The sequence below is a fragment of the Rattus norvegicus genome, chromosome 20 (assembly GCF_021556685.1).
Source record: "Rattus norvegicus strain SHRSP/BbbUtx chromosome 20, alternate assembly SHRSP_T2T, whole genome shotgun sequence".
Classification (NCBI taxonomy): Eukaryota; Metazoa; Chordata; class Mammalia; order Rodentia; family Muridae; genus Rattus; species Rattus norvegicus.
The window spans coordinates 42,556,151-42,700,329 of record NC_141553.1 but is presented as its reverse complement, the minus strand read 5'-3'; the positions used below and the strand labels follow the sequence as shown (position 1 = coordinate 42,700,329).

The 144,179-nt window shown below is 36.5% G+C and overlaps 1 non-coding gene across 1 annotated transcript; it reads right to left on the bottom strand.

The window, feature by feature from the left end:
• Positions 1-33,528: 33,528 nt before the first annotated feature.
• On the bottom strand, positions 33,529-33,610 carry Trnat-agu (transfer RNA threonine (anticodon AGU)). The gene has a single exon. It is a non-coding gene; the product is annotated as a tRNA-Thr (tRNA).
• Positions 33,611-144,179: the final 110,569 nt, after the last annotated feature.

Here is a 144,179-nt window from a genome sequence, read left to right as displayed (position 1 = left end):
TTTTTTCGGAGCTGGGGACCGAACCCAGGGCCTTGCGCTTCCTAGGTAAGCGCTCTACCACTGAGCTAAATCCCCAGCCAATCATCCTCTTTCAATAACAAATAAAATAATCCCACATTTCAGCACTGTATAAACAAAATGATATGTCACTTAAAAAAATAAAAGTGGCATCAGTATTGCAAATAAAAAATTGGAGTTTGTAAAATAGGATATAGTTTTGGTGAATAATTGTAGAATTGTCTGTGTGTGCCATACTGTTATTAAGCTGTTAAGAAAAAAATGTATGATAAAATTTATAGGTAATTGGGCAAAACTGGATAAAACCATTCTGAGTGAAATAACCCAGAATTTCAAATATTACACACATTCTCTTGATTGCAGATGTTACCCTTGAATCTTCAGGTCTTTTTCACTTACAGTATCCCCCGAGGTAAGCAAATTGGCAAGAGGCCTTGGTTAAGAGAAGAAGTGCTTTGAAGGAAAGAAATAGAATACACTAGCACAAAAACTTTAAATGGGGCAGGAAGAATGATATCAGGATCAGGGATGACAGAGATTGTAAGACAAAGGAACAATGGAAGGAATTAAAAAAAAACATGGATAACTTTTAAAAAGTTCCATGGACACCTTTTTAGTTTTGTAGGAACACACACACACACACACACACACACACACACACACACACACACACACATTGGAGTTACCAATAACAGAACAGCAATGCCTTTACCAGACACCATGGGCTATTAAATAAAAAGCCCAGAGCCAGGAATACATTATTACTTTTGGAATTCTTGTTTAGTGATAATCAATAGACACTACGCCTATCTAATCATTATAGAATATTGCCAGTCCCTTGTTTAGTTTGATGGTAAGACCCTATTGCTAAAGAGACTTCCTACTTGAGCTGGTAACAAACTGGAAGCTCTTTCCTGCTAGTTTTCACAGTGCAGGAAGGTGCTATGAATGCTGCTAGAGGAGAAATAATAATCATCCATCTCACCCAGGTATGAACCCTGAAAGCTACAAAAAGGATGCTGGTAATACATGATGACTTATTTGATGGTGACTCATATATGATGGGAGTAACCAACCACTTTCTAACTGATTTTAAGTGCTGCTCCACAAGACATAGCCTATATCTGTAACCATTGCTGAATGACAAATCTGTGGCTAGATAGTACATAACCTAGGGAATAACCAACTAATAGTTTTATGCTGAATTTACATAGGATTAAATATACTATTAATGTTTTACTGCCCAGCCCATACCTCAGTGTATCTCTTCACAAACATATCTGTGAAGCTTCAATTTACAGTTGATGGTAAATAACACACTGATGCACAACTGACCAAAGTGTATGGAATAAAAGAACAGAATACTCAGTCCTAAATAGGGAATCTATATTAAACACCTTCTCTAAAAGGGATTATGGACATTGAGGAGGAAGGCAGCAGATAGAATGTAAGAGTGGTCATGAATGAATACAACAAAAGAGTGTTTCTGAACACATCAGAGCAACTGCACATATGAACTAACAGTGGTGGTGATTGTATTCACAAGAACTACACCTCTCTCTCTCTCTCTCTCTCTCTCTCTCTCTCTCTCTCTCTCTCTCTCCAAATTGCTCACTCCCTGTATGTTATTTTCTTCCATTATCTACAAAAAGAACATAGACTTCTATTTTCATCCTATTCTTTTACTGTATCTTGGTCTTATATACATTTTTCAAAAAAAATAAATAAACCGTTATTTTTTCTTAGAGTTATATTATTCTGTGTGGGAATGACATTTGCTGTAAGATATCTAACCGTTCTACATCTGACTCAGAAGACTTCACCACTTGCCAGTTTCATAATTCTTTTTTACTTCTGAAAGGCTGAAAATTGCAGTGGTCTTTCCATTCGTATCTTTTCTGCGACTTTTAATTCATATTACAGGCATTTTCTTAGATAAAACATTAAAAGTTGTTACATTCAGATAGATAATTAAAAACACTAAACATTTTACATTCTTTTTGTCTCGTTTTGTAACAGATTATAATTCGAATAATGCCCAGTGTTTGAATTTTTATGTTTTTCATTTCCTCTAAAATATATTTAAGTCTCAAAGTCTTCATTTTATTTTCTCATCTGTTTTCTATTTAAATAGGAAAAACCCACAAAATTTATAATTTTATTATCACAAAGAATTCCACTAAAATAAACATGAGTTTATTCCTAACCAAAAATATTAATAGCTTAAAATCAAAGTTATAAAATAAATTGAATATATATGCAAATATCAAGACAATCTTGATAAACAATCCCATTTAGTTTACCTAGTAAATTGGTCCAAATATGAGTGTAGTGTTCAATTATTAGTAATGATTCAGTGATAAACCCCTAATATTGAGAACAGTATTAATCTACCTGTCTTTACAGGATTTGAAAGCAAAGCTCACAGCTCTTGTCCAGTGTATAAAGGCATTACAGACGTTTAAATACTGTTAGAATAGCACATTATGGGTAAGATGGTTAACTCCAGACAGAACATAAACTAAAAGTCTGTATGATCCACTGGGAATACTTTGCAGTTAATGAGTATAATGAGATTTTCATAAGAGAAAAAAAACCTGTATGACTTTTTACCTTGTTACAATTTTTCTATATATACATTAAGATTATTTGCCTTAGCCATGCTGACTTATAAATGAAACTGTGCAAGAAATGATCACATTTGAACTTTCAGTCTCATCAGGTGTAGCAGGAGTATTGTTTCAATAAATGTGTGTATAATGATGCTACCAATTGATCCCAACTTTATTTAGTTACCTGGCTACTTTTAACTCACACGTTCTTCCAAGTCAGGAGGCCAAGTGCTGTGAATCTCTCAATTTTCCCCTTGTGTTTAAATTAATGAAAATCACGACTTCTACTAAGCCACATACTAAATCTCAAATGATCTTCATAATTTTCACATGGTATGTCATTTGATTAAGATAGCTCTACCTGGAGTACCAGTGTCCTTAGTAACATATATAAAGGACTTTTAAAAATCAGGGAGAGCAAGCTTGAACTCAATATGGCTCCCAGGGGAAAAAAAACATTTAGAATCTAAGAATTCCAGTCCAGATCAACTCGAACTCTTATTATTTTTGTCAGCTTTTATCCATTGTCTATCTACCTATCATCTATCTATCTATCTATCTATCTATCTATCTATCTATCTATCTATCTATCTATCTATCTATCTATTTATCTATCTATCTATCATCTGTCTATTTATCATCTATCATGATTTATTTCCATTTTACTTTCTTCCCCAGTCTTTCGTTCCCTTCCCCTGCCCCTTTCCCTTCTTCTACTTTTCCCTTCCTGCTCTTGTCCCTCTCCCCCTCTCCTTCTGGGGTCTTATAAAGTCCAGAGGAAATTTAATAATCTTTTCTATCATTTCCTGTTGTTTTATTTAAAGAAATACTTATCTTATTGAACCTATAGTAAGGTCATAAAATCACAGACATAAATATTTCTCCAGTCCCACACAGTGCTTGAGTTATAAGTTAAATACAGGTGATGAAGATTTGAACTCGAGCCTTCATGCATGCATCGCAAATGATCCTACTCATTAAGCTACTTTTATAAAGTCGTATAATTTGTATACTCAATGACCATGTTTTCGCTGCGTAGAAAATAGTGAATTTGAAGTTGATATTATTATCTCTTTATCATATCACCAAAGCTTTGTTTTGTTGTCCCTAAGGTTTATTTTTGTGATTGTGTGTGTGTGTGTGTGTGTGTGTGTGTGTGTGCATTCATGTATATGCAAGTGGATAACTAGGAAACCCAAAGAGCATCAGATTCCCTATAACCGATATTCAGGCTGTCTTGGGCTGTCTCTGTGGGTGCTATGTACCAATCTAGAAGACTGATCTAAAAGATCAACACTGTAAACTGTCCTTCAAAACTTAGAGATTTATTGTGTGGAATTGTTCTTCTATTTATAAGCAGTTCTTTGTACCCTTGCTTATCTGCAACAAGGATTAGATTGTCATCATTTCCTTTACAACACTACTTGCTAAAGAATGCTCCTCCTATGTAAAGATGGCATTTTTATTTACAATGAATATAATATATTAATAACAATGAATAAACAATAAGTTCTGTGCTCTTGAAGTAAGGTTCAGTGAAGCATATTGCTTATTTCCCTGTCTTTGCAAAAAGTAACCCAAAGATCATTTGTTACATTAATGCCAACTGAAAATTTACGTTATGAGAAAATATCATATTAGTTTATACATTGTAGACAGATGAAAAAAGTATACACATAATCCCAAGTATAAGTAACATGTGAAGAAAAAAGCCATTAAAGAAGCAGCTGGAGTGAATGAAAAGATGAAAGAAAATTTACTGGAAATGGTGATGGCTCCTCTAATACATGTTTTTTCAAAAAAAAAGTATTATATTTAAAGAACATGAAAAAGTAACACTAATATTTAATGTCATGAAAGAAAACTTGTGCATACTAGGAAAAGCTTCTTATTCACAGAGTGCAAATGAGAAATACATAGGAAAAAACTGCAAAGTAATACAATAAAGCATTGATTTAGATTTTGGGGGGATGAGTTATGAAACCATTTAAAATAATTTTCCTTTATTTATTTATTCACATTACATGCTGATTGCTGTCCCCTCCCTCCCTCTTCCCCTGTCACACAGTCCCTCCTCGCTGCCACCTCAGGGTCCCCCCCCTACAGTACCTCCTTTCTTTCCTTCCTGTCTCCTCTGAGAGGGCGAAGGCCTCCACTGGGTATCCTCCAACCCTGGCATATCATGTCTCTGCAGGGTTAGGTGCATCCTCTCCCACTGAAGCCCGACAAAGCAGCCAAGCTAAGTAAACTGATTCACAGACAATAACAGCTTTAGGGACAGCTCCTATTGTTGGAGACCATATGAAGACTAAGCTGCACATATGTTACATATGTATCAGGGACTTTGGTCCAGCCATCTATGCTCTTTGGTTGGTGGCTCAGTCTCTGAGAACTCCAAGGCAGCCAGGATAGTTTACTCTGTTCGTCTTCCTGTGTAGTTCTTATCCCCTTCAAGGCCCTTAATCCTTCCACAACTTTTCCATATACATTCCTGAGCTCCGTCTAGTGTTCGGCTGTGGATCTCTGAATCAGTTTCAGTCAGCTGCTAGATGGAGCCTCTCCAAGAACAGTTATTCTAGGCTCCTGTCTGCAAGCATAATAGTATCACTAATAGTGTCAGTAATTAGAGGGGTCTCAAGTTGGACTGGTTGTTTGCTAGGCCTTTCCCTCTTTCTCTGCTCCATCTCCATCCCTGAATTTCTTTTATGCAGGGCAAATTTCGGGTCCAAAGCCTCGTGGATGTCTTGGTCTCCTTATCCTTCACTGGGCATCCTGTCTTACAATAGGATGGCTTAGGGCAATGTTCAGGTACCACGAATACCAGAACTGGTCTTCCATCCCTACTTTTGGACCACGCGACTCGTTGAGTTCCACGAGGAATCTAAGATATTTTTAATATCCTAGCGAGACTGTCACAATTTACTGAACTGTATCCTTCACAAATGATTGACCTTTCCTATATTTGATATTCCCCCCTCTTGGTCTGTGAGAATTTAATACAGGCAAACAATGCATTTAAGTCAAAAATCCTTTTCCTATTTCTTCATCTCCAATTCATTTCACATTACTTCTGCTACTAGACTCTCCTAACTTCATACTCTTTTGTTTGTTTAAAACACTGATTTTATTCAGTGGTGCCAGTGTGTGTTTGGAAATAGCGTCACATCTCATGTCTTCTTCCTTGAAAAACTGTCTCTCTTTCCCAGAAACCATTGTCAATATCTCCTCCCTTAGACATGGGAACATCCTGATTATCTCCCTTTTCATACTAGATTTTTTTTTTCTAGCATTTGCTTGCTCAGGGCTTGTGCATACTGTCAACAATCTCAGTGAGTTCATATGTACAAAGTTCCTATTGTGTCCATAAACCTCTTTTGCTGTATACATCTACCACCTTTGGCTTTTATACTTGTTGGGCTGTCTTTCAAAACACAACATGAGTCTTAGGAAAAGTACAGAGATATAGATATCCTAGTTAGGAATGAGCATTCTACAGTTTCCTTAAAGTACCTTTAAGCCTGGTGGAAGATGCTACACCATAGGGATAGAGCTCCCTCATTAGTTCTACCATGATTTCCCCATGTTCCATGAGTGTGTATGCAGAATTTTCAGCAGTAGGGGTCTCAGTATATCAAGACTGGAGGATAAAGAGCAATGATAGTACCCTGTGAACTTTGGAGGTCTATAGGATGCTACTGGCCAACTTCAAAAGAGGTAACCTGTTTTTGGATTTAGCATTTTGTTTGTTAATCTGTGGTATTAAGAAGGGGTAGTGTCCTATCACATTATATTGTAACACAATCTAAAGTCTTTTTATATGCGTATTTGTTTATATTTTAGGATGCTTGAACTGTAGATTTCTGCATGACTTTCTAAAACAATTTCAGTGTTAGATATTCCTTCCTAAATTCTTTCCTTTGTGATGATTTTCCTATCCCTCATTAACCAGTTACTTTCTGATCAACAATTACCCACCCAGCCTCTATTAATATAAGACAGTTTTTTATAAATGCTTTCCTATAAAGGAGGTACAGTGACCAGCCCAAATTGGAGTCCATCTCAAGGAAGGCTCCAAGGCCTGACAATATTACTGATGCTATGGTGTACTTATAGATAGGAGCCTAGCATGGCTACCTTTCTAGAGGCCCAACAATAGCTGACTGACACTCACACAGATACTTACACCCAACCAATCAACAGAAGCTGGGGACCCCTTTGGTTGAGTTAAGGAAAGGCTGGAAAAAGCTGAGGAGGAATGTGTCCCCATAGGAAGACCAGCAGTCTCAACTAACCTGGACCCCTGTGAACTCTCAGACGCTAAGCCACCAGGCAGCATACATGAGCTGGTCTGAGGCCGAGGACACATATACAACAGAGGACTGCTTGGTCTGGCCTCAGTGGGAGAAGATGCATCTACCCTCTAACCCTAGAAAGATTAAAGATCCCAGGCAGTTGGGAGGCCTGGAGTGTTGTTGTGGGGTGAGGGTCGAAGAGTGGGGACAGCCTCTTAGAGACCAGGTCAGGGAGAAGGATTAGGATGAAGAACTCTCAGATGATGGACTGGGAGGAGAATAACAACTAGAATGTTAAAAAGGATTAAAGATTATTTAATAAACAAACAAATAAATAAATGTTTACCCATTCTTGCAAGCACTCTGTATGATAAATCCCATCTATGATTGACCCTGAGGAAACCGGTATGCCAATTTTCTGTCATCAGTTTTAACCCAAGGTTATAGGCTCTGCAAATCAGACCAAAAAAAGAAAAAAAAAAGGAACCACAAAAAATATAATTTTAATTTACCCATGGGGAATTTTGAAGAAGCAGAAGAAGAATGCCAGTAGAAACCACTTAAGAAAGAATCTTCTAGGAATTTGGAATGCCAAATCTTAAACTTAAACCAGAAACAATTACAATTATATCTGTGTGACATTGACAGGAAAGATTAACAAGGCAAGTGTGCACTGAATGTTTTTTTCTGGCTGTCTGGGCTTTGGTCTGAGCACATAGCTTTCCTAATGGGAAGGCTGTTTCATACCTCCAAATTATTTTTTTTTTGGTTCTTTTTTTTCGGAGCTGGGGACTGAACCCAGGGCCTTGCGCTTCCTAGGTAAGCGCTCTACCACTGAGCTAAATCCCCAGCCCCCCAAATTATTTTTAATCTACTTTAAGATATGTATTTGTATTTGTTTAAAGATTAATTAATGTTCTTGGTAGAAACCTAAAAAGTCCACCAGAATATTAACTGGTTAATTTTAGTGTTGTATTGCTGAATATATCCTGAGTTGTCCTCACTGTAATTTAGAGAAAAAAAGTACACAAATTTGCCTATTTTGCATAGCTAAACTTGTCTTCTTTAATTAAGACCTTAGAGTCTCGTCACAGGTTATTTCACATGGTGTTAGTTGGATTGACAGGATAGTTAAATCCAATAACTCCTAATTCTTAACTGTGGATTTACTAATTATTGTATTGGGCATTTATCTAAAATGATAAATTACAAGTCTCTATTCCCTATGAACCTGTGATTCAGGAAACTCATTATAAATTACAGTAACTTTTTGTAATTCCTCTTAGGTTCCTTAAATTGCATATTAAAATAGTATCAATTGTTGACATTTTAAAAATCAATGCAGTATTAAAACTTCCTGATAAGTGATATAGACAGAAATTTCAACACTTATGTCAAAAACATAAATTTATTTATTTGTCCTGTCTTTGTGCATATTTAATGGGAAATATTTCCTAAATCATAGTGTAAGTATGAACTACTAGTACATTATCAGAGGGTTGTTAAGTAAAAGTTATACTTGACCTAGAACTTTGTTCTTCTGACAGGTGGTTTCTGATTCATGGACTAAACATTGAAAAATAGTCACATTATTAGCTGCAGAGATGATCAAGCAGTCAAGAGTGCAATACTCTTACAGATTCAGGTCTGGGTTCCCAATATTTGTGTCTGATGCTTAACAATTGGCTACAATTCAAACTGCAAAGGGATTCATTACCCTCTTCTGGTTTCCATAATAGGCAGCTGTGTTCATAGGTTTATACATAAACATACACAGACACAACACATATACATAATTACAAATAAAATTAATGACTAAAGAAAAAGTAAATGATCATTAAAAAAGGTTATAAATACCTCATGTATAAATTAATTAATTATAGATATTTCATTATCACATATTTTATTATTTCTAGTGATTTTATTTTTTCTAGATTTCATGATCTATAACTTGACATATTATTGCCATTCAACTCATTGAAAAAAGTCTATGTTAAGTCAGACTAGTACATGAATTTGAGGACATATTTTCTTTGCAGTTGAGATATTTATTTTTGATGAGATGGCTCATTGATAAGCAATTTCCTTTGTCCTGATTTTTTACACTTTCTGGATAAGAAAGCATTTACCAAGGGTACATCATTCTCGATTTTTAATGAGCTCCAAAGAACCACTTAAACATGGGCAAAATAACATGCAAATTTATTTCTTGAGGACCATTGAATTATTTTAATTTGGTGTAACATAACTTTCTCTTTTTTAAATACAAGATAAAGAAAGTATAATTGTCTCCCAACAGCCATTCTCTATGGAATATTAGCTCATGTAATGAAACTTATTGACTAATGGTCTTGTGATATATGGCACTGGACATTAGACATGTATTGCTATACAGCATTAGTATCTTACAACTTACTGAAAATGCATTACGTTTCTCTATTGCTTTCGGTGCTACACATATCTGTTGCTCCATAAATGCATACGACCTTAACTTCATTTAATAGATGAAAAAGCATAACTTTAAAAATATAAATCATAAATAGAATTCAGTGTTTGGACTTAAAATATACCACAGACTATCCCATTAGCTAAGGAATATTCTCATTCTTCATAATGCTGAGACCTTTCCCTGTAGTTCCTCATGTTGCGCTGATCCCTGACCATAAAGTTATTTCACTGCTACTTTGTAACTGTAATTTTGCTGCTGTTATGATTTGTAATTAATTATCTGATATACTGGATATCTGATATGCATGTAACCCTTTTGGGAGTCAAAACCAACACCACCATTGACTAAGGCAACATAGTACACACAAACTAATGTCCTCTAAGTTACTAGCTCTTAAAAAGAAGACAGAAAGTATGGGAAGTAGATAAGTATCTCATGCCAGCATTTTCTGGAACTTCCGTTTGAATGAAGACTGTCGATTGTCTCTAATTTGCCATACATGTGCAAGTTGTTATGAGCAGAAAAATTGATGTTGAATGTTTGTTATTTGTTTTGTTTTGTTTCAAACCCCAAATGCAACTATAAGAAGCCTGGGCTAATTGTACATTCCAGTGATGCAAAACAGTCTGAGATATTTTATATTTAAAAAGAGCCACACAACTTAAGAATACAGTAACTGTGGTCTCATAAGATGCTAGTCCTCTAATACCTCTAGTAAAATTATTTTACATGAATGTTAAGAAAGTGAATATGTGAATCCAACTATAACTTCTAATCATGATCCTATATGCTTCTACATCAGCTCCGAGGAAGTGAGAAAGATAGGTTTTGAACTTTTAAATTACCATTCATATTTCTTAATTTAAAACACAAGCTTGATATATAACTGAGTGATGACATAAATATGAATTTAGGGATTTAAAGAAATTAAAATAGATTTGAAATTTCTCATTACACTGTATTATGACTTCATTTATGGGACTATCAGTAAGGCTCCTGTTTAACAATACTAAATAAAGATTGTATATATAATATATAATATATATATATATATATGATTGCTAAACATTTCCTTTATGTTTTCATAAAGATGTTTTGGCATCTACCCTTTGTTAAAATGGTTAAAGTTTCTGATATTGTGCTTGCTAAGAGACCCTTGTACCAAAGTAATAGACTGCCTTATGGCTTCCTAATTCTATTGTGTTCAAGAAACCCAAAACCTTGAGTCACCCTGTCTGTTGGCATGTCAGTGCATCTGGAGTAGAAGATGAAGATTTAAGGTCTTGATCTCTTATACGATCTTTGTTGCTCTTAAGAAAATTGTTATTTAAAAAAACAAAAGCTCCTTGACGGCATTTTCCATCTGCTTACTGGGGTTTAAATTGCTTGCATTTATTGTCATTGAGATGATGTAAGACGTGTGGACTGTAAAACACTGAAGTGCATGTAATTAATGTATCTTGTTAAATAATGATTCCTCTACAAAGAAGCCAGATGGCCACAGCTGTCCCAGATGTGATATTAAGGAAAGCCATAATTGAAAAGGAAGAAAATATTGATTCTTTCAATTTTTTTGGTGATGTTTGTCAACTAATAAATCAAGGTCTATTTTATAAGCCGTATTTGTTTGTTTTTAAAATTTCGAGGACATGAAAAGTCAGTTACATTTGTCTTCCAATAATTATACAATACGGTATTTCTTTTATCTTAAAGTCTAGGTTGAAAATAACCATTCCTTTGATATGTAATTATAAATATCCTCTCTCAGAATAAAATGGATTATTTATTTTGTCTCCCAGACTCCAGTTTAAAATATTCATTTACATAGCTTTGTGCTTAATTATATTTTGTAAATATCTGCCAGTGTTGTATGCCTACTTTCCTTGAACCAGATCCCCTTATGCTGTTTTGATGCAGTTGAAGACTACCAGTGATCTAATTATAATTAATAGCTTCCAAGTACTGTTCAGTCTACGGATTAGAAAAATCTTGTTGCTGGGCTTTGGAAGACAATCCAATTCAATTTGCATTTTGGCCTATTGGTTCAACATGATATGTGTTAAGTAATATCTTAATAAAATAAGATAATCCACATGATTTCCCTCTGCATTCTTTGCTGTGCATGCTTTTCATTTCTTTTGTTGTGAGAGTCACATTCTTAGTTTTGAATATGAACAATGTTGATATGTTCCATTCTACATTTAAAACATACTTCAGAATAGCAAGAGGGCAAGGTGACTATCACAAAGCCTAATGATGTCCTAAGTTAAATTACAAAGCCTAACATATTAAAAAAAAAGAGTTCTCCTTATAGTTGGTATCCAATTTCCACATGCAGCTTATGGCACATATATGAGGACACACACACACATTAAATGTAATAAAAATATAAATATATTTTTATGATTATGCAGTATCTCAAGACTTCACTAAACTAGAATAACTTATATAATAGCCCTTTCAATGCATATGTCTGTACCAGAAAAACGTGAAAGAAACATGGAAGTTGATAATTTGGGGCTGATGAGATTAATCAGTTGGTAAAGTGATTTCTTTATAAAGAAAAGGACCTGTGTATGAGTCCCTCCCCCATCCAAAACGTCAAAAAACTTGAAGTGATGACTTGTAGTGGCAATTCCAGCACTTGAAAGTTGAGTCACTGGCCAAGTAACATCATCTGGTTGGTAAATTGCAGGACAATGAGAGAGTGTATCAAAAAAAAAAAAAGATGATGGATTGATTATCCCTGGTGAATGATTCCTAAGGTTATGCTCTGTATGTGAGTGCATGCGTGTACATGTGCATACACTTTCACAAAACACTTTTGTACATGTAGATACACAAAACAACAGAAACCTTTAGCACTAATAAAATAGTAAGAAATACCCTATTTATAGTGATATTTTTTGGACTTTCTTCTTTAAAAACAGTTTTATGCTTTTTCAAACTCCTAAATCCAGTATAATGTTATTAAAAGAAGGGGACTTTGTGAAGTCAATAGAGTAGAACCTTCATGAATAAGATTTGGTTGTGTGTGCGCACACATATGTGTTATACCATACGATACATGCCTATGTACATGTGTGCTATCCATAGATGAGGAGATGACTGGTATTGCTCTCTATCATACTCTATCCTATTGTCATATAAGAGAGTTGCTCACTGCATTGAGTTCTCTAGATTTCCCTCCTTCCTCATATCTCCCAGTACTGGGCTTATAGGTCCATACCACTCATGTGACCATGTCCAGCTTTGTGGTGTCGCTGCTGCTCTCTCTACCTAAGCTCTTCATGTTTAAAGAGAAAGAATTCTTGTTCAATAAGCCACCTCTTAATCCTCCAATTTAGGTTTTATAAAACAACAGTTGGCCTGCTTTTTATGTTTTTTACTAAGTATTGAAACCAGAACAATCTATATAACCATAAATGAGAAGACAAAGAAGCAGCAGGAATAGGCCCTCCCATGTAGTGGATCTGATAGCAGCTTGATATTACATATTTTATCTTTTAAACCATGGGGAATATTAGTGAAGTCATCTTGTTTAGATGAAGACTGAGAACAATAGGAAAAGAACAGTGAAAATTCTCTATATTGTCCATCCCCAGAATAAATCTTATATTCTAGGTGATGTCTAAATTTAAATGTCTAGTATTGTCATGATGGATACTGCAAAACAAACAAACAAAAAAATACTGAACTAGCCAGCTGATTGACAACCTTATCCTTCAACGGTTATTTTCAAGCCTATAAAATAAAGATGTTGAAATTCAGTACTTTTAAGTGATGGTCCACTTAACTTTTATGGGTCCCTAGCCCTTTAACAAAATACCTCCATAATTTATATATATATATATTAATGGACATCAGCAAACAGAATTTCATCAGCCAGACACTTCATGTTGAACCTGTCAGTGTTTCATTCACATTTGTGAATAGTCAATGTCAAGAAGTTCAGTGCTTCCTAAATTGATCCACATTTGGATAATTATAATCTAAAGTTGGAATAATGGTTTGCATTTTTCAACCAGTATGGAATCTGAGTAACCTATGAATAAATAATGTCAGTGGGAAATATTTTGATCTAGTAATTGAAGCAATTTGGTCACACATGTGACACTATTCATCCATCAGTAAACTGGGAGCACACTAGCAAGACAGACACTTTATGACACATTCTTTCTTTTCCGGCACCTTCATAATTCTACATAATGAATTTTTGTCTTGTTATTTTCTGTAAAGTAACTTTTGTTCCCCAGATGTAATTGTCCTCTCAGAGGTTTACTGCTGAATAAGCTCAACCTTTCTATTTAATTTTGAATACTGGCTGGCTGGTTCAACTCAATTGTTTTGGCTCAAACTCCTCTTCAAGCTGACTGATTCAATCTAGCTTCTCTCAGCTTCTCACTGAATTATTCTACTTGGAAAAATGTAATCTGAATTCCACGAACTGAACTACACTGACCGCACTGACTGGACAAACTGAACAGAACTGAATGGAGGTGCATAAACTCAACGAAGTCAACTGCATTCAACTGAACTGCGCCGAACTACACGGAACTGAATTCAACTGAAATAAATCCACTGCATTACCTTAATTCAAGTAAGCTGTGCTCATTGATCCATCCTCCATTCTTGCCTCAATCTAAGCTGCTCTCATGTAGCCCCTTTTTCTTTTCTGCTCAGGAAAGTTGGGTGTATGCTATCTCTGACTCACTCTGTCAAATCTATCTGCGATTGGTCATGTTTGCCCCGCATTTTGATATCACTTCCAAACATAAATGGTTCCCTCAACAAACTAATTTTACCTTCATTGTTTATGATTAAATGTGTTTACTAAGAGTGTGTCTGCATTCCAGAGGTATTAAAGGTGTGTCAGTCCAGCTGGATCACACAGACCTAGTAGGCCCTTGGATATGCCCTTCTCAAAGCAGCTATGTTGCTGGATTCAAATTCCTCTGCGCAGATATATTACCCTCTCTCAGCTCCATTCCCCAGTTAAGACCCTTCTTTCCAACAAGCCCGTCTGCTTGAATATCTTCTCTTTTCGCATGTCACACTGAGTTTAAAGTTGGTGGCAGAAACACTGATCAGAGATTATTTACTTTAGTGTGGGCAACTAATTAGCATTTATACCACCGAAAGAAATGACATCCTCAACAACTATTAGCCCATAGAGAGTATGAAGCCTCAGGGAACCCATCCCATCCATGATGTAATATTGGCCAGGGCTGTCTTGTACAGATCTTGTCAGATAATCACAGTTGCAATGAGTTCACGAGTGAAATAGATCTGTTATATCTAGAAGTCATATTTCATACACATCCTCACGCAAGGTCATTATTATTTCTATCCACTCTACAATATTTACTGCTAGTTTGTTTCTTGAATGAAATGTTAGTTTTAGTGCGTTTTGATCAGTTTTCATATATCATTTCAAAGTCTAACTTAGCTATTTATTACATTTTTCTTTGCCCACAAGGGAAGTAGGTGGTGAGATAAAAACTAAGTAAGTTACGTGTCAAAATTCATCTCGGTGGCCCTTACCCACATTATTGTGATAGACGTTTCAGACTGATGATGTTTCACATGGTCTCAGCCACACTCAACTTTAACTATGGTGGCTGGGGTGGTACAGTAGGTCCATTCTGAATAATAGTTCAGTACAGAAGTCAGAGTAAAGTCATTTTGTTATGCAAAGGGAAGCCACAAGGAGCTGCATGAAAGTATAACTCCTTTCCAGGGATGGTGATAAAATGCCATAATATAACTCAATCAAATTCTTTCTCTAAATATAGAAAAAGGATGTTTCAGTTTAACGTTAAGACAGGAACCGGATATAGATCTCTCCTGAGAGACACAGCCAGAATACAGCAAATACAGAGGCGAATGCCAGCAGCAAACCACTGAACTGAGAATAGGACCCCCGTTGAAGGATTTAGAGAAAGGACTGAAAGAGCTTGAAGGGGCTCGAGACCCCATATGAACAACAATGCCAAGCAACCAGAGCTTCCAGGGACTAAGCCACTACCTAAAGACTATACATGGACTGACCCTGGACTCTGACCTCATAGGAAGCAATGAATATCCTAGTAATATCACCAGTGTAAGGGGAAGCCCTGAGTCCTGTTAAGACTGAACCCCCAGTGAACGTGATTGTTAGGGGGAGGGCGGCAATGGGGGGGAGGATGGGGAGGGGAACACCCATAACGAAGGGGAGGGGAGGGATTAGGGGGATGTTTGCCCGAAAACTGGGAAAGGGAATAACACTCGAAATGTAAATAAGAAATACTCAAGTTAATAAAAAAAAAAGACAGGAATTTGTGAATGTGGAATCTGCTAATGACTTAATGTAATTTTTGGCTAGAATTATACATATTTAGCCAAAGGTTTGTCTTCCAAACAATAACATTTGTTTCTTATCTTCTTAAGTTTTCTGTTCAGGGTATTTCCCTTCCTTGTCCAATTTCTATCATTGAAAAACTCAAGGGAAGATTTCTGTTACAAGGTTTGGGATGACGGGTCAGTCAGTGGAGATTCCCTGAGCTTTTGTAGCACACACAAAGCCTAGATTTAGTTCCTGGCACCCACCCAAGGGACAAAATTTGGTGGCTTACTTCCTGTAATCCCATCATTCCTCTTATGGAAGCAAGAGAATCAGAAATCAAATTTCCTTGGCTGCTTAGTGAATTTTGAATTTGAGGCTAATTTGGGATTTATGAGAAGATTTTTCAAAAAAAGTGGTGTGTGCATGCATTGGTGTGTGTGTGGGGGTGTGTGTTTGTGATATTACACTCCTTTAAGTGATGTTACAATAGTCATCTCTAAAATTACTGAACATCTTTTTTTCCTGCACTTTCTAAGTCTCTCCCACCCTGGGAGATATGCTATTTTATTTTTGGCTAAATTTGTCCTGAAAATAGATGGACCACAGTAAAAGACATCTAAGTGAACCTGGTAGGCTGAGTTTTCTCATTAACACCTATGAAAGAGAATGGAAATACATTCTTTATATATCTATGGTATTTTAAAATGTTTTCTTAAGGCAAGGGAGAAGGTAGAAGTTATGGGCTTTCAAGTCAATACATATTGAATTCCAGTGTAGAATATAGCACTCTCCAGCTGTATTGGAACTTGGAAAATGTGTTTTACCTAAACATTTCTGTATAATAGCTTGATAAGTTGAACACACTTTTAAAGTTCTGAAAATTAAATAATATAGTCTGTGAAAGTTTGTAGTATAATAAATGTTTGGATTGAAATGCTTCAGAGGTCATATGATTTGGGATATGTTTTTTACATCATATATTATTGTAAATTAGATTTTTTATCACATTGATCCATACTGTTAAAATCATAGAAAGATGACATAAATATAGTACGTATAGACATAGGAAATGCATAATTTTAGGCAATTGCATATTTTCCTTTCACTTACATAAGAATTTATTTTTATAGTAGTTTTCAAAAGTTTATGTCACATGGTGTGTACCAAACACTCTGTAGCTCACCATATCTATTGATCACAGAAGCACTGCCTCAAGTGGGACATCTTTGCCTTTATGAATTACATGTTGTCTGGGATAGGTTAAAGGCTAGACTTCAGATTCCATGCACACTTCAGAAGAGACTTATTTTATTCACAAGAAAAAAATTTATATTTCAAAATACAAAAATACACACTGACCCTTAAAATTACAACCCACTTTTATTTAGTGGCCAAGCACATTGCCCAAAACAAATAAGCTCTGTTAGTTACCATAAATGAAATTAATGAAATCATAACATTTAGTCAACTACAACTGTGAAAGAAGAATATGTTTGCAATGTAAGCTAGTACCTTTGTAAGCATTTATAAAGAAAATATGCTATGACATTTTCACTCTTCTTATCAAACATGATGGCATTCTGCAATAGACAAAGGAAAGAAGCAACTTTGGTCTTTTCTTGAACCAAGATTGATAACTGCATCATAAAATATTCCACTTATTCCTATAACGTGGGAAATGAGCCATTTATGGGCTCTTTGCTATCTATATGGATGAGAGGGAACAAGAACACTTCTTTAGATATCATAATTTGGTGAATATCTGTGAAGATACTCACCTGAAGATAGACTCAAGTTGATAATAAATAGGGAAATAATTAAAGAGGATCTCCTGTGCCACAAACGTAGACAAAGCATTGCTTCATCTATTTTATCATCTTTCCCATTAGCCTTTAAATCACGTGAAGTTCAGAATCTTAGTATCATTGACCCAATTATCATCCTCATTGCCCCATTTCTCCCTGTGCTGCATCAAAGATAATCATTATAAAGTTAAATAACAACCTTCTATTTAAATATAACTAGTGTCTCTCTGAATCAACATTTCCTTTACCAAATATTTGAAAAACAAAACTATTACATAGATATAACATTTTCTAGGCACTCAATTATTTAGTAATTTTTATAGAATATTTATCCATCATTAATCCATAGCTGTTTGTGGATCTGTTCTTAAGATGTGTTTTTAGATTATCTGTAGTAATCTTTATCTTTGGCCAATTTGAAAAACAAGTAAAAAATTCAGAACGCATACTTTACTTTATTAAAATCTATCATTGCATCTAATGACTGTGAATTCATAAGAATATGAATTCTTTGATTTATATTTCTGCTTTTGGATTTAAAATGTTTTTTGCTGGGGACATTACATACTAATGCACTAAAAGCTATTTTGAATAAAATCAAAATTGTATTTTCACTCCAATTTTTTTATTTTACTCATCAGTTGTGAAAATGGTATATTTAAATCTTAATATCTTTAGTAATTTCTGCTTAGTTTTAGTAATAGCAAACATGATGAATTATTTAACTAAAAAAATTGATGGGTGCTGCCTATCATATGGATGATTGTATGATTTATCACAGTGTGTGGTATGATCTACCCTAGAAAGTGCAGGTTGCATACACCTGCATACAAAGAGGCAATTATAGCCAACTGCAAATATAGCCAACTATTTCTTTTTATAAACACTATGGGGGTATAAATATTCATGGAGTACACATTTAAGTATAAGGGAAGGACCAAAAAAAAGGAAGATGTCAGTCTGTATACAGAATTATTGTCTTCTCTGGAGTCAAACATATCTACAGAGTCGGCAACGTTTCTAGGGTCACATTTCCTCACATGTGTAATGGATATCGCTCTACTTGTTTTGGAATATGTAAATTAGATAAGGCAAATGAGGTAAAGGAAAGGAGAGAGGGGGGAAGGAGAGAGAGAGAGGGAGAGAGAAAGAGAGAGAGAGAGAGAGAGAGAGAGAGAGAGAGAGAGAGAGAGAGAGAGAGAGAGTGTTCACACTGGGGCAACCAACTCTAAGATGCTTACCTGTATGAAGCAGGAGAATTCTTAGTTTTGAAGGTCCCTAGGAAATTCATTCAAAAATTGTGAATCTCAAATGAATAAGATGCCATGTCTATTGAAAAGACCACCAAACCAGGAGTGTACAGAGTGGTATCCATGACTCCGGGTACATATGTAGCAGTGGATAGCCTTGTCTAACATCAATGCAATGGGAGGCCATTGGTTTTGTGGAGGTTTTCTGCTCCAGCTTAGGGGAATGCTGGACTGGTGGGGCAGGAGGGGGTGTGTGGGTGGGGAGCAGTCTCATAGAGCCAAAGAGGAGAGAGTAGAGGGAAGATGCGATGGGTGTTGAAGGGTAACAGAGAAGGTGGATATCATTTGAAATGTAAAGAAATGGAATGATTAGTAAAAAAATTAAATAAAAAAAAGACAACAGTTCCTGTTTTAGTGTGGACCATTCACTGTGGCATTGTGGTTGATTTTTGATGGTGTTATATCCTAAAGACTAAACTTGAACATAGTCCAAGAGGTTAATAAAATAGTCTAGGGAAGCAGGATACAAACTTGTAAACAAGAGAATAATAATTGTAAAGACTTAATTGTACTAGAAACATGAAAATAGAATGAGTCATAATGAGGATGTAGAACTGTGTAATGCCACAGGACAGACTGCACATACAAAAAAAAAAGTATGTTCTCTTTGGAGTTATTTCCTTTCTTCCTTCCTTCCTTCCTTCATTCCTTCCTTCCTTCCATTTTTCTTTCCTTTCTTCTTTATTTTTTTGTTCTAGAGATTTCACACTTGCCACTAATTTATGAATATGCAGTCTCTCCATTTTTAAAATGTAGGCGCTTAGTGCTATGAACTTGCTTCTTAGAACCATCTTCATTGTGTCAAATATGTTTTGGTATATTGTGTTTTCATTTTATTCTAAAAAGATTTTAAGTTTGTTCCTAATTATTATAGTCTTTATTCATATTTTATTCAGTAGTAAGTTGCTCAGTTTCTAGGAGTTTGTAAGATGCCTGTTCTATCTCTTGTTGACATTTACCTTTTATCCATGGCGGTTAGATAATATGAGCTAATCCAGGCTCACAAAGACAAACATGGCATATATTCACTTATATGTAGATGGAAACTAAAATCTCTGTAACAACAAAAGTTAGGTGTAGCATAAGAGAATGAAGTGTGGATGTCCCTAGGAAGAGAAAATATAGTTATGAATGAATGAAGAGGATGTCTGGAATGAGTGAAAGAGAGAATGGGAAGGAAAGAGAAAGACAAGGAAGAATATGTGATTCACACCAAATATTTAAGGATATTTGAGAAACTGAATGGAAATATAATACATAAGAATCTTTCTAAGTTATGTACATGTATAAAGGTGATTTAAATGAAATTGCCAAATAATGAGACAGAGCTCTAGCTGGACATATTTCATCATCAAATGGTGCCTCTAGTGCAATTGAGTCTACTTGTTAGTCAATGGAGTCCCATGGGAACCCACCAAACAACCCAGGCTATTGCCAAGGCTACTGGGTGTTCTCCATAAACTGACAATAGGGACCAACTGCTGAAGATGACAAATACACAACTCCTTGAATATAGAGAAATTAACCTGTGCTGACTTTGAGACTTTATTCCTATGAAATAGTATTCGTAGTAATGCAAGATACTATTCATGCTACTAAAGTAGGAAAATAAAAAAAAAACCAAACAAATTACAAACCCTTTTTACCTATATTGATAACCTAATTACGTGGCATATCACAAAGCTTTTCAGAGTAACCAACCACTATCTGGTTGAATGCATGAAATTGAACCCATTCACAACACTGCTCTGGTGATCAAGACCTTGAAACTTAATAGACCTGGGACCTAGAGGATATAGATCAGTGCCTTGCTCAGTTATCATAAGCAAGCTTCTTCCTGTGATAAATAAAACTAAATCCAGAGATCCATGACTATGCAATATGCAGTGATGACTGTCCTAGTTAGAGTTTTATTGCTGTAAAGAGACACCATGACCAATTAACTCTTTATAAAAGAAAACATTTAGTTGGGCTAGCTCATAGTTTCAGAGGTTCAGTCCCATATCATCATAGCAGGAATCATAGCAGTGTCCAGGCACATATGGTACTAGCAGAAATGAGATTTCTATACCTTGATCTAAAGACAGGCAAGAAAAGACTCTCTTCTGCAGGCAGCCAGGAGGAAGGTCTTTCCGACCCTGGTAGAATTTAAACATAGGACTTCAAAGCCTACCCTACAGTGATGGACTTCCTTTGGCAAAGCCACACCTACTCCAACAAGGCCCCACCTTTTAAGAGTGTCGATGTCCATGATCCAAGCATATTAAAACTACCACATACTACTCCCAGACACCCATAGGCTTCTTCAAACATATGATGCTTTAGGGGCCTTCCTCAGCCAATGCATAATGCAAAACACATTTAGACCAACTTCAAAAGTCTATATAATCTATAACAGTCTCAACAACGTTAAAAGTCCAAAGTTCGAAGACTTTTCTGAAAGTCTTACAATCTCTTGACTATAATCCTCTAGAAAATTAAAATCAAAAGGAAGATACATGTTTCTAATATATCATGGCACAGGATATACACTACCATTCCAAAATGGCTTAATAAGAAAACACAGGACTTAAGGAAGACCAAAAACAGCTGGTAAAACTTCAAACTTTGAATCTCCATGTCTGATGTCCAACTTCTTCCACTTTGATGGCTGTAACACACTTCTTTCTCTTGGACTTGGTCCACTCCCTGTTAGGAAATTTCCTTATCAGATATCCCATGGCTCTGGCATTTCTAAAATTTTAGGGTCTCTAGTACATCTTTGGCTTTATAACTTCTTGTTCCAATGTCTGGGATGCTCACATGATCTTTTGGGGTCCTCCAAAAGGCTTCTCCAGTTCTGCCCTCAGTAACCCTAGGCTCTGTTTGACTCCATTCAATTGATGCTGCTGTTCTCAGAGCTCATCCTGTCTTCCCAATATATTGAAACTTCCAGTTCATTGGGACCTTCTTCTACAAAGTAGTTTTCACCAATAGCCTCTCATAGGATAGCTTCACAACGCCAAGGCTTTGCATGACACTTTCTGTCTTGGACTGGGTGCAATTGAAGTTGCATCTTCATCAATGGCCTTCCCTGGATTCTCAAAGTATCAAGCCCCAGCTGTTCTCCATGACTCCTTCAATGCCTTCAAAATCAGTATCACTGGGTAATTCTTACAAGTTATCAAGTACAGCTACACTAGGAGTTGACAACCTTGGCTATGTGAGCACTGCTTCTTTTTGTTCTCAGAAATTACTTCCCAGAAGTTTGCAACTTGATCATTAAGAGTGGGGATGCCTCTATGTAAACACTGCACACCCTGCAATACAGAAGCATCTCCTGCAGGAGGACCTAATTGAGGCCTGCCTGAGACAACAAGGGTTGCTGGTGCATACAGTGCTAACCAAACAGGAACTGCTATTTAGAATATATACTTTCTTGGGACTGGTGGGGCACTGGTGGAGGGTATTAAAGGAGCTGGCAGCAGTGCTCAGATGAGCTTGTTGCAGCATTTCTCACCTGCTCCCAGAGTCTGTATTGTTGACTCTGTGCCAACTCACACCCAAACCCCAAGAGCAGGTAGCATTGGGCAAAGAACTGTCCAGGGCACAGGAAATAACAATCACCTAACTTGGTCAAAGGACTACTTCATTGTTTTCATTTGTAGCTGCCTGCAAATCTCCTTTTCTGGGGGTTCATTTTTAACTGTTGCTGCAAGGATTATGCTCCCGATTTTGCCTAATCTGCTCTTCTTCTTGTGGTACTACTGTACCACAAGTAACCCATTCAGTGACTTCTTCAGTGAGTTAGCTCTTTAGTGTTTTATTTCGTGAGCCCTGCAAAGATGAGCATGTGGACCTAATTTCTGACTTCTTTGTTTTTTCTGTTTGTCCATTCCGGTAATCTCGCTTTTGGTCTAGGTTCAGTTCAAGGGTGAGCATGCAGTGAGCGTGAAGCAAGTGGGCAGAGGCCATCTTTTTTTTTTTTTTTTTTTTTTTTTTTGGTCATTGGGTGAGCATGCTGCAATAAGCGTGCAGCAGCCATCTTTTCTGTCTTCTTGGTCTTGGTCTGCTCCTTTTGACTTTTGGTCTGGACTCATCCTTTTACCTGACATAGGGACTGGTTTCCCAGGTAGTGGTACCAGGGATTGGCTCCCAAATGCCTTTGGTTCCTGGGTAAATTGTCCAGGCATAAGGTCTTTGGGCTGCAGCTGAGGAAGTCCCCTGTTTAGTACACTGTGGCTTTCATTGCTTCTTCTGTTATATTTGTTAGTCCTTAGTTTCCTTTGTGCTCGTCATGATGAGTTTCTTCCCTTTTCCCATCAAGGAACCCCAGATTAGGGCTCTGTAAACCCTTCTGGTTACTCATGGTCTCAAGGTTATAAGACTCAAGACCTGGACCAATTTTGGGAGGAGGCTGCTATATTGATCCCCTGGATATTCCCCCAAAACATGTGTGACCCAGACCTCTGGATGCACGTTCTCCTCCTTGCCCAAAAGCATGAGGTATAGTCTAGGGTTATTACTCCCTCGTTCTCCATCCCTATCCTCCATTCAGTCATTGCCAGTCTTAAGTGGTGGCTGCCCATAGTAAAGACTGTCAGGGTCAGCCTAATATTCACCTTTCTATTACTGACCCCGTCCCACTTTCTCTGGGGAGGCAGGTTGATTTTAGGGATGAGGATGAGGGCACCTCTGCTCCAGCCTTCCACCTGTCAAGCTTTAAGCCTTCCTCCAGTGCACTGTCCAAGGTCCCTCTCTCACTAGCCCTTTGGCTCAGTCCCAATAGGAGGTACCCTCCTGTTACCCCTGATGAGATTTAAGGGAATTGCATAGTAATCAACTTATGGTACCATGTGACACATGGAACTTTTCATCCCCTTACAAATCCCCAAAGAATTCTCCAAGCATATCACATCCACCCCCGCCTCGCTTTGCAAGGGTCCCTCACATGCCTACTTTCGTTTGATGTTCTATCCCTTAGGAGTATTTCTCACCTGCCCCAGAGTCTATGATGTTGACTCTGTGCCAATTCAACCCCAAACTCCAAGAGCAGGTAGGGTAGGGTGGAGAACTGTCTAGGTCATGAGCAACAAATCACCACTGATTTTTAGCTTCGGCTCACCAGCATCAGTTGTCCCAGTAATATTTTTCTATCCTTTACTGTAAGGGTAGAGCCATGGGTGGTCAAGGCTGTTAGTTCTTATGATTTCTGGGGCTGCAATATGCTCTCCTTATTCTATTACACCAACACCAGCTTTTTGTTTTCCAGTTCCTTCATTGACTAAGCTTGGCTGGCCCAGAACTAGCTCTGACTTTGAATGAAGAGATCTTCATGCCTCTTTCTACTTAGTGTTGGGATTAAGTGTGGTCCACTATTCCTGGACTGAAACTTTTCTTTCCTATGTGGAACTTGCTCTGAACTAGGCTAAGTCTAATTTCAAAGATTCTTATCTCCATCTTTTGGGATTAAAGGTATGTGCCAGTATGCTTAGACCTAGGCCTTTCATGGCCACAACACTTCAAGATCTAGATCAAAAATATCTGTCATACTATGTCAAGATCCAAATCAAAACTCTGTGTCTTCCAGCCTCAAGATCTAGTTCATGGGTGTGCCTTCCATTTCTGAATTGGAGTTCATTTCGGATTAAATGTCCAAATGAAAACAGTAACCAGGTAATTATAATGCCTAGATATAACTGTTTTTCAACTGCAAAAGCATAAACATTATGCTTAGCTGGGTGGGACTTTGCCCAAAACTAACAACATTATCTGTTTATCTCCTCTAACATAGGACTTAGCTTCATTTTACTTCCTAGTGCCCCCTTTTTTACTTGAACCATTTATTTTATATTTTTCTTTTCTCAGCATACAACACTTGATCAAATGCTCTTCCTAAGAGTAAGCCACAGGGCAGAATATGGGATGCTTTTTTGAGACCTGCTTTCTCAGTGCAATCAATCTGATATTCTTTACCTTAGCTTCAGGCAGACTCCCCGGAAAAGGGCAAAAAGCAGCCATATTCTTTATCAAAATGTCACAGGAATGATCTCCAGGCAACATACTAAAATTCCCCTCCTCTGAAACCTCGTGATCCAAGCATGGCAGCATCTAGACTGAGAATTCAACAACATCTTGATCTCAAGGCAGCCACAAGAGAATACTCCTTCTACAGGCATCCGGGGAAGAGTCTTTTCCACTGTGGATGAACTTAAGAATAGAATTCCAAAGCTCATCCCCACAGTGATACACTCCCTCCATACATGCATACTCTAGCAATACCTACTCCCACAAAGCCATAACTCATAACAGTACCATTTTCCATGGTCTAATCATATTCATACGACCACAGAGACCTTAGAACATTCAGCCCTAAATAAAATGTGTCCCTCAAATCCTTCCCCTAAGGATTCAGTGAATGCTGCAGGTGAAGCAGAAAGATTATACAAACCAGAGGGAATAGAATGCATTATAGCTGCAGGTGTTTTTGAATTTATGGAAGACCTGTAAATATGAACATGTGTTTGGACATCTACCTGTTTCTCGTGTTTTTTTTTATTCCCTCCTTAGGCTCTTTTTTTCCCGTTTGCATGTTTTATCATAACCTGATAGATTTGGGGCGGGTCTTATTTGATTTTATTATCATTCATTAGATGCCTATTTGTCTTCCAATGAGAGACAGAAAGGGTTTGGATTCATATGAGAGTGGAGGTGATGAGATCCCAGAGAATTTCAAGATGGGACACCATAATCAGAATATATCATATGAAAACAACTATTTGTAATAAAAGAATAACATCAATCTGTTATAGATTGTTTCATATATATTAGGAAGTCTAATATTTTTATTATTTTCAATTAAAATTATACAGTCATAGTTTATACTATTGATAGGCTTATTTCATTTAGGTATTCAATTTCAGTAATGATGAACTTTAATAAAGTGTATCTAGGAATCAGTACATTTAGCTAAACCCCAGTGTTTTGCTCTATTATTTTAATGTGTCCTTTTCTCAATTGAAATCAAATCTTTAGCCTCTGATCATTAACTACCATATTTCATTAAAAGAGAGTTTTTAAAAGTGAAACACATAGTCACAAATGCATATTATGAGAACCTCATAGTCTTCAGATTTGGAACTGCAGAACTCAAAATTAATGAGTATTATTTGATTTTTCAGTAAACTGTGTCTATTCTTGAATAACTAAAGTTTCCTGTTAGACATATCATTGTTCTAGAGGGAGTACACATTCTTGGATATATGAATTATATAAAATAATTAATTTATTTGAGAATAAACTGAGTCCATCTGGTTGTTGCTTGTGGGAACATACTATGTATGCTGATCGAAAGGGTTAAGGTTAAGGTTATTGGTGTTCTCTACTTTTTAAGTTTTTCCTGTGGCAAGACACTGTGTTCACATTGTTATAAGGCAAGAAATAACACATTGGGCACCCTAAGTGCCAGATCAGTACTCAAGTGCTATATGTTGAGAAATGCTTTGTAATCATAACAATGGCCACATTAAATAAAAACACTTCCATTTGTAGTTCTGAGACTTTAATGAAGATAAAAAATAGCCGAGACAAAACCATATGATCTTGCCTTTGCACCTATTTTGGATAATGTGCAAATGGTAATTAATTGTCTTTATTATTTTGACTTAATTTTCAACTTTACATATGTATGAATTTATGACTTCAAGCAATTCATAATAATGTATTATTACATCCATTATTTATTTACTGTTACTCATGTAGACTGAGTGTCAACCATACTTAAAAAAAATTCAGAATTCTTTTCTCATATCATTGTTGCTTATTTTGCCAGGTTTTGATTCCTTTTCATAGCTACATTAGCAAGCATTTGAAGTGTCAAAGGTTCCCAAATTTAGGATCTTCATGAAACTCTGAAACCAAACTTGAGTTATAACTCTCAATTCCCTCTAATGAAAAATATCTTGGAAACTCATATTTTTGTAATAATTTGGTATTTGAACAATAGCACCCCACTGTGCTCCAATGCAGTGTTGAGAACATTCCAAATAAAGTCAGTCCCTGGATAGTAATACACATATTTCAGTATTTCATAGAATACTGAAAATGTGCCCTGTAGAAATGCAATGCAGGAGGCAAGCAAAGAAGAAATCATCTAAAAGCCTGATTAGGCAAGCGAGTTTCAAGCAGGCATTTCAAAGCCTTAAGATTGATCCCTGAAGTTTCTCAGAATGGAAGCTGCCTACAAACAATAAGCCCATGGAGACAGACTCAAATATCAAATGCAAAAGTGGGGACTATCAATATGTCAGAAACGCAAGCGTGAGGCATGACTCCAGCAATCTCAACAATGGAGTGCATGATTTAGAATCTTTGCCTCAGCCATAGGGGTAACCCACGTCTATTCCACACCATCTGTGCACCCTAGGGCTATCCAGAACAAGTGAGACATGAACAGACCCAGATACAGTAAGAAGCAGGAAGTGTGCTCTCCCTTAACTAGATTAACACATTTCAGATATAAGCATATGATTTAAATATCTGAATACATGAGGGGCATTGTGAAGCTATATTGCAAATTAAAAAAATGCATTATCCTTTTGTTAATTTTCAAAATCAATACTTTTGTCTATTCCACCATGCTCAGAACTATGCCCACTATACACTTTTCATGTGCATATGCGTGTGTGTACTCAAAGAACTCTACAACAGAATTGCGGTTAACACTAATTTTAATGTCCCTGAAAATATTTTCTTGAAACTTGAGTGTAAAAAAAACTTAGATTTTGGAGGGCATTTTATTTGAGTATGTTATTGAAGAAAAATGTTAAGTAAAAAAATTCAGATACCCTGAGGAAAAAAAATAGCTAGTGAAAATGAAAACATTTATGCATTTACAGAATGGAAACTATAATTGATATGCTTTACATCTTCATAATTTAATTAACTGTTATAAAAATATTATGCATACCAAAATACTGCCACAGGAAGTCCATGCTGCTACAACTAGTATTAAAAGTTAGTATCTACAAGTATTGACTGAGAGAGAAAAGAATCTTTTCTGTGTTCATTTATGGTTGTCCATTACATGTATAATTTTAAATTTGGAAGACATTTTCTTAAACATATTAAGTAACTTGAAAGAAGTGCTTTTCCTATTGCGGGTAAGGCAATATGTTCCCATAGGGAAACCAGTTACTTTTCCCTAGCCACATCCAACTAAATGCTCTAAAGTTTCTATTGATCCTTTGTTGCTCAGCAGGCACCAGTGATAATAAATAGCATTTTGGCTCTAATGCGTCAGAACTATGCCTAGGATCTCTAATGTAGGAATTAGAGAATAATAATAATAAACCCTGTAATTGGAATAACAATCCCTTAGGTAAAGAGAGACACTTTGTTTGCTTCACAGATGAGAAGAACTTTGCTTTGTTGGCATTAAGTTGTTCAGGAACGAAAAGTCACCAAGGAGTAGTATTTGAATACAATTTTAGCCACTGTCTAGAGAATTTCTACCCATTGTGTATTTAAAAATAATTTTTAATATGAAGGGGTTCTTCTTTTGGATAAAGTCTCAAATTATTCTGTCTGGGCTGCTGTACTATTATTTCATACTGTGTAACCTAGACCATCTAGAACTCATGGTAGTACTTCTACCTGAGGCTAGTTTTAATAGTTTCAATCATAGTTTATGTAGCTTAACCAGTTATTTTCTGTTTTTATGCTATTTCCCTGGTTAAATGAACAAGAGATTTATTTGCAGTATATCTGGTTATTGGTGGATTAAAATTATACATTCAGAACTAAACTTTCAGCTGGAACTTAACTCATGGGAGTTAAACTGTCTCAATGTTGGAGGGATTTAAATATCTTGAATGGGCAATTATATTAAGTAATGAGGGTTAAAATTGTGTAACAGATGAAGTTTCCAGATGGCATGTAAAACAAAAAGCCAAAGGTAGGCAGGTTCGGAATATGTGTTTGAAATAGTTGTATGGAAACAGGGTTGCAGGAAAATGGTGATGTGATCAATGATGATAAACAAAATGTGTGAGGGCTCATGTGGCTCATAACTTAACCAGAAAATCTAGGAAGAATAGTCTCAAACATCTGATTATGATATCTAAGATGATAGTCATAAATAATGTGGAAAAGTTTAAAATTGCATGTCAGTTTGACAGATCATAAGTTAAAACTAATCACATCACGTAAGTAAGTATAATTTCTCCTAATATGTACCATTCAAACTAAGGAGACCACAATAATCTACCTTTTGTTTTTACAGGTGGACAGATTGATACAAAGTATAACTTAAATCCAGCATATAACAGTACCTATATCATTTCAATTTTTCTTTAAACTAGATAATGAGGAATTATATCTATGGCTCTCTCTCTCTCTCTCTCTCTCTCTCTCTCTCTCTCTCTCTCTCTCTCTCTCTCAAGACCTGTACACCCTGAACAGAAAAAAAATGTATCCATCGTATGTCCTTCGTTCAAGTACATCACCAGAACAATATAGAACAAATAACAAAAATTTAATTGGAGTAAACAAAATATCTTCCTCCTAGAATTGAACCTCTCTCATATACTGGTGAGCTTCTTCCTTATGTAGATAGTTCTTTTGGTGTTGAATATACATTACAGGCATGAATGCACAAAAATGAAGAGAGTGAAAAATGTCCTTCCAAACATTTTGTGTTTTAAAGAATACTTAAATAATATTTGAGAGTTGCATATGTGTCCTGCCCTTAGCTTCTCCAGTTCGAGTGCCTGCAACCTCCAATATACAGTTATTAACCTATCAACTAATATTGAGAGGTCTTCTCAACTAGACTTTATCCAGATTCATTGATTTCTGATACACGTGTATGTGATATTTGGAGATCATTGCTGTTTGTTTCCGTGCCTCCTTTGTTCTTTGTTTCTCCCGATCACAGTTCTTAAAATTTTCTTTTCTTGTTGCTGTTGTTGTTTGTTTATTGGTGTGTGTGTGTGTGTGTGTGTGTGTGTGTGTGTGTGTGTGTGTGTGTGTGTGTGGTTTTGACACATTTAAAGAACAGAGATCTGGTATTCTCAGTATTTTTCCATGAGGTAGTGTTCGTTTGAGTTCTCCTGCAGGGATTGAACTGAGCATATTTAGAAGTTGCGGCTCTTGGTTTTTATTCTGACTTCATCCCTTCCTCAGCCACAGAATTCCCATATCTTAGTACAGGGATGGTAGTATAATATTTTGGCTGAAATAAGATCTCTGTTTCATTTGTTTGTTTGCTGCCATAAGCTCATTTTTCGATAGTTTTAAGATATTGAACTATCTACAAGGAAATACACTGGTCACCTTGGCTAGAGAATCAAATAGGGGATTTTACTTTTCATTCTTACTCTCCAGTTCCCCAGTCTTATCCTCAACTTGATAAAAGATCACTTCCTGCAGCATCTCCTTCCTATCTACACCCATTTTTCAGAGAATTATAAAAGTTATAAAATTAATATGCACAAAAGAATATTGATCTTATACACAAAGGCAAATAGATTGTGAAGGAAATCAGGAAAACTATCAATTTGGATACACTCTCTGTGCCCACTGGTTAGTCTAGCTAAGGGTTAATCTATCTTGTTGATTTTTCTCAAAGAATCAGCTCCTGTTTTTGTTTTTGTTTTTGTTTTTATTGTAGTTTATTTTGTTTCTGCTTGGTTGATATCAGCCCCGAGTTTGATTATTTCCTGTTGTCTTCTCCACTTGGGTGCATTTGCTTCTTTTTGTTCTAGAGCTTTCAGGTGTGCTGTCAGACTGTTAATTTGTGTTCTTTCCAGTTTCTTTTTGGAGGCTCTCAGGGCTACAAGTTTTCCTCTTAGCACTGTTTTCATTGTGTCCCACAAGTTTGGGTATGCTATGCCTTCAGTTACATTTAACTCTAAAAAATCTTTCATTTCTTCCTTTATTTCTTTCTTGACCAAGTTAGCATTGAGTAGAGTGTTGTCCAGCTTCCATGTATATGTAGGCTTTCTATTGTTTTATTGTTATTGACGACCAGCCTTAGTTTGTGGTGATCTGATAGGATGCATGGGATTATGTCTATCTTCTTTTATCTTTTGCGACCTGTTCTGTGACCGAGTTTATGATCAGTTTTGGAGAAGGTACTATAAGGTGCTGAAAAGAAGGTATAGTCTTTTGTTTTAGGATGAAATATTCTACAGCTATCTGCTAAATCCATTTGGTTCATAACTTCTGTTAGTTTCAGAGTGTCCCTGTTTAGTTTCTGTTTCCATGATACGTCCGTTGATGGAAGGTAGGTGTTGAAGTCTCCAAATATTATTGTTGGTGGTTCAATGTGTGTTTTGAGGTTTAGTAAATTTTTTTCTATGAATGTGGTTGCCCTTGCATTTGGAGCATAGATGTTTCAAATTGAGAGCTTATCGTTGTAGATTTTTCGTTAGATTAGCAGGAAGTGTCTTTTCCTATCTCTTTTTTGGTTGCAAGTTGATTTTGTTTAATATTAGAATGGCTACTCCAGCTTGTTTCTTGGGACCATTTGCTTGGAAAAATTTTTTTCCTGCCTTTTAATCTGAGGTAGTGTCTGTCTTGGTCATTGAGGGGCTTTTACTGCAAGCAGCCAAGTGTTGTGTTCTGTTTACTTATCCAGTCTGTTAGTCTATGTCTTTTTATTGGGGAATTGAGTCCATCGATGTTAAGAGAAATAGTGATTGTTGCTTCCTGTTATTTTTGTTGTTAGAGGTGGAATTATGTTTGTGTGGGTATCTTCTTTTGGGTTTGTTGAGAAAAAAATGATTTTCTTGCTTTATGTAGGGTATAGTTTCTCTCATTGTATTGGAGTTTTCCATCTATTATCTTTTGTAGGGCTGGAATTGTAGAAATATATTGTCTAAATTTGCTTCTGTCATGGAATTTCTTGGTTTCTCCATCTATGCTAATAATGGTTTTGCTAGATATAGTATCCTGGGCTGGCATTTGCATTAGGATCTGTTATACATCTGCCCAGAATTTTCTCACTTTCATAGTCTCTGGTGAGAAATCTAGTATAATTCTGATAGTGTAATGCCGCCTTTATATATTACTTAAGCTTTTTACCTTTCTGCTTTTAATATTTTTCATTTGTTTTGTGCATTTGGCTTTTTGGCTGTTAAGTGATTGAAGGAATTGCTCTTCTGGTCGAATATATTTTGAGTTCTGTAGGTTTCTTATACACTCATCAGCATCTCTTTCTTTAGGTTATGGAAGTTTTCTGCTATAATTTTGCTGAAGATATTTACTGGCCCTTTAAGTTGGGAGTCTTCACTCTCTTCCATACCTATTATATTTAGGTTTGATCTTCTTATTATGTCCTGGATTTCCTGGATGTTTTGGGTTAGAAGCTTTTTGCATTTTCATTTTCTCTGACTGTTGTGACAATGTTTTCTATGGTATCTCCTGCATTGAGATTCTCTCTTGTATCTCTTGCATTCTGCTGATGATTCTTGCATCCATGACTCCTGATCTCCTCTTATGTTTTCTATCTCCATGGTTGTCTTTGTGATTTCTTTTTTTTTTTTTTCGATTTCCATTTTTAGATTCTGAATGGTTTTGTTCAATGCCTTTACCTGTTTGGTTGTGTTTTTCTCTAATTCTTTAAGGGATTTTTGTGTTTCGTCTTTAAGGGCTTCTACCTGTTTACCTGTGCTGTCCTGTATTTCTTTAAGGTAGTTATTTATGTCATTCTGAAAGTCTTCTATAATCATCATCATGAAATGTGATTTTAAATCTAAATCTTGCTTTTCTGGTGTATAGGGGTATCCAGGACTTGTTGTGGTGTGAGAACTTGATTCTGCTTTTGCTGGGTAGCCTTTTTTTCTCTTGCTTAGATTCTTGACCTTGCCTTTTGCCATCTGGTTATCTCTGGTGTTAGCTGGTCTTGTTCTGCCTGACTGGAGCTTTTCTCTCCTGTAAGCTTGTGAGCCTGTGATCTCAGGGAGAAGACCAGCTATACCCAGGCTGTATTTTGGTACTGAATGCTGTGCCTTAGCTCCTGGGCAGATGGAGACTGGAAAGATCCTGTCCCCATCTCCTCTGTGATTCCTGTTTACTGTGTGCTCCGGGCAGGTCCCTCTTTGGACAGTTATTCATCAAAAGTGGGGTCTCACCTATATGCTTAGTAGTAAGAGCACTCCTGTGAGATTTGCATACAGAGAGTTGCGGGACAGTCTTAACTTCAGGCTATACAATTCTTAACTACAGAGAAAAAAATACAGCACAATAGTTTCCCCTCCCCCCGCCCCAAAGGAGTCTCATTGAAGAAACAAACCGTTTGAAGGGTTGGTCCCATGCCCAGCTGTTGATGGTGAACACAAAACAAATGCAAGAGCATTTTTGATGTTGTTTTTGTCATAATGTCAAGTAAACCATTTTTCACCAACACAGGTCCTTTGTGTATATTTTATAGATTCCAATTTAGCATTTTTATTTGATCCCTGTGCATGTGAACATGTTTGCCTCTTCCTTATATGTTGCTTGTTTGTCTTTTTCCTATTTGTTTATTTTGTCCTAGTCCAGTTTATTTGTTTTGTTTTATCTTATATTTCATGTTATTTCATTATGAGTCCTTCGACACTGATATTTTTTTCTTAGGAGAGACAGAAAGTATGTAGCTGGATGTGAGGAGAGGTGGGAGGAAACTGGGAGGAATAGAAGAGGAAATCATAAACAGAATATGTTGTATGAAAAAACTATTTTCTTCTTTTTTTTTTTTTCGGAGCTGGGGACCGAACCCAGGACCTTGCGCTTACTAGGCAAACGCTCTACCACTGAGCTAAATCCCTAACCCCCGAAAAAACTATTTTCAATTAAAAGATATATATATATATATATATATTACACTGTATTATATATAATATATATCTTTATTTAATATATATTCTACACCGTATTATCCATACGGAGTACTGAGAAATCAAAAAGGATAAGATATAATGGCAAGAATAATGCTTCTTGGTATCTATTGCAATGTTCGCTCTCTGTCAAAGATGGTGACAAGCTATTCCTCCACTCCCTTTCAGGTGACTTTATAGTGAAATGGAGGGTTAAGGAGCAAGTAAAAGACTTGAAGAATATTCACTTCATATTTTTCCAATAGTCACAGGTATCTGCTGAAGCCTAATGATTATATTAATGACTTCCTTTTTTTTGCTTCCTGAAAAAAGCATAATAAAATCTTAGAGGGATGGGAGGGTTGTCTTGATAGTTATCAGTCCTTCCTTGGTTTTATTATGTCTTGTTTGTTGTTGTTATATCCTATTATATTACTATCATTTAGATGCACTCTTTTCTCTTTCTAATGAGAGAGAGAGAGAGAGAGAGAGAGAGAGAGAGAGAGAGAGAATATGTGGATTTTTATGTGTTGTAAGCTGGTTAGGTTCTCAGTGGAGATGTGGAGGGGAAACCATAATCAGAATACACTGTATGAAAAAAAATTTTCAATTAAAAAAAGAAGAAACGAATAGGAAAGACATCCATATGTCCAACAGAGCTTACTGTGTACTTTCAAAAGCTGTCAGAAAGTGTTTCACAAGTGAGACATGTGGGTCAACTTCACAAGGAAAAGTCAACTCATTACAGCTTTCTCATCCATGTGGTTTATTTTGAACTTGACATGTTTGCCTATTTAATCCTTTTCAAAATCACATTTAACAGAATACTGGGATGTTGCCTTAACATGTGAATAATAATAAATACTAACAGTAGAGCTTGTTATTGTATGTGACTATAAATATTAGTAGAGGAGACTATCTTTCCTTAGCAAAGAGGACAATAAGTTCACCTCAAAAGCCTAAAGAATGGGTCTTCCACAGCAACAGAAAAATCACAAATATCCCAGGAATTAGAATTCATTCAAAAATGAATAAGGAGTCAAAACAACTGTACTTGGGGAGAGTGCCGACATCAGCAGGAGTTGAGTCAGTTCTAGTTATGACAAATACTATTAATTGCTTAGTTTCTCTTTGACTAAAATTAACATTTTCAATTCCATACCTCAAACTATTCCAGGGAAAGGGGGGAAGGTGTCTCAAATCTACTCTGTTCGGTCATCACATTTAATTATATTAAAGACAGATAGGGTGTTACCCAAAAATGCAGACAAAAGAAGACCCTGGACTGCTACATAATTACCAAAGGAGAAATGACAGATTCTTAAAAAGCTAGAGACACTTTGGGTTAGTAACACCCACCTTCAGAAATAGTATATGATGTATGATTATGGACCTGAAACAGAGTAAGGAGTGATACCAATGCACCTGTAAAATGAGCCTGACTATAACGCAGAAGGGTGTGAATGGAATAAATATCAAAGGAAAAATAGGTTTTGTCAAGGTATCCATAACAGACCCAGAAGGAAATAGGGAAAAATATATGACAATAAATGAACTGTCCCTTTGCAAACCATGCAAAGAAAGTATAAAGATACTTAGTGAAGTAAGATTTTTATATTAATATCCAAGAATCATCTGTGACTGAATAGATTTATTATGTGCTAAGAACAGGCTTAAGTACTCAGAATGTATATCAGTGAAACAATATAATAAAGATTATATCTTGATAATAAAAGAAATTCCAAAAGAAGCTCAACAAATAAAATATCAAAGAAGGCAATGCAAATATTAAGAAGAATGCGTGTGGATTATTGGAGATTAGATATGTCAACTTGGTGCTTCATGCAAATGGTAGTGGCCCCTGGTTAAACTTATTCAGATAGTATTTCATTCATACTATAATAGAACATTCAGAGAAACTTAATCAGAATTTGTAATATGTATAGGATCTTTCTTTACCTATCTGTCTTTATACTCTAGAACATGTGAATATTACCTGTAATTTTAATTTTAAATGGAAAATAGCTCAAATGTAAAAAGGCTACAAGCACATACTTGAATATATAGCTAATGCTGGGATGCCCTATTAGCCCATGTCCACTCAGTTCTGTCATTCATATTTAATCTTTACAGAGCTCATCAATGGCTGGCCATATAAAATATTTTTCAGTTCCTAATTATATAATAGTTAACATAGGAAAAGCATGTATATGCTCTGAGTTTCTGATGATGATTATTAACTCTTTACAGCTCTAAGAAATATATACCTGTTTTATTAGTTATATTATTATAGAAATTAGGACTCAAACAATTTAAAGAACTTTCTAATTTAACTAGCTGGTAGGCAAGAGAGCTGAAAAACACTATTACCTACTACAGACACAAGAATACCTTACTTTGAGGTGAGAATAACCCACATATATACATAAGATACTTATGAATTCCTTTAGTTGCGTCTGCCCTTATCAAAATAGAGCCTTGAAGAAAGCTGGTCTCAAATATAGTGCCCACTTATGTATGTCATGAAATGCAATATTAACTGGCATCCCATAAGATCAAAATCCTAGACTCTTAAATATTAAAAACTTAATTGCAAAATCTTTAAATCATTTTGTTTGAAATTATATATTAGAGATTAAAAAGAAACATGCAATTCTTATTTAACCGGAAGATTGTGTTATAAGGGTAGAATGCTGAATTTGGGGGGTGGGACTAACCACATGATATGCTAATGATGAAAACATTTTTAAAACATGACAATTATTTTCAATAGCATTCCTTTTAGCTAATGAAGCTCTATTTATTTTGAGGGCATTAGAGTTAAATTTGCTTCAAGAGTCCCAGTAAAATTACTGACTTACTTTATGATAATTGAATAGACACAGCAAAGAGAGGATACCCAGCAGGGTTAGCTTTGTGAAATCTGTGGTCAACATGTGAGTATGCAGGAAACAGATCTCTACATACACAAAACAATAGAGAAGAATGCCACAGAAGAGCTAGAAATTTAATAAGCATGCTTGGGCTGATGCTCATCAAATCATAAATTTTAAAACCAGCAACAACACTATCAAAACAAAAGTAACTATGCTTACTAAGAGTAACAATGTCGGTTGGGGATTTAGCTCAGTGGTAGAGCACTTGCCTAGCAAGCGCAAGGCCCTAGGTTCGGTCCTCAGCTCCAAAAAAAAAAAAAAAAAGAAAAAGAAGAAAAATAAAAGAGTAGCAATGTCCTGTCCTCTGAGAGGTGCCACCCAGCAATTAACTCAGACAGACGCAGACACCCACAGCCAAACTGGATGGAGCTTGGGGACTCTTATGAAAGAGTAAGAGGAAGAATTGAAGTTCCTGAAGTGGATAGGAACTCCACAGAAACACCAACAGAGACAACTAACTTGGTGCCATGCTGGTACCATGGGGTTCTCAGACAACCAAAGCATATATACCGGCTAAATCTAGGGCTGCCCAGACATGTAGCAGATGTGCAGCTTGATCTTCATGTGTGTCCAGAATAACTGGAGCAAAAGCTGTTGCTTGTACATGGGATATTCCTCTACCTGGGCTGCCATGTCTGGTTTCATTGGGAGAGGATATGATTAATCTCACAGAGACTTTAAGTTCCAGGGTTGGGAATACGTGGGGGTGGGGAAGCTCACTTTCTCAAAGGAGAAGGGGGCTATGAGGGAAGGATTGTGGGAGGGGGTGACTAGGAAAGGGGCAGTGAGCTAGATGCAAAGTGAATACATAAAGCAGAAAGAAAAATAGAAAGAAAGAAAGAAAGAAAGATAAAGAAAGATAAAGAAAGAAAGAAAGAAAGAAAGAAAGAAAGAAAGAAAGAAAGAAAGAAAGAAAGAAAGAGAGAGAGAAAGAGAAGACATGTCCTATAAGAATCAACAGTACAGTCTGGATGAAGACTTGCACACATAGTTAATGATCATAAACTTTAGTCAGATCTCTGAATTATCTCAGAAAAGGTAGTACTTTATCCCTCTACTTAGCCTATTTAGAGCAATTTTTCTTTAAAAGCCTTTTGTCCTGTTACATTTTACTTCTTTCCTTCCAAAGCTTCAAATTGATAGCACTATTTCTTAACAAATTTCTTTCTATGCACTGCTTTTTCCATTTGTATGTTTCAACATTTTATATATGCAATGTGTTAAAAAGTTTAGGAAAAAAATAATATCCTGGAGCTAGAGAAATGGTTCAGTGGTCAAGAGCACTGACCACGCTTTCAGAGGTCCTGAGTTCAATTCCCAGCATCCACAGGGTGGCTCAGAACCATCTGTAATGGGAGCCAATGCACTTTTGTGGTATGTGTCTGAAGACAGCTATAGCATACTCATATAAAAATAAATAAATCTTTAAAAATTAATATCCTTAATATTATTTTATAAATGTGACTCAACAAGACCACTATTACCAAGTTATCTTTGTGCTTAAGGAAGAGATAGTCATTCATTCATTAGCATCTGTGACTGAGTTTTCTGGAATTGGGCTCTTTGGGTGACTGCTTACATGGTGTGACTCACGCCATGCTGTTCGTTGTTTGCTTTCATGATTCGATTTATTATGAAAAGAGAATTATGGCATATTCTCTCATTTTTGAAAAATTTTATTAAATAAATTCGCTCTTAAATTATAAAGAAAACCTAATTTTTAGATTGTTTCGCTTAGGATTATACTTTCTTAATTTTGCAGTTCCAATATTTTAGACTTAGGGTTTTGACTTTTCTAGACTTCTTTCTTGTTACTTCTTTAAGAATTTCATAGGATATGTTTTTATTATCTTCAGAACCCAATTCTTTGCAGATCCACCCTTTCCCACTTACCGATTCTGTGCTCTCTTCCTTACATTTCTAAAAACAAAAATTATTATAAGTTATTTGCAAGTAATAAACGTCATATATCAAAATTACCCATACCCAACCTCTATTTACCTCAGTGAAGTTCTGCATAATGAGAATGACTATTCTGAGGCTGTGGTGCATCACATTCAGTTTCGATTCAAAATATATTTTTATGCATTTAATGATCACCAAAATGAAAATCTTTATGAGAGTCCAAAATAAAAACATAATTAGCTTTGTAACCTCTTTTATTACTCAGTTGTTCGTTACCTCCATTCATTTCTTCGGTATTTACCCTTTCTTATTCCCCATCGTGGGTTTTTTTTTGTTTGTTTGTTCATTTGCTTCTTTTGTTTTATACCTATCAATTCCAAATTATTTTACTTATATAACCTGAATAGGTGGCTTTCCTCTGGAGCAGGGTCAGCTTACCAGGAATTGCATTCTTAAAGGAAAGAAAGCCTCTGCTTTTCCCAGAAATTATTCATTGTCAATTGCTCCTCAGCCACACTGGAGGAATCTGCAAATCACAGCTCTCTATGCCAGGATTTTGTCTGCACTGGGCTTGCATGGTTCTTGTATGTGCTTTCTAAGTTATTGTGAGTTCATCTCTATCACTGCCCTGAAATGTCCAGAGCATATTGTTTCTTTATTATATTTCTACTTTCTCTGACTCCCACACTCTTTTTATGCCCTCTTCCACAACTGACCATTAAGATTTGGGGAAGGAGTATGGTATAGATATCCCATGTATGGCTGAGAATTTCACAGTCTCTTACTCTCTTCCACACAAACATTTATTGGTCTCTATTAATTACTATATTATAACTAAAACTTTCTTTGCTCAACATTGGGAGATTGATTAATCTATGGGTATAAGATTAATTAAGAATCAATTTAATATTATACTTATTTAGCAGAATAATAGCCTCTGGCTCTTTACAAGCCTAAGTATGACCTATCTAGAAGTTCCTAGAACAAAAACTGGAAGCAGCTATAGGTTTCATCTTGTAAAGCTGGACTTAATTCCAATCAGAAAAGTATTGGTTACTCCAATAGAACTCAAGCCACAATGGAATAAGTGAACATGTTTTCCAGTACCCCATGAGAATTGCAACAACCAAAAAAGATTCAGAGATTTTGTGTGTAATATCCTACTGAGATTTGCAGAAATCCAATGAAATAAACATTTTTGCTTTGAAAAGCAAGCAAAGTATCCCAGCCTTGACACTTTTGATTACCGAAGTAAAATGAATACTAGATCATAGCCAGGTCACTCAATTTTGTTCCTCTACACATTATTTTCTGATATAATGCAGAAACAATTGCTTGAAAAAACTCATGCATGAATGAAAGCAGTTTACTATGCCTAGAACTTTATCTCTGTCACCTATCCACAACTCGGTGTCAATTCTCAGAGATAATGTAATTAGTATAATAAATATAAAAGAACAAAAGAGGAACTGGAAAAAAGGAGGAAGCAGAGGCTTCTCTTTAAAATACTGGATTTGCTTTGGCTACAATGTTGATTTAATGTCAAAAGAAGATATGAACTATTTAAAGTATCTTAGAAATAAAAAGTGACCTTGTTTACAGTAAGTGCTCCGGCAAAAAAATGGACCTGACTATATGATCTGTTTAGAGTGACTGTGGCTTAACTTTTCTCTATGCTTTTGCAATAAGAGATACATTTATTTACAGTGGTGGATAAGTTCACAATAAGCAGCATCCATTGTTCTATGCATACCAAGCAGGCAGTCTTAGTAGGATCTGATTTAGTGTGTGACTTTGTTAAGTAGAGTGCATTAAATGGGACTATTCCAAAACATCCCCATCTTGGACTGTGGATTAGGCGCATTTTAAAGGTTTCTCATCTATTATAATTGGTAATGTAAATTTAAAACACTGTAGAAATTCATATATAACAAAAAGAATATGTATAGGGAGATCAGAATAAAGAAAAAGGGAGATTTATATTTAAACTATTTGCTGACTAGAGTGTCTTATTCGTCCAGTATTTGTCACCACTGATTCTTCCAAATAGAATCAACTTTACTCTCCACTGAACATTGGATGTGATGGTTTCATTAAAATGGCTGTGAAATTCCTTGGGAAATCTTTCTGACACTCGAATGAATACATAATCTCTTAAATTATAGATATGTAGCTTCGATAAGTTCACTTTCCATAGCTCTATCTCTTCTTGTCCCATGGTACAAACTCAGCTTACGGCACTTAAAGTTAACATGGCAGAAAAATAATGGAATTCATAAAATGAACAAATAGATTGTAGTTGACTGTGGGCTGAGAAGATATTTGTTCATGGGAAACATATGCATGCTTCATTTCATTGAATGACCAAGAAGAGAGAAAGATGCAGATATGTGAGCTGATAGCACAGCAGGAGAAAAATAAATGGAAAGGCACTAGAGAAAAGAGTCCAGGGCACTGTACTGTGCTGTCAGCCATGCTGAGACACTGAGAATCATCAGGCAAAGCTGATGTTAAGAATACTGCCTGTGCCTTGGAGATTATTTAACAAAGCATACTAAGAAACTCCCATGTCACAACAGTGTGCTCATTGATTTCAGCAAGCAATTACATCGAAAACAAATTAGGTCATATTCTAGAAATATGGACCTGACAAAATAAATCCAACATTTCTGTTCTGTCACATGACTCTTAAAGCGTACTAGTCCATAGGTCCTATTCAACTCTATATCCAAACTATGGATTTGTGCACTACCAGTAAAATCATCAAGATTACAGGTATATGGTTTTTAAAAATGAATTCTAACTCTTTTCTAAAGGAATCACGCCTTTTACCATCACAAAGTAAGATTTGCTAGAATGCAAGTTATAACTGCATTTTCTCCACTCTAATCCTGGCTTAGCAAATGACACAAAGATTTGCATCATGTTATTAGAAGAATACAGAATACAAAGCAAAAGACTTTGTTGTAGTAAGAATAATGAAGAATAAGCAAATATTTTATGAAACCAATTTGAATGGATTGAAAAGGAGAATGTTTGATTATGAACTTGAGAATAAAGTAAACGTAGATTCAGTTAACCACTGTGTATTGTCTGCAGGTGCGGAAATAAAACATCAAACTACATTAAAACACTGACTAAATATGTGTCAGTTACTATCTAGAACTTTACATTAGAACCCAAGTGTGAGTAGGTTAGCACATGATCACATTAGAGAGAGTGAACCACGAATAGAATTAAAGACATGTGATGAACACATAGACACATTTTTGTTATTATAGATAGGCCACCATAGAAGAGGGGGATCTCAAGGGTCCCAATTCTAGACAAAGACTGCAGGCCATTGAAAGATGCTGACAGCAGAGAATAGTGACACTCATGAAACAGGACAATAGTTGGATAACCAACACAAGTGTTCAGGCTTGAAATCTCATTATAAGTAACATAAATTACATGGACTTAGCAGGTTGTAATATAATGTTTAGGAATATTCAAAAATTACTAAAGAAGAACAGGTCATGAATTCAAGAGAAAGCAATGGTGGGGTGCATGGGAAAGGCTGGCGGGAGAAGGGGCAAAAATACAATAATATTTGAATTTGTTAATTTGAATTTGAACAGAGGAGTATCTATTATACTGTAGTTACTCCATTATCAACTTTTATACCTTTAGGGGAGTTAAGATTATTACCCCCTTTTCCCTTACAAGTGGTGCTCCCCCAAAAATCTTTGGGTAAAATAATTAATAAAAGTTATTTTCAAATGAATTATATATTTTTAAAATTCACTTTCTGGTAAGCATTTATTCTCCCCTTCCACAGGAAAATATATTTTAATATGTTACACAATTAATTCATATACCATCTACTAGTTTTCATTTCAAAAACAACTTAAAATCATTCACAGTATGTGCTATGGCATAGCTACTTCCTAATGATGTACCCTAAGGGTACAGTTATTCTTTTTTTCCAAGATACTCGTTTTGTGGGTTTTTTTAAAAATTATCTGACATTCTTGTTTTTTTGTTGTTGTTGTTTTTTGTTTTTTGTTTTTTGTTTTTGTCGGAGCTGGGGACCGAACCCAGGGCCTTGCGCTTGGTAAGCAAGCGCTCTACCACTGAGCTAAATTCCCAACCCCTTTATCTGACATTCTTGATTTACATGTTTTTATCTGAAAATATCTGATGCTAATTTATATAACTGAGAGTTACTCCAATGTTTATAGATTTAAATTTTAAAATGAAAAGCGTACTCTCAATACTCACCAATGAAAAGAAAACAGATACAATCAATCAGATAATGGAAAACAGAATAAAACAAAACAAAAACAGATGCTGTTAGTCAAAAAGACATACCAGATAGATAACAAATTTGTGAAAAAGTTCAGCCTCATTATTTATTAGAGAAGAAACACAAATTACTATAACACCCTACCTACTTTAATTATCAGACTAAGCTATGAATATTATATATATGTATATATATTCATACATATATATTCATATATATACTGAGATCTGGCAAGGGTTTTGATAATGTACGTCATTCATTCAATGATGGTGAGAATGTAAAATGGTAGGAACATTGTGACAAACAGGTTGGTAATTATGATGGTTAATTTTAGCCGTCAACCTGAAAGGACAGAGAACTATGTACATGCTTGTAAACATGAATGACACAGTCACATGGGCTGGGTTCCAGACTGAATGACAAAGAGAAGCACCCAGAACCCTTACTATTTACTATTTCCTGCTTTGTGGACATATGTGACCACCTATATCACAATTTAGTCACAAGAGCTGTTCTCCCTCCCATGGCCATGGCTGCACAGTAAAGACACCATGATTATTTCAATTTTGGATTGTTCATGTTACAGGAAACACATGCTAAATATTTTTGAAAAGGGTTTTTATGTTTTTGGTTTGTTTTTGTTTTTTACATGAATACAAATTTTATTTCTATGGAATATGGTGAGTTTTGTGGTACCTGAGCATTAAATGTTAATATTTTATACAATTTTAATTAAATTATTCATTGTTATCACAAAGTACCACTAAATCATGAGTGGAGATAAATGATTGTCTTTTGAAAGCGTATATAACACTCTCAGTGATGTAATGAAGAGTTTTCCTTGAGGTTACTTGTCCAATGACATGGGTAATCTGCAATGGTGGCTGGACTGTGCATGCACTTCCTTAAATTTTATTTTCTGGCATTTTTTTTTCTTTTTTTTTGGAGCTGGGGACCGAACCCAGGGCCTTGCGCTTCCTAGGCAAGGGCTCTACCACTGAGCTAAATCCCCAACCGCGGCATTTTTTTTAAATTTTAAATCTTTAGTCATTGAATATTCTTTAGTAGGTCAATGACGAAAAAATGTGGTATAAACAAATTAAAGAATATTACTTGGCAATGAAAACAGGTAATATGGACTTAGTACAAACAAAAGCAAGGTTAAATCATAAACCTATGTAGAATAATATGGAAACAATATGTGAAGCTACTCTAAAAGTGATATATTTTATGTGATTCTACACAGATATTATTACTGAAGGGAAATTTTATTTTAAAAATGGGTAGTGAGTTTAAGGGGCTAGGAAAGGGATGGAGAGGTGTGCATGGAAGGCAGTATAAAGATTTTTGAGGCATATAAATGTTCTAATTGTGACCAGTTTAATGTATCTGTGCTGTGTATTAGAATTACAACGTATTTTGAGGGAGAAGGGAACTGTGGCTGGGGCTCAGGATAGCATATCTATCTATCACGTTGCTTCTTACCATTGCATGCGAGAACCTTCAATGACCCTAAATTAACATGATGATCAACTAAAACTGTTACCAAAGTCCTCCGCACACACTAGTGCTCAAGAACAATGAAAAGTAAATGAGATTAGGTGATCATTAGTCAATGAAGTGAAATTTATTTTAAAGCATGATCACAACCGCATTCCTGACATTGTACATATTTTCACCCTTGCCCTATCTTCTTCAGAGACAATAAGTGACAAGGGACCATTTTCATTTGCTTCATTCTCAATGACACATTCTGCTGTGGATGATGCAGCAACAAGCACTTCACAGCCAACTTTATGTTTAACAAATATCAGTAACCACACGCGTCACATGGAAGTCAAGGAAGTCCCAGCACTATGTGACAGTGGGTTAGTGAATTTCCCCAAAGCCTTCAGATCCCCAGCCTGAGTGGTACACACACATGTCAGCATCTACTGAACAATTTAAACTATCACCTGGTAAATAAGCTTAAGCAGCACTGTTATTAGCATAACTGAAAAGAGTATGCTATATAATCTTCAAAGGACAAGCATTTATCTCCACTTAAAACATTTCTGAGAATGAAACACATCTCATCTGATGGTGCAGCCCATGAAATAAGGTCCTGCAACAAGTAAGAAGTTAACATTAGCTCAGCATAGGTAGAGGAGTTTGACTTCAACTTTTATGATTTACAGCTTAAGCATCCAAGTATCTGACAGGTAGGTTGTCAGAAAGCAGCAAGAAGAAAAGAAAATGTGGGGAGTAAGCCATCTGTAGATTCACAAAACATATCCAGGAACACATATTTAAACCTCAAAATTACTTTGATCCATTAAATTAGACAGCTCGGGCAAATGGGCTGTTGCACAGGAAGGACATACGAACTGGCAAGTTTGAGTGAGTTCAGACCCTAGGAATCTCAGAGATCTGACCTGGCAAGACTGGGGCCACTCTCTTCCTGACTCTGTACTTGCTCTTAAACACATAACATGTCTCCCCACTGAGAACACCATGAGCAGTCAGTCACATAAAGTAGTACCTGGAGTCCTTCCCTCTTCAAATAGGGCCATCATTATTATCACAAACTCAGCCAATGAGAATTGTCTACCCCCAAATCCCACCTTACACCTGAAGGTTTCTATAGTCCCTGTCTATGGATTAGAGTACACAAGTTAATACACTTAGCATCTTCTGAGAGTGGCAGTCTTTACAGAGCTTAAATACTTGGGGAAGAATTCATTCTCCTAAAGCATTCACCACTAGATCGTCATTGCACCTGATTGACCAGGCTCACCCAGTCACTGCCTCTGCCTCTAGAGTTGCTACAGTAACTGACAGGAGCCCAAGGACCCTAGCTGCCTGCCTCTAACAAGCTACCCATATACCCTCCTTTATCTCATCCTCCTCCTTGTCCTTTTTTATTAATTATTTTTATTATTTACGTGTTAAATGTTGTTCCCCTCCCAGGACCCCCTTCCACAAGTACCCACACTCCCTCCACTTTGTCTCTAAGAGGGTGTTCCCCACTCACCCATCCACTCCTACCTCACCCCTCTAGCACCCCTGTTCTCTGTAGCATCAAGCCTGCACAAGACCAAGCAAATCCCCTCCCACTGAGGCCAGAAAAGGCTACATATGTAGCAGGGGCCACAGACCAGACCATGTATGTATGCTGTTAGGTTGGAAGCGTATTCTCTGGGAGCTCTGAGGGGTTTGATTAGTTGATACTTTTTGTTCTTCCTATGGGGTTGTAGCCCCCTTCTGCTCCTTCAGTCCTTTCCCTAACATTCTATGGGGTTTCTGAGCTCGGTGCAATGGTTTTCTTTTTTCTTTTCGTTTTTTCTTTTATGATAGTTAACTTCTTGAGTTCTTTATATATTTTGGATATTAGCCCTCTATTGGAAATGGGGTTAGTGAAGAAATTTTTCCCAATCTGTATGTTGCCGATTTGTCTTATTGACTATGTTCTTTGCCTTACAAAAGCTTTAGAGTTTCATGTTTTTCCATTTATCAATTCTTGATCTTAGAGCTTGAGCCATTGGAGTTCTATTTAGGAAATTTCCCTCTGTGCCAATGAGATCAAGGATCTTTCCCACTTACTATTCTACTAGATTCAGTGTATCTGGTTTTATCTTGAGATCCGTATTTCACTTGGACTTGGGCTTTTCGCATGGTGATAAATAAGGATCTTTTTTGTTTTTCTACATACAGACAGCATTTATTGAAAAATATTTTTTTCCATTGTATATTTTTTGACTTATTTGTCAAAATTTAAGTGTGCCTAAGTGTGTATTTTTATTTCTGGGTCTTCAGTTCTATTCTATTGATCAACCTGTCTGTCTCTATACCAGTACCATGCAGTTTTTATCACTATTACTCTGTAGTAGAGCTTGAGGTCAGAAATGGTGATTCCTCTAGCTATTCTTTTATATATACTAATATGTCATCTGCAAATAGTGATACATTTAATTCTTCTTTGCCAAATTCTATCCCCCTAATCTTTTTTTGTCTTATTGTTCTAGCAAGCACTTCATGTATTATATTGAAAAATATGGAGAGAGTAGACATCCTTGTCTTGTTCCCGATTTTAGTGGGATTGCTTCAAGTATCTCTCCATTTAATTTGATATTGGCTGTTGGTTTGCAGTAAATTTCTTTTGTTATGTTTAGATATGGGCCTTGATTTCCTGATCTCCCCAATACTTTTAACATGAAGGGGTGTTGTATTTTGTCAAATCCTTTTTCTGCATCTAAGGAGATGATCGTGTGATTTTTTTCTTTGAGTTTCTTTATATGGTAGAATATGTTAATAGATTTTCATATACTGAGCCACTTTTGTATCCCTGGAATGAAGCCTACTTGACCATGGTGAATGACGATTTTGATGTGTTCTTGGATTTGGTTTGCAAGACTTTTATTCAATATTTTTGCATAAATACTCATAAGCAAAATAGTTCTGAAGTTCTCTTATTTGATAGGGTACTTGGGTGGTTTAGGTATCAGAGTAATTGTGGATTCATGAACTATGTAGTGTTCTTTCTGTTTTTACTTTATGCAATAGTTGGAGGAATATTGGTATCAGGTGTTTTAGAAGGTCTGGTAGAATCCTGACCTTAATTTATCTGGCCCTGGGATATAGGGCTGTTTAGAAAGTTTACCTGCTCTTGATTTAACTTTGTTATGTGGTATCTGTCTAGAAAACCATTCAATTCATCTAGATTTTCTAATTTTGCTGAGTATAGGATTTTGGAGTAGGATGTGATGTTATTTTTTAATTTCCTCCATTTCTGTTATGTTTTCCTTATCATTTCTGATTTTGTTAATTTGGATACTGCCTCTGGGCCCATTAGTTATCTCAGCTAGAGATTTATCTATCATGTTGATTCTCTCAAAGAATCAGCTTTTTGTTTTACTGATTCTTTGTATAGTTCTCTTTGCTTCTATTTGGTTAACTTTAGCCCTGAATTTGACTACTTCCTGACATCTACTCCTCTTGGTAGTACTCATCTTGCTTCTTTTTTGTTCTAGAGCGTTTAGGTATGCTGTCAAGCTGCTAATGTATGCTCTCTCCTGTTTCTTTTGGAGGCACTCAGAGCTATGAGATTTCCTCTTAGCACTGCTTTTATTGTGTCCCATAAACTTGGGTATGTAGTGCCTTCATTTTCATTAATTTCTAACACGTATTTTATTTCGTTCTTTCTTTCTTGACCAAGTTATCTTTGAGTGGAGTATTGTTCAACTATAATCTCAACATCTGCCTCCATGTTCTCTCAGCTGCTCCTTTCTCACTCCAGTCTTCTCCTCCTCCTCTAAAACGTTTCTCCTGCTCGTCCTTCATTCTTGTCTAAACACCGACCTTGTTCTATCCTGTACCTGCCTTTACCTGCATAATGACAACAACCTACATTTCACCTTTTCAGTCTAATTAAAAAAACAAAACAAAACAAAACTTTTCTCTCAAATATAAACTGAGCACGACTATTATCATTTTTTAATTTAAAATCATAAAATATACCTAACACGTAGTCCAATATTTTATCAGTTAAATGTCCTCATTTAGTTATCCCTTCCAGCTTAAGAAAGGCTTAAAATATATGTTATATTTGGCTAGCTTGAATGAGAATCTATAAACATAGGAAGCCTAACAAGACTTCCAGAAATGAGAGGTTGTAAAGACAAATCTCTATTTGCACAGTCCCCTGCTAGCAATATGTGAGTGTAAGTCTTCAGCCTTCTGGCCCTGAATCAACTGACGGTGTCTTGAAATGCAGAAATCTTGAAGGGCTGATAATTCTGGCTTGTCAAAGATTATCAGTCAACTATTCTGCATAGTGTCCTTTTAAAGACAGTATTAGTCTGTAGATGAAATAGGCATTTTCTGCCCAGTGGCTGCCTAGTCACAAAGTATTACCTCACCTACAGGTAGAGATGCTCAATTTCTTTGTTAAATCTACCAAATGGGAACTGGTAGGAGCATATCTGTCTCAACAAAAGATAAGTAACTTCAAATGTTATATTTTGTGGATTTCTGATGGTTTTGAAAGCCATCTATCTATACAAGGTAATCTGAACTTAATATATTATCTTGAAAGTAGTCTAACAATAAAAGTAGAGCCATGAATGTGTTATTTGGCCCCTAATTCCTATATTTGATCAACTTAGAAGTTTGTAATGGCATCAATAAAAGGACTGGGTCCAAACCTTGTACTTTTAAATTTTTTAACAGATAAATTCTATACCAAAGTAAAGATGTGATTTTAGCTTAGTTACCAAATGATTTTGTGGCCATAAAAATCAATCTAGCTAATTCCTCCCTGTTAAATTATGACCATTTCTAAATTCCTCATAAAATCAACCTTAGAATAACCACTTTCAGACCCCCAAAAGTCCAGGGAAATGGGGAGATGCCTTTTCAATAACTTTTTCAAGCTGTATGTGGATATTGAGATATCCTTGGGTGACTGGGATAGAGGATAGGAAAAATGGAGAAAAAGTTGTAGTCTGATGTGCCTGTCTTGACTGGACCCAACTGAAAGTTCTTGAGATCAGGAATCCATGCAGGTCCTTTCTGAAAAATATGATTCTCAAAAGTTTAAAATTGAGATATCTTTTGGTTTGATTCTCTTGAATTTAGTTCTTCAGGCAGTCTCCCTCTATCAAAACTGATCCATATGACTCTGGAAGATGTCCAGAGCCTAATCACCATTTTTAAAAACACAAAGACAAAACCTTTTCCCAACATACTGTGTTCCTTACTCTGTAACCAGAAAAGCTTGTGTCTTACACTCTCCCAGAGGACTAATATAACCATGAAACTCAAAGTTACATCCATTATGAAGATTAAAAAAAATTAAAAAAAAATAGGTAAGCTAAATAATAGTGTACGAGCATGTTTAGGCTTTTCTAATCTCTCACATTAGGAAATTACCCCAAAATTCCAGTGGAGCCCTCGCTAGGAGAACCCGAACTTCCTGTTGTGGTAAATATCAAAAATAACCAAGAAACCTTACTAGCTAACATGTGGCTTTTAGTGATGTAATTCATAAAACAAATTAAACACCTTCAGTTCCAAGACCAATAAGTAAGCAACTAATCAAACCAGGACTTTTGCTCAAAATACATTGATCTGTAAAATTCTTTACCTGGAACCTCAGATTTTTATTTATTAATAACTTCCATAATATACATCTGTATTCACTCTGCCTGGTGTACAGGCTTCTATTTTTAATAATCATATTAACTTGTAAATATCACAACTCTCTACTTGGAGTCAGTGAGTAATTTTCCCTAAATTCTGAACATAGGGTAAAAATCCCCACATGATTTGGATAAACTCTATACTCTCTTCTTCTGAAAACAATTATCTTCCAATAATATCTGTCATTAAGAAGCAGGCAGCCTGTGAAACTTGGATTTTAGCCCAAAATTGTCATGGAGCCCACTTTAGAAAGAACATGAGTATCCTATAATACTTTCCAAACAACCTTTGTTTAAAAAACAAGCAGCTTTTAGTCTCTAACTCTCTGAGCTGCCAGTCTTACCACAGCAGGGGACCTACAGCCTATAAGCCTAGGCTGCTTCTGGGTTTCTTTGTTTCAGTTTCCCAGGCTTGGGCCATCATGTGACTCAACATGGTGCTGGCCCCCTCTTACTTAGAAAATAAAATTTTTTCTCAACTCTTAGGCTTACTAGTAGATTCTTGCCCAACACATGGGGCGCCACCTGTTGAGGTAAAACTAAGTAAAAGGTTTCTTTTATCCTGCACTAGTGGTTGGCACCTTAGGGCCACATGGTATCTGTGGGATATTTTCATCTCAGTCAACAAAGCATCTTGCCCGCTAAGCTCCATCGCATATCACACTGCCAATGGCTATTCTCTAACCCGGAAATAATCTCTCTACTCATCTAGTTCCCAAGGTAGGTTACCACCATGCCAGACATAAACATCCCAATTCCATGGCAGGCCCAGTGTGTCCCCCTACCACACACTCTCTTGAACTCAATTAAATTGCCACATGAAAGAAGACACAACAGAATAATGTTTGATCTAAATCATTAAGATATAATTGCACACCTAGATAAGATATAGTTTGCTCATTTGTATACACAAAATCCTGTACACATCCATCTATTAAGAATAACCATAACCTGTAAATATGCAGAGAGAAATCTTAACACCCACCTCCATGTTCTCTAGGCTGCTGCCTCTCTCTCTTCAGTTTCCTCCTCCTCTAAAACTTTTCTCCCACCCATCCTTCCTTCTCATCCAATGACAGGTCTCATTCTTGTCTGTACCTTCCTTCACCTGCATGATGACATCAACCTACAGTAGATTTTTCCCTTTCATGAAAATGAAGTGCCCTTCCTCATCATGCTTGATAACTTTTGGTTGAAAGCCTAGTTTATTGGATATTAAGATGGCAACTCCAGCTTGTTTCTTGGGAACACTTGCTTGGAAGAGCTTTTCCCATCCTTTTACTCTGAGATAGTGTCTGTCATTTTTATTGAAGTGTTTTTCTTGTATGCAGCAAAATGCTGGATCTGTTTGCATGACCAGTCTGTTAGCATATGTCTTTTTCAAGGTGAGTTGAGTCCATTAATATTGAAAGATATTAAAGACAGATGACTTCTGGTACCTATTATATTTGTTTTTGAGGGTAGCTTTATGTGCTTGTGGTTCTTTTCCTTTTGGCTGTGGTTTGAGATGCGCTTAATATCTTCTCTTTTCATTGGTCTAGATATCTTCTTTGAGTTGGCGTTTTCCTTCTATGATCCTCTGTAGGACTGGATTGGTAAGTAGATACTATTTGAATTTGGTTTGTCCTGGAATATTTTGTTTTTTTGATCTGTGTTAATTGTAAGTTTTGCTGGGTATAGTAGCCTGGGCTGACATTTGTGTTCTCTTAGCTGCATGACCTCTGACCAGACTCTTCTAACTTTCGAAGGTTTTTTTTTTTTTTTTTGAGAAGTCTGATGTAATTCTGATAGGTCTGACATTGTATGTTACTTGGCCCCTTTCCCTTTCAGCTTTTAATATTCTTTCTTTGATCTGTGCATTTAGTGTTTTGATTAATATGTGATGAGAGGATTTTCTTTTCTAGTCCCATTTTCTTGTACCTTTACAGACATGTCTTTCATTAGGTTGGGGAAGTTTTCTTCTATGATTTCTTTTTGAAGATGTTTTCAGTTCCTTTGAACTGGGAATTTTTGTTCTCCTCTATTCCAATTAGTTTTAGATGTGGTCTTTTCATTGTGTCCTTAATTTCCTAGATCTTTTGGGTTAGGAGTATTGAATTTTCTTTGACCATTATGTCAATCTCTTCTACGTTGTCTTCTATATCTGAAATTCACTCTTCCATCTTTTGAATTCTGTTGGTGATACTTACATCTGTAATTCCTGACCTCTTTCCTTGGTGTTTCATTTCCAGGTTTGCTTCCATCTGTGTTTTCTTTATTGATTCTACTTCCACTTTTAGGTCTTGGACTGTTTTATGCAGTCCCTTCACCTTGATTGTGATTTCCTGTATTTCTTTAAGGGATTTGTTTCCTCTTTAAGGGCTTCTACCTGTTTACCTGTGTTTTCCTGTATTTCTTTCATTGAGTTATTTATATCTTCCTTAAAGGACTCTATTATCTTCATGAGATAGGATTTTAGGTCAGCTTCTGGATTTTTCAGTTGTGTTGGTGAATTTGCTGTGCTGGGAGAACTGGGTCCTCATGATGCCCACGTACATTGGCTTCTGTTGCTTATGGTTTTGCACTTGTCTCTTGCCATCTGGTTATCTCTAGTGTTTTCTGGTTTGAATGACTCTGTCTGGAGTCTGTTTCTTGTGTCCCTGGGTTGTAAAATGTCTCCCGGTAGGTCTGTAGACCTGGGTGTAGCAGACCACCTGTAGGCCCTTCCAACTGGAGGGTCTTCAGAGGGGCAGAGAAGCTGCTGATTTGTTGCCCTGGCTTCAGTAGATCTGGGAGGCCTTCAGACTGTTGGGTCTTCAGAGGTGCAGTCATACTGTTTTCCTGTGTAAAGCTGGTCTCCTTGGTGGGAGGGAGTATTAATGGACTGTGGTTTCTGTTTTCCTGTGTGCAGCCACACTCCAGGGAGGCTTTCAGTCTTTTAAGTCAGTTTCCCTGCATGCCACAGAGCCCCCCGGGAGATCTTCAGACTGTGGTGTTGGTTGTCCATTTGCCCTGTGTTCGGAAAAACTTCCAAGATATCTTAAACCTGTGGTGTACTGGGTGCAGTGGATCTCCTGGGATGTCTCCGGTTGTTGTGTCAGATGCCCTGGGTGCAGCTGATCTCCTAGGATGCCTCGGGATGTGGTACGAAATGCTCTGACTGCAGTTGTTCTTCTAATATGTCTCAGGATATGATGTCAAGTTTTCTGAGTGCAGTGCATCCTCTGGTGTGCCTCAGGATATAGCCTCTTCTGGTAAGCTTCAGGATATCGCCTCTTCTGGGGAGTAGACTAACTAGTAATCTGTCCTAGCAAAAAGAGCCAGGCAGAAGGTGATGTCCTAGCTTTTAATAGTTGAGTAATATTCCGTTGTGGAAATGCACCTCATATTCTTTATCCATTCTTTTGTTCAGGAACATCTAGGTTGTTTCCAGTTTCTGGTTATTACAAATAAAGCTGCTATGAACATTGTGGAGCCCCTGTCATTTTGGTATGGTATATTACCTTGTTTTATTATATTCAACTCAGCTGCACTACAACAATTTTAATAGCTTCAATATCAATTAGTGAGTTACTTTGAAAGACTGGAATTTGCTGTTTTTAGAAGTAGAAAACAGGTTTAAATATTACTCTGCTCTCAATACTCAAAAATAACATAAAATTATTGTCTTTCTTTTCTCCTTTGAAACAGACAAATATGATTCTTATAACTTTTGCTTAATATATAAGGATGTATATTTGAATTTATGAATGATATAAGGTGAGTTATGTTTTTTCTGAGAATTTGTGGACATTCAAAAATTATGTATTTATTACTATCTTTCAAGACATAGCAAAATAAGCTGGATCTGATCAGGAAGCTGCCCCCTCCCCTATTTCTGTGTTTGCATAGCATTGAAAAGTGCTGTGAAAGATGATCAGGAAGGAAAGGCAATGCTCTTCCTCAGCTGTGAACCCTATAGATTATGAGGCCAACCTGCCAGGCAAGCTCTGACCACATATACAAAGGTGACAGGCATATCTGTTAGTGGGTAATCAACTACTTTTTGGCCTGATTTGAGAACCACTTCCCAGAAGGTATCTTCTAGCAAGATGATAGGTCAGTGTTTACTCCTTGGGAGGATATTTATATCACTCTTAGTCATGCTCAAGATACATTGTAGATGAAGAAGAAACAAAAAACCCTTAAGATGTGGAAAATAAGAAGGGCCGAGTAGGGCTATTGTCTGAACATAATATGGCCACTAGAATCATGATCGTGTAGTAAACAAAGCTGATTAAGGCTGTGCTTCTCCATAGCCAATCGTGAATTAAAGAGGGTGAACCACTTCCTATTGAACAATTTGTTAGTGATGGTTTCTCAGAAGAGGATCGGTCATTGTTTCCAGTTGTTAATCCATGAAAGGCCTCAATAGGCTCCAAAGGGCAGTTCCAAGTCCATGATCACACTGACTACCTTGGTTAACCTCAAAGAATTAAAAAATAAGGTGGGAGATTTGGAGGGAGGTCTAGAAGTTGATTAAGGTGGGAATTATATAAAGACTGGTTGGGTGATCAGCAGAGTCAAAAGATATTACATGCAAAGTGCATCCGGATTGTCAAAGTACACATTTATTAAAAGTCATTTTAATAATATTTTTATTTGTCTATATCATAATAAAAATTATTCACTTGATTTCTTCCTTAATTGTGCACATATGAACCAAAAAGAAAATAATGTAGTAGGCTAACTCAAATGATCAGTCTGAATAGATTATCTCACTGTGAAAAGATTTCTTCAATCTTACAATGTGTGTTTGTGATGTTTGTTAGACATGAGAATTTAGTTCTTCAAACTGAAAATCTCCAAAGACTTGAGTTATTATTTGAATTCTTCACAGTCATCCAGAAATATGATTTCTGAGACCTTGTGGAGATGTTTTTTAAAGGCATCTTGTCTGAACTTTAATATAAATGGAAATATTTTATCATTGATTTGACATTTAAAATACATCTTAGCTGGTTCTAAAACATACTGAATTACAAACTTATCTCTGTCAAAACAATAAATCTTTCCATACCAAAATCTTGTATTTCTTGTAAAAGAGAAGACTAGGTTTATAATGATTTGTATTCTTATAAAGATAAGCAGAATTTTCTACCTGGGTAAACATGAGTGGGCTTTTGTTTTTCACTAAAATAGAAAATATCTCAAGTGCTTGCTACTTGTAGGTCTCATCTCATGATTTTTTTTCTTACAACAGTATAATTTCTATCTGTATCCTGAGTTCTATAACAGATTACAAACAAATCAGTTTTGTATTACTCCATCTATGATTATTTTGGTATTATCTCAGGAACTCTGCCAACTCATAGATTAAATCTTTCTTTCAGACACCATATATGCTGCATCATCTGTCATTGTTTTGATATTTTTTTCTTATGTATTCTGGAGAAGTGATGCTACAATGGAGATTTGTCATTCCTTGCACAAAGTCAGTATGATTTGCTGTCTTTGTTCTGCTCCTGAATTTCTCATTTCCATGAGGACATTTGTATTAATATCTCACTAAGCTACGCTCCCTTTTCCCTTAAGGTCTTATCAGCAAATTGCCAGTTGGTTACTTCCAAGAGATCATTAGTTAAATTCCTAAAATTCATTTGGGAAATACTGTATTAGCAACATAGTAAAAAGCTTCCTTATCATCATTTAAGGCTTCAGATGTATTACTGTGAAGTATGAGTGTTAGAATAATGCATAGAATATCTAGTTTTTAGTGTTAGTTTCATTTTGTCTGCTTAACTAGCTGTAGAGTTAGTTTTATCATGAAGGTTTGGGGTGTGGATAGCATGGACAATGGAAACTTTTCAAATACTTTTCATTTAAATTCATATATGGCATTCATATATACCATGTATAGTATATTTTATCCTTTGAAATATATTTCTTATGCAATATATACCATTCTATGATCAAGTCTCCTCATTTATCTTCTGTCCTCTTTTCGATACTACCAAATGCCTTATCCCAGTTTCTATCCTAAATTCCTGTCTCTTTTTGTGGCCCACCTTGAAGTCACAATGTGTATTGTTTGAATGAGGATAGCCCCGGAATGTTTGGTACCCAGTTGATGGGCTATTTAGAAGGGATTAGGAGGCATGGCCTTATTGAAGGAAGTTTGTTGCTGAGGGTGGGTTTGGGATTTTTCTAAGCTCAGGCCATGTCGAGTTTCATTCTCTGACCCTAACTTGTAGATCTGATGTGAGTTACCACATCTCTCACTGCTCTGGGACCATGACTGCTTACCTCACTTTGATGATCATTACCATAATGCTTGAAGCTGTAAGCAGGTCTCAATTAAATGTCTTTCTTTGTAAGTTGCTCTAGTCATGTTGTCTCTTCACAGCATCGAATTGTAACTGAGACACACCCAAAAGATTCTCATTCCCTTGGTAACACTGAGCACAGCCTGTGCAGAATTCTTGGTTATTTTCTGCCATATTTTCAGCTAAGTACTTCCCAAGTGGATCCTTGTTGGATAGGCTGCATGATGATCTATTGCAAAAGCAGAGACTATTTGGGAATGTGTAACTTTTTAAGTTCCGCTTCTACTTACACTGAGCATTACGGTATAGTCAATTCTTGATTATTTACTTGATGCCAAAAGCCTTGACCTTTTCCTGAGAAAACACATTGGCATGTTCCAAAAGTCTACTGTGCATCCAGCACCTTCTAGACACCACTAGATGTTGGTGTCTAGATATTCTCAGCCTAGAACTTTCCTTCTTGAACTGAATTTTATAAGTCACTGCTCTGATCTAGGATATATCAGGTCTTTCTCTGACAGAACCAAATATAAGTGATTAGAATGTTTTGAATTTGGGCTTGAAAATACAGTCCACATGGTCATTAGGTTCAGAATACCTGGAGAAGGGTTTCAGAATGTCTGTCAAGAAGGAACTCAACTCATTTATGCAATTAAATAGTTAAGAATAAAGTAAAATACTTCTCTCTATATAACCTTCCTTTCTACCCATCCACTTTATAGTTGTTTCTTAAGGTAGATGGATTCCCAATTTTCTGGGAAACTATTGATTTCCATAGGGCATTACAAGATTTCATGCCCATCAGCAATAGAGAATTGTTTCCTTTCCTCCACATCCTTGCCACCATGAGCTGTCACTTGTGTCATTGATCTTAGCCATTGCAGCGTGGCATAGGATAAGTAAGACGGAACCTCAGAAAAAGTTTAGATTTTCATTTCTGTGATGGGTAAGAATGTTGAGTATTTCTATGTCTCTCAGCAATGGAGACTCCTATATTGAGAATTTTCCATTTAGATCTGTATCCCATTTTCATTGAATTATTTAATATCTAGCTTCTTGAGGTTTTCTTTCGTTTTTAAAACCTATTTGGAGAATTAGTCCTCTATTTAATGTGGAATTGGTAAAAATCTTTTCCTACTCACCATATGGTCTCCCTATATAATTGAGGTATCTTTGCCTTTTTAGTGCTATGAAGTTCCATTCATTAAGGATTTTTTTATGTTTGTGCCTAAAACATCGGGGTTCACTTACGCCAAGGTTTTCAAGGTGGTTCCCCATTTTCTTTTCTATCATCTGTGTCTGTTTTTTTCTGAGTCTTTAATCCACTGAAACATGAGTTTTGTTGGTAGATAAATATCAACTTATTTGTATCCTTTTATGTACAGACTCCAGTAATCAAACTGCTTTTTATTTTTCAATGTGTATTTTTGGCACTTTTATAAAAAAAGCAGGTATCTCTAAGTGTGTGAATCTTAGTTATGGCTTCAATTTGATACCATTGATCAACATGTATTTTATACAAATACCATATGAATTTTTACTACTATAGCTCTGTACTGTAACTTAAAATCAGGAATGATGCTTCCTGAGAAGCAGAAGATAAAATAGAATAGATTCCACAGGTAACAGAAGGGAATAGGTGCAAAGATCCACAGTCAGACCTTATGCAGAAAGAGTCTAAATGGGAGGTCTCCATGGGGTCCATTTCCTAAAGATCAAGTAATCCAGTGGAAAAAAGGGAAAGAAAGATTGTAAGAGTGGGAAGGGATGGAGAATTCCAAGAGAACATGGCTCACCAAAGCAATTAATCAGGGCTAACATGGGTTCACAGAGACTGAAACAGCAAGCTTGAGGTCTGCATAGGTCTGCACCATGTCCTCTATATGTACGGCTGTTCTCTCTCTCTCTCTCTCTCTCTCTCTCTCTCTCTCTCTCTCTCTCTCTCGGTCTCTGTCTCTCTCTCTTTGTCTCTCTCTGTCTCTGTCTTTCTCTTTCTGTTTGTCTCTCTTTGTCTGTCTGCCTCTGTCTCTCTCTGTCTCTGTCTGTCTCTCTCTCTCTCTTTCTCTCTCTCTCAGTCTCTCTCGGTCTCTGTCTCTCTCTTTCTGTCTCTCTCTGTCTCTCTCTGTGTCTCTGTCTCTGTCTCTGTCTCTGTCTCTGTCTCTCTCTGTGTGTGTGTGTGTGTGTGTGTGTGTGTGTGTTTATGTGTATCTGTGTGTGTCCTAACAGTGGTAACAAGTGTATCTCTGACTCTTTGTTTCTGGTCTTGACACTCCTTTCCTTCTGTTGATTTATCTTGGCCAGCCTGGATATGAGTGCTTTTGCCTTGTCTTATGTGTTGTTATGTCCTGTTTTCCTGTAATCTCTTAGAGGCCTGTCATTTTCTGAAGGAAGATGAAGGGGGAATGAATCTGGGGGAGAGGGATGGAGAAAAAAACTGTAGTTCGAAAGTACTATATGAGAGAGGAATCTATTTCCAATTTAAAATAAACGAAAATATTTATCAACAAAACATAACAAAACAAAAACTATTAGTTATGAAGATCAGCTAGATGTATGATGATAAAGGAAGTTTTTTTTCATTTATTGCACAAACCTCAACCTGGCTGAGGCTGTTATTTTTTCAGATATATGCCTCTACAGTTTGGTAAAACTTGCTTCTTTACACTAAGCAGTAACTTCTGAAAAGTTTAACTACAAAGAGAAAATTGTACTTAACCTGTTGTCATTTCAGAGCCAGGGGAGAGTTTAATGATAAGGTACATCATTCCAGTTATTTCTAGACAAAGAAACTTAAGCTTATTGGACAAATCATGGAGCACTGTTGTACAAAACCTGAATTCTCTTAAATCATCAACTCTGAGATCTCACATGAGGGTCGGATCTCAATGCTGCAAGTATTATTTGAATTAGAAAACATAGTTCTCTAGTGTTTATTTAAGCCACGTTTCTTCCCAAAAATGTGATCACTGCTCTATCAGGAGGTTTTATTTAGCATTCTAAAGTCTGGGAATAGAAACTGATTTTTCTATTTACCTTGATTGAGAAGAAAACTACTTTAAAATTCATATATGCACCAAAATGCAGTGGAAATTACTAATAAATTCCCAAACTTCACATTAAAATTTCTAGCCATCATGAAATTCTTTATAGTATTGGCTCTAAAATAGAATGCGGGATTTTTTTTTTACAAAGATTCTATTTTTTGAGTACTTAGAAGGAATAAATTTCAAATATTAGGAAATGCTTATATTACCATAAATGTTTAGAAGAAGCTGTGGTTAGGAATTATGCTAGACATGTGCTGTCAGATTAAGATGTCTGCTCATCCTTCTGTAACCAGATTCTATTGAGCCCAGTCCCTCAGAAGGAAACCTTCATCTCGTCACAGAATATTCTTCCTTAGAGAAGCATTCACTGACCTGGGCCCTTTCCTTCTTTAATGTTATATATCTAAGTATTTCTGTATCTATATCTATCTATCTATCTATCTATCTATCTATCTATCTATCTATCTATCTATCTATCCATCTATGTCATCTATCTTCTATCTGTATTTTCTATATATCACATATGTCTGTTTTTCACTTTACACTCTCTAATTCCTTATGCTCTCTAATTCCTTCCAATTCCCTGCTCTTTCTCCACAGCATCTAGACTAATTCCGAATTCATTTTTAGTTTCCTTAAAATGTTATATTCAGAATACGTTACAGCAACAGTAAATAATATACTATCAGATTTTAATATCGAATCCCAGCTAAGGAAAACTTAGAAAAACTTTTGTAGTTTCAAAATACAATTTAGATTAAGAATGATCATGAGTAATCATTTGCAACAAACACTGAGGAGTTTGTGAGAGATTGTCTGAAAGGTTAGAACCTGTGGGCATAATGAATTAGACACTACTTACTTACAGTTTACATTTCCTCCCAGGAGCTAGAAAAATGGTTGGCAACAACTCCCATCATTCCTTGACCTTATATTCTTTTCTGAAACCTAAATTAATTATACCTAACCACCCACCCCTTCCTGCCCCCCTGCTCTGACATTTCCCTACATTGTGGGGTCCAGCCTTGGCAGGACCAAGGGCTTCTCCTCCAATTGTTACTGAACACGACCATCCTTTGCTACATATGCAGCTGTAGCCATGGTCTGTCCATGTTACTCCTTGGATAGTGCTTTAGTCACTGGTAGCTCTGGTCGGTTGGCATTTTGTTCTTATGGGGTGGCAAACCCTTTCAGTTCCTTCAAATCTTTCTCTAACTTCTCCTATGGGAACCCTGTTTTTAGTTCAATGGTTGTCTTTTACCATCCACCAGTATTTGTCCATGCTCTGGAAGGACCTCTCAGGAGACAGTTATATCAGGCTCCTGTCAGTATGCACCTCATGGCATCCCCAATAGTGACTGGATGCATATGGGCTGGATTCCCAGGAGGGGCAGGCTCTGAATGGATGTTCATTTGATCACTGTTCCACAATTTGTCTCCATATCTCCTCCTATAAATATTTTTGTTCCCCCTTCTAAGAAGAACTGAAGCATCTGCTCTTTGATTGTCCTTTTAAGCTTCATGTTGTCGGTGGATTATAACGGGTAATTTGATCTGTTGGGCTAATATCCACTTATCAGTGAGTGCATACCATGTGTGTTCTTTTGTGATTGTGTTACCTCACTCAGGATGATATTTTCTATTTCCGTCCATTTGCCTATGAATTTCATGAAGTCATTGTTTTTAACAGCTGAGTAGTACCCCATTTTGTAAATGTACCATATTTTCTGTATCTTTTTCTCTAGTGAAGTACATCGGGTTATTTCAAGCTTCTGACTATTATAAATAAGGCTGCTATAAACATAGCAGAGCAAATGCCCTTGTTATGTTTTGGAGCATCTTTTGGCTATATGCCAAGGAGTGGTATTGCTGGGTCCTCAGGTAGTACTATGTCCAATTTTCTGAGGTACCTGCAGACTGATTTACTGAGTGTTTGTATCAGCTTGAAATCCCACCAACAATGGAAGAGTGTCCCTCTTTCTTGACATCCTCACTAGCATCTGTTTACACCTGAGTTTTAAATCTTAGCCATTGTAATTATTGTGAAGCAGAATCTCAGGATTGTTTTGACTTATATTTCCCTGATGACAAAGGATGTTGAACATTTTTTAGGTACTTCTCAGCAATTCAACATTCCTCAGTTGAAAATTCTTTGTTTAGCTGTGTACCCCATTTTTAATGGGGTTATTTGATTCTCTGAAGTCTACATTCTTGATTTTCCTTGTATATTTTGGATATTAGATGTCTAGCAGATGTAGGATTGGTAAAAATCTTTCCCAATCTGTTGGTTGCCATTTTGTCCTAATGACAGTATTCTTTGTTGTAAAGAAGCTTTGCAATTTAATGAATTCCAAGTTATCAGTTCTTGGTCTTAGAGTATAAGCCATTGGTGTTCTGTTCAAGAAAATTTCACAGTGCCCATGTGTTTGAGTCTCTTCCTCACTTCTTCTTCTTCTATTAGTTTGAGTGCATCTGGTTTGATGTGGAAGTCCTTGATTCACTTGGACTTGAGCTTTGTACAGGGCAATAAGAATGGATTAGTTTGCATTCTTCTACATGCTGACCTCCTATTGAACCAGTGTCATTTGGTGAAAATGCTATCTTATTTTCCACTGGATGGTTTTAGCTCCTTTGTCAAAGATCAAGTGACCATATGTGTGTGGGTTCATTTCTGGGTCTTCAGTTCTATTCCGTTGATCTACCTACCTGTCTATAAAAAAAAATACAGTTTGTTTTTATTGCTATTGTTCTGTAATACAGCTTGAGGTCAATGTGGTGATTCCCCTAAAAGTTCTTTTATTGTTGAGAATAGATTGTGCTACCCTGAGGTTTTTGTTATTTCAAATGAATTTGCAAGTTTCTCTTTCTAACTCTATGAAGGACTGAGTTGGAATTTTGATGGGGTTGCAATGAATCTTTAGATTGCTTTCGGCAAGGTGGCCATTTTTATAATATTAATCCTTCCAATCATGTTCATGGGAGATCTTTCTATCATTTGAGATTTTCTTCAATTTCTTCTTCAGAGACTTGAAGTTCTTGTCATACAGATACTTCACTTGCTTGGTTAGTCACACTGAGGTATTTTATATTATTTGTGACTATTGTGAAGTGTGTCATTTCCCTAATTTCTTTCTCAGCCTGTTTATCCTTTGAGTAAAAGAAGGCTACTGATTTGTTTGAGTTAACTTTATATCCAGTCTCTTTGATGAAGTTGTTTATCAGGTTTAGGTGTTTTCTCGTTGAATTTTTGGGGTCACTTAAATATACTATCATATCATCTGTCATTTAACTGGCTTTAAATACTCTATAATTGCTTACCTAAGCTTTTTAAAAACATGATACTAACCAAAATGGAAATACGATGTGGAGAATATAGGTAATATAGCATTTACAAAAAATGGAACCCAATTTGAAAGTAATCTTGACTGATTTACAAAAAAAAGTCATATGTTAGATCTTTATAAAATAAGAAAAACTATTTTCATTTATACTTCCTATAGTTTCTAATTTTCTACAAGTCTAAATTACTTATTTAAGAATAAAAATTTGAGATATTTCAAATTGGAAAAGCAATTGTCCCTGTGATATTACGAAGTGTATGCACACACACACACATACACACACACACACACACACACACACACACACACACACACACATATATATATATAAAATGAAATTTAACATATTGGAACTGTAAACAGGTAGAAAGAGCAAGTAGTAACTTCAATGTGCCTTAAAAGTGTTTTGGTTGCTATAAATTAAGAAAAATTTTTTTATAAAATTCTACTGAAAATATAGCGTATTTTATGTCTTCTTTTCTAACCTCAGAAATACAAATTCACTGACATCTGAACACTTCTTAATGCTATTTTAACTGTCCAGATATTATTGACAAATGAATAGACAATTGCTGATATAAGCAAGAGATACTTCAGATTTCCTTGTCGTTTAATATGCTCTTCTTGCTCCATAGAAACTGCCTGTTTGCTTTGCTTCTTTCCTAGGAGTATATGAGCGATGCACGGGCACAGGTTATTGTCTTCTTCAAGATGAACCATGCTTACCTGTTGTTTTATTCTCCCATTCCTATACAACATTTCTTCAGAAATGATGGCTGTGAATCATATTTATTACTGTTGCTAGCATGGTTATTGATTACTAATTAAACCCATATATTTTCCAAGCTTTTCTGCTTCCATCATTGATCTTCCTCATCAAATTATTTTGATGAAGCAATATTTATGTAGCAGTTTAATATGTAGTTATGATGACATATAGGTTTTCCAACCACCTTTATTTTATATTTATAGTGAGTATATAAAACACCTACACATGACTTTTTAATTCAATTGATTTGTAGATAATTTCTAAATCTGTTATAACTTGTATAACCTGAATAAAATATTATCAACTTAAAACTAAGTCCTTATACTTGACAAGATGATCTAGTTTGCTAAGAATAGTAAAATTTATATCATATATTTACACTGGTAAGTTACTAAAAATCAATGCTCAAGATTATAACAATCACTGATAATGTAAATATAATTCAAACCAGGATATGAAAATTTGTTGAACAATGATGTCAAATTATTCAGCATTGGAATCATCATCTCATGAATTAAAAAAAATTACCTGCCTCATAAATATCTTGAGAAAATTCAGTACCTGTTTCCAAAAATATTTCTGTGAGTGGAGGTGATTTTACACTCAATGTAGTAAAGTAGAAGGTTTCTCAAGATTACATTAACATTACACGTTTTATGGATTCTACTGAGCAAAGCTGGGATTGAGGAAAAGGGACATTCAGTGGGAAAATTCAGGACTGAGTAAGAGCTTGTGAGGCTGCTGATTCACACATAAAGCCTTCCCACCTTTGAGACAGCTCACATGTTTAAAATGGGATTCCTGCATTAAGGAGAAAATCTTTTGCTGCTTTCTTAGACTCGTAGTAATCCTACACCCTGTAATATGCAAACATGCAAACCACACAGGAGTGAGGCTTACTCATTTTCCTCCTGTCCTATTTAAATTTCCTTGTATGAGCAGAAAATAAAACTTCAGAGAGCATTAAAAATAAACGTTCACTGTCAAAGGGTTATACTGGCAATTTAATAATTAAGGAATAGATTTATAGTTTGATTTTTTCAGCCTCCTTGTTGCAAAAATATACACTGTCAATCTTAGGTTATGTTTTTGATCTTACCATAGCACAGGAGCCAAGCAGATGACTCTGGTTGGATGGTTGAAATGTGAGCAAAACCCATCTAAGAGCTAAAATAAATGTGTGTGCAGGGGATCGGGAACAAGAATGACCCCTCAGCCTGTTCCATATACTCCTTATCTTTTTTCAGCGAAGAGACACACAGCAACTACCTGGCATTCCTGGAAGCCTCTGCAAAGAATCGTTTCTTGATATATAGTTAGTAAAAACACTGAAAATCTGCTTGTTTATAGATTATGAAGGAAAAAGAGATAGTTCCCATCACACGGTCCAGAGGAAGTAAAATCTTTACTCCAAAACCATAGTCCTTTTGTTTTGAGAAATATAAAAATGGCTACTTTTTCCTTTCACCTTATGTGTCAACCTTCGGTTTTCACCATGGGACACCGATTTCTCACATGTAAAATTCATGAAAGTGAGAAGATAATTTCACAAGCATGGCTCATGTTCATGCCAGTACACATCCAGGGACTCCTCAACATTAACATTTCAAGGTCACTGTGCATTTATGATCTCAGTGGCTTCTCCTTTATGTAAGCACATCAAAGCTCTGATTCTCTGAACTTGCTTGTCCCTGGCTCTCTGTATTTGCTTGTATTTCAATTGTCTTTGCTTTGTGATCCTAAGTCTCTGATTGACCTAAAATGTTCAGCTATTGTCTTATTGACAGTGGACTGGGTTTGTAGTAAGTCACTGATAGAGTCCTGGCCTAGCCTTCACATCACTTTAGGCTCCATTAGTAGCACTGCAAAACACAAAATGTCATAACATCCAATAAATTTCCCTTGAATATTTGGCCAGGGAAGTGGCCCTGATCTCTGTAATTTAGACTTACTTCCTAAACATGGATATTTTAAGTCAACTTTAGATGGTCTTTACTAATGGCTTTTTCTTCTCTGGACATAAACAATTACCTGGGCTTCTGTTATCTAGTAATGTCAGTTTGAGTGTTGTATGTAGCTAATGCTAGGACAAAAGACTTTGAGTGCTTCTTTTTTTAATAGTGTTGCTTCTTGTTTAATGGGTAATTTAATATTAGGTCACCTTAACCTCTTGTAAGCCTATTTATACAGAATGCTAGTACAGATTTCTACATGTGAGAAGCTCTTAGGGCCCATTGGTTTTTGTCATTCTCCACATATTTTATGTAGCTTTTGAGTCTTGCAAGGCCTTTTGTAGGTTTTGTTCATAGGCAACTTTGTTATGCCTTATTCTAGAGCATTTCTTGGAAACTTTCAGCACTGAGCTTATTCTTCAGATTCGTACTGAGCGTTCAGGGGACTTGATCGAGGGCACCTTTACTCTTGATGAAACAGACCTAGAATTTTCCTGGCAGTGGTGGTCAGTGAGATCTCCATTTGTTTCTTTATCCACAGCAAGCAGCTCTTCCAGATGTTTGCAGATCCACCTGCTAGTGCCAGCTAAAGATATATGAGGAAATTTGTCCCTAGTTTTAATCCTTTTCATGCTATGCAGCCAGATGTTTCAACTACACTGCACTTCAGTATTGATCCCCAGAGAACAATGTGTTACTTTGCTTTTTAGCCAAGGTTTTATTTATGACAAAATTGTTTATGGGTGAGTATTGCTTTCCAATCCAGAAAATGTGGACACTAAATGAACATCGTTAAATAAATTATGGTATATATAAACTGTGGAAATTGGATTATATTGTTTGTATATTAAGACTAGTGATATGAAATAAAAAAGAAATTACATATAATTATATATAATTGTTATTCAAAATTCTATGTATGAATAAAAGTGGCTGTTTCAATAGATGTAAACTGTGACCTGGTAGGGCAATGTGTTTCAAATCTCAAGAGCTCTGTGCTTTGCTAGAATAAATAAAGAATTTGTCTCAACTTGGAGCAGTTTCAGTCATGAAAGTAAAATTTATGTATTGCTGAGTTAAGAGAATAGGCATGAACTAAAATTCTTCTCTAAGTGTAAGATCAGTACATATGGGGTTATAGGGATAAAGTGTACTCCAGGAATGTGTTTGTTTGCATTTAAATTTTGTATTTTTGGTATACATGGACACTTTTAATTTACAGAAATGAAAATTATTTGGACAGTCAGCATGAAATGGAAATAAGATGACATCACACTATTGTGAAAAGTTATTTCTTTATTACTACTACTTTATTTTTAATATTGTAGTATAGTTATATTAGTTTTGCCTTCCATTTCCTCCATCCAAACCCCATCATATACCCCCTATCTCTTTTAAAGTCTTACCTTGCCTCTGATTTTGATTAATTTATATATATAAAGCCAACTCATTCTGGGTAACATTACTACTTGTATGAAGTTGTCAGTGCTCACCACTTTTTATTGGGCAACCAAATAGTGCGCTGTTACCTGTGGAAGACTATGTCTCTGACTCTTAGTGTTCCTTACTTGCCTGTAGCTCTTTGTGCATGGTCTTTTGGCCACCTGTCTTCATATGCCCATTATTGTTTCTCAGCACATTTGTGTAGTCATGTTGGTACAGATTTTATGAATATATTTTCCTAGGAGACATTGTCTCACAGCAAACATTTTTTTTCCTAGATAATATAACTTTAGTGGTGTCTAGAAGGAAATTTCCCAAGAAGCTTAACTGAGAATAGAAAATCCATTGTCAACTGGGACTCAAAATGAGAACAAAGCAAAAGGAGGAAGCCAGCGGAGCCTCAGCATTCCTCCTTCTACTTGGTGACTGAGGACTTGATGTGCAACCCAGTGTTCCACGTTCCTGACACCAGAATGCATTCTATCCTTTATTAAGCTGTGGGTCAAAAGAAATCTGTTTTTCTTTCAAAGGACCATGGTACTCTTACAATCAACTGGGAATGGGAAGGTGGTTTCCTACACCTCTTACTAAGCTTTTATCTGCTAATCTGGATATCTGAGAGAGGCATTATCCAATCATATAGAGTAACTATGTTTTCTCTGTCTCTCCTTCTGTCTCTCTCTCTCTCTCTCAAGCGCTCTCTCTCTCTCTCTCTCTCTCTCTCTCTCTCTCTCTCTCCCTCTCTGCCTTATATGTCTCTCACTGTGCTTCTTTTGTCTCTCTATTATCTCTCGGTCTTTTTCTTCATCTGTCTGTCTATCTATCTACATCTACTCATCCATTTATAAGTAACTAGAAGCTTCAAAAATAGGTTTCCCCATGGAATTTTAAAATGTCTTTAGTGTTGGTTATCCTAACCCCATCTCTTCCTTTGTCCTATTCCTCCATCCCTTTCTCAATTAAATCTAATCCTCTTACTTCCTCTTCATAAAACCTTTGTTCTACTATTTCCCTTCCTTAGAAATCTTACCTTCCCTGACATTCCATTTCAATTTTCCAGGCTTCAACAGATTCTAAAATTTTAACACATAAATCAAATATCCATCTAAATAAACCAAGAAAAATATGAATTGGGAATACAGTTCAGTGAGAATATATGCACAATATACTCACAAACATAGGTTCAATTTCCAACTAAAAACTACTTGATTTTCAATTTATTTTATCTCCTGAGCTTTCAAAAAGTAAGGATTATTTGCAAAAATAAAATGTGTTTCCTTTTAAAATTTAAAAATGCTATCTTTCCAAGTGTGATTTTTTTCACTATTATTTTGGTAGTTGCCATTTAAATGATCTGGAGACAACTTCAGACACTATGTAGTCATTACCATGACTATAAGAAAGCCATGCTTTTAGTAAATAACTCACAAAGTCCTTGAAGAAACATCTTATTGGACCAAACACTTCTGAAAGTAGTTGAAGTGGTAGGCTTGTAAAATTAAAGGACAATGTGCTTAAAGAAAGAGATTTATGTTTTCATTTTAAATGTAAAGTTGATTTAATCTCAGATATAAGAAACTCAAGGGTCTCTAGATTTGTTGATTTTTTTTACAAAACCTCTAAGGCATGTTAGTGACTTAACACAAAACAAACACCTCATTATTGTTTTTTTGTTTCTGTCTGATGATCTCTGTCATTCTTAATGATAATTGCGAGTTGCTAAGGAAAGTGTCCCTTTCGAAGAAATAAGAATTTCTCTAGTTCTTTCCTTAACCAGCACAATATTTTCCTGCTTTCAGCAAACGATTTTTCTCACTTTCCACCCCCTTCTAGCTTCTACAGAAAAGTCCTCTATTTACAAAGAAAGTGAGAGTTGCCAGAAGGCAAATGTAAAATATCACAACCACCGAAATCGAGCTAAACCATTAATCTTTTCTCCCTTTTCTCCTGATAATAAAATTGTATATAGATTCTGCCTTCCTAACAACCTTTTACAGCCCAGACTGTCAGTACGACCATTCTAAACTACCCACTATCCTTCCTTTTTCTAATCTATTTTCTTGCTAAGTAACCATAATAAACTATTTCAAGCATCCACTTAAAAGTACATCAAGCAGAACATTAGAAAAGACAATGAGCGTGGTGTCCATCCAACTGCTTCCTAGTTTCACTTTTCTTTTATAGGCAAATCTTTGCAAGTGAACTGTCTATCCCTCCTGACAGATATCTCTCCCAGTGTCTTGGTCTATTTTAACTCATTTTAATCTGATCTGAAATGACTTTATCTTTTGGTTTTCTTCACATTTTATTATTTTTGTGGATGAATATATTTTAAATTTGATATTGATAACCCATATATTTTTTTCTTTTTTGTTTATTGGATAGTTTGTATTTACATTTCAAATTTTTTCCTTTCGCTGTTTCCTATCTGTAAGTCCCCTATCCCATCTTCTTCTACTAGGGTGCTCCCCCTCCCCAGCCACCCCCCTTTCCGCCTCCCCATCCTGACATTCCCCTACAATGGGGGGGGGGATCCAGCCTTGGCTGGACCAACAGCTTCTCCTCTAATTTGGTGCCCAACCCACATCTTCTAAATACTTCTTATTGTCACTTCATTGGCATAACAGCACCTTCAAAGTTCTGTTTCTTTCCAGACACATGTTTACTTTCTCATGTGCTCTGAAAACTCACGTTCCATTTCCAAGCCCTTAAAAATGGAGGCTTTTGAAGATAAAAACAAGAAAAACAAAAACAAACAAACAGAAACCCTCCCCTACCATTAGCTCTGCTACCATTGGATAAATGAACCCATACGTATGGCTTACAGTTCACCTTTATGCAAGGAGTTCACAGTATATCAAACCCAGGCCACATCTCTCCTCCAAGCATCACAACAAAGCACTCAATGAGACTTGTGCAAGTTCTAAGAGCTCTCTCAAGTTGAATACAAATTAAACTTTTCCTGAATAAGCCTTCATATTTCCCCGTGTTTTGGTTCTGAACTCTGTGCCATTCCCAACAACAGTAACAAAACCAGTTTTGTGAGGAAAAGCAGGGGTCATTGAGCCATATCCTCCATGTTCTCCTTTACTTTCTCCATTCACTGCATTATACAATGTCTTACTTCACTTTATAAGTAGTTCTCAAATGCAGTTAGATTCCTGTGTCTGCAACAGTGCAAACTATAATGACTTGTCATACGAAGCATAGAAGTAAGGACTGCTTTTTACTTCCTGGATCAGCACAAGCCACTGTATATGTTAGATATCCACAAAGCACACAGAGTATTTTTTGTTTGTTTGTTTGTTTTTCAAAACATAAAATAAACATGCTTAGAATAAGTCTAAGACCTGAATAAAAATGAAAGTCTATATTAGAGTTTTGCTTTGTAACTGAATTCCCTGCACCTCCAGTCTTAACCCACAATGAAGAGCTCATCTCCATTGTAATCACCATGCTAGGCTATGGTTTACAATTAAGAACAATTATCAGTTCTATAGAGTGCGATAGCACATTGGGTGTCGTGGACTGCATCTGAAACATCATGTAGGAATAACAGGCTACAAAATACTGTGTGATAATGAATAAATAGAGGAGCAACCAAGAAAGACAGTTAAGTGATTGATAATTACAGGGATTGATTCACACGAGAAGAATAAAAATGAGCACACGGCATTGTATCTGATGTCATGCTTGGAGTGAACTTGACACAGCTTGCTTTCTATAGTGTGTCTCCACTCCCACCATTTTAATTGTGTCATATTAGATTAAATTAGGTTCTTCTTTCCCAAATATAGCAATTACATTTTTAAAGCACGACTTAGTGGTGGGCTGAAGGGACTGTCTCATAATCATCTGTAATTATTGAAGGCATGCAAATACCAATTGAGATAAAATGTCTTTGATAGAAAACCAGTTCAGGAATTAACAAAAAAATAGGCTTGAAAATTTTTCTCTTTTTTTTTCTTAAAAACAGATTCTTCTCACATTCAATACATTCTGACCACAGTCTCCCTCCTTCCCTCCCCCTTCAAAGATGGTCTCTCATTCTACTTCCTATCCAAAAATAGCAGGTCCCAAAAGAGTCAACAACCAAAAAAAATGACAAATCAAAATACAGTAAGACAGGACAGAAAGCCTCACACCAAAGTTGGATATGGTAACCCAATGGGAGAGATGGAGAGAAGAGTAGGCAAATAGTCAGAGATACAACTTTTCTTACAGTCAGTAGTACCACAAAAACAAACAAACAAACGAAAAAATGAACAACTAAAAGTTACAGCACACAGGCAGAAGACCAAGAGCAGAGTCCTGCAGGCCCTGTAGTTGGTGCTTCAAGCTCTGTGAGTCCATATGAGTTCTGTTTAGCAGATTTATAGTCTTTCTCTGGATAAAGTCGGAGATGTGGCTTTCTGTGCCCACTGGTATTGTAGGAAGTCTCTGAGATGATGACTGGACAAGGAAATGACCTATGAATATAGCAAATGTCATTAGAAATCACTTGATTGATTCTCCAGTATTGTTTTTGTTCTACTCTATGTCTCTGGGCTATTAGTTTTTCAATCAAGCATAAAATTTGTACCACTGTATTCTAGGATGAATGGATCTCCATGTCTGTTATACAGAAAGATGAAAAAATCGTCAGAATGAGATAATATGGGGGGCATGTCCTCAACTCTAAAAATAAAATATTAGAAACAGTGTGATTCAGTTTTGTTTATTCCAGTTATGATTTTCTATCATCTCTACACTTGTAACAACTATAACTACTGCTTGAGTGTTGAATTACAGATGGAGACTTCATCTTCTAAACTCCTTTACGCTGAAGAGTTAGAACCATAAAATGACAAAAAATATTTTATTAGTGAAATAGCAAAAAGCATGAGCAAATTTTGATTCCAGAAGCAGAGAAAAATGTCCCAAAGTTATTTTGACTTTTTGTATGTGCATTTCATACCTATCAGCACATGAATATTCTTGATTCATTGTTCATACAGTTTCCACTTCATTCGCCAAACTGAATATAAAGTATCACCTGTTTGAATATCAAACTGCTACTCTGGATTTAGACAACCTGTCATATTTAGTATGGAAAAGAAATATAAAGTATTATCTTTTCTTGTGCCACCAAATCACATTGCCCAGACCGACATTCAAATGTCGTTAGGCGATTAAGGTAATGCTAGTGGAAATGAGAGAACATGGTATTTGCTGTACCCACCATTTTCAGAAGAAAGCAGTGTTCTTTTCTTTTCTCTATAATTCAGGATTAAAGAGGAAAATATAAGTTTTTTTAAACTTTTTGTGATTATGGTAGAGATAACTTTCTATCCATAAATACCTTTATATTGTAGATCTGTTTACTGGGTGTTTCCTTCTTTCCTTTACTTCTTTCCTTTCTTTCCCTTCTTGTTGTTTTAAGTTCTTTGCTGGTGATAGAATGGAGTTCATAGAATATTTCAGGGGCTGGAGAGATGGCTCAGTGGTTAAGAACACTGTCTGCTCTTCCAGAGGTCCTGAGTTCAATTCCCAGCAACACATGATGGCTCATAACCGTATATAACAAGATCTGGTATCCGTTTCTGGCCTGCAAGTGTACAGACAGGTAGAATGCTGTATACACAACAAATAAAATCAAAGAATATTTCAGTTCATTGACTTTGAACACTTGGCTCTGAAAAGTTTTTGAGAAAGGAATTAATAATTTGTGGAACTTAGTTTTTCTACCAACTCTATTGATGTGTCTATGTCTATATGCATGTTTTTCTTTATTTGTGTGTGTATATGTGGAAAGTTTGTATTTTTGCAAATGTATAAACATGCAAGTACATGTGTAGATGTGTGCATATTATATATGGTTATGTGTGAGTATATGTACATAAGATATATATATGTGTGTGTATATGCATGCATATGTATATGTATGGTATATATGTGTATGTGTAGTATATAGGTATATGTGAGATTTAATATGTGTATGTGATATGTGTGTATGCTATATATATATATATATATATATATGTATATATGTGTGTGTGTGTGTGTGTGTGTGTGTATGTGTGTGTGTGTGTGAATGTATGCTTGTACATAACACAAAAATTTAGTATTACTCCCTGTCTTAGTCAGGGTTTCTATTCCTGCACAAAACATCATGACTGAAAAGCAAGTTGGGGAGGAAAGGATTTATTCAGCTTACTTTCCCCTTTGCTGCTCATCACCAAAGGAATCAGGACTGGAACTCAAGTGGTTAGAAAGCAGGAGCTGATGCAGAGGCCAAGAAGGGATGTTAATTATTGGCTTGCTTCCCCTGGTTTGCCCAGGCTGTTCTCTTACAGAACCCAACACTACCAGCCCAGGGACAGCACAACCCACAATGGGCTGGGTCTTCCCTCCTTGATCACTAGTTGAGAAAATGACTTACAGCTGGGTCTCATGGAGGCATTTCCTCAACCGAGTTTCTTTTCTCTGTGATCAGTTTGTTTCAAGTTGACACACAAAAAAACCAACCAGTACATTCACTAATATTTACAATTCAAAGAAAATTAAAATATAAAAAGTTCAGTTAACCTTTGTGCTTGAATTAGTGGCAAAGATTTATTTTTCTTAGTCCATTTTTTAGTTTTTTTCTTTTATTGGATTTTTTATTTACATTTTAAATGTTATCCCTTTTCCCAGTTTCTCCTCCAGAAACCCACCATCCCATTGCTGCCCCACACCCCTTCTTTTATGAGGGTGTTTCTTCACACATCTACCTATTCCCTCCCACCTCCCTGCTCTGACATTCCCCTATATAGGAGAATCAAGCCTTCACAGGACCAAGGGCCTGCCTCCCATTTATGCCCTACAAGACCATCCTCTGCTACATATGCTGATGGAGCCATAGGTCCATCACTGTGTTCTCTTGGGATAGTGGGTTTGTCCCTGGGAGCTCTGGGTGGTCTGGGTGGTTGATAATGTTGTTCTTCTTATGGCATTGCAACTCTTTAAGCTACTTCAGTGTCTTCTCTAACTCCTCCATTGGGGAGCCTGTTCTCAATTCAATGGTTGACTGCAAGCATCCACCTCTGAATTTTTCAGACTCTGGCAGAGCCTCTCAAGAGACAGCTATATCAGGCTACTGTCAGCATGTACTTCTTGTCATCAGCAATATGGTCTTGGTGGCTGTATATGGGATGGATTTCCAGGTGGGTCAGTCTCTTGGATGGCTTTCCTTCAGTCTCTGCTCAAAACTTTGTCTCTATATTTCCTCCTGTGAATATTTTTGTTCCCCCTTCTAAGAAGGTCTTCTAAGAAGACCAAGTGTGGATACACTTGGTCTTCCTTCTTCTTGAGCTTCATGTGGTTTATGAATTGTACCTTGGCTATTCTGAACCTTTCCACTAATATCTGCTTATCAGTGAGTGCATACTCTGTGTGTTCTTTTGTGATTGGGTTACTTCACTAAGAATAATATTTTCTAGTTCCATCCATTTGCCAAAGAATTTCATGAAGTGATTATTATAAGTGAGTATTATTATTGTTTTTAAAAACTGAGTAGTATTCCATTGTGTAAATGTACCACATTTTCTGTATCCATTCCGCTGTTGAAGGATATCTGGGTTCTTTCGAGCTTCTGGCTATTAAAAATAAAGCTGCTATAAACATAGTGGAGCATGTGTCCTTGTTATATGTTGGAGAATCATTTGGGTATATGCCCTGGAATGGTATAGCTGTGTACTCAGGTTATACTATGTCCAATTTTGTGAGATACCTACATACTGATTTCCAGAATGGAGCAATCCCACAAGCAATGGAGGAATGTTCCCATTTCTGCACATACCAGTCTGCTGTCACCAGAGTTTTTGATCTTATCCATTCTGACTGATGTGAGATGGACTCTCAAATTTGCTTTGATTTGCATTTCTCTGATGACTAAAGATGTTGAACATTTTTTAGGTACTTCTCAGCCATTTGATATTTCTCAATTGAGAATTCTTTGTTTAGCTCTGTACCCCATTTTAATAGGGTTATTTGATTATCTGGAGGCTAACTTCTTGAGTTCTTTCAATATATTGGATATTAGCCCTCTATCAGATGTAGGATTGGTAAAGATCTTTTCCTAATCTGTTGGTTGCTGTTTTGTTCATATGACTTTTTCATTTGCCTTACAGAAGATTTGCAATTTTATGAGGTTCCATTTGTCAATTCTTGATCTTAGAACATAAGCCATTGGTGTTCTATTCAGGAAATTTTCCCGTTACCATGTGTTCAAGGCCCTTTCTCACTTTTTCTTCTATTAGATTGGGTGTATCTGGAGGTCCTTGATGGCCTTGGACTTGAGCTTTCTACATGGCAATAAGAATGGATCTATTTGCATTCTTCTACATGCTGACCTCCAGTTGAACCAGCACCATTTGTTGAAAATGCTGTCTTTTTTCCACTGGATGGTTTTACCTCCTTTGTCAAAGATCAATGACAGTAAGTGTGTGGGTTCAATCTTGAGTCTTCAGTTCTATTCCATTGATCTACCTGCCTGTCTCTCTACCAATACCATACAGTTTTTATCATTATTGCTCTGTAATACAGGTGGAGGTTAGGCATGTTACTTTTTCAGAAGTTCTTCTATGTTGAGGATAGTTTTTGCTATCCTGGATTTTTTGTTATTCCAAATGAATTTACAAATTGCTCTTTCTAACTCTGTGAAGAATTGCTTTGGGAATTTGATGGGGATTGCATTGAATCTGTAGATTGCTTTGGACAAGATGGCCATTTTTACTATATTAATTCTGCTAATCCAGAGCAGCCAAAGATTTTTGAAAGATGATTTTAGATGCTACATGTAAGTATTTGTTTTTCTCTGAAACTTGAGAAGATGCAAGCCTTCTTCTGTAGTTTCATCTACATTTCAAACTTTAAAACAAAGTAATGTTTCTGTCTCAGTTGTCTTTGGTGTTAAATATTTCATGATAAACTGTAGTTTTCACTCTATTTGAAGTTTTCATGCAGGACCTGATTTTTTCCTAAAATGTTTGCAGATTGAGAATGAATGACAGATAGATTTTTGTTGTGAAAACTTCCTAATTTTGTGTCAACATAAATATTCCAAGAGCAATGATAGATTTGGGACCAATGATAGAATATTTCTTCTGCATGTAAAAATATATGAAATAGTATGGGCATGACAAGTCCATACTTCAGAGTTATTAAGCTGGCTGGCCTTAGCAACTTCATCAAAAGTTTACTGTTCCCATTTAACTCTCATTTTCTGTTGAAGTAGAGAGCTGTTATGTGTTCCTTTGTGTAGAGTGCTTCCTTGATGCCATTTTGCGGTATTTGCAGGCCTCTGTGACATTATCAAGTGGATTGACATTTTAAATATTTGTTGTGCTCAGTGGGCACTAATTCAGCAAAGGTGAACCACAAACTCATTTTGCTGTGGCACAGCAAGTGATGTGTGTCTGTTTAATCACAACCGATGTATTAAGATCAAAAGGCACTGAATTGTTAAACTACTCACACTGCTGCCCAGCAGATGTACCTGGAGGGGCCCATAAAGGAAGAAGCTAAACAGTGAGGAAAGTACTTAGGCTGTTAACCCATTAACCTACCCACAACAACAAGAGAGTCTCTGAGTACTCACTGCTTCTGTATCTCTAATCAAGTCATTACTAGTCTACTTCAATCGTTCTCAAGCCTTCCACAAATTGATAATTTTCTTAATTCCTTAAATCAAAGTTTTACTTTCTGTTTAGGTCAGAGTTCAGAATCCAGAGAGCTTCAGGTAGTTAAAAGTTGAAATCATTTCACATTTTTATTGTCATAACTTTTGAAGAAATTGCTCAACAACAAATTGATTGTCATTATTTTACAGCTAATATCCACTTACGAGTGAAAACACAATATATCTGTTTTTCCTGTCTGGTTTATCTCACTCAGGATTTTTCTTTGCTAGTTGCAGCCATTTGTCTGTAAATTTTATAGTGTCATTTTTGAATGATATTTCATGGTATGATAATATATAAATGTACCATATTTTCTGTACCCATTTTTGTTTAGGAACATGTAGGTTGTTTCCAGTTTCTGGCTATTGCGAATGAAGATGCCATTACCATAATTGATCGTGTCCATCTCAAAGTCAGAACATCCTTTGGGTATATGCCCAAAAGAAGAATCGCTGGATATTGAGGTAGATAGATTTTTCATTTTTCTGAGGCATTCCAAGTTTATTTCCGTAGTGCTTGTACAACTTTGAACTCCCACCATCAATAGAAGAGTGTTGCTCTTGATAAACATCATTGTTAACATGAGGTCTCACTTGTGTTAGTCATCTTACCCATCTGACAGATGTAAGATGGGATTTCAAAGCAGCTTTAATGTGAATTTCCTTGTTGGTTAAGGAATTTGAAAATTTCTTTAAGTGTTTCTCTCTCAATCTAGAGAGGATGTTCACTAAGATTTTTACAAAATTCTTTTGATTCAGATTTGTGATGGTTTACCTTGTCAACCTGACTGAATATTAAAATTACCTAAAATACTGAGTTGGGTGTGTTTATGTGAGTGTGTCATTGTGATTGTGTGTGTGTGTGTGTGTGTGTGTGTGTGTGTGTGTGTGTGCAAGGCACTCTACTCCCTTAGTCCATTCTGACATGGACTTCTTTGATGTATTATACCCTATCTGCTATGATGAAATGACTTCTGATCCTTCTAACAGATTAATCTTTCCTTGTTAAATTTACTATGTTAGCCATGTAATGCTAACTAAAAAAGCATCAGACATACATGTAACTGCTGAAAAATTCAAGACTGTCCAAGCCTTTCTTTTGATGTTTATAATATGGGTATTAATTATAGACAACGGTTCCAATAATAAAAGTGAGTTTCCTATTATTCAACTCTTTGCACATTTATGAGGTCAGAAAAACAAATATACTGAAACTTAAACTTACTTTACTCAATCTGTTCTATTTGCTTGCCATCACTTTTTGGTGGCAGACAATTTACTTAAATCTTTTGTAATACCCTATTATTTCTTATTTTGACAAATAAGAATCAGATTTTCCAAAACAAACATGTAAAAGAAACTATAACAGGGGTGGAAAAAAATGAAACAAAGTTATAGCTGTGTTTTCATCAACATGCATTTCAATTTTTATGAAGGGAAATTATTTCACATCATATATCAGTCACCATTTTCCTGCTGGATTTCGATCATAATTCAAACTCTTTTTATAAATATGTGGCAGTTAAAGGGTCTATGGAGTAGGAGAGCAAGGAAAAAATTCAGAGAAAAAGAATAGGTCTGTATTCAAAGAGCATAAAACAAAAGTAACCTTGGTGGCCATATATATTGCAAGAGAAAATCTTTTTAAATTTAAATTTATTTATTTACAACCCAAATGTTGGCCTGTCCATCCCCCTCACTCAGAGTTTCTCCCTCCAATCCAATTTTCTTTCTCCTTTGAGAGGGTGGGGTCCCCTGGGTATCCTCTCACACTGGCACATAAAGCACCCCCCCCCGCCACAATTAGGCACATCCTCGAACCCTGAGGCCAAATAAGGTAGCCTTGTTGGGAAATTGATTATACATTCAGGCTACACCTTTAGGGAGAGCTTAAACTCCAGTTGGGCCCACATGGAGATTGAGCTGCACGACTGCTACACATGTGTCCACAGGTCTCTTTCTAGCCCTTATATGTTCTTTGCTTGGTGGCTTAGTCTGTAAGAGCTTTAAGGACTTGGTTGGTGTTCCTGTGGGATTACCATTTCCTTCAGGGCCTTCAACCACTCCCCTACCACCACCCCCACCTTTTCTGTAAAAGTCCCTGGAGTAGAAATTTCTGGTTCCCATAACAGTTTATGTTCTGAAACTTCCCTGCCACTTCGGGTTTATACTATCCAACAGAGACATCAATCCATAGAGGACTTTTCTTTTCTTTTCTTTTCTTTTCTTTTTTATTAACTTGAGTGTTTCTTATTTACATTTCGAGTGTTATTCCCTTTCCTGGTGGTTTCCAGGCAAACATCCCCCTAATCCCTCCGCCTCCCCTTCTTTATGGCTGTTCCCCTCCCCATCCTCCCCCCATTGCCGCCCTCCCCCCAACAATCACGTTCACTGGGGGTTCAGTCTTAGCAGGACCAAGGACTTCCCCTTCCACTGGTGCTCTTACTAGAATATTCATTGCTACCTATGAAGTCAGAGTCCAGGGTCAGTCCATGTATAGTCCTTAGGTAGTGGCTTAGTCCCTGGAAGCTCTGGTTGCTTGGCATTGTTGTTCATAAGGGGTCTCGAGCTCCTTCAAGCTCTTCGAGTTCTTTCTCTGATTCCTTCAACGGGGGTCCCGTTCTCAGTTCAGTGGTTTGCTGCTGGCATTCGCCTCTGTATTTGCTGTATTCTGGCTGTGTCTCTCAGGAGCGATCTACATCCGGCTCCTGTCGGTCTGCACTTCTTTGCTTCATCCATCTTGTCTAATTGGATGGCTGTATATGTATGGGCCACATGTGGGGCAGGCTCTGAATGGGTGTTCCTTCTGTGTCTGTTTTAATCTTTGCCTCTCTATTCTCTGCCAAGGGTATTCTTGTTCTCCTTTTTTTTTTTTTTTTGGTTCTTTTTTTCGGAGCTGGGGACCGAACCCAGGGCCTTGTGCTTCCTAGGTAAGCGCTCTACCACTGAGCTAAATCCCCAGCCCCCTTGTTCTCCTTTTAAAGAAGGAGTGAAGCATTCACATTTTGATCATCTGTCTTGAGTTTCATTTGTTCTAGGCATCTAGGGTAATTCAAGCATTTGGGCTAATAGCCACTTATCAATGAATCCATACCATGTGTGTTTTTCTGTGATTGGGTTACCTCATTAAGGATGATATTTTCCAGTTCCAACCATTTGCCTACAAATTTCATAAAGTCGTTGTTTTTGATAGCTGAGTAATATTCCATTGTGTAGATGTACCACATTTTCTGTATCCATTCCTCTGTTGAAGGGCATCTGGGTTCTTTCCAGCTTCTGGCTATTATAAATAAGGCTGCTATGAACATAGTGGAGCACGTGTCTTTTTTATATGTTGGGGCATCTTTTGGGTATATGCCCAAGAGAGGTATAGCTGGATCCTCAGGCAGTTCAATGTCCAATTTTCTTTTACTGCTAATTTCCCAGTCAGCTTAGAATCTGGGGTGGGGTAAAATTAGATGCATAAAATTAAATATTTTAAATTGTGTATATTTCCAGTTTTGATATATGCTTTGAAGACCACATTTTTTAAATTTGAATTTTAAGTTTTTACTTATTCACTTTACATCTGGATCATTGCTTTCTATCCCAGTCAGCCCCTCCCTCTATCCTTCCCCCATTTCCCTGTCCCTTTCTCCTCTGAGTGGGTCGGATTCCCCTTGGTATTCCCCCACCACCACGCTGGCACTTCAAGTCTCTGAAGAACATAATTCTTATTCCCTATAAAACATAGAAATATATTTTTGAATAAATTAAGAAATATTAATCATAAACAAATAAAATGATACTGAGGGATATGCCAGAGTATGCAAAATAGCATATTTTAGTGATACCTAGCTTAACATTACTAATGTGCAGATTTGTGAACAATTATCATTTTTATATAGATGGTGCTAATTGTACAAGTGAATACAAGTTTAAAATAAAAATTTAAAAAAGAAAGAAAGAAATTTCTGGTTGAGTCATGTGATCCAGACTCATGTGGTGTTTCCCTGAGGCAAGACCCATGAGAGGTCATATGGTGTTTGAAGAGAGTATAAATGGGACTCAATGAACAGAGTCAGGCAACTTGTATAGCTAAACTTGCAATGCTCCATTAGTCTTAGTTCTCACTGATCTACATACACCACATTTCCACATTTAACAAATGAAGTTGGTCAACTGGATAGGGTCATGCTGAAAATGACCTATATCATTATTACTTATGTCACAAAACTCAATTTCAAATATATGAAGTACTGCAATCAACACATGATATTTTTCTAATAAAAAAGAAAGTATAGAACTTCTTTAACTTGTAGATATAGGAAAGTATTGTCTAAACAGAACTATGGTAGGACAAGCATTCAGGTCATAAAATAATGAGATCTTATGAAAGTAAAAGAACACTATCATTTAAAATTGCTTACAAAATTATGGTATCACCTATAAATTTGAAAGTTATTATCCAGATTACAAAAATACAAAAACAAAAACCCTAAACAAAACATCCCAATGAAAAATAGGGTGTGAAGTTTAACAAAAAGTTCACAGAATTTTAAGTAAAAATAGCTGAAAATCGTTTAAGAAAATGTTTAGCATTCTTATTATCTTATTATCTGTTCAGTTTTAATAACAAAGTAACATTTTATTCCTAAAGTACATAGAAACACACAGATATGAGTAGATAGAGATTAGAGCAAAAGAAAGGGGAGAAGCAACGTTATACACTGACCCACAGATACACACACACACACACACACACACACACACACACACACACACACATATGCTCTACCACTGAGCTAAATCCCCAACCCCTCGTCCATTCAATACTTTATAGATAATTTTTATTCTTGTTAAAATAAGGAATGAGAAGCAACAGACACAGCAGGGTTTCTGATAGCATTCTTAAGCTGCCATATCCTCTATTGCTTTGTCTTGGAAACCTGAAAGAGAGAAGCTATCACACAAAAGGAAATTCAGAGGGTCTATTATGCCCATACCAGAAGGTTTGACAATTCAAAGAAAATATATCCTAATTTCCCCTTATTAAATCATTGGGACACTTTGTGCCATTCTACAGCTTATTTACATTTTAACACTATTAAACTCACTTATTCAATATTTATTCAATATTTATTCACTTATTCAATATTTACATCAAACAAAAATGAAACAAGGCACTCTGTGTCTGTGTTTGTGTCAGCCTCTCTCTCTCTCTCTCTCTCTCTCTCTCTCTCTCTCTCTCTGTGTTTGTTAGAGGACTTTCTGTTAGAATTCTTAAAGTCTTTTATGCGTAAAACCATACCACAACATATTAAGAATACATTTACTTACTCTTTTCTTAATTTTGTTTCCTTTATCTTCTCTATTTGGTTTATTTTTCTAGATAAGATTTCAAATTCTGTATTGAAAAGGATGGGGGAGAGTGGATATCCTTTCCTCATTCTCAGTTTTAGTGAAAATGCTTTGACTTTTTTCTCTATTTATCAATATGAGGTTTACTGCATATTATATTTATTGTGTTGAGATATATGCTATATATTCTTAGCTTACTTGTTAATTTAAGATTTAAATTTTAATTTGTAATGTCTTTCTTGACTCAATTATCATTCAGGAACGCTTTAACTAATTAGCATAAGTCTGTATACTTTCTTAGTATACTTTCTTACTGTTAATATCACATTTATTCCCATGTGATCATACTCGAAGTGATATTTCAGCTTTTCCTAAATTTCTTGAGGCTTGGGTTTGTATTTGTTAGGTCAGTTATGCATAGGCCCCCAATGGATTCTTATCCATCATCAGAGAAATACAAATTAAAATAAATTTGAGATTTCCTCTTACTCCAGTTAAAACAAGTACAATTTTATAAAACAACAACAAATGCTAGCATGATTGTTCAGAAAATGAGATACATATTTGCATCTAGTGGAAGAAAAAAACTGATGCAAATACTATGAATATTGATGTCAAGGCTCTTCAATTGACTAGTAATGAATCTTCAACATATCAGTTTTATTTGGAATATAGAACAGTAACTTAATAAAGAGCCATGGAGGTAGCTTTTCAAGGGAGTAGCTTGAAAACCTATAGCCTTTCAACCTATTTTTGAAATAGGTTTTATTAAATACAATTAGGAGACTTAGGACTGGGTAGAACAGGGAGTCACGAAGGGGAAACAAAAATTTAAATATATTTCAAAATGATATATGAGAACCACTAACTAATATTTTCCTAAACAACACAGTACACACATATACAAATTGTTTCATATAGTTAGTCTATAATGATACAAAAATGTCCCCACAAGATACCGTTAGGCTAGCAAATAAAAAAAAAAACTTCAGTGCCATGAATTATTTCTCTATCTTTGACTTACTGGCCAGTGAGGTACCACACACCCTCCAAACACAATATTCTTAATCCTTCCCAGGAACTTGATTTCAGGAGCCTATTACTGAAAACAAGATATACTCCAGTCACAAAACAGAAAAACTTAACCGCTTCTCATTTGGAAGCTTTCTACCTACTGGCTAGCTTTTACAGTGTGGGGAGATAATATGAATGTTGTTAGAGAATAGAATATTCAGATTTCCCAAGCTATATATATTCTGAAAAGTACAATGTGGTCCTCTCTGGCTTACATGTCAATCAGTACATTAGTGACATAAATTTTTGGGGACTAGTTAGGTACTTTCTGATTGGAATTAAAGTCTGCTTTACAAGATGAAAGCCTCACTTGGGTCCATTCCTGAGACTAAGTACCTGTATCAAGTCATAGATTCGATTCAAAAACCTACCATACTTATTTTGTTAAACGGCTAGTGATAAGTAGACTTCCAATGATGTTATTATTGTACTTAGATTATTGTTCCTTTGATTAGTCTCTTGCCCTTCACAGAAACATCTTCTTTCTTCAGTAGAATGTAATTAACCCAGAGACACAACTAGTCAGGTGGCAGTGAATAAAGGCCTCTAGAATGTTCGACCTGAGCTGTACCTATATCATAACACTCTTTCTGGAGCTTCAAATCAATGTGAAACAGGGGATAAGTAGTGTGTGAGAACCTGAGGTAGTGAATACCTACAAAATGATAGTGTTTTCTATACTCAGAACCCACAGCAGTTTATGACACCATGCCCAAGACCTGTGAAATCTCAATCAAGAGTAAATCCCAGCTGGGAGTGGGGAGGCAGGCATGAAATCTCAGAGGTTACTGTAGAGTTACTGATAGCTGCCGGAAGACAGAAAGTCAATGTGCTCTAAGGTGTGGTCCTTGAGAAGTGTGCATGTTTGAATGAAAGGTCACAACAGTCAAGTGTATATGAACAGCATAAATTTGACTTGATGGGTCTTTAAGAATGTCAGACTCTTCCTGGTTGCTGCCGCCGCGGAGAGCTCTTGGGCAGCACCCCGCGAGCAAACTTGAGCCTCGGGACCACAGGTAAGACCAACTTTTCTGCTGCAAGAGACCTGCCTGGTTATCTCGGGACACACAGAGGCAGAATTCCTCTAGGACCGGGCACCTCCTGTGTTTACCGGGAGTCCCACACCCGTGGATCCCGGCCCGCAGTAGCTCTCTGCTCCCAGACACCGTGGGAGAGAGACCTCACCGCCTGGGCAGGTGGGCACTCCCGAGGCTGCAGAGCAGAGGAGACCACCAACACTGCCCACCCCTGCCCACATCCCTGGCCCAAGAGGAAACTGTATAAGGCCTCTGGGTTCCCGTGGGGGAGGGCCCAGGAGCAGGAGGACCCCTGCCTGAGACACCACTGGAACCTGAAGGAAACAGACCAGATAAACAGTTCTCTGCACCCAAATCCCGTGGGAGGGAGAGCTAAACCTTCAGAGAGGCAGACACGCCTGGGAAACCAGAAGAGACTGCACTCTGCTCACATCTCGGACGCCAGAGGAAAACACCAAACTCCATCTGGAACCCTAGTGCACGGAAGCTCCCGGAAAAGGCGGCACAGATCTTCCTGGTTGCTGCTGCCGCAGACAGCTCGAGGGCAGCACCCCGCGAGCAAACTTGAGCCTCGGGACCACAGGTAAGACCAACTTTTCTGCTGCAAGTGACCTGTCTGGTGAACTCAAGACACAGGCCCACAGGAACAGCTGAAGACCTGTAGAGAGGAAAAACTACATGCCCGAAAGCAGAACACTCTGTCCCCATGACTGGCTGAAATAAAACAGGAAAACAGGTCTACAGCACTTCTGACACACAGGCTTATAGGGCAGTCTAGCCACTGTCAGAAATAGCAGAACAAAGTAACACTAGAGATAATCTGATGGCGAGAGGCAAGCGCAGGAACCCAAGCAACAGAAACCAAGACTACATGGCACCATCGGAGCCCAATTCTCCCATCAAAACAAACATGGAATATCCAAACACACCAGAAAAGCAAGATCTAGTTTCAAAATCATATTTGATCATGATGCTGGAGGACTTCAAGAAAGACGTGAAGAACTCCCTTAAAGAAAAAGTAGAAGCCTACAGAGAGGAACCACAAAAATGCCTGAAAGAATTCCAGGAAAACATAATTAAACAAGTAGAAGCCCATAGAGAGAAGTCACAAAAATCCCTGAAAGAATTCCAGGAAATCATAAATAAACAAGTAGAAGCCCATAGAGAGGAGTCACAAAAATCCCTGAAAGAATTCCAGGAAAACACAATCAAACAGTTGAAGGAATTAAAAATGGAAATAGAAGCAATCAATAAAGAACACATGGAAACAACCCTGGATATAGAAAACCAAAAGAAGAAACAAGGAACTGTAGATACAAGCTTCACCAACAGAATACACGAGATGGAAGAGAGAATCTCCGGAGCAGAAGATTCCATAAAAATCATTGACTCAACTGTCAAAGATAATGTAAAGTGGAAAAAGCTATTGGTCCAAAACATACAGGAAATCCAGGACTCAATGAGAAGATCAAACCTAAGGATAATAGGTATAGAAGAGAGTGAAGACTCCCAGCTCAAAGGACCAGTAAATATCTTCAACAAAATCATAGAAGAAAACTTCCCTAACCTAAAAAAGTGATACCCATAGGCATACAAGAAGCCTACAGAACTCCAAATAGACTGGACCAGAAAAGAAACATCTCTCGTCACATAATAGTCAAAACACCAAACGCACAAAATAAAGAATATTAAAAGCAGTAAGGGAAAAAGGTCAAGTAACATATAAAGGCAGACCTATCAGAATCACACCAGACTTTTCGCCAGAAACTATGAAGACCAGAAGATCCTGGACTGATGTCATACAGACACTAAGAGAACACAAATACCAGCCCAGGTTACTGTATCCTGCAAAACTCTCAATTAACATAGATGGAGAAACCAAGATATTCCATGACAGAACCAAATTTACACAATATCTTTCTACAAATCCAGCACTACAAAGGATAATAAATGGTAAAGCCCAACATAAGGAGGCAAGCTATACCCTAGAAGAAGCAAGAAACTAATCGTCTTGGCAACAAAACAAAGAGAAGAAAAGCACACAAACATAACCTCACATCCAAATATGAATATAACAGGAAGCAATAAACACTATTCCTTAATATCTCTCAACATCAATGGCCTCAACTCCCCAATAAAAAGACAGAGATTAACAAACTGGACACGCAACGAGGACCCTGCATTCTGCTGCCTACAGGAAACACACCTCAGAGACAAAGACAGACACTACCTCAGAGTGAAAGGCTGGAAAACAACTTTCCAAGCAAATGGTCGGAAGAAGCAATCAGGAGTAGCCATTCTAATATCAGATAAAATCAATTTTCAACTAAAAGTCATCAAAAAAGATAAGGAAGGACACTTCATATTCATCAAAGGAAAAATCCACCAAGATGAACTCTCAATCCTAAATATCTATGCCCCAAATACAAGGGCACCTACATACGTAAAAGAAACCTTACTAAAGCACAAAACACACACTGCACCTCATACAATAATAGTAGGAGATTTCAACACCCCACTCTCATCAATGGACAGATCATGGAAACAGAAATTAAACAGAGACGTAGACAGACTAAGAGAAGTCATGAGCCAAAGGGACTTAACGGATATTTATAAAACATTCTATCCTAAAGCAAAAGGATATACCTTCTTCTCAGCTCCTCATGGTACTTTCTCCAAAATTGACCATATAATTGGTCAAAAAACGGGCCTCAACAGGTACAGAAAGATAGAAATAATCCCATGCATGCTATCGGACCACCACGGCCTAAAACTGGTCTTCAATAACAATAAGGGAAGAATGCCCACATATACGTGGAAATTGAACAATGCTCTACTCAATGATAACCTGGTCAAGGAAGAAATAAAGAAAGAAATTAAAGACTTTTTAGAATTTAATGAAAATGAAGGTACAACATACCCAAATTTATGGGACACAATGAAAGCTGTGCTAAGAGGAAAATTCATAGCGCTGAGTGCCTGCAGAAAGAAACAGGAAAGAGCATATGTCAGCAGTTTGACAGCACACCTAAAAGCTCTAGAACAAAAAGAAGCAAATACACCCAGGAGGAGTAGAATGCAGGAACTAATCAAACTCAGAGCTGAAATTAACCAAGTAGAAACAAAAAGGACCATAGAAAGAATCAACAGAACCAAAAGTTGGTTCTTTGAGAAAATCAACAAGATAGATAAACCCTTAGCCAGACTAATGAGAGGACACAGAGAGTGTGTCCAAATTAAGAAAATCAGAAATGAAAAGGGAGACATAACTACAGATTAAGAGGAAATTCAAAAAATCATCAGATCTTACTATAAAAGCCTATATTCAACAAAACTTGAAAATCTGCAGGAAATGGACAATTTCCTAGACAGATACCAGGTACCGAAGTTAAATCAGGAACAGATAAACCACTTAAACAACCCCATAACTCCTAAGGAAATAGAAGCAGTCATTAAAGGTCTCCCAACCAAAAAGAGCCCAGTTCCAGACAGGTTTAGTGCAGAATTCTATCAGACCTTCATAGAAGACCTCATACCAATACTATCCAAACTATTCCACAAAATTGAAACAGATGGAGCACTACTGAATTCCTTCTATGAAGTCACAATTACTCTTATACCTAAACCACACAAAGACCCAACAAAGAAAGAGAACTTCAGACCAATTTCCCTTATGAATATCGACGCAAAAATACTCAATAAAATTCTGGAAAACCGAATCCAAGAGCACATCAAAACAATCATCCAACATGATCAAGTAGGCTTCATCCCAGGCATGCAGGGATGGTCTAATATACGGAAAACCATCAACGTGATCCATTATAGAAACAAACTGAAAGAACAAAACCACATGATCATTTCATTAGATGCTGAGAAAGCATTTGACAAAATTCAACACCCCTTCATGATAAAAGTCCTGGAAAGAATAGGAATTCACTGCCCATACCTAAACATAGTAAAAGCCATATACAGCAAACCAGTTGCTAACATTAAACTAAATGGAGAGAAACTGGAAGCAATCCCACTAAAATCAGGGACTAGACAAGGCTGCCCACTCTCTACCTACTTATTCAATATAGTTCTTGAAGTTCTAGTCAGAGAAATCAAACAACAAAAAAAGGTCAAGTGGATACAGATTGGAAAAGAAGAAGTCAAAATATCACTATTTGAAGATGATATGATAGTATATTTAAGTGATCCCAAAAGTTCCACCAGAGAACTATTAAAGCTGATAAACAACTTCAGCAAAGTGGCTGGGTATAAAATTAACTCAAATAAATCAGTAGCCTTCCTCTACACAAAAGAGAAAGAAGCCGAGAAAGAAATTAGGGAAACGGCACCCTTCATAATAGACCCAAATAATATAAAGTACCTTGGTTTGTCTTTAACCAAGCAAGTAAAAGATCTGGACAATAAGAACTTCAAGACACTGAAGAAGGAAATTGTAGAAGACCTCAGAAGATGGAAAGATCTCCCATGCTCATGGATTGTCAGGATTAATATAGTAAAAATGGCCATTTTACCAAAAGCGATCTACAGATTCAGAGCTAAACAAAGAATTCACAGCCGAGGAATGCTGAATGGCTGAGAAACACCTAAAGAAATGTTCAACATCTTTAGTCATAAGGGAAATGCAAATCAAAACAACCCTGAGATTTCACCTCACACCAGTGAGAATGACTAAGATCAAAAACTCAGGGGACAGCAGATGCTGGCGAGGATGTGGAGAAAGAGGAACACTCCTCCATTGTTGGTGGGATTGCAAACTGGTACAACCATTCTGGAAATCAGTCTGGAGGATCCTCAGAAAATTGGACATTGAACTGCCTGAGGATCCAGCTATACCTCTCTTGGGCATATACCCAAAAGATGTCCCAACATATAAAAAAGACACGTGCTCCACTATGTTCATTGCAGCCTTATTTATAATAGCCAGAAGCTGGAAAGAACCCAGATGCCCTTCAACAGAGGAATGGATACAGAAAATGTGGTACATCTACACAATGGAATATTACTCAGCTATCAAAAACAACGACTTTATGAAATTCGTAGGCAAATGGTTGGAACTGGAAAACATCATCCTGAGTGAGCTAACCCAATCACAGAAAGACATACATGGTATGCACTCATTGATAAGTGGCTATTAGCCCAAATGCTTGAATTACCCTAGATGCCTAGAACAAATGAAACTCAAGACGGATGATCAAAATGTGAATGTTTCACGCCTTCTTTTAAAGGGGAACAAGAATACCCTTGGCAGGGAATAGAGAGGCAAAGATTAAAACAGAGACTGAAGTAACACCCATTCAGAGCCTGCCCCACATGTGGCCCATACATATACAGCCACCCATTTAGACAAGATGGATGAAGCAAAAAAGTGCAGACCGACAGGAGCCGGATGTAGATCGCTCCTGAGAGACACAGCCAGAATACAGCATATACAGAAGCGAATGCCAGCAGCAAACCACTGAACTGAGAATAGAACCCCGTTGAAGGAATCAGAGAAAGAACTGGAAGAGCTTGAAGGGGCTCGTGACCCCATATGTACAACAATGCCAAGCAACCAGAGCTTCCAGGGACTAAGCCACTACCTAAAGACTATACATGGACTGACCCTGGACTCTGACCTCATAGGTAGCAATGAATATCCTTGTAAGAGCACCAGTGTAAGGGGAAGCCCTGGGTCCTGCTAAGACTGAACCTCCAGTGAACTAGACTGTTGGGGGGAGGGCGGCAATGGGGGGAGGGTTGGGAGGGGGACTCCCATAAGGAAGGGGAGGGGGGAGGGGGATGTTTGTCCGGAAACCGGGAAAGGGAATAACACTCGAAATGTATATAAGAAATACTCAAGTTAATAAAAAATATAAAAAAAAAAGAATGTCAGACTCAACAGGGAATGGAAAGGGAAATCCAGGTGTGTCTGAGAGAAGTTGAGGAAATTGTTGAATGTCACCCAAATATACAAAATTCTCAAAGAAATGATTCTTAAAACCAAGCCAAACCTATTTCTAAAAATTTGCCTAGCAATATTACTCCATTTGCATGCCATTGCTTCAATAATGCAGACATACGATACACATTGAGGTGTACAGCCCATTGCTTTAATAGTATGAACATATGTAAGGAAGGCAAACAAAAAAGTATGAATGCAGTGACCAAATGAAGCTAGTGGTTACTGCTGTAGCTAGTGATGTTAACAAACCTAGAAAGGGTTCCAAATGCTATACTTCAAAAATCATAATCTGGATGCTCGTGTGTGTGTGTGTGTGTGTGTGTGTGTGTGTGTGTGTGTTTGCGTAAGAATACACATATCTGTGCTTTTTGAGGTATTAATATTTATGTGTAAATGGGTACTAAAATATCTTAAGCACCCGAAAGATGAGGAATTCAAGGAAAAAATATCTTTAGGGTGTGGTATTCCATCATTGGCCTTAGTGAATTTTCCCCTCTTTGCCCATGGTTTCTGAGTTGTTGGGATCATTCTTGGTCAAAGGTTCCTTGGAAAGCTTCTGTACCAGGTGTTCTTATTTTATATAAACCAGAAAGTTTCTGACATGTTGCACATTTCCGTTTCTGTCTGCTTCCAGTGTCTCTGAATCCTCTCCAGAACACATAGTATCTAACTCGTAGAAACAGATCTGGAATAAACACATTTTATCATCCTCAATCTTATTTTTTCTATAACTGAAGAATGATACGTGAGTTAATCAAGTATCCAAGTGCTTAACTTTCCTGTAGAAGTCAAGCGTGTCCATTTGCGTGTTTCAGGGGGAAATATGTCTCTAACATGCAAGCCAGACATCATTTAGATTGAAGAGTTAAAATATTATTGCTTGACTGGTAAAACCATTCTGGAAATCAGTCTGGAGGTTCCTCAGAAAATTGGACATTGAACTGCCTGAGGATCCAGCTATACCTCTCTTGGGCATATACCCAAAAGATGCCTCAACATATAAAAGAGACACGTGCTCCACTATGTTCATCGCAGCCTTATTTATAATAGCCAGAAAATGGAAAGAACCCAGATGCCCTTCAACAGAGAAATGGATACAGAAAATGTGGTACATCTACACAATGGAATATTACTCAGCTATCAAAAACAACGAGTTTATGAAATTCGTAGGCAAATGGTTGGAACTGGAAAATATCATCCTGAGTGAGCTAACCCAATCACAGAAAGACATACATGGTATGCACTCATTGATAAGTGGCTATTAGCCCAAATGCTTGAATTACCCTAGATCCCTAGAACAAACGAAACTCAAGACGGATGATCAAAATGTGAATGCTTCACTCCTTCTTTAAATGAGGAAAAAGAATACCCTTGGCAGGGAAGGGAGAGGCAAAGATTAAAACAGAGACTGAAGGAACACCCATTCAGAGCCTGCCCCACATGTGGCCCATACATATACAGCCACCCAATTAGACAAGATGGATGAAGCAAAGAAGTGCAGACCGACAGGAGCCGGATGTAGATCGCTCCTGAGAGACACAGCCAGAATACAGCAAATACAGAGGCAAATGCCAGCAGCAAACCACTGAACTGAGAATAGGTCCCCCGTTGAAGGAATCAGAGAAAGAACTGGAAGAGCTTGAAGGGGCTCGAGACCCCATATGTACAACAATGCCAAGCAACCAGAGCTTCCAGGGACTAAGCCACTACCTAAAGACTATACATGGACTGACCCTGGACTCTGACCCCATAGGTAGCAATGAATATCCTAGTAAGAGCATCAGTGTAAGGGGAAGCCCTGGGTCCTGCTAAGACTGAACCCCCAGTGAACTAGTCTATGGGGGGAGGGTGGCAATGGGGGGAGGGTTGGGAGGGGAACACCCATAAGGAAGGGGAGGGGGGAGGGGGATGTTTGCCCGGAAACCGGGAAAGGGAATAACACTCGAAATGTATATAAGAAATACTCAAGTTAATAAAAAAAAAAAAATAAAAAAAAAATAAATGAACCGGTGTCGTCCTGCCTCATTCGCACATCTCTTCCCAGTGTCTTGATGGTTATTAGTAGTAGTCAAAATTTATTCTGTGCTCTCTATCTGTATCATTTGATTATTTGACTTTTCCTTAATGTTTCTTTTGTTAAATTGCATGTTAAATTGTTCTTAGTAACACACTTATGGGATTTAACCAGGTATGTAAATAAAACATAAGTTTTGGTCAAAAAAAATATTATTGCTTATATTAGCGTTAAACTTTTTTAACTCTAATTTTTTAAAGATGAAGAATGCTGAATGCAATCTAAATATCCACCACTCTTAAAACTGATCATAGTACTTAAATACTTACTAAGTAGTCATTGTATAAATGAAATTCTGGAAAAGTCTTATGTTTACTTTGCTTATTCATAATAAAATGTATACATAAAATTACCATAAATAATCTAAGACCAGTATTCAAAAATGTAAGTGGTAACAAAAATTTTCATGTAATTTCAATTTAATTTTAAATTGCAGTTGAGGCAATAAGGTGTTTTCTGAACAAAGGTGAGACATTTGTAGCAAAGGCAAATCAGGCCTGTTACTCCTCAAGGAGGACACAGCATGTGACCTTCCTTTTTCATGATATATTACCTATCAGAAGCTTTTGTTTCCACACAAGTAATCACTTGCAGGTTAGAAAGGAAAGGGTGTCTAATGCAGAGGGAGAATCACAGAAGTAGGTGAGTAGATATAGTCAAGAATAGTGGAAACAAAAATCCAAACACTTGCTAATCAGACTTGAGGAATTTATTAACCCTGGCAAAGAAAGTTTAAAGACAAAGACTCACCCAAGAAATAGAAAGGAACTACAAAAACAAGTTCACTTGAGTGTTCTGAAATTGTTGCTTCTGGACGGCAATGCAGAATATATCAATTATAGTGTATTTTCGTTTGTGATGTAATCCTTTTAAATTTAAAACTATTAGAGTTTGTCAAAGGGAAACATAGAAAAAGATTTAGAAACCAATGCTTAGGCATTCTGGGTATGCTATAAGCACTAATATCCTTATCATTATATATGCCAGGACATATCAAAGCAGGGAAAACTAACCATATTTTTATGCCAAAAGGGGCAAAACTATTTTCTTTTCATTTCAGCTCCTATATTATATGTCTAGTTCAAAAAATAACATAGTTTCAAGGCCAAGAAGTCTGGAAGTGAAATTTCCCTGTGGATCATGGGCATATAGAACTTAGTCTTTCCAACTACATATTTCATCATACTTGGTATTAACTGGAATCTGACTGTAATATCAGAAATGTGATGATTGCTTCTATTTTCTAAAATGGTAAAAAGAAAAAGTAAAACATTGATATTTGGTGTATGATGTTCACTTTCTTTTGACTTTTCTATGTAATAATAAAATATTACAGACAGACTTCCTCATAGTCTCTGCTTTTCAGATAATGAAAGGTGACAGAAACTGAATTTTAGGCAATGTTTTATGTGAAAAAAATTTACTTTTATTACAACCACGTTGATCGGAGACTAAAAATTTAGCTGCCATTCTGAGTTCATATCCATCAACCAAAATTCATTTTATTTTCTGCATTTTATCATAAAATAATGTCCTTGCCCTTGAATTTCACATTTAAGCTTCTCATTCAACTATATGTACCATCTTGTCTTGTGATCAGGGCATATTCGCTTGGGTGCTCTGTTACTTATTTTTTTGAGACTGTGACAGGGATCAAGGAAAGAATCAGTCCCATGTCCAGGGAGATCTAGCTAAGACTCAATCCTTTGTATTATCATCATAATATAAAAACATCAGTAGATTTATCCATCCATTGATTAAATCAGAACCCTAATAACCAATCACCTCTAAATGTTCAGAGCCTATAGAAAGCTAGACATTCATTACAGAGATTCTCTTACCCAAGTCATATCAAAATCATAGTGATTACTACTGAGACTTAAAGATATGGACTTATATACAACAGAGATATTTTGAAATTTTCTGAAGAAGATTTCATATTTCCTTTTCATTGTAACTTTTGAAAAGTCACTATTTTATAGGTTTTTAATATTTCAATATCTTTTTGGTAGTTCGTTGCTTTCATTATGTCCTCAACATTCTTAGTGATCAATGACATTTTCATTGGTTCAAAAGTGAAGTGAAATAATTTCTTGATCATGAAAAGGTTTGCTTACTAGAAACCTTTCAGGAACCATTGTATTGTTACTAAACAACTTATAGAAATGACCAGCTCTCTCTAATGTGGTAACCAAATATCACTTTAAATATATAATTTTATTGTTTTCTACAAACTTTTTATTATTCAATTATAAGGACATTTAAACTTTTCCTCTGATACATACACAAATTATACATGAAAATCAGAAACATTATTTTGATAACGTATGTGTATTATAATTTTTAGTACTCTTCTTAAATAAAAATCATGAAGATTAATTTTAAGACCCTAAGAATGTGTTCACAAAATTGTCAGTTGGTATTTTGAATATGCTCATTATCTCGTTTAATCAATGATTATTGTTCATTTTAATAATTTCTTTTTCCCTTTTTCTACTGAATATTTCATTTCCTTACATTTTAAATGTTATTCCCTTTCCTGGGTTCCCCTCTGCTAAACTGCTAGCCCATTCCCCCTTCCCCTGCTCCTATGAGGGTGCTCCCCCATCCACCCATGAACTCCCACTTCACCACCCTTAAATTCCCCCTTCTTTATAATATGTTATACTATATATTCTTAATATGCTATATAAAATTTCCTTCCCTTGGTTTAATATGGACGTGAATGCACACATGCTATGACTTAAATCCCTCCCTGAAATTTAGTCTCTAAATTCATATACTATGTAAATATGCTTCCATGTTGAATCTGAGTAAGTGTGTGGTACTACCTGAGAAGCCGTGAAGGATGTCAGCTATGTTTTTGTAATTGGATATATTTTTTTTATTTATATTTCAAATGTTATTCTCTTTCCCAGTTTCCTGTCCATAAGTGTCCTATCCCTTCCCCTTCCCCTTCACCAATAAGGGTGTCCATCTCCATCCAACCCCTCTCCCCTTACCATTCACCTGACTGTGGGTCCAACCTTGGTATGAACAAGGGCTTCTCCTTCCACTGGTGCCCAACAAGGCCATCCCCTGCTACATATGCAATTGAAGCCATAGGTCAACTGGGTAGTGGTTTAGTCGCTGGATACTCTGGTTGGTTGGCATTGTTGTTCTTATGTGGTTGCAAGCCCCTTCAGCTCTTTCAATCCTTTCTCTAATTCTTCCAACAAGGGTCCCGTTCTCAGTTCAGTGATTTGCTGCTAATGTTCGCCTCTGTATTTGACATGCTCAGGCTATGCCTCTCAGGAGACAACTATATCCAGTTCCTGTCAGAATGCACTTCTTAGCTTCATCAATCTTATTTAGTTTTGGTGGCTGTAAATATATGGGCCACATGTGGGGCAGGCTCTGAATGGCCATTCCTTCAGTCTCTGCTCTAAACATGACTCCATATCTCTTCCTATGGATATTTTTGTTCTCCCTTTTAAGAAGGAGTGAAGCATCCACACTTTGGTCATTCTTCTTGAGCTTCATGTTGTCTGTGGATTACATCTTTGGTAACTAGAGGTTTTGGGCTAATATCCACTTATCATTGAGTACATACCATGTGTGTTTTTCTGTGATTGGGTTACCTCATTCAGGATGATATTTTCTAGTTCAAACCATTTGTCTATGAATTTCTTGAAGTCATTGCTTTTGATAGCTGAGTAGTACTCCATTGTGTAAATGTACCACATTTTCTGAATCCATTCCTCTGTTGAAAGGCATCTGGGTTCTTTCCAGCTTCTGCCTATTATAAATAAGGCTGCTATGAACATAGTGGAGCATGTGCCTTTGTTATATGTTGGGGCATCTTTTGGGAATATTCCCAGGAGAAGTATAGCTGGGTCCTCAGGTAGTACAATGTTCAATTTTCTGAGGAATCTCCAGACTGATTTCCAGAGTGGTTGTACAGGTTTGCAATCCCTCCAACAATGGAGGAGTGTTCCTCTTTCTCCACATCCCCTCCAGCATCTGCTGTCGCTTGAATTTTTTATCTTAGTCATTCTGACCCGTGTGAGGTGGAATCTCAGGATTGTTTTGATTTGCTTTTCCCTGATGACTAAGGATGTTGGACATTTTTTAGGTGCTTCTCAGCCCTTCGATATTCCTCAGCTGAAAATTCTTTGTTTAGATCTGTACCCACCCCATTTTTAAATAGGGTTATTTGGCTCTCTGGAGCAGGCTTTCTCCCAGAATGATCTGGGTACAGAGTACTTTGCCACATGGTCAGCTCCAGGCACAGCTGGAAATTGGAAGGATACCGTCCCAGACTGTTCCTAGGGTCATCTCTCTAGAGGGCTCCAGGTGGGTTCCTCTAGGGCCAGGAATGTGAGCAGAAGCGGTGCTCTCACCTGTACTCTCAGGATTGCCCACACTTCTGAGAATCCAGCTCTCTCCCACTGTGATCTGTGTTTAGAGAGCCATGTTACAGGGTCAGTTCTGGAAACAGGTCAGGTGGAAACAGGAAGCACTGATCCTCACCTTCTTCCAGCCTTTCCCTAATTCAACCACAGTGGTCCCTGGCTTCTGTCCATTGGTTGGATGTAAGTATTTGCATCTGACTCTTTCAGCAGCTTGTTGGGCTCTCGAAGCACAGCTATGCTATGCTTCTGCCTGTAAGAACACCATAGCATTAGGAATAGTGTCAGGCCAGAAGACTCCCCTTTACTTTGATCCCAATTTGTGCCTGTCACTGACCTCCTTTCCCTCAGTCACTTCTCCGTTTTTGCCATTGTAGTTCTTTTAGACCAGAACAGTTCTGGGTCAGAGTTTTTTTAACTGTGAGATGGCAATCACATCCCTCCACTTAATGCCCTGACCTTCTACTGGATATGGACTCTACAAGTCCCTTCCCCCTACTCTTGGGCATTTCATTTAAGGTCACTCCCTTGGAGACCTTAGCATCTCTTACCTTCCTGGTCTCTGGAACATTCTAGAGGGTCCCCCAACTTCCTACCTCTGAGTTTGTTTTGATTCTTTATGCTGGTCCGCAGGGCTTCAGTCTTGTTCCTGCCCACCCAGTATCTGATCCTGTTCCCATTTTCTCCTTCATATCCTATCTCCCACCCAGATCTCTCCCTTCTTCTGCCCTCCTGTAATATCTTTCTGCTCCCTCCCAAGTGGGATTGAGGCACTGACACTTGGTGGGCCCTTTGGTTTGTTAACCTTCTTGAGTTCTGTAAATTGCATCCAGGTACACTGTATATTTTGGCTAATATCCACTTATTAGTGAGTACATACCATGAGTGTCCTTTTGGCTCTGAGTTACCTCACTCAGGATGATATTTTTGAATTCCATTTGCTTGCAATGTCTCAGGCTCTAATATAAATGGGACCTAATAAAACTGAAAAGCTTCTGTAAAGCAAAGGACATAGTCAATATGACAAATATGCAACCTACCAATTGGGAAAATATTCATTAACCCCACATCCAATAGAAGGCTAATATACAAAATATATAAATAACTCAAGAGGCTAACCACCAAAAAACAAAAAAAAACAAAAAAAAAAACAAAAAAAAACAAACAACCCAAACAAAAACTGCGATATAGACGTAATCAGAGAATTCACAACAGATGAATCTCAAAGTGCTGAGAAGAAATGGTCAAAGTCCTTAGTTATCAGAGAAATGGAGACTCAAATGACCATGATATTCCACCTAACACCAATCAGAATGTCAAAAATAAAAAAAAAAAAAAACCTCAGGTTACAGCACATGTTGACAAGGATTTGGAGTAAGAGGAACATTTTCATTGGTAGTAGGATTTCAAACTGTATAACATCTCTAGAAATCAATATGGAGGTTCCTTAGAAAATTGGAGATAGATCTACCTGAAGACCAAACTATATCACTCTTGTACATATACCCAAGAGATGCCCACTATGCACGTGTTCCGCTCTGTTCGTGGCAGCCTTATTTGTGATAGTGAAAAGTAAAAGGTTAAAATTGCCCCCTAGACAAAAGTTGAAGCCAAAAGAAAGAAAAATAGTCAGCCTGTTCCAGGAACTAACTGACCACAGAAAGTAATTGCACCAGCTGGTCCAGCCACTTTGTTCCAGGAACTAGCTGAATTGCACCAGCTGGTTCAGATAATAGCAGGATTAAACAATCATGAGAAACAAGAGGTTCTTCCTTGTGATTTTGTATGGTTTTTCCTTTAAATACCCCTTCTCCCAGCCATTCGAGGTCGAACTCCTCTACCCCTGCGTGGGATATGAGTCTCGACCCCAGTGTGCTGGTTTCTGTCGTCCCTATCAATAAACCTCTTGTTGATTGCATCATGATCATCTCTCATGAGTTCTTGGGGTGTCGTGTCATCCTGAGACCTGAATGAGGGTCTCCCCCCTCTCAGGGAGTCTTTCAATAGCCAGAAGCTGGACACAACATAGATGTCCCACAACAGAAGAATGTATACAGAAAATGTGGCTTATTTACACAATGGAATACTACTCAGTTATTAAGAATGAGAACATCCTGCCTTGCATGTTTCTAGTAGAGTTACAAGTCTAGGTTAGCAATGTCACTTTTCCTCAATATCTCCAGAGGTTGGAAGGAAGGGTATCTAATTGCAACTGTTTCATTTATTAATAATGCCAAAATAATAAAGCTTCTTTGCCTTTAATTCTGCATTCTAGTTATTTGCAACAATAAAAAATTACACTCAATATAATTGTACAGAATCACTTGGCTACCTAATAGACCTTTCCTGTGAGAACTTTGAAAGTACATCTTTTTATCTTTTTTCAGTACACATGGTCTCAGTGTAAGCCTTCTCTTCTTGTACAGAAATATATCCAGCAAGTAACTCACAGCATTTTGCGGAAGATTGTGCATTATTAAACTATTTTCCCACTGCTCTGCCAAGTTCTTAAGCAACATCTAAATTCTTTCAGCAAATAGAATTCTCACTACAAGTGTTCCTGACCAACAGTCATAAAAATTGAATTTTTTCTAATAATGCACATTTTTCTCATTCTCTAATTGTTTAGAGTGAGTTCATAGATCTATTTATTTCACCTAATTACCTAGATATGCTCTCTCCACCTGTAACTATTGTTAGGTAGTTATTGTTGTTCATGTGAAAAAAACAATGTTGGCTTTTCAAAGTGTGATAGGAAGCAGGGTCAATCAATGCCTATTTTTTACCAGGGACAAAGACCAGAATAGAAAACCATACAGGCTTTTCAAATATTGGATCTCACTGAGTCTCTGCTCATCAAGGGAAAGTTAGTCTTGTTTCTTATATAGTAATTTAATGCATGCTACCAGATGATTCCTAAGTTTATTTTCCAATAAATGTCTTAAAACTTTGTCATCAGTAATGATGAGTCTCAGTGGAAGATGAAGAGTGTTTTTGTCATTCCTTTTTGCAGGTTGCATACTCTATAAAACTAAGAAAGGAAACAGTCTGGTAGTGAAATTGACTTTATCTTGTTTAGCACCAAAATCATCAAATGAAGCTTTAATTATAGCTCTTCTAAGTGTGTACTTTGCTTGTGTTCTATGGCACGGAGGAATGCACTGTGTCACAGAGTTAAAAATAGTTCCCTCTGTTTGTCTAACTACCCAGTTCGTTCAGAAAGATATAGTTATATCATTATTGAAAGTTTAGTGGCTGCCTTTAATTTAAAACCTCAAAGGGCTTAGCAAGCAAACACAAGCTATCAAGACAAGCCAAAAATTTTCAGTAGCATCCATCTATGGTTAGATAGGCGAGGAGTAAGAACAAATAAATTATTCTCTACATTATTTTGACTTTACCCAGGGGCGGAGTTTTAGAGTTTTGATACTAGACAATACAGACTATTTACCAGCACTTAATACATATTGCTCAGACATCCTGAGTTAGAAAAGACCATCCATGTCATTGACTTCAACAGATGGTAGCTATGACCACACAAGGCTACCAGAGAGAGCTGAATGAATTTCTGCTACTTCTCAAGCAAATTCTGTTTCACAACCAAATTATAATCTTTCACTCCTATATCTAAGTGCAGATGACATAGGAACTATACGTGAGAACATTTTATTTAGTACATATTTCAAATTAGACATAAGTTACAGTAATTATATGCCATAAAGTTCTTTCTCAATTGCCAAGAATAAAGGAAGTAATACAATTGTTTGTAAAGAAGTTAATGATTTTATCAAATCTGCTGCTAGGATTAGAATATTATTTAAAAGTGTTGGGACCAATTGTGTTCCTTAATAGTATTTTATGCCTAGCATTCAGAAAGTCCTAGTTTTTCAAACAAGCAAATGAAAAAATCTTAAAAATTTTGCAAATATATGGAATTGATTGAAAGCACATATAATACTAATGTGGAGAATTAAAAGTATTTAAAAATGAAGATATAAGATTTCTTTATATAACTCCCCTTGAGAATGTTATATTCTGAGAAAAACATCATATTATGCAAATAATCTTCCATGTATTTTAAATAACTTCCGCTACTTGTATATTTCTAATTTAGAAAGAAAGAGGGTTGATTTTTGTTTTGTTTTGGTATTTTTTTGTTTATTTTTTTGTTTGTAGTGGACAAACTCATGAATTTTTTTCACTGTCTTTAACTTCTTTCAACAAAATAGAAATAAACGCAGGCAACAAAGTAATATGATAATGCACATGGCTTCCTTATTCTTAGGGAATCATTGTTTTGCTCTCCCACGTGCTTGAGTGCTGTGCTGCAATGCTGAAAGATCTCTATTTTGGCAGCTGTTTGGCCTTGTGATAATCACCTGCAGGGTTTATGGCTTTAGCATATTCTTAAGGTACTGTAATGGAACATCTGAACCAGCAAGCAAAAAAGAAACTTGAACAAAAGAATCAAATTTTCAGTGTGGACATGCATCTCGGTGCAACAATGATAGAGCCAGCCATTGGGATTCATACATAAATTTCTACAGTTTATTTAAATATGCCTTTATGAAATATAAGTGCATTTCATATATATATGTATATATATAATCATTCTAGAAATAAATTACTCTACCAAGAAGAATATTTCAGTTTTTCAGTTTAATCAATATTAAATGAGATTTTAATTCAAAGAAATGCAAAAATATTTATGGAACTTCTTTTATTTTAAGACCGATTTCTCAGATTATAGAATAGATTCATTGTACAGCTTAGAAACTGTATGTTAATTTACATCCTTACTATTTAGTAGAAATTTGCAAAAAAAAAATAATCTGGCAAGCTTCCATTCGGACTTTATAATACTGAGTGGATGGGGTTGAGAGATGGTTCAGTGCTTTAGAGCATTTGCTGCTGTTCCAGAGGACCTTAGTTCGATGGTTAATATCTGCCTGGAGGTGCCCAGCTATTCCTAACTCCAGTCGCGGGGATGTAATAACCCTTAATGGCCTCCAGTGGCAGCAAACCATGACACACATGCTCACAGGCAGGCAAAATATAATACACATAAAATAATAATAGTAATAATAATAATAATAATCACTTTCATTTAAAAATTACTGAGAAGCTGTAATATATGCATATTTCTTCTTTTCTGCTGAGAGAACTGAGGGTTTCTTTAGGGAATTTGAGAGAAAGAAAACTGTTAGCGTGACTACAGACATCTAGAGTCCCCTCCCCCAAATACAACCTAATATGACACTAAAATAACTATAAAGATTTAACATTTGTTTTTGAATAGTTTAACTGTTTAAATCTGTGTGTGTCTGTGTATACATTTACATAATTCTGGGTATCAAATTTTTGTCACCAATCTTTCAAGGCAAATTGGCCTTTGTCCACTGAGACATCTAACAGTCTCAGTTTTAAATATTTTAAAATTTAAAATTGTGGTTTTAATAATTTGAATTAAAATTAAGAAATAAATTACAGATAACAAATGTGTCATTTACTAGTCATGATCAATATATTTTTAAGTGTTAATGTATAATACATACATATGAATATAAGTACACACTAATACTAGTTTCCAATTAAAATTGGATCCATATCAAATGGTTTAATGGACGTTTTCTATTGCATTAAATTTATAAAATCATTTTGATATACACATAGCACACTTAATATTACTGTTTCTCTCCTTGTAGTAACTGTCATTTCCAAATTTTATTTAGAAAATGTTCCTGGGGCCATTCTTCTATAAAATATTTGAGGGAGGGGGAAAAATAAAATAAAATATTTGTAAAAGAATCAAAGATTTGCCACTGGGGTTATTGATCGTCACCGAAAACAAAACACTATATGCTAATGACGAATAAAACGCAGCATATAAACAAAACAGGGAAGAAAAGTTATTCCTGTGATTACAACAGGGAGAGGGGAACTGAGTGCACCTCCTTTAAAGAAATAGGCCAGAGTTCTGATGTCTGAGTACTTCTGCAGCACTGAAGTGATGTAGAGGATGTAGTCAATGTAATTAGATCATTTGCCTTTGCTAGTTTGGGCTGTTCAAGTTCAGTTCCTGCCATCCCATTGTCTTTTTCTTTTCTTCTTTTTCTTTCTTTCTTTTTTTTTATGATTTCTCCTCAAAGGGTTGGCTTCAATGTTCTTGACGCAGTTTTCTTGATTGGGAACTACTAAATCAGTTGCTTCAATGTACTTGAGACAGTTTTCCTGCTTATGAAACTGAGAAGAAATAGAAATATGCTTACCATAGTTTTAAATACGTTTTTTTTTGGGGGGGCAGTGTATTTGACATACACTTATATATCACTGTTCATCATTGAACCTTAGGATAGGCACTCAAACGTGGCATGGAACCCAGAGGCAGGAGCTGATGCAGACTGCATAGAGGGGTTCTGCTTACTGGCTTGCTTTCTATGGTCTCTCTCTCTCTCTCTCTCTCTCTCTCTCTCTCTCTCTCTCTCTCTCTCTGTAATCTTCTCTATGGTTCAGAATATATCCCTCTCCCAGTCCACAACCTCTGACTATTGCATATCCACTACCTCTTCCACTCGCACCCCTATCTCTACAAGGATGTCCCCACCTCCCTCCCCCACCCTCCCAGTGATGTGTTTAAGAAAAAGATAAAGAGAGAAGTAATATGTTTATATGTTTTTGTGGATGTGTGGTGAGATATAGGGACACAGGGTCCCTCCGTGGGCCCATACTGGGGCATCCCTTCCTCATGAGGGACCAGCCGCACAATGGTATAGTATAGAATAGTTTATTCAGTGCATGAGGAGGGTATTTGGGAGGGCTGTAGAGACAGAGAAGGCAAAGAGAGAGAGAGAGAGAATAGAGGAGTAGAGGGTGGCCATGAGCACTCTGAGAGAAGGGAGGGGAATGGAGAGAGAAGGGGAAGGGGCAAGAGGACATAGCAGAAGCAGGAAGGCAAGGATAAGAGAGAGCTGAGGGGGCAAGCAGCCCTTTTATAGTGAATCAGGCACACGTGACTGTTGTTAGGTGACTGTGGGGCAGAGCTTAGACAAATGCTAACACCCATCCTACCAGAATTCCCCACTCCCCGGGGCCTCCAGTCTCTTGTATCTTCTTTGCCTGAGTCCTGACCCAGCAGTCCTCTGTTATATTTGTGTTGGGCACCTCAAATCAGCTAATGTATGTTGCTTGGTCGGTGGCTTAGTGTCTGAGAGATAGGCACCAGCTTGATGGGGCATTTTAATTTTTTTATTACCATACATTCATTCTGATAGTTTTTCAAAAATTATTTCTAGCCTGCCCATTATTGTTGAGGCAACAGAGGGGAGTGGATCTAGGACTGAGAGAGGAAGTCATAGGAAGGCCACTGAGGGTAGGTTATATTGTATGAGAGAAGAATCTATTTCCAATTATAAAAGAAAAAATGTTTCTTTCTCTTCCCCCACTCTTCTGTGGTATCTCCTATAGACATTTATGCTCTGCCACTCCAGAAGGCATGTTTTAACTTCTATGTCACAGTGTTCTTTTATGTTTCCCTTTCTCCACCACCTCTCATCTTCTAACCTGTGGTTTTCTAACTTACATAATCTTTAACAACTTCATGTACATAAACATAAACTCTGCAAATTAGGAACTGCATGTGGGAGACAACATGTTATATTTGTTTTTAGACTGTATAATAACACTGGATTCAATACATCAGAGATTCATCTATCTTCCCTCAAACATCATTTCCTTAAAACTGAATAGAATTCTAATGGATATGCATGCCACATTTCATTACACATTTGTATGTGATTGAGTATCTAGATGGATTTTGTCCCTTGCTGTTGACATAATATACCAAATAACATGGAGCTGCAAGTCTCTTCATGGTAGGATGGAGGATTATTTTTTTATTTATATATTTTTCTCTTTTGTATTAGATATTTTATTTATTTTCATTTCAAATGCTATCCCCTTTCCCAGTTTTCCCCCCCAAAACTCCCATCCCATTTCCACTCACCCTGTTTCTATGATGGTGTTCCCCCACCTACCCACCCATTCTTGCCTGACCTCCCTTGCATTCCACTACCCACACTCAGGTATCGAGCCTTCCAAGGTCCAAGAGCCTCCCCTCCCATTGATGCCAGAGATAAGGACAACATCTGCTACATATGCAGCTGGAGCATGGGAGCCTCCATTTTACTCTTTGTTTGATGGGTTAGACCTTGGGAGCTCTGGGGGATCTGGTTTGTTGATATTGCTGTTCTTCCAATGGGGTTCCAAACCCCTTAAGCTCTTACAGTCCTTCCCTTACATCCTCGATTGGCGTCCCTGCAATTAATCCAATGGTTGGCTCCAAGCATCCACATCTGCATTGGTCAGACTCTGGCAGATTCTCTCAGGAGACAGCTATATCTGCACTTCTTGGCCTCAGCAATGATGTCTGGGTTTGGTGTCTGCAGATGGGATGGACCCCAGGTAGAGCAGTCTCTGGATGGCCTTTCTTTCACTCTCTGCTCCACTCTTTGTCCCTGTATTTCCTTTACACAGGAGGAATTCTGGGTTAAATTTTTGAAGAGAAGTGGGTGGCCCCATCCCTTACCTGGGGACTATGCTTAACCACTGAATATGCTCTCTACATGTTCTCCCTATCCTTTGTTGGGTATTTCAGCTAATGTCATCTGCATTGGGTCCTCTTGCTTTCCTGGCATCTGGAACTGTCCAGTGACTACTGCCAGTCCCCCATTGATACACTTCTGCTCAATTTCATGAGCCTCTCTACCTCACTCCTGTCTCCTCACATACCCGATCCTGCAAACCCTTTTCCTCCACTGCAACATTTTCTCCTCCCATGTTCCTCCAATCCTCTACCTCCAGTGATTATTTTGTTCACCCTGTTAAGTAGGAATAAAGCATCCACACTTCAGCCTTCCTTCTTACTGTGCTTTCTATCGTCTGTGTGTTTTATTTTGGGTATTCTGAGCTTATTGTCTAATATTCACTTACCATTGAGTACATACCATTTGTGCTCTTTTGTGACTGCCTTAGTTAACTCAGGATATTTTCTATTTCCATCCTTTTGCCTACAAATTTTATGAAATCATTGTTTTAAATTGCTGAGTATTATTCCATTGTGGAAATGTACCACATTATCTGTATCCATTCCTCAGTTGAGGGACATCCAGATTCTTTCCAGCATCTGGCTATGAAAAATAAGGCTGCTATAAACATAGTGGAGCATGTGTCCTATTATGTGTTGAAGCATCTTTTGGGTATATGCCCAGGAGTGTTATAGCTGGGACCTCAGGTAGTACTAAGTCAATTTTTTTGAGGAACTGCCAGATTGATTTTCAGAGTTGTTATACCAACTTGCAATCCAACCAACAATGGAGGAGTGCTCCTCTTTCTCCACATCCACAATAGCATCTGCAGTCACATTTGTTTTGGATATTAGTCATTCTGACTGGAGTGAAGTAGAATCTCAAGGTTGTTTTGACTTGCATTTACCTGAAGAGGAAGGATGTTGAACATTTTTTAGGTGCTTCTCAGACATTTGAGATTCCACGTTTGTGAATTCTTCGTTTAGTTCTGCATACCATTTTTAATAGGGTTATTTGGATGTCTGGAGGCTAACTTCGTCAGTTTCTTGTATATATTGGATACTGGCTCTCTAATGGATCTAAGATTGGTAAAGAGCTTTTCCCACTATCCTAGTTGCCATTTTGACCTATTGACAGTGTCCTTTGCCTTACAGAAACTTTGCAATTTTATGAGGTCCTGTTTGTCAATTGTTGACCTTAGAGCATAAGGCATTAGTGTTCTGTTCAGAAAAATTTCCCCTTTGCCTATTTGTTCGGGGATCTTCCCCACATTCTCTTCTATTAGACTAAGTATATCTGGTTTCATGTGGAGGTCCTTGATTGACTTGGACTTGAGCTTTTTACAGGGAGATAAGTATTCATTCTTCTACATGCTGACAAAAAGTTTAACAAGCACCATTCAATGAAAATGCTGCCTTTTTTTTACTGTATGCTCAAAGGAAAAAAAAAACACATGATCATTTCATTAAATGGTGAAAAAACATTTGACAAAATTCCACACCCCTTGATGGTAAAAAGTCTTGGAAAGATCAGGAATTCAAGGCCCATACCTAAACATAGTAAAAGCAATATAAAGTAAGTCAGTAGTCAACTTCAAACTAAGCAAGCCCACTAACATCAAGTACTAGACTCTCCCTACCTATTCAATATAGTACTTGATGTCCTAGCTAGAGCAATTAGATAACAAAAAGAGGTCAAAAGGATACAAATTGGAAAGGAAGAAGTCAAAATAATACTACTTTCAAATAATATGATTGTATACTTAAATGATCACAAAAATTCCACCAGAGAATTTCTATAGCTATTAAACAAGTGCAGCAAATTGGCTGGTTATAAAATTGATGAGTATGAAGTGGTCTCCCTTATCATTTTTGATAACTTTTGATTGAAAGTCGATTTTATTTGATTTTAGAATGGGTATTCCAGCTTGTTTCTTCTGAACATTTGTTTGGAAAATGTTCCCTTTTACTCTTGGGTAGTGTCTGTCGCTGAGGTGTATTTTGTGTATGCAGGAAACTGCTGGGTCCTGTTCTAGTTTGTTATTCTATGTCTTTTTATTGGGGAATTGAGTCCGCTAATGTTAAGAGATATTAAGGAATAGTGATTGTTTCCTGTTATCTTTGTTGTTAGAGGTGGAATTATTTTTGTGTAGCTATCTTTTTGGGGGTAGTTGCAGGAAGAATAATTTCTTGCTTTTTCTAGTGTATAGTTTCCCGGATCCTTGAGTTGGAGTTTTCTATTTATTGTCTTTTGTAGGGAGGGATTTGTGGAAAGATGTATAAATTTGGTTTTGTTATGGAATATCTTGGATTCTCACTCTATGCCAATTGAAACTTTTGCTGGATATTGTAGCCTGGGCTACTATTTATGTTCTCTTAGGGTCTGTATGGCATCTGTCTAGGATCTTGTAGCTTTCATAATCTTTATTGAGATGTCTTTTATAAATCTGCTAGGTCTACCTCTATATGTTACTTGACCTTTACTCTTACTGTTTTTACTATTCTTTCTTTGTTTGGTGTATGTGCTGTTTTGACTATTATGTGACAGGAGGAATTTCTTTCCTGGTCCAATCTGTTTGGAGTTCTATAGGTTTATTGTATGTTCACGGACATCTTTTTCTTTTCATTATGGAAGTTTTTACCATAATTTTTGAAGATATTTAATGGTCCTTTAATTTGAGAATATTCTTCTTCTTCTATACTTATTATTCCTTGTTTGGTCTTCTTATTGTGTCCTGCATTTTGTGGATGTTTTTGGTTAGGACCTTTTTGTTTTTTCCATTTTCCTTGACTATTGTGTCAAGGTTTTCTATGGTATCTTCTCCCCCTAATATTCTCTCTTCCATCTCTTGTATTCTGTTGGTGATGCTCGCATCTATGACTCATGATCTCTTTCCTAAGTTTTCCTATTGCCAGGATTGCCATCCTTTGTGATTTTCTTTTTGTTTTTATTTCCATTTTTAGATGCTGGATGTTTTTTTTCAATTCTCTCACCTGTTTGGTTGTGTTTTCCTTTAATTTTTGAGGGATTTTTGTGATTCCTCTTTCAGGGCTTCTACTTGTTTACCTGTGCTGTCCTGTATTTCTTTAAGGGAGTTATTTATGCCCTTCTTAATGTCCTTTGTCATCATCATGAGATGGGATTTTAAATACAAATCTTGCTTTTCTTGTGTTTTAGAATATCCAATACTTGCTCCTGTGGGAAACCTGGGTTCTGATGATGCTAATTAGTCTGGTTTCCTGTTGCTTAAGTTCTTGTGCTTGCCTCTCCCCATCTGGTTTTCTCTGATGTGAGTTGATCTTGCTGTCTCTGACTCGAGCTTGTAACCACTATGGACGTTAGGGCCTGTGAGCCTGTTTTCTTAGGAGTGAGAAGACTACTGGGAGACCAACTTTCCCGGGGCAGGTTTTGGGTCCAAGAGCTGTGGAACAGCCCCAGCTGTGGGTGCATATGGAAACCAGAAGGGTCCTGTCTTAGGCTGTGCTGCTGTTCCAAGCCCTGGTCATTCCCAGCATTTCTCTGCTTGGACAGTCAGTGGAGGCTTTGTTGATTCTTTGTATAGTTCTTTTTGTTTCCATTTGGTTCACTTCAGCCCTGAGTTGATTCATTCTGACTATCTACTACTTTTGGGTGAGCTTTCTTCTGTGCTGTCAAGCTTCTAGTGTATGTTTTCTCCAGTTTCTTTTAAAGCCACTGAAAGCTATGATTTCCTCATAAGTTTTAATAAATTGTTCCTTCATTTTCATTAAATTATAAAAAGTCTTTAATTTCTTTCTTTATTTCTTCCCTGGCCAAATTATCATTGAGTAGAGAGTTGTTTAGCTTCATGAGTTTGTGGGCTCTTTGTTGTTTTGGCTATTATTGAAGACAAGCCTTAGTCCCTGGTAATCTGATAGAAGGCACGGGATTATTTCAATCTTCTTGTATTTGTTGAGGCTTACTTTGTGACCAATTATATGGTCAGTTTTAAAGAACATACCATAAATTGCTGAGAAGAAGGAATATTCTTTTGATTTAGGATGAAATTTTCTATAGGTATCTCTTAAATCCATTAGATTCATAACTTTTGTTAGTTTCACTGTATCTCTATTTCCATGTTGCATCCATTGGAGAGAATGGGATGGTGAAATCTCCCATTATTATTCTTTAAGGTACAATGCGTGCTTTGAGTTATATAAAGTTTCTTTTATGAATGTTGATGCCCTTGTATTTGAAGGATGCATGTTCACAACTGAGACTTCATCATGGTAGGTGTTTTCGGTTGATGACTATGGACTGTTTTTTTCTTATCTTTCTTGGTAACTTTTTGTTGAAAGTCAATTTTATTCAATATTAGAATGGCTACTAAAGCTTGGTTTTGGGGAACATTTGCTTGCAAAAAATTTTTTTTCTAGTCTTTTATTCTAAGGTACCATCTGTCTTTGTCACTGAGGTGAGTTTCTTATATACAGCAAAATCCCGGGTCCTGTTTATATATCCCGTCTGTTAGTCTGTATCTTTTTATTGAGAATTGAATCCATTGAGGTTAAGAGATAATAAGGACCAGTGATTTCTGCTTCCTGTTATTTTTGTTATTAGAGGTGGAATTATGTTTGTGTGGCTATCTTCTTTTGTTGTTGTTTCAGGAAGATTACTTTCTTGCTTTTTCTAGGGTGTACTTTCCCTCCTTGTGTTGGAGTTTTCCATCTATTATCCTTTGTAGGGCTTGATTTGTGGAAAGATTTTATATAAATTTGGTTTTGTCAAGAATCTTGCTTTTCTGGTGTGTTATGGTATCCAGAGCTTGCTGTGGTTGGAGAACTGGGTTATGAACCCAGTAGCCTTGGTTTCTGTTCCGCGTGTTCGTGTACTTGTCTCTAGCCATCTGGTATGTCTGGTGTTAGCTGGTCTTGCTGTCTCTGACTGGAGCTCATGGGTCTGTGGGCTTGTGATTTTAAGTGTGTCAGTACTACTAGGAACCCAGCTCTCTCTGGATCTTAATGGGGTGTGGAGAGCTGTGAACTAAGTTGTGTCAGCACTCATTGGAGACCAGTTTTCTGAGGGCAGGACTTCATAAGGAAATCTGTGGCCCAGGGTTGTCTCTGGATCACAGGTGGAACCCTGAAGGATCCTGTCCCAGGCTGTTCTGTGTTTCCTGTGTCTGGCAGGCTTTTTGCCGGTCCCATTTTTGCCAGGTACTGGAACAGTAGTGGTGGTATCACCTGTGATCTTAGGAGTGTCAGTACTCCAGAGAGACCAGTTCCCTCTGTGTGGGATTTCGATAGAGACCTAAGGCACAAGGTTAGCGCTGGTGCTCAAATGTCAGAACTTTTTGGATTTAGGTCTATGTCCTACCTGTTTTTATTAATTTGTTTGTTAATTTGTTTGTTGTTGTTGTTGTTGTTAGCTAACACTAACTCAGACATGTCTGGAAAAATGGAAGCATAATTGAGAAAATTCCTTTATAAGATTTGATTATGAGCAAATCTGTGGAGTGTCTTTTTAATTTAATAATTGATATTGAAAGGTCCAGCCCACTGTGGGTGGTGTCACTACCAGGGTAGATGGTCCTAGGTTGTGTAAGAAAACAGGCTGAACAAGTCAGTAATCAGCATTATTCCCCTATCTTTCCCTTCAGCTCCTGTCTCCTACGACCTGTTATTTGCAGTGACAATATGGTTTTGGAAAGAGGATTGTGGAAGAACTTAGAAAATTTGAGCTTGCAAAGCCAGAGTGTACAGAGCTTAATAAGCCATGATGGAGGGTAAAAGGTCATGTAGAAAGCAGTGCAGGGGATAGAATCACGTGATACGAAATTTTAAATGGGAGTTTTGAGAATCCTTTAAAGACTCCATCAGAGCATTATAAATTAAGAATCTGTATTTTTGGTCACCTGGAGCTAAAGAATGAGTTGTGATTAACAAAAGATTAGAACCAGTAATGTGAAATGGTTGCTTTGCTGGGATACCAGTTAGAGCTGAAGAAAAAACTGTGATTCAGAAAAGGCTAGCATTACTGAAGTGAAATCTTCCAAGAAGCGTTTTCTTGTATCAAACCTCAGAAACTATGCATTCCAGAGGCTACTAAAGCTATCCCTTCTTCTGGCAGCCAAACTTGATAATGTGTAAGTTTCTCAGATGGGAGTGATTATGAAGACATACAAGCCTCGTGAAAAGCTTGGAACTTTGAGATAACAGAAGAGATCCAATTTTAAAGGGACAGCATCAGTTGCTTTATAATCCCCATGATTGAAGGGATAATGGAGAGAAGAAGAAGATTGAAACTTGAAGACAAAGTCAGGGACTCGGAATGGCATTCAGGAAAGGTTGTTTGAGAAGGTACAGCCACTTTGCAGCAGAATCACCAAAAGTTGGGAGATGACAGTAGTATTTGATGACTAAAAACGACAGAAGCAATTGTGAAGTGGTAATGGTTTGAGGCTAAACCTAACTCCACATGTGGTAAGGCTGACAGAGGTGGAGAAGAAAAGCATCCCAGGCCCTTGTAAGCCCAGATGATCATGAGTCTCAGATGTCCACCACAGAATCTATTACTCATTGGTATTTTGCACTTGATTTTATTTTAATGAAACTCTGCACTGGTTCCTCCCTCCTGGAGCAGGAAACTTTTAATAAAATTTGCCAGCTTCTAAGGATAAAAGTTTTGGAATTTTAAGAGACTATGATAATTTAGAGTGACTTTGTGTAGTTCAGAGAAAATTTACTTTTAAAGATATTTTGGATATTGAAAACAGTTTTAAATTATGCAATGTTTAAAGTTTTAAGACTATGGGGATTTTAAAAATTGGGTTGTGTTTAAAATTGAGATATAGAAAAATATAAAATTTCATGAATAAATAAGAAGGAAAGGTATTGGTATGTCAAGATGACATGGAGTCAATGGTACTACTTAATCTTTGATGAATTTGAAAAATGTAGAATAATTTTGGAAGAGAGAGTCTCATTTGAGAAAAAAAAACAACCACCAGATTGTTTTGTGTATAATCATATGGGAAAACATTTTAAGTAATGATTTATTTTGGATACTGTAGCTTGCTTGGGTTGTGCCACCTTTGGACGGGTGACCCTGGGTTCTATATAAAAGGAAGCTCAGAAAGCAATAGGACAGAAGCTAGTAAGTACAATTCCATCAGAACTTTCTGTTTCTGTTCCATTTTCCAGTTCTGGATTTGAATTTTTGCTCTGAATTCCTTCAGTGATGAACTGTGATATGGAAGTGTAAGAAAATGTGCCATTTCTTCCCACATTGCTTTTATTCATAGTATTTTAATACATTAATAGGAGCTTGAACTAAGGTAGCACAGAAATAGTATAGTAAAGTCATATTTTTATTTTATTTAAAGAACTCCATACTCATACCCATAAAGCCAGTATTGCATTGTTCTCCCTCCATTAGGTAACATGGGTTCCTCTTTTCCTACATCCACATCAATACTGTTGTCTTTTGTTTTCCTGAGCATTACAATTTTTACAGAGGCAATATGGAATCTCAAAGAGGTTTTAAGTACATTTTCCTGAAGGCTAAGAATGAGGAATATTAAAAAATATGTATTGGATATTTATGTTTCTTCTTTAAAAACTGTCTTTTCATTTCCTTAGGATATTAATTTATTGGCAACGTTCAGAGGTGTTTGATTTTTCTACTTTTAAACACTATGTTTCAGATAGCAATCCTCTGTTTGAAGTACAGGTGCTAAATATTTTGTCTCACTTTGTAGACCATCTATATTCTCCCAATAGCTTTCATATTTTAATAGAAACTTTGAAACTTCCTACACTCTAACCTGTTGATTTTCAGCACTACTTCTTGTGCTGTTAGACTTTTGTTCAGACAGTCGATGGGTATACTTATGGTTTAAAGTGTTTTCCTCATATTTTATGCTACAACTTTCAATACTGTTTTTAAATTAAGGCCTTTCACACAATTCGAACTGATTTGTGTGCCATTTGTGAAAAGTTAATTCAGTTCCATTTTTCTGCAGTAGATAACCAGTTTCACTGAGTCAAACCTATACTTTTTTGCAGTGTTGGTTTTTTACGACAAAATTTATAATTTTCTCAAAAGTTAGATGCTGCCCACACCTGAGAGCATTTATTTCTCTACCTTTAGATGTACTAAAAAGAGTTGACAAAGAAAGCATGGTGTTGGCACAGACCCATACATTTAGACCAATGAAACAGAAAAAGACAGCTGAGAAAATTATGACTTCAGCATTTCTAAAATGAATGCTCTAAGGACTGGGAAGTAAAAATCAAACAATAAATTCTTATGGTCCTATGTTCAGTTAGCTAATATGTATCTTTAAAATCACCATGACAAGTAATAATGCATCTTATTATTTTTAAAAATTTCAATTTTTATGAAGTCCATATCTTAGTTTGTGAGCAAGAGTCTTTAAGCTTACTATAAATCTATAGTCATAAAAATTCTGCATCAAAACAGCAAAATTCAAATGCAATCAATAGTCAATAAGTTCTTTAATTCCTGCATCAAGCTTATAGGTAATATATAATGAATCAACATATTAAGCAGACTGAAACTATGAAAAGACTGCTGGAAAATAATTTCTAGGTTACTAAACATTTTAAACTTAAAGATACTCATCATAGAAAAGAGATCTATTAAATAATCAAAATATAAAAAGGAAGAAAGTAATTGTGTGGGTGACAAAAAGCTCTTACAATAATTTTCTATAATGAAATTGAAGAACAAAAGTGAAAATGTAGAGAATTTACATATTTTACACATAAAATATTATTAAGTACATGTCCTTTATTTCTAATGAGGGTTTAGTGCATCAATAATGTCCATTCTCCCATACTGAAAGTATTTGCTAATATATATAAGATTGTTCAAAACAAATCAAGTTATCAAGAAAATCAATTCTGAATGGTTATCTCTGTCTTCCATTCTTAAATAGATTGTCCTCAAAGCCCCTCTCCTCAGGAATCTATGCAGAAGAGGAGGCAGGGGGATTGTAAGAGCCAAACGCAATAGATTTATTTCACCTAGGAATCAGTATGTTACAGATATAATAGGTGTGAAACACAGTAAACTCAAGGGGTCTGTGACAGGGTGCATAAGACAAAATCCCAATGCTGAAAAGGGGAACTGGACACCAAGTCCAACCTCTAATAAAAAGTCTTTTGCAATTAATACGTTCTGGGAAAAGAAAACTCACTATCGCCATTGTCTTTGAGTATATGATTCACAGTCTGGAAGACCCCATGCTCAGAAGTTGGTGAACAAAACCCAAAATATCCTTTCTCTGTGCTTCTCATTTTGTTTTGATAATTTAGCTTTGTTTTAATTTATTCTTGATTAGTTTGTTTCGATTTTTGATTTTTGGGTTTTGGTGTGTGTGTGTGTGTGTGTGTGTGTGTGTGTTTTAATGTCTTTTATTTGTTTCATTCTCATATCCTCCACACCTCCCCAACCAAGAAACTTCATACCCTTTCTGTCTCTCTTTTAAAAGGAACAACAGAAGAGCAGCACATGCAAAACCCACAATAAAATGAGAATAGTCAACATGTATATGTAAAATACTAATAGAGCAGTAAGACATGAAATGTTCAAAGAAAGCAATAGTACCAAACAAAACTACCAAAGTTCCACTAGTTCCTTTTGTGTTGGTCACTTTTTTCTGGACATGGGCTACTCTGAAATGTATTTAATATACCAACTTAGATTCCATTAAGGAAAACTAATTTCTTTTTCCTTAGCAAACAGGTTTTAGTTAATTGCTCTAAGCTTTTGGGTGATGGAGAAGAATCCAAGTCAACCTCTGGTATTCTGTGCTGGTACCCTACTTGGCTTGAATATTTTCAATCCCTGTGCTTGCTGGTAGTGTGAGTTTATATGTGTATTGTCGGTTTTATTGTGTCCGAATTACCCTGTTTCCTCGGAGTTACCCATTTCCACTGGCTCTAAAAATCTTTCTGCCTTCTTTCCGTTTAGACCCCTGAACCCTGAGCAGAGGGAATTGATGAAGACATTCCATTAATGATAAGTGCTCCAGAGTCTCTGCCCATTGTGGAGCTGTGGTTGTTCTCTGATGGTGGCTGAATGAAGAACTTTGCAACAGATATAGCAAAGTGTTATTAGGGAGCATTTTATTGCTATGCTTATTTTTCTAACAATGACATTTGGTTGTTTCTATAGACCTATCTCCTACCCAATCTCAGCTTCTTGGCCAACTTATTAATGTCAGGAATGGGTTATACATTTTGGAAGTGGCCTTAAATCTAGTCAGAGAGTAGATGGTTACCTTCGCGGCATTTATACCACTATTGTATTAAGTCACCTTATAAGTCACAGACTTTGTAGCTAGATTTACAATTACTTTTCTGGTAGCCTGCATAATGATGCTTCCATAATCATGAACGCTAGTTAGTAGCCGTGAATCACCTACCATGTTTAAGAGACTGTCAGTATTGTCTTCAGCAAAAGGGCCTTAATATTGGTTTGTAGAGATTACCCAATATACTTGTCAATAACCTGAAATGCTTAGTGGTTTCAATATTTTTCTCTTTGTCTACTAAAGCAACTTATAGTAGTCCCTTCATTACTGACACCGGGACTTTAATAAATTTGGTGACATTTCTAGTTAGTATATTGACTCTCTTATTGTTTAGTGACTTTATTTAGATTCTTTTCATTTATGAATACATTTTAGAAAATATTCACAGCTGCAGGTTTCTGTAAGTTTCCTCAAATGTGTCTTAGCTTTAGCTGTTCTTTGCAATATTCTCTTTTAGTATTACCCTCCATCCCTCTCTCCATTTAATCTCACCACTACAGTTCTCTCCTATCTCTATATTACAATATTTATTTCATTTTCCCTTCTTTTGGTGATCCTCACATGACACCCAGAAGCTTTCTAGGTACATATCCTCTGTGGTTGTGTGGATTGTAGCTTGCATACCGAAGAATTAGGAACTAACAACTGCATATGAGTGAAAAAATGTATTTTGGAATATGGATTACCTCAATGAGAATAGTCTCTAGCTTCATCTATTTACCTGTGAATTTCATAATTTTATATTTTTTCACAACTAATTACCTTTCATTTTGTAAACACATATTTTCATCATCTATTCATCAATTAATGGAATTCTAGTATGTTTCAAATTTCTGGCTCTTATGGATAGACTAACAATGAATGTGAGAGGAAGTGTAGGGTTGAACTGAGAAGAATAGAGAAAGTGGAAGCTGTGGTTGGGATGAATTCTATGAGAGAAGAATAAATATATTTTTTTAAAAAAATGATATAGCAAGATGGAGACTTTTCTGGGTATATGCCCCATGAATCTAAAGGATGGGTTGCTAGGTAGACCTAAGCTTCATATCACACTGATTTACAAGTTGGCTGTAGAAATTTGTATTCCTATCATTAATAAGTGAGTGTTTTTTTTTCCTGATTCATCTCGAGCATGAACTTTAGGTTTTGGGGTTTGTTTGTTTGGTTGCTTGCTTGCTTTGGTTTTCCTTTTGCTGTGTTTGTTTTCTGCTCTGGTTGTGTTTGTTGTTGCTTATTGATCTTGACCTTTCTGGCTAGAAGATGAAATCTCTCAAAGTAGTTTGAACTTGCACTTCTCCAATGACTAAGAAATTTGATAGTTTCTTTAAGCAATTTGTGTTTGATAATTTTAGTATATTAGGCTGAGCTCTGTACCATATTTTACATAGTTATTTTTCTTGATGTTCAGTGATTTAGTTCTGTGATTTTAGATACTAACCCTATGTCAGATTTTTTTAATTGAAAATAGATTCTTCTCTCATATAATATATCTCAATTGTAGATTTCTCTCCTCCCAATTATAGCCCACATCCTCCCCCATCTAGATCTACTCTCTTTCTGTCTCTCACTAGAACAAAACAAATTATAAAAGATAACACCGAAATATGACTAAATATCATAAAATGAAGCAAAAACTATATCATATTGTTGTTTGACATAACAAACCATCCGGAAAAAAAGAGTTCCAAAAGCAGGCAAAAAAAATCAGAGATGTACTTGTTTTCAAATATGAGTCTTATCCAAATAGTAAGCTAATAGCTATAATATTTATGCAGAGAATCCAGTGTCGATCCACATAGCTCATATGTAACTTGCTAAAGTTGATTCAGGAGGCCTTTTGATCCTGGTGTCCTCCAACCCTTCTGGTTCATGTATTCCTGCCTCCTCTTCCACAAGCAGGGTTTCCTGAACTCTTAGGGAAGTGATCAGATTGAAGCAACAAATTTAGATTCTCTCCACCTAAGTTCTGCCCTGTACATCTCTGCATCTATTTTTATCTTCTTCCAGAGGAAGCGAGATTCTGTGACGATGACTGGATTAGGCACTCATCTTTGAGTTACAGAATATCATTAGGAATTATTTTATTGGCTTTTTTAGACCAATTGACTTTAACCTAGGTCTCCGGGCTACTAGTCTCTGGTTCTTGATTACCCAAGTGGTGGGAGACATGCAATCTTTTCTGTGGAGTGGACCTTAAGCCAAATCAAACACTGGTTGGATACTCCAACAGATTTTGTACTACAATTTGCCTAGCATATTTTGCGCATAGGACAGATAGTAGGTTAAAAGTTTTGTGGCTGGATTGATGTACAGGTTTCTCTTTTGGCAGCCTGGAGAGTACCTTCCTGCACCAAGGAGAAAATGATATAGTGTTGAAGGTTCCATCCAGACACAAGCTAGACTTCTCAATGACCAATAAGTTGTATGGATATTGTCCTTAGACTTTGGATCTCTTATGTCCTTAGCTTGGGAACACTCAGTATAGGGCCTGACTATCACTTTGCTGTAATCAACCTTTGGCCTTAGCATCAGCTTGGGTGGGTTGAGATCTCTACAGGATCCTGTTGGCCAACAACTCAATTGAGTGCAACCCAGTCCCTCTACTAGAAGCCTTGCTTAGCTACCAGAGATGACCAGTTGAGTTTTTGTAATGCCTCTAATTAGTAGACCTTATTAGGGTTGCCTTCATAGATTCTAGGAATTTTCTATTACAGTAGGTTTCAAGACCCCTCTCCTACTACACACAGAGAATTCCAGCCCATTCTCCTGACCCTCTCTCCATTCATTCTATATTTCCCTGAACCCCACCCACATCCTTATGCTGTCTGCACCCAATCACAGTGCACATGTAAAATGTATTCTATTTCCCCTTGCAGGAGATATGTGTTTCCTCCATATACCTTTACTCCTTACTTAACCTTTCTGGGTCTATAGGTCGCAATTTTGTTATCATTTACTTAATAGAAAATATTCGTTTTTGGTAGTGGCAGTCATATTGCAGTTAACTCACCTAAATGACAAACACAAAGGAAAAGAGGCATTTGGTATATGTTCTGTACGCCTTTATGGAAACATGAGGTTGTTCCTTTGGCTACATACATGCAAATCTTCAAGATGGATGATATTGTAGACATCAAGGGAATGGCCACTGTTCCAAAAGAAATGTCCCATAAGTGTTACCACGGCAAAAATGGAAGTGTCTACAGTGTCACCCAGCATGCTATGGGCATCATTGTAAACAAGCAAGTTCAGCTGAAGTGCCAACCAGCACCACCCAGAGAAGCACACTTTGTGAGGACTTACGGAAAAGAGCCTTAGCTGCTGGAGACCAGTCCATATGGATTCATGGTCTAATGGACAAAAAGGAAATAAAGAACCTGGACTGAAAAAAAAGAAAAAGAAAAAGAAAACACTCACTTACAAGTTAGTATTGTTTTGGGGAGGCTGTCATTTTTAAGGCAGCCAGTTAATAATCTGTTGTGTAAATGCACATTTTGTTTCTCCATTCTTCTGTTGGGGGACATATTGGTCATTATCATATTATAAAGTTGCAACAAACATAGATAAGCAAGTGTCCTTGTGGTAACATTGAGCATCCATTAGATATATGCCCCAAAGTGGTATAGCAGTGTCTGGGGGTGGGATGTATATACCCACCTTTTCAGGAACCATCATATTGGTTTCCACAGTAGATGTAAAAGTTTGCACTCCCACCAGCAATGGAGGACTATCCTCTATCCATCCTTGTTATCATGAGTTGTCACTTTTGTTATTGATCTTTGCCAATGTGACAGGTATAAGATGTTATCTCAAATTGGTTTTAATTTATATTTCCTTGATGGCGAATGATCGGAGAACATTTTAAGTGTTTGTGATCCATTTGAGTTACTTTTGTTGAGAAATTTCTATTCAGATTTATCCCTCATTTTTCTTTGGATCATTTTGGGGTTTTTTTAGTATCTAATTTATTGATTTCTTTTTATATTTTGGATATTAGTCCTCTCTATCTGTTGTGGAATTGGAAAAATATTTTACCATTCTGTAGAATACTGCTTTGGACTATTGATGATGTCCTTTTCCTTACAGAAGCTTCTTAGTTTCAGGAGGTCTCATGTATTAGTTTTTGATATTAATGCCTGTGCTAATGCTATTGTTTTCAGAAAGGCTTTTACTGTGCCTGTAAATTCAAGGTCATTCCCCGCTTTCTTACCTATCATGTTCAGTGTATGTGGTTTTATGTTGAAGTCTATGATCCATGTTGACTTGATTTGTGTGTTAAGTTTGGATCTATTTGTGTTCTTCAACATGCAGACATACAATTTGACCCACATCATTTGGTGATGATGCTGTTTCCTTTATGCCTGATCTCTCCATCATGATGGTATATTGAGTCTCATTTTTTTCAAGGCCTTTCATACATCTAATGAGATGATCATGTATGTTTTTTTCTATTAGTTTGTTTGTATGGTAGATTATATTTACTGATTTTCATATATTAGACCTTCCCCGCCATCTTTAGAATGAACCTTATTTTATCATGGAGGACGGTATTTTTACTGTGTTCTTAGATTTAGTTTGAATGCTTTTGCATATGTTCACAAGGGGAAATGTGTAATTCTCTTTGCTGGTTCTTTATGTGGAATGTGTGTTATGTAACTGTGGCCACGCTAAATCAATCTGGCTATGTTACTACTGTTTCTATTTTTTTGAATAATTTAAAAAGTATTGATGTTAAATCTTCTATGAAATTCTGGTAGAATTCTGTGGTAAAAATATCTGATTCTGGGATTTTTTTGGTTGGAGACTTTCATAACTTCTATTTCATTACGGGTTATAGGTATATTTAATATATATTGTAAAGGATATATAATCTTATTTTAACTATGGTATCTAGAAAGTATTGAGAAAATTGTGCATTTCTTTTAGATTTTCTAATTAAGTGGAGTAAATGGTTTTAAAATTCGTCCTTGTGAGTCTCATAATTTCCTTGTTGTCTGTCGTTATGTCAGCCCTTTGTTTCCTGATTCTGTTAAACTGGATACTCCCTTTCTGTCTTTTAGTTATTTGGCATAATAGTTTTTCAGTCTTGGTGATAGTCACAAAGAAGCAGCTCTTTGTGTCATTGATTCTTTGTATTAATCTCTTTGTTTCTGTTTTATCAATCCCAGACCTCAGTTTGATTATTCCTTGCTGTCTACTATTCTTGGCTCTAATTATTTCTTTCTCTTCCAGATTATTTCAGGTGTGCTTTTAAGATGCTAGCATGAAATGTCTCCAATGTGCTTTTGTTAGTTGGGTTTATATAGGGATTTCATTCTATAATATTTCCTCTTAGCACTACTTTAATGGTGTTCCATAAGTTTGAGTATGCTTAAATTAATTTCCATTGAATCTGAGAATGTTCTTTAATTTCTGTCTGTCTGTCTATCTGTCTTGATACAACTTTAATTTAGTAGTAGATAATTCAGTTTACAATAATTTTCAACCTTTATGCTGACTCTGTTAATGTTTCTTAACCCACGATGGTCTGATAGAATGAGGGAGTTATTTCAACCATCTTCTTTCTTATGAGTCTTGCTTTGTATCCTAGTGTATGGAAAATTTTAGAGAAATGACCATGAGGTGCTTAGTTTGGATCTAATGTTCTGTTAATGTTTGTTAGGTCCATTTGGTTTACAATAATTGTCAGCTTGAGTATCCCTCTGATAAGTTTTTATCTAGGGAGTTGGGTATCGGAGTTGCCCATTATCAGTCAACATGAGGTTATAGGTGATTCAAGCTGTAGTGGTGATTCTTTTACAAACTCAAGAGCCTTTCTTTTGGAAGCAAATATTTTACCAATTGACATGTCATCTTGGTAGATTTTCTTTACTTTGATGCATATGAGATGATCTTTCCCATCTTTTTTTGTTAATTTTGGTTTGATGTCTATTTGTTAAATATTAAAATGGCTATACCAGCTTGTCTCTTGGTCCCTTTGATTTGAAAATCTTTTCCAACCCTTAAACCTAAGGTAAGGTCTACTCTTGATGTTGAGATATATTTCTCGGATGCAGCAGAAAGATGAATCCTGTTTTGGTATCTATTCTTTTAGTGTGTGTCTTTTTATTAGCCAATTGAGACCATTGATAGAGATATCGATGTCCAATGATTATTCATTCCTATTATTTTGTTATTGTTTGTGGTAGTGGTGGTAGTGGTGGTGGTGGTGGTGGTGGTAGTGTGTGTGTGTGTGTGTGCATGTGTGTGTGTGTGTGTGTGTGTGTGTGTTTGTGTGTTTCCTTTTCTTTTGGTTTTCCCGGTTTGAGGGTATTTCGTGTGTTTTCATGGATGTACTTAGCTTGGTATTTTTGCCTACCACCCTCTGTAGGATTATATTTATAGAAACATATTGTTTTAATTTGATATCATCATACAATCTTATTTTCTCCATCTATGGTGCTTGAAAGTTGTACACAGTATAGTAGTCTGGTATGGCATCTGTTGTCTCTTGGAGTTTGCAGCATAAATTCTGAGTCTTAGAACCTCTTATTTAGAATCAGATATACTTATAATAGATCGGGGTTTTTTATGGTATTCATTTACCCTTGCAGCTTTTTATATCCTTTCTTTGTTCTGTATGTTTAGTATTTTGATTATTGTATAGTTAGAAGACAGTTTTTTTCTGGTTCAATCTATGTAGTGTGCTTTATGTTTCTTGTACTATTTTAGGCATCTCCTTCTTTAGGCTAGAATTTTTTTCCCTTATGATTTTATGGAAAATGTTTTCTGGGCTTTTGAGCTGACTTTTTTCTTTCTGTACTCTTATGTTTGGTCTTAAGATAGTGTCTTAAATCTCCTGGATGTTTTGAGGTTTGGTGTTTGTTTTGTATTTAACATTTTCTTTACTTGATGTATCCATTTCTTCTATTGTATACTCAATGACTGTTTCTCTTCTATCTTTTACATTTTATTGATGAAGTTTGCATTTGTAGTTTCTGTTGAATTTATTATAGTTTTCATTTCCAAAATTTTCTGTTTGTGTTTTCCTTGTTTCTATTTGCACTTTTAGGCCTTGAACACTTTTATTCATTTCCTTCCACTATCTATGTTTTCTTGTATTTCTTTGAGAGATTTATTATTTTCCTTCTTTTTGTGTTTGTGACTTTTCTTTGGAATACTTTATGGGATTTATTATTTTCTTTTTTATTTTTAAACTTGTAACATTTCATGTAATTAATGTTTAGGTCGTTTACTCATGCTTCAGTTATTTCAATATTTAGAGCCTGCTTTGGTAGGATAGCTGATCTCTAGTGGAGAAACACTGCCTTGATGCTAATGATTTTGTTTTTATGCTGGCATCAAGGTATCTGGGCTTGGAATGATTTTATGTCTAAGTGTTAATTTCCTAATTAGTCTTTATTGGGAAGGTATTTTGTTCCTTCATTTCTGTTTATTCTCTGGAGTTTTTGGGTATGATGGCTATGTTTTCTAATATTCTCTGGTCTTCTTAGCTCATGTGTTTATAGGGAATGTCTTCTGGTGTTGGAGGCTGGATATGTGTGATCCATTTGATATAGTGTCAGAAAGGGAAAAGAAGGATCACAATAGATTCCCTGTCATAGAACTGGGAATCAGACAGTCAGGATTGGATCTCAGGTTTAGTAGGAATGAAAGGTGTGGGTCTGCCTTCATCCTGTTTATTGCCCTGGGATATGTGGCTCTTGGTTAGTGAGAGATTCCTGATAGCATTGTGTCTGAAATGTATGACAAAACCATGAGAAAGAAGGGTAGGTATGGAAATATCTATGGGAGATATTGCTAGAGGGAGGACTGTCATGGGTGTTCTGCTAAAGAGCTAGGGGTAAGACTGGGTATGGAGGGATTAGCCTGTGGGTACACAGAGAGAGGAGAAGGTTTGAAGGCAGCCTCTATGCTGGTTATCTTGTTGAAGGTGCTACCTTTTCTCTAGTAGCTACTTTTGACTTCTTTGTCAAAGTATAAGTTATCCCTAGTTTTGTGAACGTACATCTGGTTTATCAATTTTGTTTTATCAGTCAATTGCCATTTCTTTTTTACTGACAATGCCAAGGGTTTTTGTTGTTGTGGTTGTGGTTGTTTTGTTTATTTGTTTTATTATTACTACAGCTCTGCCCTACAACTTACAGTCCAGGATTGTGATACATCCATCAATTCTTTTACTAGTCTCGATTTTTAAAATAGCTATCCTGGGCTCTTTTGTTTCCATAAGAACCTGGAAAATATGTTTTGAATTTCTGTAAATAATTATGTGAAAATATTAATGAGGATTCCATTGACTCTGTAGAAATTGTTTTCCAGTTTGGGGATAAATTTTAAAAGCATATCCTTATAAATCTGGACTACATTGGTGAATGTTTAATGATATATCCCTTCTTGTCACTCAAATTATTAACTTGAACCTTCTCATCTTCTTTTAGTAAATTTGGTAATGGTTTCTCTGTCTTATTGATTGTCTCAAAGGACAAACTCTTTGCTTAATTTGCCCTTTGCATTGTTTTTATTTGCATTTTTATTAGTTTCTATTTCTTTGATTTCGGTCCCAAGTTTGATTATCTGTTGCAATATACTCTTCTTTTCATATTTATTTTTATTGTTGTAGAGCTTTCAGGTATGTCACTAAACTACTAATGTAAGATTTGTCCAATTCTTTTTATGTAGGTACTTAATGCTATAAACTTCTCTTTAGAACCACCTTCATTTTTTCCCTTAGGTTTGGTGTGTTGTGTTTTCACTTGCATTACTATTAAAAAGTTATAAGTTTTATTCCTAATTTCTGTCTTGACCCTTTTTTCTATTCAGTAGTGGGTTTCTCAGTGTTCATGAATTTTTATGCTCTTTGTTGTTTCTGTTATTGGGGAACAGCTTCAAGTCATGGTGGTCAGTAGAAGGCAAGAAGTTATTGCTCTCTACATCTGTATCTGTCGTGATTTGCTGTGTGATTTGCTTAGTATATGATCAGTTTACAGAAAATTCCATGACATGCTGAGATGAATTTACACCATTGGTTTACTTGTTTGTTTGGTTGTTTGGGTGAAGTGCTGAAGCTATCTGCTATGTTCCATATGATGTTATTTAACTCCAGCATTTTTCTGTTTAACTTTTGTCTGTATGAACTATCTCTTGGTAAGAGTTTGGTATGGAAGTCAACCCTATCCATGTTTGATGGTCATTATATGATTTTAAATGTAGCACTATTCCTTTTGTGAACATGGATGACCTTACTAACATTTGATGCATAAATTAAAATTCCAGTATCTTGTTGGAGGACTTTTTCATTAATGAGTATATAGTGTCTTCCCTACCTCTTCCTATTAGTTTTGGTTTGAAATATATTTTGTAAGATATTAAAATACTCTTCCTGCTTGCTTTGGGGGTCCTTCAGCTCATAATAATGTTTTTACTCAGAAATAATGTCTATCCATGATGGGAAAGAATATTTCTTACACTTACTAGAAATGTTTTATAATACATAATGTTAGTCTATTTGTTTTTATTGTGGAATTGAGTGTATTAATACTGTCTACATTCCCTACCTTTGCATCTCTTTCCCCTGAGCTTCCTTGTCTCTCCTCAAAAGGAGATGTGCCTAGTTCTACTGAAAGTTGCCATACTAACACTGTTGATATCCATTGCAGCCCTAATCCTTTCCTAAGGAAAAGAGCAAAGTGTGTGTGTGTGTGTGTGTGTGTTTGAGAGAGTGAGGGGAACTGAAGTAAGAGAGGGACTGGCAGGAGAGGAGGAGGGAGCTGGGATGGGCATGTAAGGTAAATAAATAATTTAGAAAATTAGTTTTAAACATTCTTGATATAAAATTTGAATTTAGGGTCTTTTTTTTCAGTATGTTTGTTATATAAACATACTATAGAAAACTCGGATAGTTTAATCATTGTTAAATTAATCACATGTTCTGCCAGTAGGCTGAAAACTTATGCTAGTGTGCATATATGTATCTGTTTTCCTGTGCACACTCACAAATAAATTAATAGTTTTATGTATATAGAAATACATATGTAGATAGGTAAACACTCATGTTTAGCCAATGTGCATTTATTTAAAATGCCTATATCAGTGTTTTCGAAACATACAGTTTCTTTCTCGTAGGTATTTTTTCATACTTCTTTTTCCTGGTGTAAGTTCATGTCATAAAAATAGATTGCTACAGTCCTGATTCTTCACTGCAGTTTGTAGGTATTCTATCCAAGCACCTGCTTTCTTCTTTCTTTTCTTTTTGCTAGTGACAACAGGAGTCCTTTTTACATAAGGCGACTTTCTGAAGTGGCTGTAACCTGTAGCGAGATGTCTGGGTTACAGAATAAGAGGAAGGAAGTTGTAAAAAAAAGCTCTTTCAAAAATAGCTTAAGGAAAATTCAGAATTTTTGCTTTATATTATTTTTCATCATGACTTGATTGCTGCTTTCTTCTAATCTCTTAACAATTTAAATCTGAAAGTTGTCATGTAAGAAACCCAATGAAAAAGCTATATTCATCTCAGAATCATTTCAAGCTACCTCAGTAGGGGGCTGCTGTCTCATGCAGGCATGGAAATTAGTATTGCCTGTAAGTCTAGGAGGCAGAGGGATGACAAAAGTGGAAATTAAACTGAGAACTATTAAATGTACTAATAATGTATTAAATCTAATCCCTTTCAGCAAAGCATCCTTCCTGGAGTTGCTGATACTTATCTTTTTGAATATACAATAAACTGAGTATCAAAATTGTCTTTCTTCTCCTGAACTTAGCACAAAATTCATGCTAGTAAAGGATGGATAGGATACACTTCAACAGTAGCCATTATGGCTAACAAAACAGATATAAGTTCCAGAGCACCAGGGCATGGGTTCTTGTGCCTTCGGATTTTACCAAAGTAAGTTATTCCACTGCTATTTAATTGCACTTTCTGCTTTTAAAAATTCAATAAAATAATGCAATTCTATATCACAGCGTGATGTGTTCTATAAGGAGCTGTGTATGAAGGTCTAAGAATTGTACTTGACTCATAGTATTCAATGAGTCCTGGATAGTATTGCCATAAATGTTAGGTTTTGAGGAAGAGAAAAATGTTCCTTTCCTCAGGAGACTGGGTAGGTAGGTCTATGTGCATTCAAAGTCAGCCTACTGTACATAGTGACTTTCAGGACAGCCAGGTTATGTACACGGTCTCACTCAAGAAAAAAAGGGAAAAAAGAGAAAAAAGAGAAAAGAAATCACACTGAAGTAAAAGTGTGACATTTTCTAAATGAGAGGCAGATGAAAATCTTGGAAAATTTGCATCATATGAAAGGATTATTGCATATGATAAAGTTACTGTTTCTATGCGTCTATTAGCTCACAACAATTTAGAGGAAACTAAGGGTATTGTAACTCTCCTAGCTCCACCAGGAGGGTTTCTTAGAATCAACAGTTCTATCAATGTTCTGCAGTTGACAGGGTAAGAACATTTTAGGATAAGCCTGGGGGTAATCAGATCTCTGTGAAATAGAGAAAATTGAAAGGTCAATTGCACTTCGAAGCTCCCCGTCTTGTTTCTGTGAAGAATGCAAATGCACAGTGCTGTCTGTGGAATGATCTGTCCAAGTACCAGGTCTTTAATAAAATACAACCTTTATCTCCCTTAGACACACATTATTCCGAGCTCACATCTAAGTAATTCTTCATGCTAAGAGCTAATCTCATTCCCTCATACCTGTCACTGAATCATGTTAACTATCTCTCTAAGAATAATTAATTCTAACATAAATTTCTCAGGTTTGAGTACACATACGCATGCACGCATGCACACACACACACACACACACACACACACACAGGACTGATATTTTGCCTGATATTTTGACATAATTACATCATCAAAGAGGTTGCTGCTGATTTTTTTAATATATTTAAGCTACTATTTTATTTTGACTAAAAACCCTGAGCACACGTTCCTTGTTGAAAATGTCAAAATCTGTCTACTCCCTCATCTCTGTCCTTTCTGCCAGTTTGGTTTTCTCATTCTAATGTTGTCTCTGACTTTACCCAGAAAAAAAATGCAAGAGAAAAGCTAACTTTAATTTCCTGAGTTGCATGTGAGTAGCCTCATTAATGTTTTTGTGAATTCTTAATAAGAATGTGTGTGTATCCACAGTGATGTTTATTAATTCATAGAGCAGCTGCTCAAAGGCAGAAAGCAGAAAGATGCCTCCCTCCCACTGAAGCCTCTTGGCAGCCATCAGGACATTTCCCTGCCCGGTCATTTGGAGAACACTCTCTGTACAGAAGCTGATGGCCCTTTTTCTGCCTCTGGCAAGGGATCTCTCAAGCCAGCAGGGGGCCAGTGGGATAGGAGGGTCAGATTTGACTCTCCCCAAAGTGTGGAGGATGAAATAAAAACCTTAATGAGTCTAGTAGAGACCACAGCTCATTTCAATTATTTTTTAATTGTTTTCAGATGCTCCTAGGCATGCTTCGTTTAGCTTTGCAATAAACAGAGCATACAGCATGCTAGCAGATCCCACTGGAGACCCTAAGGAAACATCTCCAGGAAGTGATGAAAATCACAGAGGCACAACACACACTGGAGCAGGTTCCTGGTAGATGAGCTGGAAAAGCAAACAAACTCAGGGATAGCAGAGTTAGAGGCCACGAATCCCTGTCACTTGGAAATTGACAAGATCTACTTTAAAGTCCTCATAAACACCCTTGAAATGAGCGTTCAGTCCATTAATAGCATGGCATTCAGTACAATCTACTCCTCCTGACTTATTGAATTTCTATCTGCTGAATTTCCACCTGTCCACCCAGGGGGAGCAGGGAATGGAGCGGACTCATGTCACAATTCAAGTACCTGACACCTCTGTGCCTACAATGAACTAAAAACTAAAGAGCTCGCAGTTTGAGAAGGTTGACTATAACTACCACACCTCCAAAGACGCTCTTCTGAAATATTGAGGCAACATCATAAAATCTTTTCAGGACTTAATTGAAAATCCCAAAAGAACGAGTTAGTATTTACTAGTATGCGATCCAAAGAAGTTCAAACATGTCACTATGATGGTTGTAATTATATGTTTAATGGATGTGATTTCATCATGTTTAGTGGAAGAACAAGACAAAATTATGAAGTTCAAATGAATAGCAGAAAAGTTCTAAGAACAATCTAAAAACATTGCAGTGGAAAGTGAACACAGTATTATATATGTGGCTGTAAGGGGAAATCATCTCACTTCATGTTTGAACACTCCCAAGTTTTAAGTATTCACAGACAATACTGATAATTTTTTTAATGATGCCCAGTCATACATAATTGGCATATCTATGGATGACTATTAGTTTTAGAAGTTTTACTTGTAGTGCTGATTTTCAAAATATTGGATCCTCTGTGACTCACAAGTTCCATGGTTTAAGTTACAGAAGAGACAACATATGTGCATGATTAATATATGATAGATTTCTATACACATTGAGGGTGATCAAAAAACAATAAATTGGTTATAAGCAACAAACTGATTTTGCCTGTTACTAATATTTGTTACTAATATCAGCAGAGAAGAGAGAATAGTTGACATAAATAGGCCATAAAGAGTAATCAAAAGTCATTGTGATCTTGTCCTCAGAAAAATATCCTTCCCAGGGTGACTTTTCCTTAATCTTCTCCCATCTTCATTGCATTTGCATTTTATGTTGCTTTACAATAAGAGGAAATGTATAATATTTGCTGTGGATAATTACTAATGCTATAAAATTAAAATATCTTGCATCTTATTTCACTTTTAAATACTGATTATTATCTATATATTGAACGATTCCCTTGAAGTTTCCTTCACAGACATTGAATATAAACTTCTCTGAAATGACAATATTTTTTTACTATAAATTAGATAATTAATATCTTTGGATTTCACTAATACCAATCGAAATGTAAATTTTGTGTATAAGGCACATAGTTCTCTTATATTTATAATCTGTAAAGTGTTTAACACCTATTTTGAAATTGTTCTTAGAATTTTGAAAAAAATTTCCTGTTTTTTTTAAGATTATATAGTATGATTAGTTTGCCTGTTTCTTTTCCTCTCTCCAAACTTTCTTTTTTTAAAAATTAATCATTCACATTTTAAATACGTTCCTTCCTGGTTACCCATCCACAAACCACCTCCATCTCCCCTCTCCCTGTCCCCTTTGCTGCTCTGAGGGTGCTCCTCCCCCCATTCACCCACTCCCACCTCACCCTCTAGCATTTCCCTACACTGGGGCATCAAGTCTCCCTCTCCTCCCATTGATGCCAGGTAAGGCCATCCTCTGCTACATATGTACCGGTAGTCCTGGTTCCTTCCATGTGTATACTCTAGTCCTTGGTTTAGTCCCTGGGAGCTCTGAGTGGTCCAGTTATTTGATATTGTTCTTCCTATGTGGTCACAAGCCCCTCAGCTTCTTCAGTCCTTCGCCTATCTCTTCCACTGGGGTCCCAAGGCTTAGTTCAATGCTTGGCTGTAGGTATCTGCATCTGTATTGTTCAGGTGCTGGGAGAACCTCTCAGGGAACAGCCATATCAGGCTCCTGTCAGCTAGCACTTCTTGGCATCAGCAAGAGTGTAGGAGCTTGGTGTCAACAGATGGGATGGATCTCTAGCAGGAACAGTCCCTGGATGGCCTTTTCTTCAGTCTCTGCCCACCCCCCAACCGGTTTTTGCCCCGTCTTTGCTTTGGTTCATATTTACTTAAGTTCATAAGTTCTTAAGTTTAGCTTAAGTTCATATTTACTTCTCCTTGCTTATGAATTCAAAGCTGGGCTCCTTTTGTAATAATAATTCTTACATTCATATATGTACCTGTATATATACCCACAGTTTAAAATTCAACAAGTTTAGTCTGTACAAAAGTTACTTACATGTATCTTTTCATTCCTGATCATGTCATATTGATAACAAATTGGTATGCTTGTCTGCAAGGGAAGATTATTTCTTCCACTCTGAGAGTTGACTCTGTGTTGGATTGAGGACTTACAGTCTTTTCCTATGCACGCTGGCATGTATATCAATATCACCCTATTCATTTAAATGTTAGGCAGTCATGTTTGTGAAGCATTGTAAGTATAGCTTCTGACATTACTAGAAAACATCATCTCCCACCCAACTCCCTGATTGTGGCTCCTACAATCATTCTGATCCCTCTTTCCAAAAGTGCTTTGAGCCTGAAGGGAGAGAGGTGTTTTGTAAACATGCTCATTGGGATAGGACTCTACAAACCCTGCATTTTAATCGGATGTAGTTCTCTGTAATGCTCTCATTCGGTTCCAAACAAAAGCATCCTTAATGAGGGGGGAGAGGACTACACGTATCTGTGGTTATAAGGACAATATATCCTTTATAAATAATCTAATTGGGCTGAGATATGGGTTGATGTCAGAGCTACTCACTAATAAACACAACGTGGTGAGTTCAATATTTAACACTCCCCACATGAATTTAAAATTGCATACACAGAAATATATTCTTTTAATATTATTTTATTATTATATTATATTATATATATTATATTATATATAATATATATTATAATAAATATTATTTTATTAAATATCACTAAACATAAGGCTCACATAACTAGACATTTTTACAGCTTAATGTTTATTGTCAAAACATCATTTTAGTTTGAATCAAATATGGAGGCTGGACATAATCTTCATATTTCTTGATTGTGCTCTGATTGTTTTTCATTAGCCACAGCATGACTGACTTCTGAACAGAAAATTTGTTACATACAATGCAAAATAAATTATAGGGATCGTTAAAATTTTTTCTTAGTGTCTCTGAAATTTTGATAAAATGCTTCCTTTCTAATTTCACTTTAAATTGTTTGATGTTTCGATGTATTTTGATCATATTTACCTCCTCTCCTCACAAGTCCCAAACCCATGCCCTTTCCTCCACTACTTTATATTATTCCTCCCTCCTCTTCCTCTTCTGTCCTCACCATCTCCTCCTCCTCTTATTCTTCCTCTTTAAATGTAATTCTCCAAGTACTGTATATGCTGCCCATATACTCTTGGAGACATAACTTTCACTGGAGCTGGTTAATCCACCAGGGCCCACACCCTGAAAAAAAAAGTGACTTTCCTCCCAGCAACTGCCAAAAGCTATGGGAGGGACTCTGTGTCCATCTCTCTGATGCTGAGGTTTTTGTCTCTCCGGAGCCAACAGAGCTAATGATGTTTTGTTTCATTTTGTTTTGTTTTTACATTGTGTCTGTTACTTTGAAATGTGTAGAATGAGAGAAGTTGAGGAAAATCAACAGGCTTCATTTGAACATAAAAGATAATATTAATCAGAATTTGAATGTCAGTGCACTTTTGTCTGATCACTTTACTGTAAAAATGGTAAGACAAACTCATCTGGCAAAGTTAGAATTTATTAAATTGTTAACATACTCCTCAAACGATTAACTTCCTACAGAGAAAATCTTCACTAAGAGTGCCTATCTGTGACTATTTTATCTTTTCTTCAGTCAAAGTGAGAATTATGTTCATAATGTTTAGTGAATTTTACAATGCATAATTAAAATGAATGTCTTAATTTTCATCTCTTTTGTCACTAATGAAATGAATGTTTGGGGAATGTTCAGTTCATGGCCTTTATATTGGTATATTAGTTTTTCCCCTGTCTATTTTAAGCCTTCTTTACGTAAGACATTAACCTAGTGTTTATTATATTTGTAGCTCATATGTTCCTAGTCTTTAAATTGTCTTATAACTTATTTATGGCATATGTTTGCATCTAAATGCCTTTATTTTTTACTGCCAAGCTTTTATGTTTATAAATTCTATAAATTTTGGAAACAGAAGAAACGTCTTCTCCCAAATAATGAATGAAAAAATATGCTTCTACTCTTTTGCAGTTTGTTTTGGCTTCATATTTTGTTTTTACTTATTTAAATAAACTTGGAATATATTTTGGCATTGTAACAGTTGTGAGCCAGGCAGCTTGATTTTTTTCTCTCAAAAATAACTTTAATGAATAATTTATTTCTCAATTTTAAAATATATTTAATCACAAAAAACACAGTTGTGCTTACACATAGGGGCAGTTTAATCCATTTGCAGATGTAGCCAAGTATAAAACTTTAAAAGGATTGTAGATTTACACATGTAAAAATAACTAAATGGAAAAGATTTCTTCTAAGATACTTTTTCATTTTTTTTATATTTTTATTTAAACTATTTTATTCACTATATTTTTATATTCTCTCTTTCTACTGTATCTCCCAGATTACCCACGTTTACTACCTACCTGCTTTCATGTTTATCCTCCCCCTCTCAAGAAGAACACCAAAACAAAAAAACAAAACAAAACAAAACCAAAAACATATATCAAAATGAATAAGACAAAAAGAACAAAAAATAAATCGAAACGCACATGTAAATCTGTTTTGTGTTGACCAACGACTCCTAGGCATGGGACTTGCCCTGGAATGTAGGTATTTCCCCAAGAATAGTACCTGAAATGTTAGGGAGATTGCCTTTCTTCTCCTTGAGGAACTTTCATAGGAGTTGTACACGCTTGCACTTTCATCTACAATGAATATTTTTGTATTTCTGCACATCCTCAGCAGCATGACCAATCCTTTGTTTTGTTAATCAAGGCTATTCTGAGTGGAATATCATGCTATCTCCATGTAAATTCAATTTGCATTGCAAGGATATCTCAGAAAGTTGAATATTTCTTTTGTACTTCTTGGCTATTTGTGTTAAATATTTTGAATACTCACTGTCAATTCTATGCCCCATTTTAAACCTATGATTGTTGTAGCCTGGTCCTGGTCTCAAATGATGCTATTCTTTTCCATACAGAAGATTTTCAACTTCACGAGGTTCCATTTACTAAGTGTTGATCTTGGTTCTCTTCTGTGCCATTTAGCTCAAGCCTATACCCCACATTTTTCTTCAATAATATTCGAGGTATCTAGTCTTATGTTGAGGTATTTGATCCATTTAGACTGGAATCCTGTGCAGGATGACAACTGTGGAGATATTTGTATTCTTCTCCATATAGACATCCAGTGTGACCAGTCCCATTTTTAAAGATGCTATATTTTCTCAAGTTTGCATCGACAGTTTCTTTGTCAAAATCAGTTGTCTAGACTTGTTTCATCAATTTGATACTATTTGATATCAATGTGTTTATTTTTATGCCAATACCATGCTGTTTTTTTATTAGAGAGAGCGAATTAATGAACTGACATTCACATTTAATTTTAAGGTATAAGAATCTCAAATTGGCTTAATGAACACACTTTCTCTCTTAGCATTCAGAATACTGAGGTAGAAAAATTACAAGTCTGATATGAGCCTGGCATCTATAGATAGTTTGAGGTCAAAACAGGAAGAAAAGGAAATCCTAAGTAAAATTAAGTAAATAATTAAAAACTATTTTTAAAAGGAAAAAGTAAAACAGTTCTATGTTTTTCTTTGTTCTACCGTTTCTTTGGTACGGTCCCAGCACTTTGTTGGGACTGTACCAAAATCCCTTGAAATAGCCAAAGAATTTTACTTCTAGGAATTGTCTAGCATGAATAATAATATGTATATAACATAAATAAATACTTCAAATAATCAAAATTCATTTATAAAAATAGAAGTATAATGTACCCAAACATTCAATAATATTTATTATTTATCAGGAATTTACTATGTTGAGGAACTAGGAATTAGATTCTCCAACTGAAGGACAGGAAGAAGGGACATGAAAAGTTAGTAAATATTATGAAATTCCAAGATGGCTGGCTTCTTTCTCACTCTCCTGATCTGATACAAAAGCCTGGCAGCTTAAAACAAAAGCCTGGCAAGTGTTATTTCTCTGACTACCACACCATTATGCACCCAGCCTTAGAGTTCAAGATCAGATGTAGACATGTTTACACAGTGGTTGTGGGTCAATCATCCATCCTGTCTTTGCTAAAACTACCCAAGCCTAAAATGAGGTAGAAGATCCTTCAAGGAGACATTATATTTCTGGTCTCCTGAATTATCCCTATGCTCCTCAGAGGGTTTTTGTCTGTTTGTGCTTGCTGTGTTTGTGTGAGTGATTTCTAGCCCCTAATAAAGCCCTTTTCTTAGTGAATTGTCTTGATCTGTTATAGAGTTTCCCTATTGCTATCAATTGTGTTCCTACATTTTCCTGCCTTTTAATTCCTTAGCTAAAACAGAAAACAAACCCTACTAAGTGTTCTGGATAATAATATTTTGTGTGTGTGTGGAGGGGTTATGTTGTGATACACAGATAGTTTTACAAATGAAAACAATCACACAACAAAGGGAAGTAGATAATATTAATACTCTTGTTGTGAGGACTGAGAAATGGAGAGATACTGTAATTTTGCAGTATATTTAAAAAAGCATTCAACTGGTTCTGTGAGTTTCAACTCCGCATGGATCTGCACACTCTAGCTGTTTCTCTGTTACCTCTTTTACACACTGTCCCCTTTTCTGGTTTTTACCATGCCTGATACACACAGCACATTCCTTGAGATCCACACCATGCTAGCCCCAAGCCTTCTAGCACAACTTCCTGTCACAGACTCTGTTCACACTCTCAATAATCTAGTAAAGACATTACTAAATAGACTGTAACCCAGCAACCAGATTTATATGTTAAAAGCTCAATGTACAATACATCCACACAATTAACATACAACCAATTGATAAGGATATAAATTGCCCACCTAGATAAGATATAATTTGTTCATCTTGACAGCACAAAATCCTGTACATATCCATCCCTTAAAAATAATCCTAGCAATTTATAAATGTGCAGAAATCTTAACATCTGCCTCCATCTTCTCTGAACTGCTCCCTCTCTCTTGCTCCAGTCCCCTCTCCTCTCTAAAACTTTTCTCTCACCCATCCTTTCTTCTTGGCCAATGACAGGCCTTGTTCTATCTGTACCCGCCTTTACCTTCATAATGACATCAACCTACACTTCACCCTTTCTGTCTAATAAAACAAAACTTTTCTCTCAAATATAAGCTGAACACAGCTATTATCATTTTGTAAATTAAAAGCACAAAATATACATAAACATCCAGTGTAATATTTTATCAGTTAAACAGAACCTTTGGTTATCCATTCTAGCTTAAGAAAGGCTTAAAATACATGTTATATCCTGACTAGCTTATATACTACCTGAAAACTATCAAATTAAATATGTATTTTCAAAGTTAAACACCCTGAGTAGGCTAGGAGACTATAATTAGTCTTTAAGCTGTCAGAAATCTGAGAATGACCAAGTATCTATAAACATAGGAAGCCTAACATACCTTTCAGAACTGAGAGGTTGTAGAGACAAATCTCCACTAGCAGTCTTCTATTATCAACATGTGAGCGCAAGTCTTCAGTCTTCTGGACCAAAATCAACTGACAGACTCTTGAAATGCAGAAATCTTGAAGGGCTGATAATTCTGGCTCCACAAAGATTAGCAGTCAACTATTCTCCATAAAGTGTCGCTTTTTGGACAGTATTAATCTGTAAATGAAATAGGCAGTTTCTGCCCAATGACTGCCTAGCTACAAAGTATTACCTCAGTTGGAGGTAGAGATTTTCAATTTCTTTGATAAATCTACCAAGGGAACTATTAGGAGCAAAAAAGATAAACACATTTAATATCGAATTTTGTGGATTTCTGACATTTTTGCAAATCTTTATAAAGTAATCTGGACTGTTGTCCATTAACTATTCTCAGTATTTAAATATTTCTGATGAGAATATTTTTTTTAAAAAACACTCTAATGGTGAACTAGGAGCCATGAATTTGATATTTAGCCCCTAATTCCTGTGTTTAATCAACTCATAAATTTGTAGTGACATCAATAGAAGGACTGGGTCCAAACCTTGTACTTCTAAAATTTTGTAACAAATAAATTCTATATCAAAGTAAAGATATGATTTTAGCTTAGTTACCAAATGAGATTATGGTTGTACAAATCAATCTAGTTAATTTCTCCCTGTTAAATTATGACAATTTCTAAACTCCTTATAAAAACAACCTTACAATAACCACCTTCACACCCCCAAAGTCCAGGGAATCGAAGTGATGACTCTTCAATAACTTCTTCAAGCTATGTATGGGCATTGAGGTATGGTTTGGGGGTGGTATTTGGGGGTAGGGTAGGAGAGAATGTTGTAGACTGATATGTCTGTCTTGACTGGATCCAGTTGAAAGTTCTTGAGATCAGATATCCAAGTAGGTACATTCTGCAAAATATAATTTTCAAGACAAAGTTTAGAATCGAGCTATCTCTTTGTTCAATTCTCTTGAATTTAGTACTTCAGTTGGTCTCCCTTTATCAAATCTAATGAGTATAACTCTGAAAGGTGTCCAAAGCCTAATCAACCTTTTTAAATATAGACAAAATCTTTCTCCCCAAATACCATGTTCATTAGTATGTAACCAGAAAAGCTTGTATCTTTCACTCTTTCCTAGAGGAATAACCTAAGATTCAAAATCACATGCATTATGGAAATTAAAACAATTTTTTTAAAAAAGAAGTAAGATAAACAATAGCGTAGGAATCTATTTAAGGTTTTGTAATCTGTCATAACATGAAATTTGCCCAAAATTCCCATGGATCCCACGTTATGAGAACCTGAGCTTCTTGTTGTGGCCAATTTCAAAAATATCAATAAACCCTCATTAGCAGGCATCACCAAGTCATATGACCTTTAGCGGGGTAATTCATAAAACGAATTAAACATCTTCTATCAATTCCAATACCAATAACTAGTAAGCAACTTATCAAACCGGGTCTTCAGCCTGAAATACATTGATCTGTCAAGCTCTTTACACAGAGCCTCATATTTTTATTTATTAATAACTTTCATAATATTTGCCTGTATTCATTCACTCTGGTGGTATACAGACTTCTATTTTTAATAACCTTATTAACTTGCAAATATCACAACTCTCTACTTGGAGTCAGTGACTAATTTTCCCTATCTAAGTTGCAAACTGTGAGTGAAAATCCCCACATGATTTGGGCAAACTCTGTACTCTCTTCTTCTAAAAATAAACTTAATAATCTTGTAATAATTCCTGTCATTAAGAAGTAAGCAGCTTGCCTAACTAGGATTTTAAATCAAAATTCCCATGGAGCCCATATTAGAAAGAATATGAGTATCTTGTAAGAATTATTAGTGTATTATATCTTTATACCATTTATCTGTTAAGCTCTTTACCTGGAGCATCAGACTTTGTTAATAACTCTATAAGATATGTCTGTATTCACTCTGCTTGGTGTTACAGACTTTTATTTTCTTCTATCTTAGTTCTGAATCATTGGCAAAGTTCCCTCACATGATTTAGACAAACAATGCACATAGGTATTCGAAAAGCAAATGAACCAGCTGTTTTAATAAATCATAGCCTAATCAACATCTCAGGAAACAGGTAGCCTGTACTTTTCACAGCAGGGGACCTAGAGTCTGTGAGCAGTCTCCCCATCTGTTCCTTTGGTTAAGGCTCCCACGCTTGGGTCATCTTGTGATTCGACATGATGTGCTGGGCCCCTCTTCCACTTAGAAAATAAAACTCTGTCTCTAACTCTTAGGATGATAATCTCAACTTATTAGTGGATTCTTGCCCAACACATTGAATCACCACCTGTGGCAGTACAATTATAAAGTGGTTTCTTTTATCACACATTAGTGGTTGGCACCATAGGGCCACATGGCTTCTGTGAGATATTTTCATCTCAGTCAACAAAGCATCTCACCTGCTGAGCTCCATCCCATATCACACTGCCGATGGCTACTCTCTGAGCCCAGCAGCAATCTCTCTACCCATCTAGTTCCCAAGGCAAGTCGCCACTATATTAGGCATACACATCTCAAGTCCATGGCATGCCCAGTGTGTCCCACCACCACACACTCTCTTGAACTCAATTAAATCACCACATGAAAGAACACATCACACAATAACCTCTGATCCATTTGATAAAATATTATTGCCCATCTAAACAGGACAAAATCCTGTACACATAATGCCATAAGAATAGTCATAACAACCTGTAACTGTGCAGAGAGGAATCTTAACATCCGCCTTCATGTTTTCTCGGTTGCTCCCTCTCTTGCTCCAGTCTCCTCTCCTCTCTAAAACTTTTCTCCTGCCTATTCTTTCTTCTCATCCAATGGTCCAATGCCAGGCCTCGTTCTATCCTATACCTGCCTTCACCTGCATAATGACATCAGTCTACAGTGTAAGACTCCTATTTTAATTTGAACTTACTCTAGTTTCAGATTTGGGAATCATTCATTTAATGAAGGATCCATAACTTCCTTTCAACAATAATCAACTTCTTTTAAATATACTTTGTATGAGATTAACTACCTTTTTTCTCTACTCATAGAATGAGCTTGTGTCGTCCTGGATTCCTAGCATGTATCAGTTTCTAATTTCATTTCATTCACAAATGATTGTTTGTTCTGAGTTCCATGTTTCTATCCACTTCATACCTACCCATCAATAGTAGCAAAATGAAAGCTTTATGAAAAAAAGTGTTCCCTTTCATAAGCACGTCCCTTATTTTTGATAATGCTATAGCTTATTAAGCATTTATTGTTAAGAGCTGTGCTATTTTATAAAAGACTAAGAATCAAATGGAATCTGCTTATATATAAAATCAATTTAAAAACCTATTGTATCTACCATCCAATGATTTCTTTTTAGGATTTAATAAATTTGCAATTAATTTAATAACTATGCAATTATTCTTATGATTTAGTTTTAAGCCTGGAATTAAAAAAATATATTTTTAAGCCTACATTTACTTATAGACTAGAGAAATGAAATAGAATACTACTTCAACATTTGTTTCCTTTGGCAATTCTGTCATACTTTCCAACATGAAAATGAAGTTCAGTTTACTAAGTTTAAAATCAGTACATATTTCCAAGTAGATCTGCAGGGAAAAAATTGCTCTTTGGGCCAGATAAGCTCTTATAGTTTCTGCCAATATTTAGAGTCAAATCGGATCAGTACATTGAGTGGAAGACTTCAAATATATCAGTCCTTTCTAGGCACTGCTATGTATCTGGTCTTGTTTTTCAATTGCTCTTCTTACTAAATTGCTTGGAGTCTTTGTGAGTTTAGTAATTATTTTGTTCTTCAGCTATAATATATTGTGAAATGTAAATTTAATTGGCAGGAGTTTGGAGGATTTATTTTTGCATTTAGTCCCACCTCAAAAATTTATTCAACTTATAAGAGGCAAAACGTGACTTTTTTTGATGAGGCTGATGTGTGCCAAGATGTCTTTGTGCATTCTTTTTAATCATTTGTTTGTCTGATTTGTTTTGTTTGCAATGTTGAAAGAAAACTTAGATCCTAATGCTTACTGAATAATCACTGAAGCCCTGAACTGTCTTTGCCATATTTCATTAAAAAGCATGTCCTGATTTACTTAAAACATAGATCAAAATGATATAGTAGTAGTTACAAAAGTGTTTTGTAATGTAAAACATCCACAGTAGAGACAGAAAAAGTAGCATACGAAATAGTGGCCAATAAGTTCTTCTGTTCCTAGTGCTTTTGCTAAGTTTTCATGAGTTTCATGGGAAAAGTGAAAGGATATATTTTACAGTAATTTATTCTATAAGTTTATTAGCTCAAATTACAACAGTGATCCTTTCGAAGATTTGGTGTTAAGTAAATGATAATCATGTTACAAACCGCAGATGCAGAATGGATAAGTAACAGGGAAGTCTTGAAGAGGCACAAATGGATCTCCTTAGGAAGGGGAAATAGAATACAGTTTGTGGGTAGACTCATTAATACTCATTAATTACTAAATAGTAAATATTTAATACTTTTCTAAAGAAAGATTTTTAAAGGTAGAAGCAATATCACATAACTTAAAGGTTAAAATTTTCTATATAGAATTGATACATGGCATACACAGAACAACTACTTACTATTGCAAAAACTACCTTTGGTTCATGAAACCCAACATAATTTGTATTTACCTTGAATCATACTTCAAGTCCTGATCCATATGTACCTCTAAATTTCTGGGACAAATATGTAATTTCTAAGCTAATTTCTGGAGACTGAAGAAATTGTTCAAATTCAAATCATTACACTTAAATCTCAGGTTAATCTATCAGTTCCTAAACGGACTCTACAGGCAGTGCAGTAGGAGGTCACTGTGAGTTATGCTCAGTTAACAGAAAGATCATATGGTTAAAATAGCTACCAGGTGTGTAAATAGCTGAATCTCCAGCATACTAATTATTTATGTAGTTTTCACAAAAAAAGAACAATTACAACACACAAGAAACCACTCAAGGCACTTTAAAATATGTTTCTGAATCATTTGGTAAATCATGACAGAGCTTTGGTACCTATATGTACTTATATGTTTCCCTCCCATGTATGGTTATATATGCATGCAGATTTGCTCAAATGCATGTGGAAGAAAGAAGTTGACATCAGGGGATTGATATGGGAAGACGGGCCCATCTCACTATGTGTGGTGCTACCCCTTGGTAGGTAGTTCTAGGTCGTATAAGAAAGAAGACTGAGTGACCCATGGATAGCACACCAGTAGGTGGTATGCCTCAGGGTTTTACTTCTGTCCTACCTCCAGAAGTTCCTGATTGAATTCCTGTCATAACTGCTCTCAATAATGGACTGTAATTTTCAATATAAAAAAAGAATCTTTTTTCTCCCCAAGGTCTTTGTGGTCAGTGTTTTTTCACTGGAATAGAAACCCACTGAGTACAGTCTGCAGTGAGTTCATTTATTTATATTTCTTTATTGATAGTAAATTTTTTAATATAATCTAATATAGGCTTCCCTCTCTCTACTCCTCCCAGCTCTCCTTCCCTCTGGATCCACACTCTGCATCTATTTAGAAAAGAAAAAAAACAAAAACAAAAACAAAACAAGAAAACAAGAAAACAAAAATGAGAGAAAAACACAAATTTAAGGAATAATAGAAAAATAAAATAAAGAAGAATCAGGAAAATGGTAATGTGACAAAACTAATCTTACAAGAAAAAGACCCACAGGAATCACATAGAGATATAGAGGACCTATTTGCACACTCAGAAATCCCATTTAAAAAATACTGAGAACCATAATACACACATAAGGATCTGTTATACAGAAACATATTAATTAAGTAAATATGTAAGTATAGAAGTAAAAATCACAGTCAACACCCTTAACACTGGCAAAAATACCCTGACTTAACTCTTGAAGACAGAGAACTTTCAAAGACATTTTTGTGTCTGTTTTGTATTCGCTATCTACTGCTGGGCACAGGGCCTTTAGAGTGGTTTCTTTCCCCATTGAGACTACCCTGTTTACTGAGATAAGATGTCTGGATGAACCAGGTTACTCAGGGGTTTGCTGACCAACTCTTCAGCTTCACCTTCTAGGTTATTTGTGTGTAAATGGCCATCATGCCTGAATGGCTTTTACTTGAGTTCTAGGAATCTGAACTGAGGTCTTTGTGCTTACACGACAAATATTTTATCCACTGAGACTTCTCCACATGCCAGGTGCCTGGTGTCTTAGAACTCACTTTGTTTTTTTTCCATAATTTTTGTACAGTTGTCACTGTAAGAGAAACATTTTTAACCCGAGTCTCATTCATTTCACGTGTCCTTAGTGTTTCTCTAAAAAGAACTTCTTTGGAGCTCTGTAGGCTTCAGAGAAAAACTCTAAATTCTCTGCTTTAGAAGTCTTCCTGCTGGGTTGGAACCTGAGAGTTGTTTTGATTTTCATTTCCCTGATGACTACTGATTTTGAAAATTTCCTCTCTCTCTCTCTCTCTCTCTCTCTCTCTGTCTCTCTCTCTCTCTCATTTTTATTTTTATTGATTATTTATTTATTTACATTTCAAATATCTCTTTTCCAGGTCTTCTGTCTGAAACCGCCCCCCACACCCCCACTCACCTTTGCCTCTAAGAGGGTGCTCCCCATCAACCCAGGTTCGTTAATTGATTTGCCCTTTGAGATTCCACTGTTGAGAATTCTCAGTTTAGCACTGTACCACATTTTTAAATTGCGTTATTTGGGTTGCTGCTGTTTAATTTCTTGAGTGCTATATAAGTTCTGGATATTAGCCCTCTGTCAGATGTAGGGATAGTGAAGATCCTTTCCCAATCTGTAAGCTACCATTTTGGCCAATTGACAGTGTCTGCCTTACAGAAGCTTGGCAGTTTCATAAGGTCCCATTTATCAATGGCTGATTTTAAAGCCTGAAGCACTGGTATTCTGTTCAGGAAATTGTCCTCTCTATTAATGAGTTCAAGGGTATTTCCCACTTTCTGTTCTATGAGATTTAGTGTACCCATTTTTTGTTGAGGTTTGTGTAGGGTAATGAGTATGGATCTATTTTCATTCTTTCTACATGAACACATCCAGTTAGACCAGCAGCATTCATCGAAGATGCTTTCTTTTTTCTATTGTATGGCTTTTAGCTTCTTTGTCAAGATCAAATGCCTATAGGTATACGGGTTTATTTCTGGGGGCTTCAATTCTATTATGTTAATCATCGTGTCTGTTTCTGTACCAATACCATACAGGAACCCCAGTGAACTTTTAACTTCATTTTCAACCAACAAAACTTTCAACCCAAAATCTATGCTGTCTACAAGAAATGCAGGAAAGATGGGATGGAGCAGAGACTGAGGAAATGGCCTACAAATAACTGGCCCTACCTGAGAGTTTTCCCATGGGCAAGCACCAATCATTTACAGTATTAATGATACTCTTTTATGCTTGCAGAGAAGAGTCTAATCTGGCTCTTCTGTGAGAGGTTCTAATCAGAAACTGAGACCCACAGTCAGTTAATGGAGCTTGGAGACTCTTATAAAAGAATAAACGGAAGGATTTCTGACCCTAAAGGGAAATGAGCTCCACAGAAAGACCAACAGAATCAACTAAACTTGACCTTGGGTCTCTCAGTGACTGGACCTGGGCCTTCTTGAACTTATGTAGCACATGTGCAGCTTGCTTGTCATGTGGATCCCAGACAAATAAAATAGTGGCCATCCCAAGACCTGTTGCCTGTCCCTAGTATACGTTCTTTTAGCTGGGCTGCCTTGTCTGACCTCAGTGGTTGAAGATGTGATTAGCCTTGCACATTTGATATGCCAGGGTTAAGGCTAACTAGGTGGAGGGGGGAGGTTCCTTGCTGGCTCAGAGAAGAAAGAGAGGTGAAAGGAGGAAAGGATTCTGGAGGGGGATGACTGAGAAGTGAACAGCGAGCAGGATGTAAAGTGAATTAAGTCAAAGAAAGAAAAAAAAGATAATTTGGTGCATGAGAACCCCTTCACCTATTTCTTCTTGGAAAGAAACCTGTCAGGATAAAAGCATTGCTTTTGAAATAGAAAGATGCTAGTATCATGTACTGGGCAGAATCTTCCACATTTTAACAGAAGTTTTTTTTTTTTTTAACATAAAATGTAGTATTTTCAAAATTGTACTACCGTGGTATCTAGATATCAATTGCTCATAGGAATTGGGAGCTATGTTATTTTCAAGATGCTGTGTGATTAACCTTGGAAGATACTTCATAAGAAAATAGCAGTCAGCTTTCTACAACTGTAAACCTTTTCACTTTAGCAATCAAAAATATCTGCAAAACGTACAAACAGTGTGCCATACCGCGGCCCTTTTCAGTTAGCCTTTCTTTCTCCTGAAAGTTTCCAAGGGCAGTATATTTTAAATCACCAGTTTCTTAACCTAGTAGCTTAGGAATGCCTGTACCTTGAAGGATGGTGTATTTAAATAGTGTGAGATACTGGTTGAAATTGACTCAAGGTACTAAGAGAACAGTCAATACATAAAAGAATATTTTCATCAGATTTTTTTTGCAGGATGTCATGCAAGATTATCTAACTAGTGCAGGTGGGGTGAGACGTATTTAAATTGCTACCCATC